At 42.6% G+C, this 121,896-nt stretch overlaps 3 protein-coding genes across 17 annotated transcripts; 1 reads left to right on the forward strand and 2 right to left on the reverse strand.

The window, feature by feature from the left end:
• The first annotated feature begins 25,885 nt into the window (after positions 1–25,885).
• Positions 25,886–81,372, forward strand: BMAL1 (basic helix-loop-helix ARNT like 1). Of its 9 annotated transcripts, none has more exons than XM_053979521.1 (19): positions 25,886–25,904; positions 57,526–57,649; positions 58,333–58,480; positions 61,255–61,275; positions 62,171–62,209; positions 62,542–62,583; positions 63,532–63,689; positions 65,097–65,176; positions 66,160–66,252; positions 67,237–67,354; positions 69,989–70,138; positions 71,866–72,112; positions 75,160–75,266; positions 75,610–75,760; positions 76,301–76,389; positions 77,257–77,365; positions 79,093–79,186; positions 80,164–80,266; positions 80,674–81,372. In XM_053979521.1, the coding sequence occupies exons 3-19, from the start codon at positions 58,341–58,343 to the stop codon at positions 80,832–80,834; spliced, it is 1,902 nt and encodes a 633-aa protein (XP_053835496.1). In that variant the 5' UTR covers positions 25,886–25,904; positions 57,526–57,649; positions 58,333–58,340; the 3' UTR covers positions 80,835–81,372. The 9 variants fall into 9 exon arrangements, with proteins under 9 accessions (XP_053835496.1, XP_053835495.1, XP_053835494.1 ...); XM_053979520.1 differs by lacking the exon at positions 25,886–25,904 and adding an exon at positions 25,934–26,020; XM_053979519.1 differs by lacking the exon at positions 25,886–25,904 and adding an exon at positions 55,889–55,952.
• A 285-nt stretch (positions 81,373–81,657) lies between these two features.
• BTBD10 (BTB domain containing 10) lies at positions 81,658–111,855 on the reverse strand. Of its 7 annotated transcripts, none has more exons than XM_053979532.1 (10): positions 111,600–111,775; positions 104,699–104,800; positions 103,871–104,000; positions 90,285–90,478; positions 89,335–89,620; positions 87,609–87,711; positions 86,784–86,904; positions 85,588–85,785; positions 84,886–84,996; positions 81,658–82,713 (listed from the first exon to the last, which is right to left on the reverse strand). In XM_053979532.1, the coding sequence occupies exons 3-10, from the start codon at positions 103,969–103,971 to the stop codon at positions 82,403–82,405; spliced, it is 1,425 nt and encodes a 474-aa protein (XP_053835507.1). In that variant the 5' UTR covers positions 103,972–104,000; positions 104,699–104,800; positions 111,600–111,775; the 3' UTR covers positions 81,658–82,402. The 7 variants fall into 7 exon arrangements, with proteins under 7 accessions (XP_053835507.1, XP_053835505.1, XP_053835508.1 ...); XM_053979530.1 differs by having other exon boundaries at positions 103,871–104,029; XM_053979533.1 differs by lacking the exon at positions 104,699–104,800 and having other exon boundaries at positions 103,871–103,995.
• A 4,978-nt stretch (positions 111,856–116,833) lies between these two features.
• PTH (parathyroid hormone) lies at positions 116,834–118,176 on the reverse strand. Its single transcript, XM_053980656.1, has 2 exons — positions 118,038–118,176; positions 116,834–117,288 (listed from the first exon to the last, which is right to left on the reverse strand). Exons 1-2 carry the CDS (start codon positions 118,121–118,123, stop codon positions 117,027–117,029), a joined length of 348 nt encoding a protein of 115 aa, XP_053836631.1. The 5' UTR covers positions 118,124–118,176; the 3' UTR covers positions 116,834–117,026.
• Positions 118,177–121,896: the final 3,720 nt, after the last annotated feature.

The raw sequence follows: 121,896 nt of genomic DNA on the forward strand, positions 1-121,896 counted from the left end.
ATGCCATGCACACTAATATAATCTCTGGGACAAAATGGTTTATGGTCACTTCTGGCTGTTACAAATCAGGTAAATTGCCTCAGGGTAACAAAGATATTTCCCACAGCATCCCTTCAAGCACTGTCAGAAACAAGGAGCAATGCAATGTCAGTGTCTAGAAAGAAAGAATTTGTTTCTAACTTTGTGTCTCACTGACCCACGAGCACTGTTTCTGCTGCTTTTATCCAGCTTGCTCATGTTCCTGGCAAAAAGGCAATCTAAAATGATTTCTAACTTCTCTTCTCCACCCCCTGGAGCAGTACTCACTTTATCTGAAAAATTAGCTTATCATTAGATCTGTGGCAAATTCCCTCACAGATGGTCTTTCTTTAGCTTTTCAATGCCTTAATTGGATCTTTGTTTTGTGGTGATCAAGCTTAATAAAGGTCCATTTCACAAGACATCCTTCTTACTGTTATCACATTGTCTACAAATTTTGTTTTCAATCCCAAATGTTCTTCCTGGAATGTTTCTTTCAATATTTTAAATTTATATCCAAACACTTTCTAATGCAGTTGTGCATACTCTCAGAATACAATTAAATCTTTGCAGACTATTAACAGACTGCATTTGTTAGTGATTAAACACCTGGGAACGTTTATAGTCAGCCTTTATCCCACCATTTTTATTGCAGTGGTTTCCTTAATTTCTACTTTTTATACTAACTCTTCATCCACTACTTACCCGCACATTTAAATTTCAAATTAATTTTTCTCTGGGTTTTGTCACAATTATAAGTTATCATTATTAGTAGTTATACACTTGCAAATTAAATACATCAAAATTTGCTTTGCCATATTAGTGATTAAACAAAATCAGTTCTATGATCATTTTGCCCAGATTAACAGAAATCTCAACTACATTGCTTAAGAGAATTTCAATGCAATTCCCTCTTCGAAATTAAATCAGAAGGGAAAGGTTAGGTTTACTGCATTTGGGAATAAATTTCTTGGATTATGCTGTCATTGGATGGAAAAAATAAGTATGTACTTAGGAATCACAGAATCACAGGATGAGGAAGATTGGAAGGAACCACTGTGGGGCATCTGGTCCAATCTCCCTGCTCAAGCAAACCTAAACCAAACAGAATGTAGGAAGTTGCCTTTAGCTTATTTGGGAAATTTACTTCAATACATTGCTATTTTGTGGTAGTATATGTGCTTCAAACAAAAATACTGCTATTTCCTGTAATAATGTGATCTCCTTGTGATCCCTAGGACAACATGGTTTCCTTCTCCCAGCTTGAAATGAAGATAATAAGAAGTCTTTCACAGCAATCTAGGGCTATAAACGATTCCTTCCAGAAGCCTCCCACATTATCACATCCAAAGCTGTGTAACATACTAAATTCTAATAGGATTAACTGGGTATCAACTGTAACCTGAACTAATGAACACCTAATGAAGTAGCCCAAAGCCCCTGTGATACATAAGTAGATAATTAGATCAGTTTCCCTTCCACTTGCTCATCACCCAAATATTTTGCCTCTTACAAAATTGTGGGATTTCACAGGCAAGCAGAAAACGAGGAGAGGGACCTAGAAATCTGCATATTATATAAAAACTGCATAGGCTGCTTATATTTCTTTGGAAATACTATTAGCTGCCTATCTTAATCATTGGATACTTCTAGATCCTCGAAAATATAACCCTAATTCTCTTTCTCAGATGAGATGCATGCCAGAATCTTCAAAAGGGCTTCATTCAGTATTGTTGCATCCAATGCTGATTTTAAGTGTCCTGCAATGCAATGGAAATCAGCACTCTGAGACAGGAAATTGCATTAGATGGACTGCTATGGATGAGACACAGCTGCAGCACTCTCCTGGTGAGTTTTAGTCCACAATACTGTAATGGATAAGTTTCATTTAAGGAACATTACTGTAGTGTATTTAATAAAGCCATGTTTGAGTTCGGTGTTGGTTGAATTTAGTGCTGTTTGGTAGTAGCCAGGAATTCTCCCATGCTTTGTAAAGTATTATGAGGTTAGCACTGTTTATTATTATTATTATTATTATTATTATTATTATTATTATTATTATTATTATTACTATTGTACATAGTCAAACTGCAGCACAATTCAGAGGGGCCAATTAAGGAGCAACGAGAGGAGAATGAAACAGCACTGGGGATTTTCAGTTAATACCACACATTAAATACCACAGGGGGAAATTTAAAGCTGCTTGCTGGAGACACATAAAAGGGCAATAAGGATTGGCACTGCAGATGCCAGATAGTCAGCAGTGCAAGCAAATAAGCAAATAAGGTGCGGTCTAGAAAGTTAAAGAAAATAATCCCACAGCACAAGAGAGGGAACAATGGAACATCAGCATAACAAGAGGAAAAATATTTTCAAAGATACACATGTTGCAAGCCAGTATTTGTTGAGACTAGAAGGAAGATGACTGGAGCTGTCAAGACACGAAATGATAAGGGCCCGAGTGAGAGTTCTGGTCATGTGAATGGAAAACAAAGGCTGAATCAGACTGAGACTGAGCAGAAAGGAGAAAAAGAAAGAAAAATTAACAGGCAATGAAGTCTGGTGTGGAATAACGTGCATGATCATGTATGCACTGCCCTGAGAGCGTGGCATTTCAGGTAAGAACATTTTGGATCCAGTTCTCATTGGACTGGCAGCTTCAGCTTCCTAACCAGACACCTTTGGCAAAGCCAGGCTGAGAATAAAGATGAGGTGCTGGAAGGAGGCTGTGCAGCTGGTGCTGCAGGCACAAGATATCTCCTCAAGCATTTCCTAAGAAAGTCTTTGATGCCACAGTCCTGCTAGAAATATTCTCTTCATATTTCCCTTTTCTTTCTGTAGGTCCTTCCTGTACTGCTGACTAAAGTACATGCACCACTACGGGATGGAGAGTTCCAGTGCTTTATTGCAATCTTCCTCTAGACCATTCCTGGTATGATGTGCATTAAATCTTTTCAATCAGCTTAAAAAAATATATATTTCTGAGGTGGTTTTTTTTTCCTTGGACAAATAATTTCATATTTGATACAACTAAACAAAGCTTAATAATTTTATTTTAAAAAATAAATTATTTATAGAAGACAATTATTCTACATTTAATTTTCAGAAGCCCATTCTTTCTTCTTTTCTGACTAGAAAACTGTGTGCAATTCAAAACAGTACTTTAATTCTTGACCCACTCTCAAATGACTCAGTGTTGTCCCATGGATTCATAAGAACATGTTAAAACTTGGAAGAATGAAAACCTTCATGTTAAAAAAACAGTCACTCCAAAGGCTATATGTCATTAAAGACACCACCATTCTTCTGAAAGGAGAGATCTTTGACATTTTTCATCAAAAAAAAAAAAACAAAAACAAACAACATAAAATCAGTCCAGGGTCATTTGTAAAACCTGACTGAGGCTGAACGCATTGGGATCAATTTTTCCCAGATTCTCCTGCATTAAGAAATGTGAAGGTACATCCCTGTTTCCTTTGCATCTTTACTGCTGATGACCCTAAACTCATGCTTTGAGATGACTTTCACATATAACATCCCTACAGAAACTGTGCAAGGATTATATTGACTTACGTGACAGTGTCCTGGTCTTCGAAAGATTGCTGGGATAGGTTTGGCAATCATAAAGCTTGTTGTTAATGAGGAATTAGAGGCTGTGAAATTTTAAAAGGGAGGTGAGCCCCAAACTGTTATTCATCAGCCAACCAGCTGGACAGGCAGTGGTAAGATAAATTTTTTAAGCAAAAAGCAGGTTGCAGCACATTCTGAGTCAAGAATTTATGGAGCAGTTGAGCAATTTGGTTATACAGTAAACAGTCAACAGAAAAATAAAAACAGAAGAGAGAAATATATAAAACCACTGAAACAGAGTGGATCTTTAATTTTGTTATGTTTAAATGTTTTCTTCCTGAAATTTATAGCGTTATGCTCCCCACTTATAAAAATATAATGCGCAAAAGTGAAAGGAAAAAGGCATAACCTAAACTAGCCAGGATTGTTTTACACAAATGTATCTAATTAAAAAAAAAAAAAAAAAAATATCTGAGTTTTGTTGACTGCTCAAAATTTTGAAAAAAAAAATGAAATCAAAATTTCAACCTGCCAAACACTACAGCAAAGGGAATTTAGAAGTCACAGCACAAAACTGAGCTGCTGGCAGTAGCTGCCACCACCACTAAGACACTTTGGTGCTTTAGTAGCAGACTGAGCTATTTTTTTTTTTCACTATGAAACACAATGGAATTGACATCATGTTGAACACACAAAATCCCCAGCATTTGGAGGGACGGGCTTCCAAGGACTGCGACATTTTGCAGCAGCTGCCTCCTCGTGACAGGAGCGAGCGTGCAAAGCCAGGAGCAGGTCTGATACAATTCAGATACACTGTACAGGACAGGCATTTCATTTAATCTGCTGACAATTACTGCTAAAGCTGCTTTTGTGCAGTGGGCTTTAATTCCTGGGCTGTGAAGTCATGAACTGGTGCTCAGTGGAGCAGAAAGGTGAGCAGCATCCTGCTCAGTGACAAAGAGGGCATTTTATGGATGGCTCCATAAGCTGGGGGCTGTGTCCCCAACAAAGGGCTCTGATTCCCAGCCACATTCCCTCCCAACACACACCAATCCCCAGCTGGAAAGTAACCTCACACAAACAATGGTTAAGCCTCTGACTTGTGGCTTGAAGCGATTTCTTTGTCAGACTTTTGTCTGTGGACATAATTAGTTGTTGGCCAGGGAATTTCTTGGCACGGCCCATAGCCTAACACTTTTAAAACCAGCACGGATTTCCACCCATTGGGAAAAGGGGTCCAAAATACTTTATTGTGAGAAGCCATTAAATTGGGGTTATAATTAACTGGAGACAAAGTGTTGCTCGAAGGTATCGGTGCCATTTCTGGGGCACTCACAAGGGAGCTCTATAAAAACAGAAAGAGGAAGTAGAGATGTTAACTATTTATTTGTACCTAACACCCCATTTATCAAGGTTGCTCTAAGCCCTAGATTTGCACAATGATGTGTGGCACTGAGCCATGCCTGGTACCTGGAAAACCTTGGTGACTTTCCTAGGCTTGCAGAAAGAGGAAAAGGAAGAGGGACACCTTCCACTGTCCCAGGCTGCTCCAAGCCCCGAAGTCCAGCCTGGCCTTGGACACTTCCAGGGATCCAGGAGCAGCCACAGCTGCTCTGGGCACCCTGTGCCAGGGCCTGCCCACCCTCACAGGGGAGAATTTCTTCCTAATGTCTCATCTAAACCCATTTCTTTCAGTTTGAAGCCATTTCACCTTGTCCTGTTCCCACAGTTCCCGACATGTACGTGTGATGCCAGCTGCACCCATTGGTAGTAAAACCACATTAGTCACTGATAAATACATCCAGGTGAGAAGGGAATCAAATTGGAAATACTGAAAGTAGTCAACCAAGGAGCATAGGATATGACCAGATTTCAAGCATAAGATCTATAGCTAATTATTATGGCAAAACCGAAATAATTTTATGATGATTCATATTTTTAACTTTATATATAAAAAAAAAAGCTGGAATAATACCCTTTTAGTGAAATGTTTTAAAATAATGCCATAGAACTGTTTTTCAGTAAATATTACTAGTCAGCACTACATGTGCCAATATTCAAGATCTGCATCTGGCAGTAAAATCAGATGTAGAAGCTGACTACGAAACTTCTGATTGCACAAATCCAATGAAGAAGCTGCTGTCCACATCTCTCAAGATAAAATCAGATATTAAAAAAATGCAAACATAGAGCATTCAGCATAACAAAGTTTCATATAAAATGCTTACATTCACAAAGTATTAAAAGCAATTCAATACTTCCCTCCAATCACTAGACTAGAAAAGATTGAACATTCCCGAAGAGTTAAAAGAATTCACATTATTCTGATAATCACAGACAGAATTTTTAAAAATTACAATGTAAATAATACTTAATCAACTTTTAAAATAAAAATCATCAAAAAGCAAAAGCAAGGTCATTAATGTTTTAATCATATTTGAATAAGTATGAAAAACAGAGACAAGGGAACATCTTCAGCAGTTTGGAATCCAGCATCCATAAAATACACAATCCATACTTACAGCAATGATTACATTTGGCTTTATTTAAAGTAGATAACACTTGGTATAAAAATGCTACAGAATCCAGCTGAATATTTAATTATAAAAAAGTAATGGAATTATTTATCTTTAAAAAAAATCAAACTCAGAAAAGCTGTTTACTCTTTATAGGATAAATGGTTTATATATTAAATAGTGTACATACTAGATAACTGAGTTTCAGTTCTTATTTTATTCATAGCCTTTAAAAATATGCTTCAATATTACAGTAAATATGAACTGCATAATTCATAGGGAATTATCTGAATTGCTAAAAAATATTGCATAACTATTTCTAAGGTTTGGCCATCCCCAATCAGATGACAACACAACTTGGCTCTATTATTTTACCCTTAGTTTGAATGCCTGTACTTTCAAAAATGAAGAACTGACTCAAGGAAGTTACCCCAAAATTCAGACAAGAACAACTTGAAGGCAGTTTTATGAAACTATTAATTCTTCAAATACTGGTTCATGGGATTTTCAGAACAAAAAAAAAAAAACCCTCTTATCTTCCCAAAGAAGAAAATAATTGACATTTTCACGTGACAACGGACAACACCTGCTACTGTCTATTGTCCACTTATTTGAATCAGCTCCTGAGAGTACTGATTCAGAAAGAAAAATCCACTGCAAATATAATCTGCATCAGGTTTGAAGCAGCATTCAATGTGATCGCTGTATTTGAGAATAAACCCTGCAATTTCCCCTCAGTCAAGAAGCATTTCCAGGCTCTTTTGGAAGGAGAGACTGGAAATTGGCCAGGGAATTGATAGTGGCTAGTAATGAAGTTTTTACCCTAGTGGAGAGACCAATGAGTTTTATAATTCGTTGTAGTACAAATCTTGATAATTGTGAAAGAAACAGGGTCTCAGCAAGTTAATTTCTCTCAGCTTTATTAGTTTACATGGCAATTTACCTGACAAAGGAGAACATGAGAAGAAATGCCGAAGGCAGTTCACAAGATGGTAAAATTCTAAACAGGTAATGGTCCAGATTTACAGGTGGAAGTAAATGGAATAAATCTACCATAATTCTTCATGGCTTCAAAAATTATTCATTCACTAACCATTAATATTAGAATAGCATTTTAAATGAGAAGTCATGAATGAAAATATTTACATAGGGATATCTTTAGTTGTATGTTACTAAAATTATAGTCAGACTGAAGGAGACTAAAAACCAAGAGAAGCTTGAATTTTATGCTTTTTCACTAAGAAAAGTGAAGCAGTATGTAGAAGATAAGACTAAAAAATTAATCAGATTCAATTCTCAAAACAATATTTTTAGGCAATTACAGCCTTGGCTTCATCTGTTGATCCAAATCATCCTGCAAGTTTATACTGACAAGTAAAGCTTGTATTTATTTGCATTTCAAACAACTAAAAATTAGCTCAAGATGCTCTATTTATCTGGATCCTTACATACAGATTTTAGTACAGGGCTATTTTGGCCTTCAGAACACAACTCCCTGCTGAAAATGTTACACAGGAAGTTGGAAGCTCTGTCAGATGAATTTGCCAAGGAGCAGAGTTAATATTAGAAGCACTTTTAAACTTTAGCTCGATGCTTTTGTTCAAGTGAGTTAAGTGAAAATGAATGTGGGCACAGGAATAGTGAGGTTTGGGCTGCCAAGTTCTCCTGCTGAGAACCAGGGGAGGATGTCCTTTCAAAACGTTTGGCTTGCAGATGCACAAACACAAATTGCATCAGTTCACACTTGGTTCAGGTTTTGAAGATTTGTCTCCCACACAATAACACTGTTGGAATGAGGAGCTGGATCCTGAGGCACAGTCCTACAGGAAAATGGGCATTCTGTGCCTGCAATATATGAAATATCTGAATTGTTTCCCACCACACAAGTGCTGGGTTTGTGCTTCATAGCCACACATGTTCTGTAATGGGGTTGGTATAAAAATACTGCACAACTTATATGAGTTTATCACGTGGATTTCAACAACAGAGGTCACATAACTCATAAAAAGTCAATTTATATTAGGAGGATGTAAGTCACAATGCCAGCAATCATTTTATATGTGGGAATTATGGCACTCCTCTAACTCCAAATGATCAGATGGTATCTAATAAAACAGCAAGGCAGTCAGAATTGCTCATACAGATGACACAATACTGGTCCAACAGCCCAGATGACAGGGTCTGAACTGAGAACACTTTGGGGACAGAGATTCTGGGAGATCAAACTGCCTTCCAGCTTGATGAAGAGACAGCCCTGTGTGATCTGCAAAGTGTGCTTCGTGCAAAGATTGCATTCCAGATCCACAGCTGTACACAAACACCAACCCTCTCCTAGTTCAGACAGAGGTCAGTATTGATTACAGCTCCTAAAACAGCACTTCTGCAATAATATTGGTATTTTTTGCCTGCAAAAATTGTTTTGCTTTTACTGTGAGTGATTTAAACATCCCCCCAAATCCTTCTGCCTACTTACCTCCAGACTATGACACCATTTTAACCATTTCATTTTGATGATCTGTTGAGCCAATTACACTTTATAAATCTCAAGAACCTGCTTAAGCACACTCCTGCCATTTTTTAAATAAACAAAAGAAGGCTCAAACCCAACATTTATAGATTAGTTATAAAACAAGGTTTATTGCAGCTACTTATAATTAGCATGAATAATTTTTTATTGCAGCATAAATATTAGGATGCTTTGATTTTTTCTATCTAATTCCTAGTGGGGAAAAAAAAAAAGACAGAAAAGCTAGCAAAAGACCCTACAATAATAAAGCAAAAACTGTGTCACCTCAGTCATCCTTTACCCCCTCATTCTCCTCTTCCCCAAGTCCTGCTCTGGTTCTCTCACCCCTTTCTCTTTATTCACCTGCAAACCACTGAGGAAAAAGGTTGGCTTTTGTTCTGAAAAAAAACCCACTTTATCAGCAGCCCAGTTTGCCCAAAGTACATTGATTGATGCAAATCACTCTGAGTGAGTGGCCTTTAAATCACGTTCTCCAAGAGAAACACAGATTTTTATTTTTATTTTTATTGATTTTATTGATATTTTTTATTTTTATTGATTTTTTTTTTTAATTTTTAGGTGTTCTACACCTAACACAGCTAATATTTTACAGTAGATATTAAAAATAGGCACTTTGGTTTAGAACACTTTATTATAAACCTGAAGAAAGGAAAAAATATAATCAAATGATAAACCAGACTATAGTTAGGGGGGGAAAAAAGGAGGAAAAAGCAAAATAAACTGTATTTACAGTAACAATGGTGAAAATGATAACAGATGGACTCTGAATAACAGTGCTGTTAATCCCAGAATTTTTTTTCGTTCAGAAACGTTCCTTGGCAGCAGAGCAGCAATGAAACACTTAGGTAGAAAATACATAATTTGAGAATATCCGAGCAATTGATTTTAGGTGAGCATTAAACAATAACTGTTGTTTAATGCAAAGCTGTTCACAGAGCGGCTCCCAGTTCTCCTTTGAGCAGCCGGCACAGAGCCCGCGTCAGCGGCTACACCTGTGGAGCTCTGCCCTCTCCTGGTGCAGCCAGCAAACACTGAAAAAATAACACTGCAAACACACCGAAATAAAATAACACTGCAAACACACCGGAAAAATAACACTGCAAACACACCGAAATAAAATAACACTGCAAACACACCGAAATAAAATAACACTGCAAACACTGAAAAAATAACACTGCAAACACACCGAAATAAAATAACACTGCAAACACACCGGAATAAAATAACACTGCAAACACACTGAAAAAAATAACAATGCAAATACACCGAAAAAAATAACACTGCAAACACACTGAAATAAAATAACACTGCAAACACACTGAAAAAAATAACACTGCAAACACACCGGAAAAATAACACTGCAAACACACCGAAATAAAATAACACTGCAAACACACTGGAAAAATAACACTGCAAACACACCGGAAAAATAACAATGCAAATACACTGAAATAAAATAACACTGCAAACACACCGGAAAAATAACACTGCAAACACACTGAAATAAAATAACACTGCAAACACACTGAAATAAAATAACACGGCAAACACTGAAAAAATAACACGGCAAACACACCGGAAAAATAACACTGCAAACACACCGGAAAAATAACAATGCAAACACACTGAAATAAAATAACACTGCAAACACACTGAAATAAAATAACACTGCAAACACACTGGAAAAATAACACTGCAAACACACTGAAAAAAATAACACTGCAAACACACTGGAATAAAATAACACTGCAAACACACCGGAATAAAATAACACTGCAAACACACCGGAAAAATAACACTGCAAACACACCGAAATAAAATAACACTGCAAACACACTGGAAAAATAACACTGCAAACACACTGAAAAAAATAACACTGCAAACACACTGGAATAAAATAACACTGCAAACACACTGAAATAAAATAACACTGCAAATACACCGAAATAAAATAACACTGCAAACACACTGGAAAAATAACACTGCAAACACACCGGAATAAAATAACACTGCAAACACTGAAAAAATAACACTGCAAACACACCAAAATAAAATAACACTGCAAACACACCGAAATAAAATAACACTGCAAACACACTGAAAAAATAACACTGCAAACACACTGAAATAAAATAACACTGCAAACACACTGAAATAAAATAACACTGCAAATACACCGAAAAAAATAACACTGCAAACACACCGAAATAAAATAACACTGCAAACACACCGGAAAAATAACACTGCAAACACACTGAAAAAAATAACAATGCAAACACACCGAAATAAAATAACACTGCAAACACACCGAAATAAAATAACACTGCAAACACACTGAAATAAAATAACACTGCAAACACACCGGAAAAATAACACTGCAAACACACTGAAATAAAATAACACTGCAAACACACCGGAATAAAATAACACTGCAAACACACTGAAATAAAATAACACTGCAAACACACTGAAAAAAATCAATTATTGTGCAGCAACACCAAAGCAGCCGGACTGACCACAGGGGGAGAACATGTGCACTGAGCTGTCTTACACTCACTCCTCTGGGTTCTCACCTATCACTTGCTCAGTGCTGGTGGATAGAAAAGGATCTTTCCAAATGCAAGAGAAATGAAATCATTTATTTACCCAATAAAATAAAATGCAAATTTGGTTTTGCTCTCACTTCATTTGTAGAAAGGTCTTAATCAATGCTTACCTTTATAATTGCTAATCCAAGCTAAGTTTCTCTGTATAAATATTTAGATAATGAGATAGTTTGGAGAGACATGCTCAGATCTGAGTGGTATCTCCTGATTAGGTGAGTTTAAAATCTGACATTTCATTTAATTTGGTATTTTCTTTTATCCCAGCACTATGATACTGCCTTGTCACGTTCTTTCTTTTAACATACTTCTTGTACCCATTTGACAAACTCTAGGCTTGCTACCCAAAAGTAACAAACATACAAATATAAAAATGTTCCTCATGAGTCAAAAATCTTAAGAAAATTCGCCAAAAACATCCCTTGTGGCTTCTGTGATATCTTTTCCACCTTCAGCACCAGAACCAGCGTGTGTGGAGAAGGAAGAACTGCAGATTGTTTTGCACAGTTGGGTCCTGGGAAGCTCAGAATCTGCTTTAACAAACTGCATGAAACTCTTGGATAAGCACTTCAGGCGTTTTAAGGACATTTCTGCAGAGTGAACAATGATAGGGGAAACTTGACAAAACATCACAGAATGACAAGAAAGCTCTTACTTTAATTTTTTTTTTTTCTATAAGAAAAGAATTCCTTATTTTCTGCTCCTGATTCCCTGAAAGTAACCCTACAAAGGGATCATTTTTGTGATACAGTGATCCAAAGGTTGCAGCTGAATTCACAACCTCAACACGATTTTACAATAAAATAAACATCTGGCCCCCACTAAAAAGTTTGCTTTCCAAGCAATAATACCTGGAAAAGTGAAGAGAGATTAGAACAAACAGATGTTCTTGTGGGCACCAAAGAATAAATTTCTTCCAATTTGTAATGCAAGTACTCTAGTAAAAGGCTTATAAACAACAAAAGAGCTCTTCACAGAGAGACTTAGCCCAAAGTGCTGGTAGAATCAAAAACTCCAAGTCTGTAGAACCCAGGAAAGGATCAGCATAGTCTAGAAAGGAAAATTTTTCTTAAAAAAAAAATAAATATTGTCAAGTAGAGGGTCAAGAATCTTTTCCAGGCAAATAGCAAAACTATTGCTCTGAGAGGAAAATGTATATTTATACATATATATTCACAAGCTACACAAAAGTTCTACTGCAGTCAATAATAGTTTTAGAAGCACTGATGTAACAATGTGTTATAAAATACTAGAATATTGTAACCAAATATTAGGATATTCTAGTTTCCTGATAGCAAGTTTATAATTACTTCAGTTCCCATTGAAATTCCAAAAGGGTGATTTTCTTATTCTGGAGACAGAAGAATTGGTTTGACATCTAATTTGCATTTATCATGCCAATTTACAGGATTCCAGAACGATTCCACACTAATTATTCATCTACCTAATATCTTCCTTTTCTAACTTTGTTACCTTGGCCATCACTGCCTGGAACACCCCGAGTATCCTGCACTGCTGTTCTTACAGATACACTCCCAAAGAGTTTGGACCAAACCACTCTGTTTCAATAAAAATACAGGCACAGAAAAAGTGAGAGGACATTCTCATCTCTTTGTGACTGCACTGCTAGGAGGAAACTCTGCGATGAAGGGAGCAGCAGCCACCAACTTTAAAACATGTAACCCTTACTTGAAAAAGGCCCAAACATATCTTGGGAGCAAGCAAGCTCCTAAACCTGGCAGAAAGAAAATCCTGAGATCCAAGAGCTGCCATCTCCTGGCACCTGCTTCACCTGGTAAAGTCACAGGTGGATCTGAAATGTGCTGTCAAAATTCTCAGCAGCAAACCCTGCTCTTTGTGCTGTCATGCTCCTTTCTAGATGCTTGGTGGCACTTGTGGCATCCTGCCACAACGCTGTCAGGCAGGTTCAGACCCACCAACCCTGCTCCCTGGGCTCCCAGCTGGCCTGACTGGCAGGCTGGAAGCAGGATCTTGGCGTTTGCTCTGCCTAATTGCTGTTTCACACGTGTGTGAAATGGTCACTGGCACCCAAAACATCCCAGACACACACGTGGCCTGACCATCTACCCTAAAAACTACAACAGTGTAGCTCAAACACCACTCCACAGGGTTTTTTATTCCATTTCCATGGCTCATACATGGGCCATGTTTCTGCTTGGAAGTGTTTAGGTCTGTTGCATAATAAAACATTCAGCATCTCTGACACATTATGTCTGAATATAACCTGTGTTCCAGTGCACTCCGCTGCCATTCTGAACACTCACTAACATTCATCATTCACTTTGAGGATAAAGACTGTTCTGTTTTACTATTGTCTGTCTTCCAAGTGAATAGATAGAATGTAATAGGTATTTTTTGGTCCATTTCCCCCATTAATATACTTCTTTCTCCTATAGCTGTACTATTAAAACATCATTTTACTGTGCTACCTGCTACTTTACCATAAAATCAGCCTATGCCTCTACTGGCTTGGAGACTTGGCAGATGCAGTACCTCCAGCTAAAAAGAAACCTGCCAAAAAGAAAGGAAGAAGGAGGCATTTTCTCCTCTTCAATCAGGAAGATTCTTTTGCTGTATGCATTGAAGCAATAACTCTACAGGTGATAACAGCCTCAGTCTCTCTCCTTGGCAGAGCTTTCCTTCACCCTTTCTCCAGTTCCAGACAATGCTTCTATCACTGTACAAAACCTCTTCAGTAGACAAGATATTCTCTTCCTATTAGAGACTTTTCTCCAGCTTTTTTTTTATCACTCCCTCTCACTTCTCTGCCCTCAGCAGCTCACTACCTGTTCTGTCCAGGGAAGATCCAGAAACCTCCCTTTGATTTAGAGCTCTTCAGCACAGGATATCATAATGAATCACAGCTACCTGAGTCTATTCCACAGGGAAAAAAAAAAAAAAAAAAAACAACCTGCTACTGCTTCAGTCTGGGAAAACCTCAGAAAAAAACACTGCTCCTTCCAGCTGCCTTCTCCTATTAAGGGTCTCTAACAGCCCTTTTCTACTCACAGAAGGTGCAGCTCTCTGCACTTGATTTCCTGGGAAGAATCTAGGCTTTACCAAGAGATCTGAAAGTCAGAAGGGACTTTCTGTCAGTCTTTTGTCAGAAAGAAATGCAGCAATTTGAGATCTGAAATTCTGATGTGGATGTGGCTACATCTGTGCTCTTCAGCAAGTTGAAGTGCTTCTCACCTCCACTTGTTCTGTTTTTAACAATAAGCAATAGCACACATAGTGATGGTTAGTGGTCACTGCTGATTATTTAGTCACAGCATAGCTCTGGACCTGCATTGTTTGCTTTAACCCACTGCCTTCAAAATGGGTTGTAAATCCAATCAGAATTAAAAGGGAAAGAAAAAAGATCCTTCAGGTTTTCAGGTAAAAACTCATCTTTACAAAAAGTGTGACATAGCCATAATTGTGGCAAAAGGCTCCAACACTTCCTGAGTGAAAATTAAAAGTTTTTATTGAAGTGTTTTAAACAATCTTTTCATAGCTATAGTCTAATTTGTTCATTTTATGCTTCTTATGACAAAAAAAAGAGACATAATCACTCTGCCTTTGGGGGTTAACAGAACCCTTGTGACTACTTGTAACCATGGAAATATGAAAAGCTACTCAGAGCCCAACATCAAACTCACAGAGGTGCTGAGAGACAGAAAATAGATATATGACGAATTTGCTACACATGAAAGCCCATTGAATCTGTCCCACCTGCATTAACAACATAAAAAACCCAGAATCACAAAGCCTTTTAATTGCTTAAAAGCATATGGCATTTACCACGGCTTCTCACAGGAAATGAAGGGAAATGCCTTTAAAGGTTTGTTTTTAAAGCACTGAGTGCTCTGAACTAGTTTAAAAGCAGAGACAAGTAAGAGGTAGAAAGGGTTACTATGTGAACAGCAAGAGTAACAACATGCATGAAAAGACTGAAAAAGGCCCCTTTGAAGAAGCAGGGTTTTCATGGATTGCAGGTATGGAGATTATGCAACCCGTGGCCAGTGACATCTGAGTTAGTCTGCACCAAGCACCGTCACTGGTGTTTTCTCATCCTGTGCTGGCAGCCCGAATTTAACACACACTGAAACACCTCAGACAAGCAAACACTCACCTGATGATTTATTGACCTATCTGCCCTATAATAATAAGCCATGTGCATATTTGAGTGCCTTCCCTGTGACAGCCCAAGCCACAAAACACTGTTTGACCAACCACAACTCCAGACCTCAAACACAGCCATCCTCAGAACCAGACACCTTGGGATAAAAAGGAAAACACAGGCATTCCTTGCAGTAATAAGCAAGACATGACCAACAATAGAAAAACAAACAAACAAACAAAAACCAAAACCAACCCCCCCCCAAAAAAAAACCCAAAAAAAAAAAAAAAAAAACCCACAAAAAAACCACAAAACCTCTTCAATAATTTGTCTCAGCAAATTGCACCTACTTGGAAGAATATAATAATGAATAGAACAGGAAAAAACCCTACAACCTATGTGCACACCGTGTACATTACCTGGGTGCAGGGTGACCCAAAGAGCCAAAATTTGCCAGCACAATCAAGCAGGTACTCTCTCACTCCTGTAGCTTTGGCACCATTGGACAAGCTGCTCAGACCTCACTGTGTGACCACTTCCTTCTCTTTAGCCCACTGATAACTACAGCATCAGAACTGTCTTCCAGGAGTAATTGTAGGTCAAAAGTGAGACATTCTGGGTCCCTGCCAGCTGAACAAAATACACACTTACTGTCTCTCACAGCTATGATTTGTTCATCATGCCACCATCTATTTTCCCCATTTGCCACAGCTGTTTTTCAGGTCTCCACAAAATTTTTAATTTAATTTTTAAAACTAATTTTAAATTTCAGGATCAGGTTAATGCCATGAAAAATTAAGATACCACCTGGAGAACATTTTCTTGCAATTTCTTTGTCATTTTATTTGTAGTTTCAGAGCTACCTTGCATACCCTTGCAGATATGCTGAGTTAGGGTACATTAATTACACAAACCCACAGATTATTAAAATCCAAATGGATTCCACAGGGTTACATGAGATATGGAGAAAGCATTTCTAGTGTGCCAAGAGAATCTTGGCTACCCTTTATATTTCCAATAAGTGTGTGATTTCTTTTTTTAGTCATATTTGGGAACTCAATACTCATGAGAAATACCAAATGCAACAGGTAGAAATGTCTGAATACAGGCCAAGTAATAGAAGACTTTGGTTTTTTTTATTAATGCGAAATCTTCACATTGGCCAATAAATGTAATTACTGATTAACTTACATTATTATTTGTGGTGTTTTAGCCTTTTACCCTCTGAGCCTCAAGCTAGTACCTAAAATCACAAACAAAAAGATAATGTGAAAAAAGAATTAGGTGTACCACAACAGAACCAGCAAAAAGAGCAACAATTTTCATTTTTATCTTGTATTTCAGTGGAGAATCTTGAGAGACTTTAAAAATATTAAACTTTGTTTTATGCCACCAACATAATTAAGTATGACACAGCATAAGGATTATGGAAGCAAACCTAAGGAAACTTAAAATAATTGTCTGTCCCAAGCTGCTACCTCCACCTTGGCGTTTGAATTAATTAAAAGATCAAGTGTAAAACAACAGTAGAAAACCACATACCTAAAAGGATTACCCTCCTGAGAAGGCAGGAAAGAATTTTAACATAGATTTTCTTCCCATGGAAGGAAGAGAGCTGCAGGTATCACACCAAGGCTGGGCTCTCTGGCCGAGCAGCCTGCAGGAGGAGAATGTGAGAAAGCACAGAACAGGGTTTTATTTTGTTGGGTGTTGCACGTTTGTCTGTCATTAAGTTGTTAAGACTCCCCTGTAATCTCATGCATCGTTTCTCCATCTCTGTTTCAACCATTGGGTCATAGGACATAAAGCTTCTAAATACACAACTTCCTGGAAGCACATCCAAGGAAGCAACGAAATGGACAGGGAAATAAACACGGTAAGTGCATACACAGAGTATCTTAAATTTCATTGGCATTATGTGAAAATCACTGAAGTAATACTGGACGAGAAGTGCAACTGCCCACCAGCATTTCTTATTTTAAAAACTGCATTGTTTTTTGGTCATTAAAATGTTCTGATTAGCATATCCTAGAGAAATCTGTAGCGCTCAGAGCAAGGCATAATCATCTGCTTAGACTGTGCCACCTGCCCTGCCCTGGGCTCCCGGGGCAGCCTCACAGCCCCTCATTTATCTGGCAAAAATGAATGTTTTAGTCATGCTCCCTCCACTCCCTCTGACTCCATGGTCAAGCTGCTGCATCACACTTTCAAGAAACATCAGCAGGACTGACTTAAGAACAGTCTATGGTCCAGACTAGTCCTTCCACGCCCTTCTTGTCTCCAAACACATGTTCATGGTGAGGGGATAGGTCTGTGTCATGTTTAAGATAAACAGTGTAAGAGGTCGCTTTGATGATCATCTTTTTGCTCACCACACTGAGAACCACTGGTTTTTTTTTTTTCAGAAGTGAAAAAAAAAAAAAAACAACAGCTCACAAAGCATAGAATAATACATTATATGAGTCAAAATCGTTCTATAAAGGACCTAATTTTCATTTTTGTGGTCACATATGGAAATATAAACATCACATTGATATCAAAGAAGTGCAAGAATAGGTCACACTTGTGCCACGCCCAGTGACGTGCACGTAATTAATGAGCAGATTCCTGAAGCCATGGGGTGGGTGTGGAGAGGGTGGGGCCGGTGTCAGATGTGGGAGGGAGATTTGCAGCTTTACTTCGAGCTCAGACTGTTCGGGCAACTGCAGGAGAAACGAGTGGTGGATGCAAGTGCAGCCTGAAAGCAGAGCTGAAGGAGTCCCATGGTGCAGAACCTCCCGGCCACCACTCGTGGGGAACGAGGGGGAGGTCAACTCCCCTTATTTTCCTTTGTTAAATCCCTCCCTTCAAACCCAAGGGATTGCAGCAGCAGTCTGGGTGAGACTACATTTAGTGTGACATTGGTCCTTTAGCTTCTTTCATGACTGTTTTGTCTTTTGATTAGAGCTGACTGGGATTTAAAATCCACAAACACGGAAAAGACTTTTCTTTTTGCATGAATAGATAAACGAAGTCCTAGGACTTTATGGCAAGAGGCAAACTAGTCGATAATTGTTGGATTTTGGAATTAGGTTGGAACTTGGCATTCATTTCATCCTTCCACGTTGTAAATATTTCCAAGTGAATTTAAATCATGCATGTAGCTCATCTTTGAATAGAATTATTAATACATACCATCTTTTCTGTTATTTGTGCTAGTTGCTGGAATTTATCCAAAACATATGTTACTATGGATTCCTTTTCATTGCCTTTTGCAGTCATCAAAATGGCACATCCACTTTATGACTGTGGATATATATGCTGTATATATATTTTTTGATCACATCACCACAAAACATCCCTTTAATGCTGTTGATACACTGACTATTTTTTAACATGAAATGGACAGAAAATGTCCACAGGGAAAACCAAGACACTAAGATGAAATATGAGTGACTGAGCACAAATATGAGAATAGGTTTTACAGGATTATGTTAAGTATTCTTTAGATTTTAAAGATGTCAGCTAACGTAAAACTCTAATGTACCAGCTGCCGTCCAAATAGATCACAAAATGAAAGTCCTCATGCTGAGCAGGGCTTAAAATAGAGCAGCTGATGAGTAAGACACTCTCTCTTATATAAACTTCACATTTCATGCACTAAGGCATTTCATTGTCAGATATTCGTGGGGTTGCTATTTTCCATGAAAAAAATCTGCAGCGGAACAAAAGCATCAAACTGTTTCATTTCTCAGGCTCCAAGATTGTTATTTTCATGCCACACAGAAACTCCCTTCTAGTCTGCTTTGTGATTCATGTGTTTGGCTGAATAACTTTCCTGGAACTCAGAACAAGAGGGAAACCTTCCCTAAGTACTTCCTGTCTTTCTACATGTACTAATAACAACACAGAGTCCTCCCACCTTTCCCATTTACAACACTCCAGGCACACCTACTGGTTGATATAAGTCTCAAAATTAGTTTGCTTTTGCTCTGGTTTTTAAATAGCAGCTTTTTCTCTAGCAACAAAACTGGTTTTTGTCTAACATTAGTATGTACCAAAGCAGTATTAATAGATTGCTTAATTAATAGACAACGGAGAAGTCGTAGCTTAGCATCAAACATGAAAGATTCGTTGCTCTTTCCCTCTTTCCTGTCTACAGCCACTCGTGGCTTTGAAAGCATCGTAATCTTAGAACCCTGGACAGAAAGATGTAATGCTGAGAGGAAGAACAACCTATGTCATGTGTTTAACCCTGAGAGCTTGCAGGCCTCACTGCAGGCATGAAACCAATGCTGAATTTTGACTGTGTAAGAATGAAGTAAAAACTCCAGAATAAGGTCTAGTATATTTACAAGATGAAACACCAAAAAAACAAAATCAAGTCACTTTCCCACTGTGCTATTATAGCCTGTCAACCTGGAAATCCATCCTCCCACCATGGATTGTTAAGCTCCTATTACAGTTATGAAAAGAGAATCAAGCCTGTAACTTTTACAGTTTGCAAAGCTTCTTTTCAAAATATGCCCTAAGCCTCACAAATTCCTTGTGAAAGTAAAATTTTTTGTGAAACTGATATGGAAAGCCAAGTGGAGGTGCTGAGTGACTCCCCAAACTCTTTAGAAGGCTGCCATGAGTTGCTCCAGTTCTAACTGTGGTTTAATATGTGGGTGTAATCCAACTCATTAATCTCCAGGCCTGTTTTTCTAATCTGCAAAAGGGAGGATACTATACTTATTTAATTAATACAGTGTGTGACTGTTTAGTTTAAAAAATACTATTTGAATGACATTTACAATCCCAGCTATACTTTCCTGTTCAACTGTTTCTGCTTCTTATTTACCCTTTAGAACAAGCAAATTGAAGCTGGTTGAAATCCATTCTCTGTTCATTTCAGCACCAACAGCAAAAGTTTTGGTGTTTAATAGAACTTAGAAAATGTTAAGACCTCTACCAAGAAAAGGCAGCAAAACCCTACCCTGAATCTAAGTGTCCTCAGTAAATCCTGAAGAAACGTTGTCAGCAATTTTTAAGTCTGTCTTTGGCCCAATTCTCTTCCAACAAAATGGCTTCTGGAATTCTTTATTATTTTTTGTGAAGGGAGGGAAGAGTCTCACACCAGCTAACTCTGGGTTTGTATGTGATGTGTTTAAAAAATGCAAGCAATAAATATGGTGTTGACTCAGAATTACTCCAAGAATGAATACTGATTTCTTATCAACAAAAATGATAAAACTCTAGGAAACATTTTAACAGAATCCCAGGGAAAAAAACAAAACAAAACAAAAAATCTGTTATTTGAAAAGGGTGTGGCCTTTTAGAATTTTCAACTTAAAATATTATATTCACTAAAATTTTCTTAACATATTTACAGCTTACCATGTCTTCTTCGAGTTCAGACTTCCAGACTCTGAAATACAAACTCAATTCCGTATATTTTTAATGAAGTAAAAACTCTGCAGTGCTTTAACCTTCATTGAGGTCAAATCCAGATAAAGATAGAAATTCTTTGTCCTGAACCTTCTGTAGAGATTGAAAATATATTGCAAAGAAGCACTTAGAATTTCTTAATTCCCTGGCTTTAGCCTGATTTTCCTCCTCAGATTCTTCTTCCTGTTCCTGCTATGCTCCAGGCAGTGCATTGCCAACTCCTGGGAATTCCCATTGAGTCTCTGAATATTAATTTGTGTTCTCAGAGACCACAGGGCTGAAATCAATGGGCAGGATAAGAATCTTCTCCTTTTGCCTGAAACAAGCCTTTAGCCCTTTAAATTATTATAAAGGCCAGGAGGAAGAAGAATGGGTTTTAAAAAAGCTCAGAAGGAAGCAGGCACATGAAAAGGTCAACATTTATTGCTTTTTATTTATGAAATTAATGGTCAAATGTGGAAACATTGTGGTAAAGCAGCAAGTGTTCATACAAACAAAAGCAGGAAAACCTAATTTTCCCCTGGCTTAGGTTTTGTAATAACTCACGAATTTGATGAACTGGGAAAAGAATGAGCCTGCAATAGCTTATTTTGATAAAACCTTTATTTTGAAGAGGTCTGAGCCAGCCACACAGGAGCTGTGACAGACTACAGTCAACAGGTCACCGCTGTGTGATTTCTTGCATCAGTCTGCAAACAATCCAAGCCATTGCTTGCAGTTTCTCCTGCCCTCACAACTGGGTTGAAGCAAGGCACCAACTCTGTGTAACAGGGTCAGAAACAGGGCTCAGTAATCTCTGGGGTTTTTAATGTACAGACAGAACAAGAAATCCAGAGATTCAAATTAAGTCTTGATAATGTTCTGTGAGCTTTGACTTCTCCTGCTGTAGGTAAGAGCATAGCTTGTGTGTCTAGAGAGAAATGGAGAAAGAGGTTGGATAAAAGGGTAAGACAGGTTAATTAATCATTATTAATCAGTATTTCCATGGCTGGAAACCTATAAACAAACAGCAGCTGGTTAAAATGCTCTAAAGCAGTTGGATCCACAGCTAGGTGCTAAAATAGATATCCCGTCTTGCACATATTTTGGAAGACATTAAAAACAATAAACACATATCATTCTATCTCCAAACCATTTCACAAAATTTCACCCTCCAAAGACTCAGAGATCTGTGTCCTCTGTGTCATGAACTGGGGTCATGAAGCATGGTTGAGAGAAAACAAAACTAAAACATCAAAGAACTTATTTGGCTGGTTACTTCTGAACATCTGTGGGTGTTCCAGAGATATAACAAGACTGCTTGAAGGCAAACCCTGCCCAAAAAAAAATCCAAACAAAACAAAACAAAAAAAAAAAAAAAAAACAAAAAAACAAAACAAACAAAAAAAAACCAAAAAACTATCAGTTTTTGGGTTATCAGCTGAGAAACTAGATTCTTTTTTCTGCAGGGAAACAGTTATCTAGATTTAAAAACTTGCAGATTCTGAAAAGAAACCACTGATATGGCCTTATCATACCTTAGGTAGGCTGCATTTAATGGAGATCATATCTGCCACTCTTCTTGACACAAAGTCAAAATCCTAAGACCTGGAAAGTTTTTGCAGCATTCAAATGTGATTACAGTAATCAGTTGGAACATGAGCTACTTTTTCCACTATTCTATTAATAAACCACAATTTTCAGTACAATTGCCACATAGCACACCCTCTTCCTGCTTTTAAATTGTCATTGTAAGCCAAACACGAGTGTAAATGTTGGTGTTTAAACATGACGTAACTATTAACGTATTAACATAGCTAAGGAGGCAGTTAACGTTCTGCCTAAGATCTAATTTACTACATTCTTAGAAAGAAAAAGCATAAAATCTGAAAATTAATCATGTGAGAGTTGTCTAGATGGGGAAATGCTTCTGATCTTGTACCAGACACAGCTGTGCATAGTGCCCTGAGCTGAGCACACAACTGAGCTGGTCTGCCCAGCAGCTCCCACGATTTGTGGGGTGCTCTACTTCATGTGCTCCCTCAAGTACCTTGCAAGGAGAAAATGCTCTACCTTTGGTCAAGCCTCACCTCTCCTCTTTGCCTTTTGTCTCCTGAAAGGTGCGGTAGAAGGGTGGTGCAAATTTTTCTTTGGTGTCAGGAGCTGAACTCAGGTCTTGTCAAATTTAAAATTGTCGTTTCTTAGCTCCTCACCTTTAGAATTTCAAGGTATAAGATGCCTGATTCACCTACAGATAGAAATTGCCTGCACTGACCTGACAATCAAGTCACAGAACAGGACTGAGGTACATCATCATATGGTGAAATTCGGAATTTGGTTAACCAGATGCTATTATTTTCTTTAATATCTCATGAATAGAAACTACGGTGTAAAAACAGCTCCAAACAATCGCTCACTGGGAAATCTGACATATGGCCTGCTAAGCTGCTCTCCTACAGAAATAGCAAAAGATCATTACTCTTGGCATCACTCCCTACAACAGGCACTGGGCTCATTAAAACAGACACTATGCGATTGACTCCATAAGGAAGATTATTTCTACAGATGGGTAGAAACAATGAGCAAAACTACAAAGGCCGAGTTGAAAGAAGTAGTCAAGGAGACTTCTCCACCTCCATAACTTCTGTGCACTGAAACAAATCAAAGCAGCACCATTTTGCTGGAAATAAAGAGGATGCATCTTCTCCTCTCTCTTCCACGGTATACATTTCCACACTGCTAATGTACAGTTGTGGTAAGCACATTTCTCTCTCTCTCAGGATTTTTTATTGAAGTGCACAGAGAGAAATGAAAGAGAAAACAATTTCTATTTCTGCTCCTTGTTTTTCTCTTGTAGAATGTGTTTAGAGAATTGTTTACCCAGAGTGAATGTGTAGTTAAATCATAGTGAATTGTTTGGGCCTGATGGCAAATCAGATCCACCTGTGTCTAGACTCTAGAAAACAAAGTCACGAGTTGTGAGGAGTGAGATATGATAGTTAGAGAAAGTAGCATGCAGTATTTAGTATCCTCTTTTATATAACATATTAATGTATTATAACATAATTATAATAAAGAAATCATTCAGCCTTCTGAAATGGAATTAGACATCATCATTCTTCCCACTGGGTTCGCCGACATCTACAACATACGGCGTTTCATTGAACTCGTTCTTCTGGAGGGTTTCTCCCGAGTAGGAGTACCCTGATGTGAACAGAGAGTTTGTATCCAGCAGGGGCCACTTGTTGCCTGTGTTTAGTCCCCACTCAATGAGGTGGAAACGAGCTGCCGATGCTGTCCCGGGCTGAGCCCACGTCCTGCGATGGTGGATTGGGATAACCACAACCACGCCGTGCCGCAACCCTGCTGCAACCCACACTTTCCCCGTGATGTTACCCTAGGAGACGTAAACCAAACCTCTGGGACGTGGCATCACAGGACAGGAAATGTTAAGACAATTAGGATGTGGCAATGAGAATCCGATGCAATCACGTTTAGCAAGTGTTTGCATTTGAAAGCAGCTCCGCCGCGATTATGTCCTTGCAACACATCCCCTCTACGCTGCTGCGTGGATTGTCTAAATTTAGACTATGGTGCGGTGGACGGCTTTGCCACATTGCACCGCTGGCCTTGCGCGCACAGCTGAGGCCGTGAGCAGCTCGGGCGCTGTGTGCCCGCGCTGGGCGGCGGTGGAGCATCGGGGACAGGGACAGCATCAACGACACGGCCCGCCGAGCCAAGCTGGAGGCCGAGGGCTCGGAGGTGTGACACAGCACCGCCGCCCTGGCCGGGAGCTGCGGCCCACGCACAGCCCAGAGCAGCGCCGGGGGGCGGCGGGCTGAAGGGACACGGCGGCAGGGCGGGCGGAGGGCGCAGGGCCCGCTGCGCTGAGGCGCAGAGAGGCTGAGCCGAAAGGTGGACGGGAGGTCCTGAAGCGATACGCGGAGTAAATAAACAGACTCCACAACCCGGGGTAGTTATGAAGTGGGTGCGTATGTCAGCGCCCGGCACAAGTGAGAGAGCTCTCCAAAAACTTGTGCCACGAGCCTCAGGCTGACCCACACTTTTATTCTCAAAGATGTTCCATATGCAATACACTGCACAACTTTTCCATGTATATTCAACCCCTGGCCCCGCCTGTCCTCATGCTAAGTAAGTCCACGCCCTTCTGGGCACGCCTGGTTTGCTGTGGTGGTCGCACGGGGGTCTCTCGGTGGTCCTGAGGCTGAAGATTTTGGTCTTCTTCATGATTGAACTTTTGAACTTTTCCTCTCTGTGCTTTTGGTCCTTTGGTGCTTATCTGAGTACGTCTGTCAGTCTTGATAGGCTTGGAGACAGAGGACCTTCTTTATCTGGGTTCTTTGCCTCTTCTGGTATTGTTCTTTATGCAAGAAGCTTCAGAAATTTGCATTTTCCTATGCCCTTTGTACCAGGCAGAGCTTTCTTAAGTAAAAGGTTAAAATGCAACACATAACTCTACAAGCTAAATTATAAATGCTTAATTCATTTTGTTAACCTAACTCTAAAAATCTCTGTTTCGGTCCCACCACGGCACGGGCGCCCCGAGGCACCGGGGCGGCGTCCAGGGCCGCGCCCGGGCCCCGCCGCCGAGGGAAGGAGGGAAGGAGACGAGGCGCGGGCACGGCGGCCACGCTGGGGCAGCGCCGCCATGACCTTCACACCTCGGCAAGTGACGTCACGGCCGCGGCTGACGTCACGCGGCGGTGACGCGGCGGTGACGCAACGGCTCGGGCGAGCCCCGGCAGAGGGGCGGGGAGCGGGCGGTACCGGGGCAAGCGGCGCTGGGCGAGGCCGAGCCCTCCCCGCCGCCCCGGGCACACCCGCCCCGAACACCTCGCCGAGCCGGCCGCCACCGCCACATCCGGGTCCCGGCGGCGCCCCCACCGCCGCCAGCCGAGGGGCGGGACCAGGGCCCGCAGCCGCGGTTCCGATTGGCCGGTGCCGCGGGGCCGCGCGGGGATTTGCCGGCGCTCGGGGGGGGCGGGCGTTGCCCGCTCGGCGGCCGCCCATTGGGCGAGGCGGGCGCGGAGCCGCTCTGCCGTTGGCGGGCGGGCGCGTCCGGTGCGGGGCCGGGGGAGGGTGCCATTGGCTGGAAAGTAGGTTAGTGGTGCGCCGTCGGGTGGCAAGCCAGGCGGAAAGTAGGTCAGGGACGGGGGCTGCCTGCGCCGGGCGTGCGGCGCTGCCGGGGGGCCGCGACCCCCGCCCGCCCTCCCTTCGGCCGGGCGCGGCGCGGCGAGGGGCGCGCGGAGCCGCGGTGAGCGCCAGCGGGCGGCGGGCGGGGGGCGCGGGGGGAGCGCGGCCCCGGCGGAGCCGCCGCCCCCGGGGGCCGCGGGAGTCCCGGGAGGGGCCGGGGGGCGGTGCGGGGGGGCTCGGAGCGGGAGATGGCGGCGGCGGGACCCCCCCCCCCCCCCCCCCGCCGGCGGTGCCGCGCCGTGTCTCCGGGAGCCGGGACCGCGGCGGGGGCCCCGTTACGGAGCGGCCGCGGGGCGGGCTGGCCCGGCGGTGTGGCAGCACCGCGGGGGACGGGGCGGGCAGGCGGGCCCGGACCCGCGGGCAGAGCCGGGCCGGGGTCCCGCGGAGGGCAGGGGCGGTCGGGGGGGGGGGTGGGGGCGTGCCGGGCTGTGCCCCCTCCCCGCTGCGAGTCGGCCCCAGGGACGGGGAGGCTGGGGCGGCGCTCACAGAGGGGACGGTGCCCCTTCCCCGGCCGCGGGAGCGGCCCTGCCCGAGCGGGGCCCCGGGGTCTCCGCCGGCCGCTCCGGGATCGGGGAGGCCCCGTGTGGAAGGCAGAAGGATGGCGGTGCTTGGGAATCCCCCCCGGTTGTGTGGCAGGTGCCGGCCCCGCGGCCGGGGGCTCCTGGAGACCGCACGGAGCATCCCGGGCACCCGCCGGGGCTGTTGGCGTGGGGATCCCCCCTCAGCCCGAGCAGCCCTCCCGCTGCCCTGGCGGACACCTGTGTGCGCCTTGCCTGTGGCGAGGGGAAGGAACGGAACACACCGGGAGCACCGAGGCGGCTTCCCGAGATCGGGATTTTGCGCCCGGGGAGGCAAGGGAATCACTTTGCATTTTTAATTGCTGAGGTTTCTGTTACTCCAGTGCCTCGATTATAACAGTTTTGGGAAGATTTTCGTGCTTGAAAAACAACGGTGAAGGAACAAGTGGGTGTGTTTTCTTGCCTTGGAAGCAAGTATGCCTACTGGAATTTTAAAGTATTTCCTTAATGTGTGAGGTAGAAAGGGTCAGCTGCAGAGTGTGATCTAATCTCTTTTCAAAATTCAGTCTTTAAGTATATATTTTTTTTTAATTCTGGAACTTCAACATTCAAAATATTACGTTTCTTTTTTTAACATGCTCGTATTAAAAGTACCTGTCCTGCCTGTTTATCTTTTCCTTTATCAAAAGGGCTTTTCAAATGTGAGTGACTGATAATACACGGGCTGCAGCTAAGTCTGTAAGGGAGAAAAGAAGGAGTGTTTGTTCCAATTAAGTATTAATTCCGGCTAACTGTCTCTGTAAATGGTCTTGCAGGAGGCTGAGGTTAAACTCTGCCCTCTTCATAATGTATGTTTTGTATCCTCCAGGAATATGCAAATGTAAATAGCAATAGCTCTTTGAAGCATCAGGAACTACAGACCTCCCTCTGGTTACTTTAAACCACAGCTGCTTATTAAGGAGAAAGGCTTTACTCCTCCTGACCTCTGTGGGTTTGTGCTTCTCATGACCATTCGTGGGTTTTTACCCCTGCTTGTAGAAATTGAGCGTGCAAAATAACCTACAGCCACATCATTTCATTGGGGTTTGATGCTGTTTTATCCCAAACTCTCCTCCACACTGTGCATTTCCATTGTCTCTTTGGATACCAGCTGTGGTGTGTGGGGCTGTGAAGGATCAAACTCTGTAAAAGAAGTTCTTTGGGAGAGCAGACAGGAGAGAAGCACCACGGAGAACGTGAAGAAAGCTGCTTGGTTTGGGCGTGGGGAAGCTCAGGTGGCTGGAGCTGGGATTCCACAAAGCCAGAGCTGGAATTGGGGGCTGCTGCCACGTTCCTGTCACCACGTGCTCCCGAGAGAACCTCTGTGTTTGGGGACCATTGCTAGGGATGTATTAGGAATGATGTATTAGTAATGTTTGGGGGGGGGGCTTTAAAGGAGATGTGTTTTTTCTCCAAATACCTGCTCTCAAGGATTCTTTTGGGCAACCAGGAGTAAGAAGAGAGAGCATTCATTGGGTTTATTTGGTGGAGCTTGGAGCTGCACACAGTCCTTTGAAGCTGTGCGGGACTGATGGCAAAGCTGAGACCTGTGAGAGCTGCAGCCCTTGAGCTGCAGGTGAGGAAGGCAGATTTTCCAAGGGAATTGATGTCAAGGATGCTGGAAATACCAGGAGACATGCAGGTTATTTAGTTTACATGAGTACAGAAGTGCTGCTTCCATGCTCAAATGTAACATTTTAAGCTGTTTTCAGCATGGGGCCCATTGCCTGTCTTGTTATGCTTTGACAGGAGCTACAGGAAAACCTGAAGGAATACATTATTGTCAAGTGAAACAAAGTAAATTTGGTGCATTCTGTAGTGACATTCAGTTCTGTAACCTGCATGCTTTTCATTCTTAACCTTTACCGTCAGTTTTGTCCATAGTTCTGTTTCTAAAAAAGGGCAGAAAAGTAATAAAAGGCAGCTGCTTGTATCCCCAAGTGTTAGGAAGTTCTCTGAAGTTAGTTGTCTTCAATAAAAACTGTATAAAGGCATGTCATAAGCAAATGACTGCAAAGAGAAGCCCAAAATAAATACATCTTTTTAATCTTGTGTAGCTTTTTGGTTCTCACTAAGTTTACAGAATGCAATATTTAAGCTTTCTCTATTTGCTTTGATACAGTAAACATGTTTTGAAACTTTAATTTTTGGCTGTCATCATATTTTGAGAGCTTCAGCCTGAAATAATTGATTTTGATAAATGCAGTCGCTGACTGGATGATGCTGACTGGAACTCAGTTACCAACTTTTGAGATTTGGTTATTGAACATTCTGCTTGATCAACGCACAGCAATGACGGTCTGTGTTTTGGAGGTGCTTGAAGATGCAGATGAGGTGGTTGATGGCATTTTCAAACCTGGTGAAAGAGCTTTCAGTGTATCTGCAGTGTTGCTGTAGGTAGATTTTGGGCACTAGATTGATGATGGATGAAGCAAAGCAAAGGAGTGCCCTGCCTGTGGGGTGTGTGTATAGATCTGTATGGGTGTGGTGGTCTTGCACTGCAGTAGGAAATATGTTCCAGCTTTCGTCAGATCAAATCCAGACTGATGCTCAGATGTTACACAGTTGAAACTCAAGACATTGAAGCAGAAAAATCATGCACTTGAAAAATCAGAAGGGTTTTCTCCCTAAGAGTTGGTGTATTGGGTTATTTAGAAAGCCTATTTAAGTCTTGAGGATTTTTTGTGAGGAAGAAATCTCAGTTGTGACTATCCAATTGGTTTTATTTGTATTTAGTGACTCTGAACATTGTCAGATAACCTGTGATGTCTGTTAAATTGAGCTGCACATTGAACGGGGTGGGTGTCGAGGTAACTCACTGCCATTAACTGCATATGGCACCTGCCTTTTTTACCTCAATTTGTTGGAAATATGCAGTAAGGCTACTTATCCGAGGCCCAGACTTCATCTCCTTGGAAACCTGATCTTTCACCAGATGTTGAGAAATGTAATTTCTTTTTTAATCCATTCTGCAGAAGAATGCAGATCAAAACAGCATCTTCAGGCTTTGTTAGTTTGGAATATTAATTACCTAAAAAAATAATCTGACATTTCAGTCTCTGCCCCAAAGAAGATTGATAGTTTCTGTTGTGTTTGGTATTATTTCAAATTTATTTTAGCTGATGCTCAAGTTCTTGGTTTATAGTTTGATTTGATTCAAGAACTGCCTGATAATGGATTCTTCATGAGTAAAGTACAGGATTGTTTGAGAACCCAGGTCACGCTTTCTCCTTTGCAGCTGCAAAAAGATATTTCTTAGGCAGCACATTGAGAATTTGTAACCTTTTCATTCTGCTGCCATTTGAGAAGCTGTTATTCAATGTCTGCTGTGTCAGATACACTTCTGGGTCAGCTGCTGATGTCAGAGCAGCTTGTGGCCCTGTGCTGGAGCTATGCTGGAGTTTACTAGGTTGGCCTTGTGCAGGAATGGTGCCAGTAGGCTACTCAGGAGAGCAGGAGATCTCCTTGGCAGCAGTTTGGAGGGGAGAACTAACCAGCCAGTCTCTTGGGACCCAAGGTGTTGATGTTTTCTGCTGACTTTCAAGGGGCCCATTCATGAGTCCAAGCAGCTGAGGCAGATGATTGTGGTTTTTGGGGTGGTTTTGGCTGGGTTTTCCTTGCAGGTGTTGGTGGGTTCTGATTTCCACAGGTACAAGGCAGTTTAGTGGCACCTGGGGAGAGTAGCAGACACGTTGCTAAATCCTAAACAATTGTTCCCTGTGTGGCTGGGATGGAAAGCCATCTTCCCATGGGCAGTTGCTTCCCATGGGAAGGATGTTTGGTGATTCCTAGGCAGCATCTTTTGGCACCATGTCTCTGAAATCACTTTCCTAGGGAGGTACTTTATAGCAATTCTTAGGTGCTCATTCAATTGCAGCCTTAATTCTGCGTCAGCTAAAAAATAAGTGAATGGAATCCATGTATTTTAAAGATTGGATGTATTCTTCATATAGGACTACTCAGGAAACTCTAAAATTTTTATTATCCATTTGGGATTGATGTAGGATTTCAAGGGTGAAAGAAAAAGGCCACCAGAGAACTCAGAAATTACTATTATTCTTGATCTCAAGTTCTTTTTATCTTGGTAACTTCCTTAAAGTACCTTTACCTTTTATAATTTGCCTGACCAAAATGGACAAAATCAAAAAGACTGGTAGAAATTGTTAAATAATGCTGTACTGCAGAATATTTGTCAGGTGAAGTGAGAAGGAAAAGTTACTTCCTAGAAAAAACAGGAGAAAATAAAGCTAATAAACTTTTATTTTAACTTTCTTCCTCTTTCTTTTTTCTTTTGTAAGAATGTTATTTTTACTGTCTTCAAAGCTGTTATTTTATAGTTTCCCTGAACTGGTTTGGTTGGGTTTTCTTTTCCTTAACTTGTTATGAATGGATTTCTTTGTTGTCTGTGGATTTTCTTGGAGCATTACAAAAATTTAGGACTTCAGTTCCAATTTGAAGCAAAATAATCTATTAAAATATCAAAACTTTCATCCTTTGTGTTGTGCATATGCACTGTAGTCGTTGAGAGCGGCAGCAAGTTGGTTTTGGTTTGAGTGCTACTGATATTTTTATCTTTCACTCAAGGAACTCTGATAATTGTATTTTAAATCTCCTTGAGTTTTGGGCTTTCTGCTGCACTTTGGCTACTGGCTTATTAGTTTTCATATAACCTTGGAAAATAATATTTATTTTCCCATACACTTGAATGGCCTGGTCATTTTTCAGGGATAGAATCTGTGGTCTAGAATAGATTGCAAAAAAAAAAATCAGGTGTTTGTTTTGGAGGTTTATATTTTTTTAACCTGGTCTTGACCACGTGGTTTCCAGTTTGAAGTTCTAGAATTGTTGACTAAGAAACAGGAGGCCTGTTTATTCCTCTGTTCCCTTTCCCAATGTGCTTTGTTGCCAAGGCATTTCATGTAATCTTGGCATTTGCAAATTGGCTTTTTTATTGATGAGATTAATTCAATGAGTTAGTGGAAAAAAGTCAATATCAACACTGTGCCCTCAACATACTTAAGAATATTCTTGTGCTATAGCCAGGACATGGCCCAAGTTTTATAAATCCAGAAACTTAACATATGTTTGTGATCTTAGAAGGCTCTGATACCTGGAAGAGCTTTTTTTCTTATCAATCTGATAAAGCCCCAGTATATTAGGCAAATTTGCTGCCCTAGAGTAACATTTTACTGTGGTTTTAATCTATACCAAATATAATATGGCTTGGAAGTTTATATTACAAATAGTGTTGTTTTCTTCCTGTTTTTATAGAGTTGTTTTTTTTTTTTCTTATTTGAAAATTTATTTTCACTGCAATGACCAAACCAGCCTCTGAATATTGTAGTTTATTTTAGAAACCTGTCAAGTCAGGTTCAGCCACTTCTTAGAGGGGCTTGTCACATAAAACATTAGAATTGCTGGAAATGTGCTGTAATTAAAGAACAGTCTGTTCAAAATGTTGTCAAATGCTTTCTATGCAGTTTGGGTCCAAATTCTAGAAGTACTTGAAGTTATTTGTACTTTAGAAACACAAGGCCCACAACTGGATATTTCTATTTTAAATAGAAAGTCAGATAAAGAGTTTATGCTAGTTTGGGTTCATGTTGGGATTTTCTGTTCTACTTCAGTTAGAAATTTTAGGACGTTTATGTAAATACATTTTTCTCCATCTGAGACATGTGCAACTTGGTCAGCTTGTCTGGCCAGGAGGCAGTCTGAAGAAAGATGGGTATTTCCCTATTACAGCATTTTAAAATCTAGTTCAGTCTGTTTAAGATATCCCAGCTGGCAATAATGCGATCTCAATGACTGTACTTGGCATTATTTCTTGAATGAGGTAATTCCTGTCCTCATTTATCTGACTTGACCATGAGACTCTTCCATAGAAAATGCCTTCTTTATTTTCCTAGCTGGAGTGGCTCTTCATTTGTCTTACTCTAATGTTTTTGTCATTATCAAGAGTAAGATGATGAGGGGGAAAAAGCCCAACAGAGGAGAAGATTACTGCAGTCAACTATTGGAGAAATTGTTTCTACATTCCCATTCCTGGTGGGGATTATCAACTCACTGTTTTAGAGCAAATTTTAACAATTGGATACAGCTGATGCCATTGTGCAGCTTTTCTGACTGTCCTTTCTCTGTGTGTTCCTCCCAAGAATTCTGGTCTGACGGATGGATTTTTGCAGATTTTCAAGGAACACGTGGGAAACATGCCAGTGTTCATGGCAGGATCATCAGGGCTCTGCTCTGGTACCTTGACAGGACAAAATCTTGTGTTGAGTGCCCAGCAGTTTGGTTTATAATGACACATGAGTCCTTTGCATCATCTGTGGACAGCTGGATGAGTTTGGACAGCAGTTTTGATGATCATTGGAACTGGGTTGCCATGGACAGTGAAGCCTCCATCAGTGCTCCAAGCCCTTCCTGGCTGAGAATTTCCAGCTGTATATCCTGTCCCTCTGCTCCATGGTGGCATTTATGTTTGGGCAAAGATCCAGGCCTGGGGAATCTGCTGGCTCTCAAAGCTGAGTATTTGCCCCAGAAGAGTGATTTGAGATTGCTGATGCCATACAACTTGTGGCTTCATAAACATTTCTGCTTTTGTGGGTTAGGAAACAGCTCACAAAGTGAGTATTCCTGAAGGAGAGGTGGGAGAGGCAGGAAGTGTGAAGAGTGCTGTTTTAAATGTGTTACACTGCAACCTTCATGTGGAAGAAGAGATTTTGTGACAGAGTATTTTTGGATTAAGCTGTGTTGGGTCATTTCTTTCATAAATCTGCATAAAAATTTGATGAAAAAATCTGGCTTTGGCACTGAAACCCAGAAGCCAGAAAATAAGCAACTTTTTACTTTCATCTCTGGAGCTATACAGTAGAGCTTTCCAGTATTTATTGTGCCATTTGTTTAAAAAATCTCTTTTATAACAAGGAAGAGTAACTCAGGCAGACCTCTGACTCTTTTCCCTTTCCTCTCACTGGCCCATGTGCCTCTGGGTTTCCAGATGGACAAATATAGAAGTGTTTCAGATACGCAAATCTCTCAGGAGCTCATTCACCACTGTCACCTGACTTTGCTAGAGCTGAACACTTATGTGTCCAAGTTGTTGTCAAACTGATAATTTATGTAAAATTGGCAGAGACCCAGCAATGGCTCCAGTTAAACTTGCCAGGAAGTCTGGAGGAAATGGAATATAGGAAAGAGACTGAGGGGAAGAAGATTTTTTTTTTCCGAGACAATACATGGTTTGAACTCCATTGATCGTGCACACCTCTGCTACCTTTGAGATGGGGACATGTCTGTTTAAAAAAAAACCCCAAAAAACCCTGAATTGCTGTTCAAGAATGATTCTCAAACTTGGCATAGATCTCATCTTGCTGCCAGTTGGTTTAAATATTCTGTTTTCAAGAAGCAAAGCTTTCTAAAACCTACCCAGGCTTCCATTCAGAGAAATATTGGCACCATAGTTTGTTCTTGATGTTCTTATCAAATAGCTGTTCAGGAGAATTCTTCTTATGTTCAGTGGCATGAAAAACTTTCTTAAGACTGTAATGTGCCCTTATTAAAGAGATTTACTAAAAATTTTGAACTTTATTTGGAATATAAATGGAACGTAAGACAAAGTTTAACTCAGCAGACAGCAGAATTCATGTCTTCTACTTAAAGTGAATTGACTTATTTTTTCCCTAGAACATATGAACACTAATAGAGACCAAATAGTTGCACCTTGGAAAGAAGCAAAACCAAAAAAAATCTCCCATGTAATAAAAAAAGTGAGCAAAAAGTGCCCTATTGGTATCTCATTAGAGACCCAGGTAGTGTTGTAGCATACTGATGATCATTGTTCAACATTTTAAGATTCTTAAAGTTCCTTTAAGTGCTTATATTAGTATTGCAGAGTTCTTGCTGCTTTTTAGACAACATGAACATGCCTTTTAGAACAGGATTTGCTCAGGCAAGTGCTTAAGCCTCCATGGATTAATTCATGGTGTGCTGTAACACTTGTGTAATCTACTTTCTTTGGCACACATTTCGGGTTCATACTTCTTATTTTTTAAAACAAATATTTGGTTGCTCATCTGACTCGTCCTCTACTTTTAGGATATTTCTGTGGCTTGCTATTTTCCCGAAGCCCTGAACATACTGGAATGATGGTGTCCCTTGACAAACCTGGAAAAGTACTGCTTTCTGTTATTTGTCAATGAAACCTATTTTTCCATTTTTCTGTTGAATCTTGTTTGGTGACTTTGGAAAGCCTGGCAATTGGTGTCTTAGCTGGACTCTGACTTTATTTGCAGACACAAACACTCAAGAATTCACCCTTGGAGTTGCCTGTGTGTGGCTTTCTGTCCTTTTGTCTCAGTTCTGTGAGCGCTTTGTTTGCTCTTGCGTGTGTGCGTGCGTGTTTCGTGGCGGTGACGATGTTTTGGAGTGATGCTGTGTTGGCAACCAGGTCACAGAATAATACTGGGGCAGGTTCTCAGGTTTGCCTGGAGGAGTGGCTGGCAAGTGTGTTTCAAAGACTTTCAGGAAGCAGAAAAAGAAACTTCCCTGACCTTTCAACACCTTGAAGACCCTTGATGCAGAAACATTAGGGATAGGTACAGCTAACTTTGATTGCCCTTTCTAGCAAACCTCATTGCATGTTGCAGTGAAGGGTTAGATTTTCACCTCCAAATACAGCTCAGCATATCCCCTTTAACTCCTCCCTATGACGGAATTTGGCCGAGTCTTTGTTTGGCAGCAGCGGGTGAGTTTCTCTTCAATCATTCCTCACGGTGTAGTTCTGTATTTTCCACACACCCTTCCAGAAAGTGTACTCATCCCAATCATTTCCACATGTGAGCTTTTCCTTGTTTTCCACCCTTCAAAGGGCTGGTCACTTTGTTCCTGGTGGCTCCTTGTGTTGTGCCCTGCTTTTATCTTCATAGTTTTCACATTCTCACTGCTCAGGCTGTAGGCATCAGTCATCTCAGTGCAGTTAGATTTGACTGTTCCATGTGCCATCCCAACACAGAGCAGTGTTTCTTAACCCTAACTGGGGTAACATTCATCCAGGTTCTGTCTTGACTGTGCTGCTCTTGGTGGGAGATGGATTTCACTTGGGTTTTGATTAAACAGCCTTCTAGAAAAGGAGCAAATTTATCCAAAGCAGCTCACAAACAAAATAAATACATTTCAGAGTATTTCTTGAATGCTTCTATTACCCTGCAGGCTTTGTGGGTACTTGTGCTGTAATCTGCCTTTGAGAGTTGACCTGTGTGCTCCCACATTGAGGTGTGTGTTTGCAAGGGAAGTTAAATGGACACTCACTGGTGAGCCCATCATCTCTCCCCTCCACTCTACAGTGCTGGTATCTGTTTGACTTCTGAATCACCTTATTGTCATTACTCAGACTTTTAGCTTTTTAAAAAAATTCTTTACATGGTTAGGCTTCATCTACTTTGTATCTCTGAACCGTTCACTGTGGGATTAGGTAAGCACCAGTGCTGTACAGGAGTACCCAGCTGAATGCTGAAGCCAGGAGGTTAAAAGCTCTTGCAGTTAGAAAGGGTGAAAAGGTTAGATTTTCAACTTCTCAACTAATGAAATAGTGTGAATTCTGTCTTCTGATCTCCCAAAGAGGAGTGTACACTGCACTGTAAAAATTCACCTAGCCCTGTATTAAATAAACTATGGAACTGATTCATAGTTACTGTGTGTGAGCTGAGTAAGGATTAGTCAGTAGCAGTGATTCTGGCAATTTCCACTTGGCTTGCTTGAGAAATCCGTGTGCTCTTTCTAACTAGCAGCTGAGTGCTGTTCTGTATGTCACACTTCCAAGAGGAAGTGACTGAGGGTAGAAGGACTTTATTGACTGTCAGTTCCCAGGGCAACATTAGAGAGGTGCACAAAAGAATCTGTGCCTTGGTAAACAAGGATATCAAGCTGGACTCAAAGGTAGGTTGATCTATGTAGGATGTTAATTATGTCATGACTTTAATGGTTTCTCAGACTTGATAAAGTGTGGATAGAAAACTGAAAGGAGTTCAAGGAATTAACTGTTTTGCACACGTAAATTTAAAGTGTCAGATGAAAGGAACACAACTAAACTCACTTAAAGGAGGACGAAGCAATTCACTGGATTAATCCTTCAGTCAGTGAGCTGAAAACGTTATCTGGTAGGAGAAAATGAAATGAGGTTTAATAGCAGATAGGTGACTTAGTGAAATTCAGGCTAGAAAAGTCGGAAGTTAGGAGCAAGAATGAAATGAACAGGGCTAATGCCTTTATTAATGTTCAGCTCTTTATTAAAAAGATCAGCTGGGCAGGGGGCTCGACGCAGAGCTCGCCCCCGCGGTCGTAGCTTTCCCAGGCAGCCGAAAGGAAGGCAGCGTGCAGAGTTGGTCACTGGAGTCCCGAGCAGCAGCTGTCCTTTCTCCTTTCCTTGTGGCACACCGGTGGCCCGAGGATGAGGAGGCGTGGTGTGCAGAGTCTGTTGCTGAAGTCCAGAACAACAGCTGTTCCCGCTCCTTCCATGGTGGCAGCACCAGGGCTCTCTGTCTCTATCTCCCTGCTTCTCAGAGCCTAATATAGTCTGTTCTCTCTTAGGTGATGGCGATGGTTAAAAGCCAGTCAGGGGATGTGTTTCCCTCTTCCTCAGCTAGGGCATTTATCTAGACTCCTCTATTGTGTTCAGTTTTTGATTTATATTCATTTTTATCTCCTAAAAATACTCCCATGATCCTAAGGGGTTTCTATTTGCATGTTAGTCTCAGAGTGGCAGCGTGGAGGGGTGGGGGGCCGGTTGTTCCCAGGTAGTTTAAAGAAAACAAACAGAGCAATTAGCTAATTAGCATTTCAATATCGGTCTTTTAGTGTTGCCATGGGAACTAGGAAAGCCCTGACCACGTTTCTGGGGAATACCTGGAAACTATTCATAACAAATCCCTCCTCTATTTCTTTGATCGGGCTTAAGCCCGCATCAACTTACAGTCCTTGGCTTTTGAGGCTTACCTTCTTTTGGCATTTGTATACTTTCACTCAGGACTGAGGGTAATTCTATTGTTCTTTAGGAACCAAGTTGTAACTCCTTTGGCTAAAGGACACTTAGTCTTATTAAACAATTACCAAGTACTTAAACCTTTTCTATGGTACTTTAACTCAGAAACAGTTCTTAACACCTCACTGTATATCAGTCTCTAGCAAGTCTTCCTTAAAGTTAATTTTAGGTCCTCTGGTTTCTTAATTATTGTCCATGCACAAGAGGAGGCGGGTGACACTGTTGGGTCTGGTCTGGCGTCTGGGGGTGGCACTGGTCCTTTAACTCTGGTGACGTGGGTCCAGCCTTTTTCTTGGGTCCGTACCGCAGTGTGTGTGGTGAGTAGTACCTGGAAAGGTCCTTCGAATTTGGGGGTTAATGGAGTGGTAGTGTACCAGGACTTTATCAACACCCAATTCCCAGGACTGATGTGGGCATTGGCGTCCAGAGGGGAAGTTTGGGAGAGATACCCCTTCTTTCGGAGGCCTTCTAGGGATTTTCCTATGACCTCTAAATATTTCTGAGTTGCTGCCTCCCCTTCCAGATAATCTGCTGTACTGAAAGGGGTGATTAAAAAAAGGGAGTCCAAACATTATTTCATAGGGAGAGACCCCTATGTCAGACTGAGGTCTGGTTCTGATGCGCAAGAGAGCGAGAGGTAAACACCTGAGCCAATTCATCTTTGTTTCTTCAATTAATTTAGTTAACACATTTTTAAGAGTTCTATTCATCCTTTCCACTCTTCTAGAGCTTTAAGGATGCCATGGGGTGTGCAATCTCCACCTTACCCCCAGGACTTTTGTTACTTGATGTAAAGTTTGAGTGACAAAATGTGTACCTTGGGCTAAGTCAATGTTATTGACTAGCCCATATCATGGTATGATGTTTTCTAAGATTATTCATGCAACTTCCTGCGCAGTTTCCTTTTTGGTTGGGAAAGCCTCCACCCAGTGAGTGAGGTGATCCACGATCACTAGTAAATGTTTGTACTTTAATTTTCCCATGCAGGATCAACTTTTGGGCTTCTTTTATCAGGATAGCTGCTGCTGCTGCGATTACTTGCAGGCAATTTGGCCATCCTCTGGCTACTGGGTCTAGTAGTTTTGAGAGGTAGGCTATTGGCTTTTTTTTTTATCTTTCCCACTTAAATACATTCTTAGGGCTTCTTTGAGCAACTCATTCATGTTCTTTTCTTGCCAGTCCTCTATCTTTTCTAGTTTTTGTCTAATATCGGGTCAGGATTTGGTGACAAACTAGACCTTTAAGAGGACTTGGCCCTCTGGGCTATCTGGGTCTATATTTGAATATAACTGGAATTTTCGTTTTAGTTGGTTAAGCCAAATTGCCGGGGTCTCATCCTTCTCCTCAGTACCATCAAAGGCCAATTTCGTGTTGCTTCCTCTAGGGATACTCTTTGATCCCTCTTATCATGAGGGACCTATAGTCTCTTATGTTTTGCCTACCTTCTTGTTGGCTGGGACTCCAGTTGGGGTCCACCAAGGGCATCCCCTGGTTCCCTGGGGGCCCCAATCCACCCTCTCTTTCCCATATCTTCACCCCTGCCGCTCAGATCATCTGGACCTTTCTCAGAAAGAACAGAATGCTTAGAATAGCTCAGGTCTCCCCAGGTACAAATACTCAGCCCTAGAAATTGGTCCAACTGGCTAGATATTCCAACGGGGTCTTCCACTAAATTTCTTAGCTCTTTCCCAAATCCCCGGACTTTGGAAACTGCCAAAGGTGCATCCACAAACCTAACTCCCCCAGCTGCTCTACCCACAGGACCCCCTCTAAGGGGAAAGAGCCCCTCCACCCTTGGTGCTTTGGATCGGGTGCTACAATACGGCCCTTTTTCTAAGGCACCAAGCAGGGAAATAGTAGTGGAGAGAGACACTGGAGGCCAGGGGGCATGCCAGGTGGTGAACCAACCCTGGGCAAAGGTGGCCTCAGCTCCCAAGTGGGAGGAGGCAAGGAAACTCCATCTGGAGAAGAGGAAGAGGGAGTTGGGGAGATGGCTGAGGAAACTAAGGGAAGGGACGATGAAACAGAGGTGGGAAAACGGGGGAAAGGAATCAGGGACTCAGTAGGAGGGGCTGAAGGACCAACTGGGGAAACTGTTGGGGAAGTAACAGGAGCAGACGGGGACAGGCAATCGAGGGGGTCTCATTCCTTTATTTTTCTAGTCTCCCCCTCTCTATTCCCTTTTGTCTTCCTCTCTATTTCTTTGTAACTTGCATATTCTCACAGTCTCATTATTTATAGAATTCTCCAGCCAGCAAGCTGCATGAGATAGTTGTTCTATATCAAGGCCCTCTCAGTTGTGGTTTTTTTTTTTTTTTTTTTTTTTTTGTTTTTTTTTTTTTTTTTTTTTTTTTTGTGTTGGTTTAACTGATTACACATCCACTGATCTTGGGTTCCATATCACGGCCACTGTCCCTGTAATTCTAACTTCGGCCATACTTCCTATACTGTAATGTATCATCTTACTCTTGTCTAAACCCTTCATAGTCTCCTGAGAATCCCATTAGTCTAACAGTTGCCCCAAGGGGCTGTTAGGTGGAATTCTCTATGCTTTGGAAGGATTTGCTCCTTTACTATAACCTCTTCCCATTTTCAGGCCTCAAAAACAAAACAAAAAAAAAAAAAATATATATACCTTAAATGGTGCTTCTATCTAAAATGGAATATACTGACAGGCAGCTAAAGCGCATCTGACCCCTCCCAACTTCGTATTTTGAATCACTTGACTAAACTTAATCACTTTTAACTAAATTCCCCTCGTGGCACTTTACATTGTCTCTTGGCCAGGACAATCACTAGTCATACTCTTATCTATTGTCTTCTGTTCTTTTTCTCTTTGGCCTAAGTTTTGAACTCCTTGATGGACTTTCTAGCCTTGTACCCCTGCTAAGTCCTGCCCAAACTCTTACTTGGCCTTTTGCCTAACCTTCTTACTAGGCTTGGGAAGCTTGGTCTCCCTGCCGAGGTAAGGTCGAACGTCCTGCCGAGCCTTACACTCGAACTCCGGCCAAGCCCCCTTGCCTGACTCTCCTACTAGGTTTGGGAAGCTTGGTCTCCCTGCCGAGGTAAGGTCGAACGTCCTGCCGAGCCTTACACTTGAACTCCGGCCAAGCCCCCTTGCTTGACCCTACTAGGCTTGGGAAGCTTGGTCTCCCTGCCGAGGTAAGGTCGAACGTCCTGCCGAGCCTTACACTCGAACTCCGGCCAAGCCCCCTTGCCTGACCCTACTAGGCTTGGGAAGCTTGGTCTCCCTGCCGAGGTAAGGTCGAACGTCCTGCCGAGCCTTACACTCGAACTCCGGCCAAGCCCCCTTGCCTGACCCTACTAGGCTTGGGAAGCTTGGTCTCCCTGCCGAGGTAAGGTCGAACGTCCTGCCGAGCCTTACACTCGAACTCCGGCCAAGCCCCCTTGCCTGACCCTACTAGGCTTGGGAAGCTTGGTCTCCCTGCCGAGGTAAGGTCGAACGTCCTGCCGAGCCTTACACTCGAACTCCGGCCAAGCTCCCTTGCCTGACTCTCCTACTAGGCTTGGGAAGCTTGGTCTCCCTGCCGAGGTAAGGTCGAACGTCCTGCCGAGCCTTACACTCGAACTCCGGCCAAGCCCCCTTGCCTGACCCTACTAGGCTTGGGAAGCTTGGTCTCCCTGCCGAGGTAAGGTCGAACGTCCTGCCGAGCCTTACACTCGAACTCCGGCCAAGCCCCCTTGCCTGACCCTACTAGGCTTGGGAAGCTTGGTCTCCCTGCCGAGGTAAGGTCGAACGTCCTGCCGAGCCTTACACTCGAACTCCGGCCAAGCCCCCTTGCCTGACTCTCCTACTAGGCTTGGGAAGCTTGGTCTCCCTGCCGAGGTAAGGTCGAACGTCCTGCCGAGCCTTACACTCGAACTCCGGCCAAGCCCCCTTGCCTGACTCTCCTACTAGGCTTGGGAAGCTTGGTCTCCCTGCCGAGGTAAGGTCGAACGTCCTGCCGAGCCTTACACTCGAACTCCGGCCAAGCCCCCTTGCCTGACCCTACTAGGCTTGGGAAGCTTGGTCTCCCTGCCGAGGTAAGGTCGAACGTCCTGCCGAGCCTTACACTCGAACTCCGGCCAAGCCCCCTTGCCTGACTCTCCTACTAGGCTTGGGAAGCTTGGTCTCCCTGCCGAGGTAAGGTCGAACGTCCTGCCGAGCCTTACACTCGAACTCCGGCCAAGCCCCCTTGCCTGACCCTACTAGGCTTGGGAAGCTTGGTCTCCCTGCCGAGGTAAGGTCGAACGTCCTGCCGAGCCTTACACTCGAACTCCGGCCAAGCCCCCTTGCCTGACCCTACTAGGCTTGGGAAGCTTGGTCTCCCTGCCGAGGTAAGGTCGAACGTCCTGCCGAGCCTTACACTCGAACTCCGGCCAAGCTCCCTTGCCTGACCCTACTAGGCTTGGGAAGCTTGGTCTCCCTGCCGAGGTAAGGTCGAACGTCCTGCCGAGCCTTACACTCGAACTCCGGCCAAGCCCCCTTGCCTTACTCTCCTACTAGACTTAGCTTCCTTGCCTTCCTGCCTTTCTCCTTACTTGGGTTATTGCCTGCTCTGACGGGGACATCCTGCCCTGCCTTCCAGGGCCATTCCCCTATCTGCTCTGACGGGTACCTCCATCCTTGCCTGCCATGGACATCCTACCTGCCCTGTTATCCTGTCCTGCCTGCTGGGGACATGCCCTCTTGCTGCTCCTGCTTGCTAGGACATCCCGCCCTACATGCCCTGTTATCCTCTCCTGCCTGGCGGGGACATGCCCTCTGCCCGGTGGGGACATGCTTTCTGTCTGCCAGGTACATGCCCTCTACCTGCCAGGTACATGTCACTCCTGCCTGCTAGGACACCCTGCCCTACCTGCCAGGGACATCCCACCTGCCGTCCTATCCCATCCTGCCGGCGCCGGGGACATGTCCTCTAGGACCTCCACATCCCACCTGCCCTGCTGGGGATATTCCCCTTGCCCTGATTGCCAGGGACTTACTTTGCCCATAGGGCACCTCCACACGCTCGGAGGAGGGCCTGCTTTACTTCTAAGGAGACGCCTCAGTCGCTCCTCTATTCCACTCGCTTCCCCCCGTTCCCGGCCGGCCCCTTCGCAGGAGTCCGGAAACGCGGTACTAGCGGGTCCCTCTCACTTCGGGGGTCCGAGCTGCCGGCCCCCGTCTCACTCACTCACTCATTCGCTCGTCTCCCGGTTTTTCTTACCCATCCGATGCTCCTCTGCATTGCTCGTCTCACGCGGATCCTAGGGTCCGAAGGTAGCCAGCAACTCCCGAGGGTCCCTCGAAGCAGATGGTTGAGCTGTCCAGCTGTCCGGGGGTCCTCTTCGGGCGTGGCTCTCCCGGACGAGCCCCCAAATTGAAATGAACAGGGCTAATGCCTTTATTAATGTTCAGCTCTTTATTAAAAAGATCAGCTGGGCAGGGGGCTCGACGCAGAGCTCGCCCCCGCGGTCGTAGCTTTCCCAGGCAGCCGAAAGGAAGGCAGCGTGCAGAGTTGGTCACTGGAGTCCCGAGCAGCAGCTGTCCTTTCTCCTTTCCTTGTGGCACACCGGTGGCCCGAGGATGAGGAGGCGTGGTGTGCAGAGTCTGTTGCTGAAGTCCAGAACAACAGCTGTTCCCGCTCCTTCCATGGTGGCAGCACCAGGGCTCTCTGTCTCTATCTCCCTGCTTCTCAGAGCCTAATATAGTCTGTTCTCTCTTAGGTGATGGCGATGGTTAAAAGCCAGTCAGGGGATGTGTTTCCCTCTTCCTCAGCTAGGGCATTTATCTAGACTCCTCTATTGTGTTCAGTTTTTGATTTATATTCATTTTTATCTCCTAAAAATACTCCCATGATCCTAAGGGGTTTCTATTTGCATGTTAGTCTCAGAGTGGCAGCGTGGAGGGGTGGGGGGCCGGTTGTTCCCAGGTAGTTTAAAGAAAACAAACAGAGCAATTAGCTAATTAGCATTTCAATATCGGTCTTTTAGTGTTGCCATGGGAACTAGGAAAGCCCTGACCACGTTTCTGGGGAATACCTGGAAACTATTCATAACAAAGAAGAACTAAGCTTCAGAGCAGAAAAGGTGGGAGGCGGGTAGAGGATTCTTACAACACATCAATTCTTCCAGGATATCTTTATAAAGTAAACTTTGACCTGAATTACAGCATATCAGTGTGTCCTATAAAATAGTAGATGAGGTTGCCTCCTGTTGCAGCAGAGGAGAGCAGAACTCAGGATTGTACAGGGGAACAGATATGAATGAATCTGGTATCAGTGTTGAGATAAAACTTGCCTGCTTATCTGTACTCTGTGTTTGAGTAGAAGGAAGTGCAAGGACATACAGCTTTTACCAGGCTGAGCAGGACAGGGAGGGCCAGAGAGACCTGGAGCAGAGAGAGGGGGACTACAGAGACTCTTGCAGCAAAACAAGTCAAAAGGTTAAAAATATCGCAGGGGGATCTCACATTGTTATTCTCTAAAGCATACATAAAATGTAATACTCATGAGTTTTGTTCAGTAAAACTAAAATGCAAAGCAAACACCACTTTTGGTCTGTAATCTTAATAATGAAACACATTAAAATATAACACTTTTTTATTTTGGAATAAGAATATCAATACCAGTGACAGAATATTAATACCAGTGATTTGCTGTAAGGTGAAATTTTGAGCAATGATACTGGAGGGAGACAAAAGTGGGACAGAAACCTGAGGAGCTGATACTCATATTTAGGGAAACAAAGACGGAGTGATTTAACACGAAGGTAATGAAGGTGCCTTTACATTTGTCAGTTTAGTTGCTCAGGGTAAATATTTTGTGTTTAGTCAGTTACTTCAGAATTTAGAGAATATAAATTTAAGCTTGTACCTTTAGGGACAACAAATAAATTTAATACATGTGGAAGAGAAGATAGAACCTTTGAAGAGAGCTGAAGGGACTTTAACAGATAAAAAAGCATTTCAGTTGAGCACCAGATGAGCGACTGAAGAAAACATACATACAAAAAGTATATGTATTTCTCCATTAAAGTCAGGGCAGATTAGTACATGAGATTGAAGTGAACATTTCAGAAAAGTAGGACTCATAAAAAAAGCCAGAACTCTTTGTATCTATTGTTTAGTCCTTGATCCTTTGAAATATGTGATTCTTTTCTGTTCTAAGCATGTTTGTCTGCTTGGGTTTTTCCCCGTGTGTAATCAAAGGTCAAAGGTTGGGCTTGATGATCTTGGAGGTCTTTTCCAACCTTAATGATTCTATGATCAGTAGCAGTTTGCCTGCTTTAGTGGCTCTTTGGCCTCTTTTAAAAAGATAATTGAGAGGTTTTTTTTAATGATAGGAAAGATCTGGCACTGTAGGAGAGGTTTGAGGTGAGTGGGTGAGAGGTTTGAGGTATGGACTGAAGTGCTTGGCAGGTGAGGCTCAGGTCTGCCATTCTGGTGTTTGTTTTGGGTGGTTTGTGCCTGCTGACTTTTATGGGGTTCCTTGCTCAGTGCTGTTGTTTTTGGGTGCTGCAGAGGAGTTCAGCTGGATTTGAAATTCCACTTAGGAAAGCAGACACCGAGCATATAAACCTGGCTTCCTGAATTAGACTGGGTTTTTTTCTGATAAGCTAAGCTTTTACAAACTGCTTTGCTAAACTTGTAATATCTACTGATTCACTTCAGATGTTCCACCTGGTGCTGAGTGGTGGTAAGGTGATAATTGCAGGTGAGTTTTTTGGAAGGGAAGGGTTTTTTGAGGATGTTGTATATTTCACACTTTCCCTGTGAGTATGCCATGTATATCGTACTTGTAAATAGAAGTTTCTCTGAATACTTAGAAATGGAGATCATGTTCTTTTACTGATAACAAATGAAGGCAAGAGAGACCATTGTGTGCCATAAAGAAGACCCAGTTGCTGTAGAGTCGTGTCTCCAGCAGGGCTGTGAGTTGCTCCTGATGAAGAGTAGGATTAGGGCTCACAGTTATTTTGAGCTCAGGGACTTCACAGGCCACATGTGGTGGTAACCCACAGCAGAATCCCTTTCCATGAGCTGGTCCTACCTCTCTGTGCAAACCACATGAGCTTCTAGGCCTCCTGTTACCTTGCAGAGAGTTTCCACAGCCTTTCCACCTCATGTGGAGGGCTGTGTTGTTTTGAGCCTTTCAGCCAAGCTTTGTTTGATGTCCCCATGATGTTTGATGAGTTTGTAGATCTTGGTCCTGCCAGTTTTCTAAGCTGAAGAGGACCAGTTTATTTCATTGTTCCTTAAGCAGAACTCATTGTTTCTATTGTTCTACTGAGTGAAAGTAGAAAGTTTTCCATTTTCTAATAAATTTAATTGCTGGGGATTTGTTGGATGATATCCAAGCCATCCTCTGTTCAGGAGCTGTAAATAATTACGAGCATTTGTAAGTGGTAACTAAGGGACTGCATTATTAATATTTGGCACAAGTCTGCTACTTGCAGAAATAAAATCATCTAAACCTACTTAAGCTTTTTTGAGGAGAAATGTGAACTGTCTAGTGATCCTTCCTAGGTCCACTGGGATCAGACTGCGTAGGTCGTGGAATGTTCTCTTTTGGAATTAAAACAATGGGTTGGAGAAACTTCTGGTTGCAACTGTTAGTCAGATGTCCCTTTGCTCTGTGTTGCATCCCTTCTTGATTAGGTGGGGAAGGAGGTTGTTGTGTGGATGGATCTTTGAGTTAAGGATGAGAAATAGTTAAAAAATCAAGCATGCAGCCTTCCATTTTCCAAAGTGTCCTTTTTTGGGGTTGGGTGGCTGTGGTTTGTTGTGTTGGGTTTTTTCTGAACAGGTTTTCTTTCTCAGTTGCCCATGTTTGGTCTTGGCAGGATTTTTTATCCTTTATCTTTTTTTTTTTTTTTTTTTTATGTGTGTGTCTATTACACACTGTTCTTCCCAACTTGCATTTCTGTTATTTTTAATTTTTGCAAAGGTTGAGATGGCTGCTTAGCAATAAGGATCCCATTAAGTGAATTGGTGGTGTTCCCTGATCATTCTTCTGCCTTTATAAAGGCTGTCATGATTTGGGAACTTGAGTCTTTGTTCCAAATACAGCAGCAATTTTAAAACTTCTTCAGTTTCAGTTGTAATGTAAAGGTACACATTCAAACTTGACTGTTGATTTAAATTAGAAATCATGGGTTTAAAAGCCTGTCTGGAAAAGGCAGGTCTGAGGCTTGTATCCAGCTGTATCTCTGGCTGCTGAATGTCACAGGTTTGGAAATGTGTGGTTCTCAGCATCAGCGTGGATGTACAGAGGCACAAAACAGGAATATGTTGTATCAGCCATTTCTCTGAAGGGCTGTCCTATTGCTGTAGGCCTTCCTCAAGAAAATAAAGCTCACACTCCCACTGCAGTAGTGACTGCAGAGTGGATGGAAATACTCCTCTGCTGTGTCTGTGTATTCATAACTTGCCATTCACAAAAGAGCAGAGAAAATGTCACAGTGCAGATGTGGATCAGTGGAAAGGTTTCAGCACACCTTGTCTTGCTCAAATCAAGGAGGGATTTGTGTGTTGAAAACAAATCCTGTGGGAGTGCTGAAAATACTTGAAAGTGCAGAAAGGCTGTAACAGGGATATTTTAACTGCTTACTGTAGTTGGATGGGACATTTCTTCCCTTCCCCTTCTCTGGCACGTCTCCTCCCCTTGCTTTGAGCTGCTTCTAGGTATCATCTGCCCTTTCAGCAAGGCACTTGAGATTTCTGAGCCCCCAGAAGACTGTGCTTTCTCTGAAGTTATTGTTCAGCCTGATGAATTCAATACACTGTACAGGCAGACTCTGAGGACTTCATAAAAGTCTCTGCTGGAGTACTGGAAGGGAAATCTGGGGGAAGTGTGACAAGAGACTAAAAAAGGAAGTAAAGCCATCCCTTTGGCACTAAGGTGTTCTACCAGCTGTTCTGTGAAACTTTGCTGTGAGGTTTACAGTATCTCGTGCTTATCCTGAGCTAGACAAATACAACTTTTTCCAAGCCACATTCTGATGGTTTTTCCCTAAACTTTCACTTGATTTACTCCATCAAGTCTTACTTTGAATGCTGTAATTGCAAAGCCTCAAAACCAAAACCTCTCAAAATGCTGGCTTTAGTGAGGTCCATGTTGTAGGGTGTTAGGGGCTCACCTTGAACATGTGTCACATTGCACAGACATTCCATTTTATCCAAGAAAGAGAAGAAAGCATAAAAAGTAGCTAGTGCTGCAGTAGAAGCCAAGAGCATTCACTTAAGTGTTCATATGGTGCAGTGAGACCTCTAACTTTAATGTCCTGCTGAAGGACCTCTTTGGGTTGGCATTGTGGTTTCCCTGTCCTGCCATCCCTTGCCTCGATCCGTAGCACTCCCAAGCACTGCTCTGGCTGGACAGGGAGTTGTCAGCCACAGCAATTCTGCTCCTAATGTGCTGTGTCAATATTAGTGCTGGCCCGGGGGGCCTTGGGAGCTTGCCCTACTTCTCAGTGTTCTCTGTGGCTGCGCTTCCAACTGCTTTGTGTGGCTCTCTGAGAAGGGCAGAGTGTGGGATAATGCCCCAGTGTGAGCTGTCGTGGCTTGGAAGGGCTGCCTTTCTCAGCCTTAGCAGCAAATCCCTCCTTCAAAAACCTGGATTTCAGCTATGGGTGGTGGTGTTACCTCTGGAGTGTTGGATTATGTTCTTTTCTGACCCAGAGATGGGAAAACTGAGAGGCGTTTTAAAAACTTTTATTCCATTTTTAGTCTCAAGAGAAGGGTGAGACAATACAGATGTTATAATTCATACCATCACAATCAGAAGCCAACTCTTTCCTAATTACAGTACATTATAAGTGTCTTGGCATGTCAGCTTTTTGCCAGCTTACTTACAAATCTATATCCCACACAGGAGCATTAACCGAGACTTGAAAATGACATGTGTATCTTTTTCTGAAGTGTGTTTCTTTACGTGTTCTCCATAAAACGCTTTAGGAAGTGCTAAATTGTTGCAGTGTCAGGGTTTCCCTAGTTTGATTTGGATTTAACTGGCAAATAGTGTGACTTCAGGAAAGGAAGCTGCTGAGCTTATTTATGTCAGTGTTTATTGTTGTTCCACCAACAGAGGGACTCCAGTTGCAGGTGCACGTGTGGTGAGAGGGTTTTCTTAAAACTGGAAATTTGTCAATAATTTAGAGTTGCAGATTTCTGTTTCCACACAAACTTTAATGTATACAGTAGCTATGCCATCATTGTACATTCTCTGGATTTTTTTTTTTAACCAGATTCTGACTTGTACACTTAACAAAAAGCGGTGATGCCCTCTTATCCAAAAAGCACTGGTAGTGCGGGAGAACAAAAATTAAGTTGAGCCTCTAAGATAGTGTGAAGGAAGAAATGTGGACATTCACATGGACGTGATGCATTTGTATTTGACAGCTGATTTTTTGTGACGTCAAAAAGAGCTTGTAAAAAACCAGTGGGGAAAAATGATCCTGTTGAGGATATGTGAGCTAGAGGAAATGATGGAGAGGCAGCTAGAATGAGGAATACTCCAGCTTGGTTCCAGGCAGGGTGAGAGTTTCTTCCTTTTCCCAGGGCTTACTTTAGGATGGAAGGGAAAGTGACAGCCTGTTGGCTTTGCTTTGTCAGCCTGGCAGAGTGCTGAGAGCAGGGGTGGCTTCTTCCAGCCAGAGATGAAATCCAGCAGGACCAGAGGGAATATGCAAAAACTGGAAATGAAAGTATCAGCTATAAATAGAACCACCTGTCTTTGCTCCTTCTGGTGATATTTCTGCCCTCTTGTTCCAATGCTTTGTTCCCTGAAGATATAAAGTATTTAGCTGCAGTTTGGCAATAGATCTCTGAATGAAAGGTCTTGCACATGCCAAATGTGTTTGGGTTTGTTGTAGTATTAATATGACTGAAAAAGAGCTCTGTGCAATGTCTTTAAAACTATTTGGACCAAGTGGTTCAACTCAAAAGAAAACTAGGATTTTCACCTTAATAGATGCACCTCAGAGGCTAAAAGAAGTGACTAGTGGTTCAATCTGTTTAGCTGAAAAACGGCTAATTTCCCATAATGAATAAATTTTAAAAGTCACATGAGAAAATATTACTTGGATAGTATTATTCATGCCATGGCTTGAATGTATCGTCTGGTTTGGATGCCTACCATGCTGCAGTAAGAGGAGGGAGGAAAATGAGGACCTGACAAAAGCCCAGAAGGACTTGGTGGCTGGAAGCTGGAGTAACTAATAGAGTACTAAGATAGTGCTGTACCAGTGAGAAGAGTGACTTGAGTTAAAGCTTCTGCTCACTTGAAATGTTAAAGTCAAGTGATCCTATAACAGGAGGTATTAAAGTACACGCAGTAGTTCTGAGCTTGAGGAAGAAGCCCTGGAAGGGGTTCCATGGTGTGCCAAGCCTGTGGTCACAGGGTAAAACTCTACTTTTGACATAAATGAGGAAGTGTTTTGCTAGGCTGCTGTTTCGTTTTAAAGGCACATTTCTTTGAACTTCCGAGAGGATTTTGCCTTCCTGCCACTGAAAGACAACTTTTGAGATTATGAACTACAGGAAAAATATCTGCTGGGTTGTGAGGATCCATGAGCTTCACTGAGCTGTAATAAGGAAATTAAATTTGCCCAGATCATATCACAGTCATAATAATACTTACAGTGTACAGTTGGGCTTTATTCATCATCTCTAGATTAGATGTGCATTTAAACAATATGAAAGTTACTTGTTCTGTTTGGCTAATTGAAGTCTTTAAGGCAGCTATCTAAAACATCTGTCTGCTGTAAACTGGTGCTCATAATTTAGGAGTTGGATGAAATCTTGAAACAAAAAGCTGCATCTTTTGCACTGCAAGTGCAAAAAGGAGCCATTCCCAGCCATGAGTCACAGAGGCACTGCTTGTAAATTCCCAGTGTTTGTATAACATGGGGAGTGAGTTAAGTAGCTTACCTACTTGTTCTCTTGTATGTTGCTCCTGCTCCAGAAATGTCAGTCCAGGTTGTGTACAGTCCTCTTACAGAGAAATTTCTAATCTTCTAAAAATTTTGGCTTTGAAGTCAACTCTACAGTGCATCTTCTGTTGTTGACAGATCAGAAGTGATGTGTACAACTTGGGAGACTTCACAGAACCGCTGCCTCCTCAGCTGAGAAGGTTTTTGTTGTTTTGTGGGTTTGGATGTGTGTTTCTGATCAAAGCATGCTGAAAGTACATAAGCTATTAAAGATATCATCTTTGATTAGGTTTTTCCTTGAAGCCCATTAATGTTGGATAATTGATTTACCCACATGGTAGGATGGATTTTCCTGTCTTTCACACACCCTGCTCTGCCTCCCACCCTCTGCAAATCCCTTGGCTGGCTTGGAGTTAGTGAGCAAGGACTGCATCCAGTGGTTGTGAAACAGTAGGTCCCTCACACCTTAGAGGCTGGACCTGGCTTGGAGACTTAGGACTTCAGCTAAGTTTAGATTGTAGTAATTGAGGGGGTAGATTTCCTTTGTTGAGCCTGGGTCTGTTTCTTTTAACTCTGTCAATACTAAAAGAACAATTGGTTTTGATGTCAAATGAGCAGATTGAAATAACTGGCCCAAAGGACTTAAAGTTTCTGTTGTCTTTTAATTTTAAATCTTCTCATTCTCCCCCGTCTTGAAAATACAATACCTTGTTTCTTCTCACACATATACAAAATCTTCTGAAGGATTGGAATAAATAAATATTAAATATCATATCCTAACATAGATTTTGTGAACTTACTTTACCAACATTTAACATTAGTGAACCCTATTTTTAATGTTACTTTGTTCCATAACTTATATTACAGAAATTCTGGGATGCTGTGCTGAACAATGTTTCTGAAGCATTGTTTTAAAGTATGTTGGCTTGGATGTCTCGGGTTTAAATAATTAAAACACTTCTGACATTGGGCTCAGTCCTTTTTCTACAAGCAGCTGGATTTCTCAGGACGACTGATTTTCATTCCATTTTATGGAATAATGGCTGTATCCCTTTCCAATGAAGTCAATCTGGATGTTTTAGAACAGCAGGACCTGTTGAAATCCTAAGACATCCAAAGGAGTGTGCTGATTGAGAGAGGATCTTTCATTGGCAGATAGACCTGGGTGTAATTCTGAATTTAACTTTTTGTTCTCTTTGTAGGAGATCAGCTGTTAGCTTACAGGTGCTGTGTGGCAGCTACACTTTCCTGGTAAAACCCTCCTTAATGTATCCCTGTTGACATTTGAGGTGAAATATGAACATGTGTTCCTAGAATATCTGTGGTGATCTCAGTGTGTCTATAAAATGTCATGAGGCACCCAGTAACACACAGAGTGTGCAGAGCTCTTGAGGCAGAATTCAGTGGTTCCTGCTCTCAGTGGAGACACCTGAAGTGCTGGTTCAGTCTCATTCCGTGTGCTGGGGCTGAGTTTAGGAATTCTGCAGCACTGGGAGCTATACCCAGTATCTGCTGATGTGAGGACCAGTACTTCTTGGTTCCAGCAGCCTTCAGAGAGGCTACAGTTTGTTTCATGTGTAGAGGTTTCATAAATCCCTTCAAGCCTGGCCTTCCAAGAAGGGCAGGTCCCTTTCTGTTTTCCCTGTTGGAAGCAGTTTCTTGGAACCTGAGGAGTGCATGTGCTGGCAGACTGATTATTGAAGCAGGCCAAATTCCTTTGGTAACAGCAGCGTGTTAGCACTGACTTCCAAGAGTGTGCATCACCACCTTTTCACAAGGCCTTGATTGGTTCCCTTGTGATGTTTCCTTTTGATGGCTGCCCAGAATGAAATATGCAAACAGGGCAGCATAAGCTCACTTCAAAGAATGAGAGCTCAAAGAGTCTCATCTTGGCCCACGAGGAGCTTACACTAGATCAAGCTTTCAGTAATGGTTGCAAACTGGCAAGCTTTGTTGAAACCCTCTTGCAGCTGGGATTCAGTGGGTAGGTAGAGAAGAGAGGCACACACTTTTGAGATGTGAGGGGAAATGGAATCTCCTGTGGCTGAGGGTCAGCTGGATAATCAGGATGCTGGTCCTGATGATGTCTCCAGTGGCCGTTCTGTACAATTTTAAGCTCGACCTTGAGCAGGTATATCCCAGTCCCCTGTTAAGGAGGGAAATACTTCATGCATAGCACAGCTGGTCTAAACAGGTTTGATTCCTGGAGGTGACATGGGTTGGCTTTGGTTTTGATCCATTTTTCCTTTTCTGTTATGAAGGTGATCCATACTTCTATCCACAAGGCCTTCCCATGTGACTACACCACCTTGAAACACATATTTGTCTGCTTCACTGAGGAAAGAGCATGTGCTAGGATTTTTGGAGGCTGTTTAATTCTGTTGGGTTCTCCTTCCAGAACCAGTTGGTTTTCCTTTCCTTCCATGCTGTCTGAAACTTTATACTTAGAGCTGCAGACAAATGCAAACCGGGGAGGAGTGTCTGAGACACCACGTGAGTGTGCTACCAAGCAGGGGGATCTCTCAAGACCAGAGAAAAGGGTCACCAAAAATCTTAGACAGAACCTGAGGAAGTTAGCAAAGAGAAATAGAAAAACCAAGTCCTGCACCTGGAGAGGAAAAAAACCCATGTCTCAGTTACAGATAAGGGACTGAACAGCTGGAAAAGAGCTTGGCAGAAAAGATGTTGATGGTTCATGAGCTGCCAAGGGCGCCCTTGCAGCAAAGAAGGCCAAGAGCCTCCTGGATTGCACCAGGAGTTGTGCTGCCAGCAGGCTGGGGGAAGTGATCCTTCCCATTTACTGAGTGCTGCTCAGACACTTCTGTGTTCTGGGTCTTGTTTTGGGCTCCCCGTGCAAGAGGAAGTTATTTCAGTTAGCACTTATTCTTGGTTTTGAGGCAACGAGACATCCTTTGTTAAAGTAGCTGGAAGTAAAGGTTGCAGGTATTTTCCCTCATAAACAAGGAGAGATGGGAGCCAAGGCCCCTCTTGATCTGGAATTCTCAGTGTTCTGTGAGCAAGCTAAAATGCATTGTTGTGTGTCTCCATCACCACTGTGAGAGTCAGGAAAGCTGTGAGGTGAGGCCATGATGTGACCTGTTCTGCCTTTTCTCAGAGACTCTGCTGATGATCAGATGCTTTTGGTGTGGGAGTGTAACTGAACAGATTGATCTACTGAGAAACTGCATGTGGGGTTTTTTCTTCTTTTTATTGGAGACATTTTCCCCTCCATGTCAAAATTGCTTATCTTGAAGCTTGGTGGCTGGTTAAAATTCATGGGCTGCCTCCCTCCAGCCTGCTGCTTTTTGCTTAGGAAAGATGGGGAGCAGCTTTTGGAAGAGGGGGGTCTCTTGGGCAGCTGAGGGCTGTGCCTCTGCCCTCCACAGAGCAGGACATCACCCTGCCCTGTTGTGAGAGGCTGCAGGAGGATGGAGCAGCTCTGGGTGGGTGGTCAGGGTCCAAGCACGAGCTGCTGATGTCAGGAGGAGTTCCAAAACTCAGATGTGAATCGCAGGCTGCCAGGGCTGGTGAGCGTGCTGAGGACTTGGTGGTAAAAGGGTGACCACAACAAACAAACCAGGGTAAAATCCCTTCTTTGCACCAGAGAGTGTGGTGAGATACATCTTCATGTGAGAGGAAACCACAGGGCTTTTTGTCTTCTGGAAGTGCAGAGTACTTGCAAATGGTGTTAGGGAGCCAAACAGTATCAATATATTGGGAAGATAGGAAGTATTCTGACTTAGGTATTCCTTAAGTGCTGAGGGCAAAGGAAACCACCCTGCTTTACTTCAGAAATCTTCCTGTGATTCCTATGGAGTATTCCATAATAAAGGCTCTGATGTAGGAGCTGCTTGTGACTTGCAGCATTGAGCCCATGGATGCTGGTCTGCATCTTGAAATCGTCCCAGGGACACTTGGAGTCCTTGTGCTGCCGAGCTGAAATCTCCCCACCATCAAGTGCAAGTGTGTTGGGAGCCTCCAGCAGCAGCAAAGTGCTGCTAGGGAAGATGAAGAACCTCTTCTTCTGTTTTGTACCAGCTTGTGCTGTGACACTCAACTCCAGCAGTGGAATACTGCTGTGGAGGGAAGTAGATGGTTTCCTTTCTGGGGCTGTTTTTGGTTCAGTCATTACCCATAGGGACAATCAGTATCTTTTCAATGACTTCTTCAGGAAACCACACCACGGTTTTCCTCTGTCGTTGCGAAACTGCGCTTTTGAGATACAAGACACTCATGATTCATAAAGTTATGAATTGCATTTCTTTTAGAATAAATCCATGCGTGCCTCGGACATGGCTGCCTCTTGCCTGGGGGAACCAGAGCTGATGGGGCTTGTGTAAAAGAGGTCCTGACTCTGGGTGGGTGCTTGGCTCGTGGAGTTGACCTACTTGAGCTGTGACCTTGATTTGCTCAGAGGTGTTTGTGTACTCGTGATCAGCTTTGCTGCATGATTAAGCTGGTCACGTGTCGTCTCACTTTTTTTTTTTTTTTTTTTTTTTTTTAAGGGACGAACAGTAAGATTTATTTTTGCTGTCTCATTAGCCTTGTTTCAGGGGATCAGAGGAAGAGGAAATGCAAGGAAAGGGAATCCCAAGGAAGTAGTCCCAAACAGGCTGTAGAGACAAACTGTCATGGATACAGTGACAAAATATAATTTGATTCTCCTCTGCAGGGGAATTCAATCAGGAAGTAGACTCCATGACATTTTTTTCAAGTAGGTCCTTAGAGTACTTTGGCAACAAGTTTGGCATCATAAATGGAAGATTTGAACTTTGCTTATAAATATGGGTAACTTTTGTGTTCTTCCTCAGAGAGAATTCTTTTTAGGCATTGAACATCCAGCAGATGGAGGCTGAAAAGACAGAAAATACTCAATTTCCTAGAATTTTAAGAAAGCCTTGAGAAAAAACATTTCTCCAAACTGTTCACTGTTTAGTGGGGCATGCTGATTTTTGCTCTGATCATTGAGTTGACATCTTCTTAACTTTAAAACTCATTTCAAGAGACATGCATAGTTCTTAATTCCTGTAATGCTAAAATGTAGGACTGGGTGAGCATTTGGGGCATGGTAGAGAAAGGGCTGACTGAAAATTAAATTGAGAATTCTGCTCTTTATGTATTTTTTTTCTGCTCAAGTGGTCAAGACACTTAAAATAACTGCTTTGAAACTATCAAATATAGACAGGTATAAAATAGCAGAGCTGAATGGATACTTGATTTAATTTTTTTTTTTTCTATAAAACTGATATGAAATTTTTGTTTGAGATGAACAATTTGGTTTTTGCATTAGTGCACGGTGATTTGTGTGGTGTTCTGGTTCTGAAATGCTTACTGTTGCAGGCATTCTTAAAGAGAGAGGACTGTGGTAAAAATAACAAACCCTTTTTCCTCCACCCCCTTTTTTCTTTGTTCATTCCAGCTCATCCCAGCCTTCTGTCTGAGGTCATCATAGGTGGTCCATGAATTACCTAATGCAGTAAAATGTGAGTTCAGCCAGCACCCTCACATAGAGAGGTGTTCAGAAACTAAGTTTAGCTATAGCTAATTTCTGCACATCAACTGAGACTGAAGATAATGGGTTTGGGTCTGAACCAAGCACAGAGAAATGGCCAGTGACTGGTTTTACTGGTAAATTGAGATGCAGCAACCTCATCCACCACAGTAACACCATTGAGTCTGTAGCTGTTGGGCTGCTGGGGCTAAGAGAGACAAAGCAGACAGCTGGGAAAACAGGGAGACAGTAGGGCCTGACCTACAAAGAGCTATGGGTGTGAATGAAAGCAAAACAAATGTGGTTATGGATTCAATAGCATTTCATAATTTAACTGAAATTTGTACTGATTTAGCTTTGGTCAGTTCTGGTGCCAGCTGGCCTCTTCATGTGCCTCTACCAGTATGTTCACACATTCTCAAGAATGGAAAAGGGGTTGGGTTATTGGGAAAGGACCACAGAGAAGTTGTTGGGTGAGATGGACAATGAGCTCTCAGCAGCAATTTGGATGCTCTGCTGCTGGAACAACAGTGATCCTTTCTTCAGTAGTTTGTGGTACCAAGACAGTGACTTGCCTGACCTTCCAGGACCAGAAATTTAGATAATTTAAGCTTGTGAAATTCTGAATTTGCTGTTCTGGCAGAGCTGAAGGAAATGATAACAAGCAACTTTACATTATTTTTTGGCTAATAACTCATGTCTACATACATGCTTCAGCAGAATTGGTTACGGTGTGATCATGTTGACAGGATGTTTGACTTGTAAGCTTCTGAGAGTGTCATGGGAGCTGCTTGTTCTGTGTTCTTGGGAAGTTCTACTGCTGTCACAGGTTGGGAAGGCAGTCAGGATGCTCAAAGGTGGATCAGCCAGAAAACTGTGTATCTAATGGACTTTGGAAGTTTCCTTGCAGGAGGAAAATGTCAAACAGTTTCTAAATCTTCCACAGTAGGTTTTGCTGAAAAATTTGTTTTGTGACAGCAGTGTGGAAGGGAAGGGCATCCACATGTTTGTAGCATACTTGGGAGACACATTTGAGGGCTTGAGTTGTAGTATGGGGTGTGCATTTTGTATAAAACTTGAAGCCTGCAGAATAGAACCATGTTTAACCCCTGTCCTTCAAAGATGCCAGCTGCTGCTACAGGGGAAAACAAAACAGTGAGCCAAGCCCAAACTTAGGACCACCCTTAGAGTAAGGCAGTCAGGACTGAAGGGTAAGTCTGTGTGACAGCAATTTAACTCATTCTGGCAGCATCTGGCAGCAAATGTGCTCATGATTGTTATTTTGTGATCATTGTGAGCAGAGGGGGTTTGTGCAAAGACCAGAGGATGGTAAAAAGGGCCCAAAAGGAGGTGGTGCCAGAGATTCCTTCTGCCCAAAGCTTGGTCCATTGGAGATGCACATCCCAACAACTAACCCTTTGGATGGATGGATAAAGTTTCTACACTTTGTAAGGAAATGAGTATTTGATCCCTGAGTTGGAAACATCTATTGATTTTGTAAACTGTGTCTAAACCAATTGTTTTTAAGGTGTTTTTTAAGCTTGCTGGCTTTCCCTCCCATTCAGGTTTCTGAAAGTATTTGACCAACTGAACATGAGGCATGGAAGAGTTCTAAGGTTATCAGCTGCTTTGGGCTGAGCATCATCATCTTTGCCCAGGAGGATTTAGGCTTCCAAGACAGGCCTTCAGGTAAAGCCTCTTCTCTTTCACAGTTGATGCTATTTAGCAGGGAACTTTTCACAGGCTTTCTTCCAACAGTGTAATTATTTGCAGTCTAGAGGATTAAATAGTGAAGATTTGAATTACTTGCAGCCTAGAGGATTAAAAAGCCAATTAGATTAATTTGTACCTTTAACTAGACTTCTTTGACCACCATTGGGTTATATTATTTTTGTTTGTGGAGTCTTCTGTGCAGAGGTGTTTATTTCTATGGAAATGTTCTGTATTCAGTGGAAATAGAACTTTGTGAGCTCTTGTGTGATCTTCAAATGCAGAGACACACTAAAACAAGTGTTCCCTGTCAGAATTATTCCTGTTAGGAAAAAGCAATTGGCTGGCCAGGTAACATAAGAGTAAACCTGGTTTAGTTCAAGATCATTCTGACAAATCTTTAAAAACAATTGTGTTACATAATTTGTTTTCAGAATGGTCATGGTTTGTCTGTAATACTCCATACAGCAGTAACTGGAAAGGGAGAAATTACCTGTTATTTTTATAGCAGTAGGAAAAAACCAGAAACTGATTGTTGCTGTTTTTTAAAGAATGCTAAGTTTGAGATAACTTTTTGGTTAAAAATATTTAAGTGTCTGCTTACATTAATGCAGTGGTTTTCTGGTTGGGGGGGTTGTTTTTTATTTCTTCCCTGATGTTAGACAGTCCAATGGCAGACCAAAGGATGGACATATCTTCTACAATTAGTGACTTTATGTCACCAGACCCTGCTGACTTGATCTCCAGTTCCCTTAGCACTTCAGGAATGGACTGTAATAGGAAAAGAAAGGGAAGCTCAACTGATTATCAGTAAGTTGGATTTCTCTTGATTTAGCACTGCTAAAAGGAGGTGGTAGCACAACAATACAGTGGGAAGACTATAGAAATATTTATAGCAGTTTTTAAATAACCTCTTTTTTACAACCTGCTTTTAAGGTTTTAATAAAGAAGAGAGCTACTATGTACTGAGAGCCAAGTTCATTATTGAATAGTAATAATAATAAAGCTGTCATCTCAGTGCAGCTAGAATTGATGAATTGATGGCTGTCAAAAGGGGTAAGTCTGAGGAGTAAAACTTCTGGCTGGTGGGAGAATGGAATTAGTACTGATGAAATGTACTGTGTGAAGGTTGGTTATATTGACCATTTACATAGGAAATACAATGTCTGACTAACAGAAGGGGAAGAGAATAAATTTATTGAAAAGTGGAAGCAAAACTAGGAGTAGTTCCTTTTCTCCACCTATTTTTTCCTATTTAGTCACTTCCTATCAATGTGCTGCCAACCTTTACCTGATGAAGCTATTTTGGTCTCTCATTTGAATATGAATCTAAATAGTCTCTGGTTTGAGGTATTAGAGCTGTATTTCTTGTAATCAGCTGGTTTAATCTTGTTTAATCTCAACTGTAGAAGGAAACCCACCACCTCTGCTTTAGAACAGTGAAGGGCACAGCAGAGTTTGCCAAACTCCCAGACCTGTAATGTCTCCTGCACTGGGAACAGCAAGAGCAAGCTTCTTACTGCAAGTGCCTGTGCAAGCCTCCTCTGCATTGTAACTTTACAAAGTGTGGCTGCAGGGGAATTTGTGAGTGGCCACATCCATTATTCATCCAGCCACAGAGCCCATTTTTATGTAACTTAGCATAGATTTTATTGCTGAGGGCCTTTGGTTTGTTGGCAGCTCTTTTTACAAGGAGGAGGAGAATTTTTAATCCATGCTGAGCATCACAATTAAGAATTAGATTCTTTTTAGGAGAACTTGGGCGTGAAACTTGAAATACCTCTCTGAATTCCTTTTGTCTCCCTGAAAAGCACGTGTCCCCCTAGTTGAATTGGCTGCTACAAAACTGAGTGAACAGCCTCAATCCTTCCTCAAACTTCCTCTTCTCTAGAAAGGATTTCTCCATTTTTATTCCTCTGGATAGGATAGGAAGCATTACTCAAGTCCTCTTTTCCAAAAGACAGCTTGTTCTTGTAAGGTATAATTCTGCCCTTTAGATTTTGTGTGCATTTTTTAAAATGTGTGAAAACTCTGTTTCCTTGAATCCTTAGTAAAATAAGTTTATTTATTTTTGTAGTCATACACTACATACCACTACATATGGTGTAGTCATACCATAGTTCATTTTGTGTTGCTAAGTAAATGGTGGCCACTAAATGTTCCTCTTGGAAAGCAGAACTTAAGGGAGACTACCTTGATCCCTCCTTATATGTGTATATTTGGGAAAATGTTTTGAAATGCTGCCATTCAACTTCTGCTACCTGTTAATGATTTTATTACATAAATCATCCAAGTGCCCAGTTTGATGCTTCCTGTACCAGTGAAGCCAGGGAATAAGGGAGGCAGAACCAGTGTTTTAGGGTGGTTCTTTGATCACCTCTTGAGTACAAGCAAGAGGAGTCATCAGCTGCAATTTCAGCTCTCTACAACACCTTTTTAGTTCTTTGTGCCGCAACTCCTCCAGGAAAATCCCTGCCCAGCTTGTTTGCTGTCACTTCAGCAAGGGCTGGTCAAATGCTGTTGTCCAAGGCTTCATGCACAGGACTCTGAACAGTAAATTTCTTTGCTTGGGAGTCATGCTTTCAGTTGAAATGATGAGAAAACAAACTACCTATTGCATTCGTAACTTACCTTGTACCTCTTCTAGATTTGGCTTTCTGGGGGGTTTTTACACACAAATATCCCAGAGCTAAAGGTGGTGTCACAAGGGCTGTTAAATTGTGAGCATCAGGAGTCAGTGGCTAAGACAATAACTCAGGTGTGCAGACTGGGAGATGAAGAAAACATTCAGCATTATTATGATATTATTTTAAAACTAATCACAAAGATAATTGATCTAAGAGTGCAGTGAACCATACATGAAAGGCTACCATGTTTATTTTTAAGAAGGCTCGTGTCCAGTGTTGAACAGGAATAACTAGTATGTTACTGGCTGAGATGAGAAGGCTTTTTCATAAGGCTTTTATAAAACATAGCCTCTTATCATGGTAAAGCTCAGTGGTATTTCAGGTCACTTTACAGTCTTGAAGTGATGCCAGCAGTTAGTTTGCATGTAGACATTCTGTTTAATTTCCTTGTGATATGATAAAGTCTGTATAAAGTTCAGCTTGGGATTTAGTCTAAAGCAAAATGTGCATCTATCCTGCTGGGCAAGAATCAAAAACTGAGAAACTTGGGATACTTTATTTTTGTTTTTATGTTTTATTTCTGGCCTTAGAGTCCTCTGAAATCCCATTTATCTAACCACAAGGACAACACGCTTAAAGCACAGATCTTTCCTTTCTGAAGATGAAACAATATCTCAATGATTTGCATAACATAATTTAGGTTAGTTATTTTATTAGTTTTTCACATTAAGTGTAATGAACTATGCTCTCTTTTCTTAAAAAGCAGAATTATTCTTTCAGAAAGTAGATTAATTTGAACCAGCTTGTTTCTTTAGAAAATGCTCACTGCTATTGTCCTGTTTTCATTGTGCTTTTCATTTCAAATAGAATATGAACTAGCTTGAGAATTTCAGCAGAAAATGTAAGACATTGTTCTTATTTCCTATATATGGTGTACTTTATTTTCTTTCTTTTCAGACTCGATGGCTTTCCTTTTGAGTAAGTATAAATATTTTAGTAATTGGTTTCACTTGAAAAAGATGCCCAGTGTTTCTTCCCTGTCTTTTGCTACCATAGACTTAAAATTCACAGGTAGAAATTAAACCAGAATGAGCAGGCCTAGGAATGTCCATGTTAGCACAGTTGTACAGATTTTTGTAAACCAAAACATTCTCTTCCTAATTATTTTGTCTAAAAATAGATGTGTAGTCATGAGCATTTAGTTTTTTTTTTTTACCAAGTACAGCTATGAAAACTTACACTCTCCTCTCCTGCTTAGTTGTGCACATGTGGCTACAATATTAAATGTAATGAGGGGGTTTATTTCTATTCTTCATGCCTCTCTCCTTACTTCTTTTCTTCCCGTTGAAACAAAAGCAAACATTGTATCTACACTGAAAGTTGCACTAATTTCCAGTGTGCCTGGTTAGTTTCACACTGACTTTTATTCTCTCCTTGCATTTGGCCATCTCCAGTGGTGTGTTGATTTAGGTTATTACCATTTTCTACCCCAAAATCAACTACTATAAGGCAAACTGAGCTATAGAACATACAGGCATCTGCACAAGGCTGGTTTTTTTTCCCCCTTCTGTAGTTAACTGAAAAACATTTTTGTAACAGATGATATCTTTGAACTGCAGCATGTTTTACTGTCAAACACATCAAACTGTGCCATTTAGTGAGTTCTGAAGGAGACACAACTAATTTAAGAAAATGTTTTAATGTTACAAAAACCACACAGCTTCCTTAGTCCTTCCAGGTTGGGAAGGACTCCCATTTTGTATTTGTGATTTAGAGATGGCAGGAATGCTTGATTCTGACTTTATGGTAGTTGGATAACAGTTCTGCCAGTCCTGCTGGGTTTGTGATGTGCTGCTTTGTTCTGTTTCTGCAGGGAAGGTATGGATACAGATAAAGATGACCAGCATGGAAGGTACTGTTGATACAGTCACTGAAATCTCAGTTCCACAGTTCTGACACAGGATCCTGCCTGTGGATGCCTGTGGTCCCAAATTATTGCTTTGCTGGGATGAAGCAATAATCTAAACAATCTTAGTTTAAACAACATGGAAACAGACAAGCTAAAACACCCCCAAGTCTGAGGCACAATGTTATAAATACTGACCTTTGCTGTAGAAAGGTTAAATAAAATTCAAATTCTAAAAAAAAAAAAGATCTTAATGAGGATCAGTAGGATGTGAGATGCAGCTAGAGTTGGGTTGAGTGCTTTCAACACTGTAACTTTGTGATGTCATTTCTCAACAGATTGGAGTATGCAGACCAACAAGGCAGGATAAAAAATGCAAGGTAATGCTCTAAACAAACATTTAAAAGATTTGTCTCCTGCTTTTTGCCATGTATGAATTATTTGTGCATGTTTCTTCTGAAAATATATTTGTCTAGCTTTGGCCTTCCCTGATTTTTCCATATCTTTGCACTGTTCACATTTTTCATTAAGTTTGCATAAAGTGAAACAACTAATTTGATAAGTAACTTGGTTCTAGTCACCTCATTGCTATTAAATTGAAGCCAGATATGTTTCTGGTAATGTGACATTTTTCATCTTTCTTCTTTCAGACTCAATAGTGGGTTGTAAAAGTGTTAGCAGTGACTCTTAATATGGGAAAATATAAACCTGACCAACACTTGGGTGTGTTTCCTGACAAACCAGAAGCTCATGCTGTGACTTTTCCTGTTGCTTATAACCATTCTTTACCCAAATAATTCACATCAAATGTCTGAAGAGTGTCTGCTGTCCTTTCCATAAGGATAACAGTATTGTAAAATGCAGGCGAACCCAGTGGGAAGAAATGATGATGTTTGGCTCCAGTTCAGAAGGCTGAATGATTTCTTTATTATAACTATGTTGTAATACATTAATATACTATTTAAAGAAGATACTAAAACTACAAACCTACTTTCTCTACCTACCATATCTAACTCACAACTTGTGACCCTCTCTGAGAGCCCAGCCACAGGTGGATTGGATTGGCCACCAGGCTCAAACAATCCTCACCAGAATCCAACCAAGCAATCACCCCAGGTAAACAATTCTCCAAACACATTCCACATGGGAAAAACAAGGAGCAGAAATAGAAATTGTTTTCTCTTTCTTCTCTCTGTGCACCTCTATGAAGAATCCAGAGAGAGAGGGAAATGTGCTGCCACATAACAGGGTAGCTCACTCACCCCGAGGAGGTTGCTCTGGGCATGGTTCCACGTGCCTGACGTGCCCTGCTGTGTGTGTGTGTGCAGGGAGGCTCACAGTCAGATCGAGAAGAGGCGCAGGGATAAGATGAACAGCTTCATAGACGAGCTGGCCTCGCTGGTGCCCACGTGCAACGCCATGTCCCGCAAGCTGGACAAGCTCACCGTGCTCAGGATGGCTGTCCAGCACATGAAAACACTTCGTGGTGAGTTGCCTGGGGCTGCAGGGCCATTCCAAGTGGCATTTCCCCAAAGCCACGCCTTTCCTCTCCCTTTTTTTTTGCTAAAAAGGAGTAAGTTCATTCATTCTGGGAGGACTCTTCCTTCTCTCAGCATCTGATGCTCAGTGTTCATTCACACCTTGCTAGTTCATGGTCCAGTAAATACCCTGCCATGACTGGGGGAGCTTGGGGATGAGAAAATAATAACTTTCCATCATCTTGACCTATTGATCACTACTGCCAGACTCCACAGCACCAAGGCAGCTGGGGCAGGTGAGGAGAGGGATCAAAAGGCTTAAGAGCAGTGCAGAGTTAATTCTGGTGCAACACTGAGCACTGCTCTAAGCAGGCAATGTACCAAGTTGTTAGCTGGAGAGGCTAGATTTTAGGTATGATATTCCCCCAGGACTTCTAAGGTTTTGTGTTTGTACCTTTAGCTCTGTGTGGAAAAAATAGAGAGTACTTTGAAAACTTAATTTTGGTCTTTTTGATGAGTTTCTGTTGCAAGCACTTAAAGGAAACACACAGCTTTGGAAGAGTTGAGGTTGTGAGAAATTGCTGTGTGTTCCTAAAGCTTCATATGAGTGAAGCAGTGCTTGGGTACAATTGGTGCTGATGTTAAAAGCTTTAAGCCTTCAAGAAATTCACTACTGAGAAAAAAAAAAAGGGATGCAGCTAATGGTAAAAAAGATCCTGATGATTGTCCTCATTTCTGGGAGGACTGGTGCCTTCAGTCATATTTAGCCTTGCAGTTTTGGCCGCTGTCATTTGATGAGGTTAATACTTCATAACACTTCAGTGGTTACTAATTTGACTGTCCTCTGCCTTTATGAACGGAATAGAATGAAAATAATTACTCCTTAATAAATAGCTGCCTCATTTGTTGCCACTTTTGGGGTTTTGGCATTGTAAGATGATGTCATTGTAATGCTGGGTTTTATCCTTGGCTTGGAATGAGAGAATTGATTTGTAAATTCCTAAGTGATGATTTGTTTACATGAGCTTGTCATGTTTTACTGAGTTATAAGGAGAAGAAATAGTTTGAATGTTTTTATTCTTTCATATCTTATTTTTATAATTTCTAATTCTGAGACTAGGCCATAAATCAAGGGCAGCCTTTGGGTTCAATAATATGTCAAGGAATACTTTTATATCTTGGAGGCATTTAATTTGCATTTCTGCCTCATGCAGTACTTGTGTCTTAGCAAAAAAAGCTTCATCCTTTTTTAAGTTAATACCAACAGAGCTCATGTTGATAGTAAAACAAAATCAAAAAAGTTCATTTTAAAGAACTCCTACAATGAACAACAGTCTAAGAAGGAGCGAAAGGAAAATTGCTCATTTAAGTGTGTACTGTTAATGATATGGGAATTGTTTGTTTATTTTCTTTAGGTGCTACAAATCCATATACAGAAGCAAACTACAAGCCTGCTTTTCTATCAGATGATGAATTAAAACATCTTATTCTCAGGGTATGTTCCAACTTTTAATTAAGAGATATTCATATCTGTGACTATAGCCCTCGCAAAGCGCAGCACCAGTAGTTTTCTACCTTGTGTATCAGCTTAAAAATGTTTTGATTATGGAGGATCATTAAGAAATCTGGAGCCTGCTTCACAGAGTCAGTGAGTTTAATGATGGACTAGCATTTCTTAATTTAAGCAGAAAGATTGAAGAGGGGGGATTTAGATGGGAACCATCAGAATCTTCAGTTATTACATGTACAAACCAAAGTCACATGAATTGTTTTCTTGCAGACTTGCTGCCCTGGGTTACCTTGCCAGGATTTTCAGTGTCCAATGATACAATGAGCACCTTTTGATTGAGGTCACTGATGTAACATGACTCAGTGTGTTTGGCTGCCTGCTTTAATAGTGTGGAGAGCTTCTCTCATCACTCAGTTCAGCTCTTCTAGTGGCTGTGTAATTGTTGAAGCACTGCAGTGTCCAGATGCAGCATATGCAGAATTTAATTTCTGCAGCATTGTGACTCTGAAGATACATAACTGGGGCCTATTCCTGCATGCTTGTGTGTGACTAAAAGACAGGACTTTGCAAATAGGAATTAGTTGCCTCCAGGCACAGAAATAAATATCCAGGTTATGGTTGGTTTCTAAAAGAGAAGCTTTTTTAAGTACAGTTAAAATAACATTTTAATTTGAAGGAATTATTAAACATAATCATAATATTATTGGACAAGACATGGGTTCTTTCTTCTCATAAAATTTATTTTACATTCTGGGCACAATGCCCAGAATCGTGCCAAAAATGTTTGCAGATGCAAAAAAAACCCTTCATTGTAATTTCACATTTTTTCCTGTTGACTCAGTTACCTCTAAATGTTAAGACAGCTCTCCTAGTGTAGAAATTCTACTGTACACAAAGTGCTTTTAAAGGTTATAATGATGCAATGTGGATGTATAACTTGGGATTTGACTTTTCCCCCTCCCGATTAGGCAGCAGATGGATTCCTTTTTGTTGTGGGCTGTGACAGAGGAAAGATACTGTTTGTTTCAGAATCTGTCTTCAAGATCCTCAACTACAGTCAGGTATTCTTTTTCATTTTAAGTACATCAGGTCTTAAAAGATTTGAGAGCTTTTTGATGGTTATGCCTTTAACTAGGGGGTAGGCATGAGAAGAGTCTGTCCTGAAAGCTGAGAGGTGTTGCAAAGAGAGAGAGAGCTTTTCTCTGCCATGTCATTAGAGAATATTGTTTCTGGTTTCCATTCAAAGCAAGGAGGTGAAAAGGAACTAAATTTAATGCATTCTGCTCAAGGATTTACCCTCAAGGCTTGCAAAAGCATTACCTAATTGGGAGTGCAAGCAAATATTGAAACATCAGTCTGGGGTTCTTCCAGTAGCATCACATGGATTTTTCAACTTAGTTTTGAACAGTCAACCTGTTCTGGTTTTGCTTGCATGCTTACTGATGGAAGCTGGAAAGCAGTTATACCAAAGTCAGGTTTTTAACATATGCTCAACATAAGGCTTAACTTGGACCATGTATTGTGTAAATAATCTTCATTCTTTCTGTCATCTGCACTCCTCATCAAATTTAAACCTGTATGAGCTTCAAAAGTTTTCCTCAGCCAGCCTTTAGTTAGGTATATACTAAATTCATGTGTAAATAATGAAAGAGAACATTTGCAATTAGGATTTTATTTTCATTCAAATGTGTGGTAGAAGAAGCAAGACTGAGTAAAAACCAGAATATTTGGTGGGGGGAAATTGAGCATGCCAATTCTGCAAAACTCTTACTAAAAATGATGACAGAAATTACTGTGTAATGTAGTCATAACTTCAATACACAGAGAAAACTTTCCATCAAATCATAGAATTATAAAATAGCTTGTTTGGAAGGGACCCTTTAAAGGTCATCCAGTCCAAACCCCCTGCAATGAGGCTGGATCTGGATATTTGGTATTCCTTGGTTGCACCTATGTGTAAAAGGATTGTTCATACTGCATGCTAAAGCAAAGAAAACATACTGAGCCATTATTTTACTTTTTGACTGAATGTTCAATCTCTACAGAATGATTTGATTGGTCAAAGTTTATTTGATTATCTCCATCCTAAAGACATTGCCAAAGTGAAGGAGCAGCTCTCTTCTTCTGACACCGCGCCACGAGAAAGACTTATAGATGCAAAAAGTGAGTGTTACACCTTTGGGAAAAATGTCATCTAGAGTCACTGCTGCTGGGGCTTTGCCTCGTGTCACAAGTGGGGATGCTGTCTGGATTGTCTCATGCCAAGGAAGTTGTAGCTTAAAGACAGTAAGAAAGAGAAAAAGAAAAAAATAGTGTGAAACAGGTTCCTGGAAGCTGTTGGGTTTGGCATGCACTGTGGCACAGAGGCATTACTGGAACTGGCTTCACCTGTGAGGTGTCCTCTCTCTTCCAGGCATCAAAGCTTTAAGTTTTTCCATTAGAACATCTGAAGCATTTATTCTAATCCATCATTCTGTATCAATCCATAATCCATCCATTCTGTGGTCAGAATACACTCATTATCTTGGTAGTCCTTAGCTGTCAGCCAAGATAGAAGATTCATTTTATTTATCTGCTTATTTTTTGCTTACTGCCATCAATGACCCAGCCTTTCTCTCAGAGGGTTTTTAACTTTGCACTCATTTCTTGCCATGTCTCTTAGCTCTGTTCTACTCTGGTATTTTAAAGTAGTTCTGAATGTCTGCTGCTTTTGGGGTGAGTGGGTGTTTAATTCCCTCTTATAAGAGGAGTCTGCACTGCTTAAGTGGAAGGTGGTATCTCACAACTGCAGATTTCCAGGTCATTAAGTCTCATGCTTGTCAGGAGCAGAAATCTCCTGGATCTCAGCTCACAGAAGCCACCAGCTCAACTTCAGAAACTGAAGTTGAGAGAGATCATTTGAGGGCAGGGAGCCTGGAGGCTTCAGCAGATTCAGCTGAAGTTTTTTTCTGGCTCCTGGTTTCATCGGTTGTCAAGCATGAATATCCAGTGCAGTGCTGCCTCCTGGTTTTTTGTTGGTTGGTTTTTTTTTTTTTTTTTTTTTTTTTTTTTTTTTTTTTTTGTATGGCTCTGACAAAGTTAGGGCAAAAATAAATACTATGAATTACAGTCTTCCCATCTGCTATGATAGACGGATTGGTAGAATTTCAAGAACTCGTACTGGTGAAGAGTATGAGGATGCATGCACGTATTTATTTTTGTCTTGGCATGAGTAACTCAGCACAGCTTGTACTCACACCACGGTGCAGCAGTTTGGAGGGCATGTGGTGCAGGGCAGCCTGACCTCCTGGACATCACCTCACTCCAGTGGAATTGTAAGGGAGGCACACTTTCCACTAAAATACTAGAATTGCTGGAATTCCTCCTTATGTTAAAAGTCCACAAGGCCTGAGAAGTTTTTGTTCATGTTGACAGCTGCTTGATTTTACATATCCCCATGCAGACATGGTTGGAGCAGATGGTAGGCTGTGGAAAAGTTGCTGTGTGATTTAAATCCTGCACCAGCCTTTGGAGCACTGGCCTTGCTGATACCTGTGCTCCTGATGAATGCCATGGAAGCATTCCATGTCTTCCCAGAGCCCTGGTGGAACCAGCACTCTGCTGGTGGCTCAGAGTGATGTCTTTTGGTTGGTTTTCCCACAGAAAAGAATCCTCTGTGAGAATATGATAAAGGTCAGAATTTATTCTTAGGGCATGTCCATGTACACTTATTTCTGCAAGGCAGGAGAGACTTCTGAGACATAACTGGAAGTCTTGGGGATTTGCAGTTCCTGAGTGGGTCCCTGCTACCTTTTTTCCTCCATCTCTCCCTGGAGTGTCATTGGGGCTCTTCTGCTCTCTATGCACACGTGTTTCCTGGGAGGGTGTTGTGATAGAGAAGTGCCAGTCTGAAGGGTCAGGAGCCTCCTGAGTGACTGTTTATGGAATTCTGCTCTGGTTGTGGAAAAGTAATGTCTCTATTTTTAATGAATCAGAGACATTGCAGTGTTTATCACAGGACTTGTGTGGATTTGTCCAGTCTCTTGCTGATCTTTGCACTCAGAACCCCACGCTCTCGAGCTCGCCTCAGTGTTCTAGCAGCAGAAAGCAGAGTCAGAAGTTGCAGTGTTGGTACTGATGCCTTAAGCAGCTGGAACAGAGGCTAGACAGAGTTAAGGGGAATAAAAAGGATATTTATTGAAGAGCCTTCAAAGGCCACACCCTGGCAGTACCAGAGCCACAGTTGTGGCTCTTCCCAGATGGCTTCAAGATGGAAGCAAAAGAGGGCTTGGTCACAAGATCTCACTTTTTTATAAGTTTTGGTCCATTAGCATATTGGAGCTAATTGTCCAATTACAGCCTCAGCCCATGAAGTCTCATCCTTCATGTTTTTTGTCTCTTCAGTCCCCGTTGTTTATGCTCTTGGGCCTGAGATCCAGGTTGGCTGTCCTTGGGTCCCCGGCTAGAGAAGAAATTGTTTTGTCTCCCTACTCTGTGAAGAGAGCTCACCATCCCCTAGTATGAAACCCAGACTCACACCTTCCTATCCCCTTATATGAAAACCCACATCTTACTATCCCCTTAGGTGAGACCCAGACCCACACACCAAAGCAGCACAAAATCAAAAAAAAAAAAAAAAGAAAAAATAAAAAGCTAAACCCCAAGGTATCAGTCTGGTCAGCTGGGTCCTGCACCGTCACACACATCAAAACCTCAGAAGCAGGAGATGCAGGGCCCAGTGAGGTTGAAGCAGTGTGGGGTGGGCTCTCTGGGGTGGTTCCCTCTGCAGCTGACCCTCCCTCCCCCGCTGTTTGCCAGCCGGACTCCCGGTCAAGACGGACATCGCGCCCGGGCCCTCGCGGCTCTGCTCCGGAGCACGGCGCTCCTTCTTCTGCAGGATGAAGTGCAACAGGCCCTCCGTCAAGGTAGAAGACAAGGATTTCCCTTCAACCTGCTCCAAGAAGAAAGGTAACCATCATGCCTTTATTGCCAAGGCTGTCGGGGTTTTTTTTTTTAATGCCGCTCGTTCGCAGTGGTTGAATTTTTTACATTTATTGATGTTTCTTATTAATATTCTGAGCAATGTGTAGGTCTGTTACTTCTTCAAATTCCCTCTTGCCCCCCTCCAGTATCTCTTACACACCTGTATTAGCATTTAAAGCCAAATACTCCACTCTGCTTGCTTGAAACTTTTTCAGGCAGCTTGTGCCAACAGCTCTGAGGGGTTATTGCATCATCTTCAGATATTGGTCCGTCTTGACCACCTGGCCAATGTCTCCAGTAAAGGGGAGCTGTTCCTTGGTCTCTGCCCAGTGATGTGTGGATGGATATCCACCTCAAAAAAATGAGTGTAATTCTAAGTTCATCTGTGGGTTTGGTACATTCTGAGTACTGGAAACATGGCATTCCTACACCTGGAATATTTGCTTGTAGCATTAGCAGTGTTGGTAATATTTTCTCTTCTGCAGGCTATTATTCTAGGCATGTTGGAATATATATTTATCCCAAATGGGAAGATTTCTTCTTTAACTACTGTGAATGATACATTTGGTGTTAGTTGAAGTGAAAAGACAAACAGCAAGAGAGCAGAATAATTTTGGTGCATTCTTTGGCTACAGCAGCTGCCCCAACTCCCTGTGAGGTTCAGGCTCAGCTTCAGCCTTGGATCCTGCTTTTGTGCTCACTGCTGAGGAAGCCAGTCTGTGTAGTTGGCATAAGCCTTTTACTCCACCTGCCTATGAAAGCCATCTTCCTTGTAGTTTTCAGGCCTGCTCAGAGCTGAGGAATTCTTTTGGGTACTGACTTTTACTGGCCATTGCAAATCTTCATCACCCCTATGTACAGCTGTCCCCTGTACACCCCAGACACAGTATGTTCTGCCAAACATGGGTTTTGTAGGAGCCTCAGGTTAAGATGAAAGAGGCATCTTATTTATTAATCCACAAATTTCTTCATACATTCCTTTGGGTTATTTGCCTCTGTTGCTGAAATAATAAAATGTGATGCAATTTCTGCTCAAAATTACCGAAAGCAACCTTGGTCTGAGCTATGTGATGTTTCAGCATAAACAGTAGTTTTGCCAAGATAAATTGTTCATTGGATTATCTCAGATTAGCTGCATTACAGCAGGAGCGCTGAAAAATCCCTTAGAATCAGAGAGTCATTAAGGCTGGAAAAGGTTTCCAAGATCATTGACTCCCAGCCTTTGACCAAACATCCCCCCGTCAGCCAGACTGTGGCACTGGGTGTTGTCACTTCTTGAACACCTCCGGAGATGGGGACTCCACCCTCCCTGGGCAGCCCTTTCCGATGCTTAACAATTCTTTCTGTGAAGAAATTCCTCCTGGTGTCCAACCTGAACATCCCCTGATGCAGCTTGAGGCCGTGTCCTCTCATCCTGTCACTGCTTGCCTGGCAGGAGAGGCCGATCCCCACCTGGCTCCACCCTCCTGTCTGGCAGCTTAGAGAGTGGTGAGGTCTCCCCTGAGCCTCCTTTTCTCCAGGCTGAACACCCCCAGCCCCTCCTTAGTGAAGAATATCCTAAACTTCCTTAATAAGAGAGGAGGTGTGTTATTAGCAGAACTGAGTTGAAGTTCTCCAAAAGTGTACCCACGACCTAACTGCTTTCTTGGGTTTTTGTTGGTTTGTTTTTGTTTCGTTTCGTTTTTTTTTTTTTTTTTGTTTTCTTTTCACAGCAGACCGCAAAAGCTTTTGCACTATTCATAGCACAGGCTACTTAAAAAGCTGGCCTCCAACAAAGATGGGCCTGGATGAAGATAACGAGCCAGATAACGAGGGCTGTAATTTGAGTTGCCTCGTTGCCATCGGCAGGCTCCATCCCCACGTGGTCCCGCAGCCGGCGAACGGCGAGATCCGGGTGAAGCCCACGGAATACGTGTCCCGGCACGCCATCGACGGCAAGTTCGTCTTTGTAGATCAGAGGTGAGAATTCCCCTAGCAGCTTCCACTGCCCAGCACTGCCTCACCAACAGCTTGCCTTGCAGCAGTGTAAATCCCACTGGGAAAAGAAGTTGCTGCCCTTTTTAGCTTTTTTTTTACTTGGCTTTTGAGGTGGAGCTCAAAGCTGTTAATTCAGTGTGGCTGATTAAATTTTTTTAAAAAATCCCCCAAACTTCCAAAAACGTGGCCGAATAAACGCCAGGATCTTCTCTGCCAATTCATTAGGGGGGTTATGTATGTGTGTCATCTTCAGAAGAAAATGTTTTGAAATTGGACCCCAACTGCTCCCTCTGTTACTTGAAACCTCTTGCAAACACCAGGCAGTTAAGAGACTGCAGAGGCTGGGTTAGGCTTTGCTAGCATGTACACTTACATAACTGTTTACTAGGACACGTTCTGCTGGATTAATGCTTCTCTCTGTGACCCTTTGTGTTTGCAAGAAGGAAAGCTTTTCATAAGGGTTATCTCTTGGAAACGGTTTGAGAACTTATGCCCATGTGGTATCTGCTTTCAAATGTCAAATTTATTATCTAAAAGGCTAATTCATTCCTTTTCCAAAAGAAAGGGCTTGGATTTTCTTCAGTAGCAGGCACATGTGACCTGAATCTTCTTTGAAAATTACTGGGTCGTCAAGGGAAAAGTAGGAGGTTGAAGGATGTTAATGGAGAGGTCGTGCTGGGTTGGTTGGAGAGGGGTTGTTTGGTTCCATTCCTTGTCAAGAGGGATTGAGACTGCCCAGATGAGGCTGTTCCAGTTTCCCTGTAGCTTTGGCTCAGCTGCTTGAGACTCAGAAAAGCCCAAGCTCCAAACTGTGACAGAATCTGCCTGCTGGAATTGCTTTCAGGGGAGACTCAGCTGATCCTTAGTGCTCTTTGAGAGGAAGTAGAGGATAGTCATGGGGGGAAGTGAAGTGCAGAAAATATGGGGGGTTTTTATGTTGTTTATCTGTTTTGGAGTGGTTGGGTTTGTGGGTTTTGGTTAGGTTGGGTGTTTTTGGTTTTAATTTGATAGAAAGCTTTTGAAAATACCAACTCCTGAGTGCTCAGAGCTGGTGCTCACTCTGGGAGCTGTGGGAGCATTTGTAGATTTCTGTTGCTCAGAAAATGCCATTCTATCTTCTTTACAGACAAGTTTTATTTTCAAAAGACCAGTCTTACTCCCCTGATGTGTAGTTTGAAGGCATTTCTAAAATAATGAGACTCAGAAGATGTTGACCCATTGGATTTAAACACATATGCTTTTATTGAATTGCTTTCCAGCTGTTGTTTACAGTCCCTGGGATGTCTATGCTACTTCAAAGGACTTTTTGAAAGGGAATTTATTTAGAAGAAAGCCTCATCTGTAGGCCTGAAGCTGACATCCAATGATCCTTGCTTTGCCTAGAGAATATTTAGGCACCTGTAAAAGTTGAAAACAATTTATTTCCAAGCCAGGTTGTTTTGTTCATGTAGACTTGCACTGTTCATTTATCACTTGCCCAAGGAACTCAGGAAAGAAACACTTCCTAAACTCCCTGTGACCCTTTCTGTCTTCATGGATTTCATGGTCCCTGGAGAAGCACAGCTATGGATTAGGTACCAATTAGCTGGGCTGCCACAGCCAGGGAGCTGCTTAACAATGTTCTCTGTTGGAATGGCAGCTACACTGAGCAGAGTTTTAAAAGAGAATCATCTCTCCTCTTACTTATTCAGGACTTTTAATTGGTTTGCATGCTGAATTTGAGAGTAAAATTAAGTTTATCTATGCAGATGTCATCAGATACAGCTTCAGGATTCAGAGCTGCCTTGTTAAGTGGGAGAAGCGAGCTGAGGAAAAAAGTAAATACAGGATGAAATTCCAGAAGGACACAAACAATTTCCTTCCTTGCATAATAGAACATGGTCAGATATTGAATGCACCCAGTCTGTTGATGTCTGTAATCTGGTGCAGATTCTCCTTTCCACAGCACCTGTTCATCCTGCTGTGAAAAGGGTTGACAAATTACCTGTAGCTGCTCATGCTGGTTGTTCCCCATCTATGTGAGGTATCCCACCACAGCAGTGCTGCTAAAAGCCTTGGAAAAATACTGGAATAAGCTTGACTGGGTTCCCAGCTCTTCCATTTTAAAGATAGGCTTGGTTTTGCTGCTTTGTGGTGCTTTTAGAGATTGCTTTGATGAGTTTTCTTGCAGTTTTAAGTGTCCTGGCATAAGGCTCACCCTACAAAAATCAGTTTGAATTCTCTTGTGTTTGGGAACGTACAAAAATACCCCACATTGAAATACTAAGGATTTTGTGCATCAGCTTTTTTCCTTCTGTTCTTATTCATAATTATTAATATGTACTAATGTCTGCATTTTATAATGTTTAATTTGGGCTTTTTTGAGATTAAAGAAGAGGTGTTGACCTGCCTGGGTTTGTTCCTTATTGCCCTCCATGTTTAATTTGAATTGGAATGGTTTGAAATCTTGACACTTATTTCAGATTCTTCAAGGAACCATCATTTCTCCCACAGTAATTTTCTTCTAAGAAACACAGAATTTTCTTCTAAGAAAATTTTCTTAGAAGAAAATTCTTCTAAGAATTCTAAGAATTTTCTTCTAAGTACAAAATCCAAGTTGATTTTGGTGTGGTGTTGTTCTGTCCCACTCCTGAGTTCTCCGATCCTTTCATGTCAGTTGTGCAGTGGCACTTTGTGCAGAAAGCTTCGTGTTACCTTGTGGCTGCTACAGGGCAGCTTTTTTCAGGCTTAAATTCCCAAAATTACAGCAAATCTTCAAAGCTATTTAGAAAGTCTTGCATCCCCTCTGGTGATGGTAGGTCAAATGTAATACCTGAGGGCTCTGGGTGTTAGGTACTTTTTTAATTACCTGAGAATTAAAAATAGTATTCTTAAGGAATTTTTTTTACCTTCTAAGCTGAAAATTCCTTTCTGCATTTACTTGAGCCTTACCCAGCCTTAGTGTGAGCTTTAGGAATCTCTGACTAATACTTCAACTTGAAAAGATTTATTTTTTTCCTTTATTTTCTTCCTCTCCCTGCCTTCCCCAGGGCAACAGCTATCCTGGCATACTTACCCCAGGAACTTCTAGGTACTTCGTGTTATGAATATTTTCATCAAGATGATATAGCACATCTTGCAGAATGTCACAGACAAGGTACAGTTCTTAATCATTCAGGAAAGAAATTTTGTTCAAAATATTGGGAACAGTTGTTGTGCATTAAGGAAACCAAACAGACTTGAAAAGATTTGGGTATTGCTGTTTGCAAATGCTGTAGGCAAGAGCATTGTGCTGTATGTGCCAAACACTGAGATTATCTTAGACTTGCATGGATTTGTAGGGAATATTTGAGGTTCAGGATGGGTCAGGGGGATGAGGGAGAAATAGCATTTTTCCTGAGGGATGTGGGGAGGAATTAACTGGGTTTTCCCTGATAAGAGCTCTATTTATGTTGTGGTGCCTGCTTGACACAAATGACTTGCTTTCTGCCTGTCTTCAGTTTTGCAGACAAGAGAAAAAATTACAACTAATTGCTACAAGTTTAAAATAAAAGATGGCTCTTTTATTACGTTGCGGAGTCGCTGGTTCAGTTTCATGAACCCTTGGACCAAAGAAGTAGAATACATTGTCTCCACAAACACAGTCGTTTCGTAAGTGCTTTTCCCTCAGCAGGTGCCTGGGAATGCCCATTGCTTTGCCCTTTTCTCATGTGAGATTTGACCTAAATATGTGCACACCTTCTGTGTGACAACAGGTGTCTTCTCCAGACAACACCCCAAGGAGAAGGGGTTTAGTTTAAAAATTGCAGTGATTTAATTTCTGGTTGTTAAAGCTTGCAGAAAATGAAATATTTTCTTTCTTTGGGAAAAGCTGGGATTTGGTCTTTGTAGGAACTTAAGGGACATGCATTTCTTTGCCTTGGCAGGTATTTCCCCCACCCTTTTCCTTTCTCTTGGGGTGACTTCTCAGCAGAATAGTTGCTGTTGAGGAGTTCTGTGCTGAGAAATTGTTGGGGTCCTGCACTGCACACTTTGAGGTGGTTGATTTCTGTTGTTTATCCAGCCCTGCTGTCAGTCACAGGGGTGACACTGCTGAAACTCTGGCAGCATAACTTGGGTCCTAATCACTGGTAGGGTTTTCTACCTGTAGGGTTTTCTGTCCCTGATTTTTCTCATCCTTGCACTCCACAGCACCACGGTCCTGGACAGCGGGGACGCGGCCTTTCCCCAGCTGGCAGCGTCCCCGCACAGCATGGACAGCGTGCTCCAGGCTGGAGAAGGTAACTCCTGTGCTCAGGCATCACTGGCTCTCCTGCCTTGGGAGCAGCTCATCCTGCCTGCACACATCTGCTGCCCTTCTGCACTGACATTTGTTAATATCCTAAGGAAGATGAGGTTTAGCTTTGGGTCTGAGCCACACCTCCTGAGGGTTGCTGTTGTTAAATATGCATTTCCAGAAGCATTATCCGTTCTGGATAAGCAATGCTGAGGCCTTTCCTGCCCTCTCAGTGTGGGATTTACTCTGCTTGGAGTATATCAGGCTCTTTCCAAGTGCTCCTCCCAAGTGCAGTGCTTTGGGAGTGCAAGTGGAGGTGTTCTTTCCAGCCTCCCAGGTGCTGTGCAAGTGTGAAATCACATTACAGTAACAGCTCCTAACTGGTCAGACCTCACTTTTCCCTTCACCTTTAGATTCCTGCAGTTACCTGCAGGGGCTTTATTTGCAGTCATCAGGTACCTTGGGTTTATCTCATATTGAATAGAATATGCACTGGCAAGTTCTTCACACAAAGCAGAGAACAAACATGTTTGGAGAAGAAAGAGCCTGTTTGGGCACAGAGTAGGGCAGGTCTGAAAAGGCCATGCTGGACCAGCTCTGGACAAGAGGTAGCACCAGATGCTCAATTCTGAAAGAGAACAGCCAGATTCTAAAGAGCTGGGGTCTGTCCTGTCCCTGCTGGGACATCTGAGACCCAGCACAGCTCAGTGCAAGCCAGAGTTTTCATCCATTTGAAGTCACTCACCAGTTGGTGGAACTGTCAATAAATCCTGTTCAGAAGATCCTGCAGCCACTCAAAGCCTAAACACAGTTGCCCTGTGGAGGAAGTTTGCAAGCTTTTCTCTGACCTTAAAATTTTTGCTCATTTCAGGTGGCCCCAAAAGGACTCATCCCACTGTGCCTGGAATTCCAGGTGGAACAAGAGCTGGGGCAGGTAAAATAGGGAGGATGATTGCTGAAGAAATCATGGAGATTCACAGGTGAGAGAAAATGGTGTGAAGTTACGCTGTTTTATTACTGTTCTTTAAGAGGAGTTAGACTTCCTTAATTTCCTCTGAAAGAACAATTAATTCAAGCTGAATAAGGAATGATCCCACTGTACTTCTGAGACAGCTACAGATTCTTGTTCAGCATCCCTGAGGCAGTCAGCCCCCACAGGGAAAGCATGAAGTTCCAACCTTCCAACTCCCTGCTGCAAAAGACTGTAAAGAAATGTATTGGCATTTCTTTGCAGTGGTGATGATGATGGCCTGTTTACCAGAAGCAGGAGTTTAAAAGGGCAGCTACCTAGAAACAAATCCATCCCAGACTGTTCTTTTCCCAGTGACTTGAGGCTGTGAGTGGCACAACCTCCAAATGCCAAAGCTATTGACTGTGTGCCAAAACAGCAATGTTTGTTTTTGTGCACTCCATTCGCTCAGATGCTTTTGGAGTTGTTAGATGTGCATGATGAGCTTTGCAGTTCCCCTGCAGCTCCTGGAGCAAGGACACAATGCTGGGGCCTTCCCATGGCAGTCAGGATGTGGGGCTGGGGGTCAAGCACAGGGTCACTAAAGGGACTGTGGGGATCCACAGCTGCTTCTTGTGTTCTCACCTGTGTGAGCAGCTGCTTTCCACGGGTACCACTTCATTTCTGTTGGCTAAAAATCCCCTGTTCCTCACTGATTTCCTCTTGGGAGCTGTGTTCCCTTTCCTATAAAAGGGGTCTCACCCAGCAGATGTTTGGTGGTAGCAATTTAAGCAGACTGAGCTGCAGTCCAGGAACACATTCAGTCTGTTTCCCATTGTTTTGTTCCTGCTGCAGGCAGGAGACTCCCTCTGTCCTCACTTCAGGCAACAGCAGACCTGTCCCTAAGGCTTCATTCCACTCTGTAGAACTAGGAAAAAAGGGAAAGAGGAAAAGAAAAACATGGTTGAATCATTACTTCGAAGCTTAACCATCTCTTTTAGTAGCTGTAAAACATTTAATTAGCCCAAGTGAGTGTAGTAGTGCAGTTACCACCCATGTTTGCATTTCAGTTCGGACCCTGGGTTAGTTCCAGTCCTTTTTCAGCATCTGTTACTATTTTCCAAAGCTGCCTTCTGTTCAGCTTTCCCAGGGGAACTCTGCCAAGGAGAAGAATCCCATTTCCATTGCTTTTCTCTGTAACTACCCCTCCTCCCTTTAGTCTGGAGATTCATTGGTCCTGTAGTCAATACCTGATTCATTATTAACGATGTTTGATCAAGCTATGGAAAATGGAAGTGAACAATGTGGCTTTGAGCAGTTACAAACAATCCAGTGTCCAGTGGACTTCTGTAGCAGGAGCTCACTGGAGGAGTCTGGGTTACTGTGACTGAGGCAGCTGGAACTCTTTGCTGGTGGAAATTGAAGTAAAATACTCAAAAATGAGGCTTTCCTTGGCAGCCCTTAAGGACCCCTTAGGACCTTTTCCTTCTGACTCTGTGAAGGCTGTCCGGGAAAAAAAAACAGGGAGCAGGTAAAGCTTGCAGATCAAGCAGGCTGGATTTACACAGGACCATTGGTCTGGCTGCAAATAACAGCATTGCTGCTCCTGCTGGTGTGAGGAACACTGAAAAGGGGAGATTACAAAAATGAAGCCTCATGCTTTTAGCACCTTATGGGACTTGATACTGAAGTCAGCATTTAAAACTCCAGGTCTCTGAGTTGCTTGTAAATGCATGCCCTGCTTTATGCATGTTTTAGGATAAGAGGATCATCACCTTCCAGCTGTGGCTCAAGTCCCCTGAACATCACCAGCACCCCCCCACCCGACACATCCTCGCCAGGAGGGAAGAAGGTAAGAACAAGCATCCCCACAGGCAGGGCAGGGGACGTGGGACTGTGCTCAGGGAACAGCTCCTGGCTGCTGGGCTGGCAAAGGGGCTGAGCCAAAGCACTGAGGTGGTCACACCCCTTGTACAGCACTGCCTGAAGGGCAGCCAGCAGTAAATCCCAAACTCCAGCAGTGTTTGACACTCACCTGCCCTTTAGGTTGGATGTTTTCAGCAGAGCTGCAAGGAACAGCTCTCCTCACGTCCCTCCAAAAACTCTCTGACACCCCGTGCTGGTGAACGCTGGCAGTGCTGGCACTGAGCTCTGGCTGTGCTCCAGTGAATCCCACCAGTGTTCCTGGGCTCAAACCAGCACAACTGGGTGCTTGCCTGGGCACTCAGAGGTTATTTTCAAGTCAAGGCTGTGCACCTGCCCTGCTCTGAGATTGCTTGAGTGGCACTCAGGTGCCATTACCAGCACTGAGCTACCTGAACTCTTGTCCTGGCTCCTTCCAGCCATTCTAAATGCTTATGGAAGTTTTATCCTAAGCAAGAACACTTACCCAGATCCTTATGCACTGCTTCAGACTTACTTAACCTTTTTTTCTCAGAAATGATGACTTGCTTGTAAGAATTGCTTGTACTGGAACAGACAGTAAATGTTTCTGTCTATTCCCAGCTCTCTTTGTTCTTGAAATAAAACTCCAGGTTGGAACAGAGTTACAATTCTGATAATAGTTATTCTTTCTTCTTCTGCCCTACAGTATTCAACATATCCACAGAACAGGGGCTGCTGGCATGGTATAAAGGCAAATGCAGGTGGAGAATTGGGGGTTTTCAGTACCCCCTTGATATTTCTCCTTATTTTGAAGATTGATTGTTATAAACCACAGGGTTATTTTGAGAAGTCCATCTACCCTATATTGAAAATTCCAGTACAGGACAGTTTAAGACTTAATGCACCGTTTCACGCTGCTTTAGAGCTTCTGTTTTGTCTTTCAAGATCTTGAATGGTGGCACTCCAGACATTTCTTCAGCTGGGCTGCTGTCTGGGCAAATCCAGGATAATTCTGGGTACCCGTATTCCGACAACTCCTCTATCCTGGGTAAGTGAAGTCACACGTGAACACCCTCAGTACCAGCTGAACACACATGCACACTGCAACACGATGGTTGGTTTTAGCAGTAATTTGCTTTCACCATCTGCAGGCTTCAGCTGAGGCACAAAGCACTCCAAAGAGGCACCTGGCAGCCTGTTTTATAAACTTAATACTGGAATTTCCTTAGGTAGTGCTTGGAGGCCTCTTTTCCCGGGTTGGTGTGAAGTAGCTCAGCTGCTCCCCAGATGCTGCTACAGCGTTGTGCGTGCACTCTGGCACTCAGGTCGTCCCTGTGGGGTGTGTCCCTTGCTGAGGAGTGACCCAGCTGCCCCTGGCCCCAGATGAGCCATTGCAGCACGCTGGCAGCGAGGGGAGCAGCCCCCTGAGGTGCCGGCCGTGCTGTGTTCCTGCAGGGGAGAACTCCCACATGGGCATGGACATGATCGACACGGAGCAGGGCTCCAGCAGCCCCAGCAACGACGAGGCAGCCATGGCGGTCATCATGAGCCTGCTGGAGGCCGACGCGGGGCTCGGCGGCCCCGTGGACTTCAGCGACCTGCCCTGGCCCCTGTGAGTGACCCAGCACCAGCGTCCAAGTGCATTTACTGGTGGAGCTCTGCAGTCTGTGAAACTCGTGGGACTGAGAGGCTTTTATGTGGGAACTTCATAAAAGCGGTGTCAGAATGCAACTCATCCTACCATGTGTTAACTTCAGACAAAGTGGAATAACCTGCTACAGTGTTCTGTGTTGATTTGGTTAGCTGTGTATAGCTTGCAATACTTGTATATTTTGGATTCTGTTGTTTGAAATTTTTTTTAAATCACTGTGCGACTCACTGGCATCAGTGGTAGCTTTTATATGCAAATGACCATTTCAGATGTATGGTGTGTTTTTACACTGCAAAACGGTCCCCATGTGGATATTTCTTATACTAATTGTACCATAAAGCTGTTTATTCTTTCTTGTAAGAATCCTTTACTATAAATATTGTTAAAGTGTAATGTATTAGACAGTTAAATATTTTTAAAATAAATGTTTCCCTTGTTCTAAGATGGAGCATTTACTTTGATAAATAAATTTGATAAAACCCTGCTGAAGGTGCATGCTAGAAGCACTTGGTATTTATCATTTCTTTAGCCTTGGGGGAAAAGGGAGGAAAGCCAGTGCCTTACCTACACTTACACGACTTTGTCACGACAATATTCCCAGAGAAGTTACTGTTACTTACGCCTAGATCCAGGTTTAGCCTGAGAAAAGCACAACAGGTAGGTGCGTTGAAATAGGCTGATTTATCTTAAAGAAATACTTGTTTTTCACTTAATACTGACCATCCTTCTCCTGAGGAAAGAAAAGCAACTAATTGCAAAATTCATAATCTGCAGATAATTCAAGCCCATTAAAATAATGGAAACTTTATTTGCATGAAAAACTTGTTTACAATCATTAATAAATGAAGAATGAATCATTTGCATTTTCCTATTTCATGACACTTATGAAAAATGTATTAAATAAATATTTGTGAACAGCTTAAGGTAAGGCAAAATTTAAGATAAAGCCCCTGTCCGTTGTTCACAATTTTTGAACATGGCTCACGCTGCAAACAAGTGAAAAAATTCACTAAAGAACTTGAACAAGATGTTACATGGGTCATTGAATCACGTCCTCAATCCAAAAACCCAAGAGTAAGTAGTTTTGTGCTCAACCATATACAATAACTTTAAAAGGGTCAATCTATTCAGAGCAAAACTATGTACAGTTAATACCTTTGATAGAAGCACTTTGTTAGTATTGTGCAATACATTTATAAAAAATGGCTTCAAATTCCATTTCTCAACCATTTGTAAAGTGCTACTATCAATTCCCACTCTGCTTCCTAACCCCGTGCCACGACAGCGCTGCGGGGCCGCGGAGCGGGGCCAGGCCAGCTCACGAGTCACCAACGTCACAAACCTACTGGTAAACACAGACACGAACGTCACCGAGCCCAGCAGCCGGAGCTGCGCTCCTCCCAGAGCAACCAGGCACCCCCCGGGGCCGTGCCAGGTCCTAAACACCGGAACACAATGGAGAAACTGGCATTGCAGTGTGGTATGAGCTGGGCACAGTCACTGTAGGAGCATGCTTGTGGTGGGGCAGCGCGATCAGAGCGGGGGGTTCTGGCCCTCGGCCTCCAGCTCGCTGCTGCCGGGGGCGGGGTGCATGGGCAGGATGTCCAGCTCGTCCACCTGCGGCGTGGGGTGCATCACCACCAGCTGGTCCTGCGGGATGTCTGCTGCTGCCGCCGCCAGGTTGGTGATGGATTTGCTCTTCACGCACTGGAAGTCAACGTGCCGGCTCTTCCCCTCCTCCTTCTCCCACGACATGCGGATGAACGGCCTCTGCACGTAGTTGTAGATCACCTCCGGCCTCCCGCCCGGCCGCTTCTTCACCTTCTCCTTGTACGTGGGGTAACCTGGCAAAGGCAGGAGCACAGCAACATCGGCACTGACTGTACAGAGCACAGCAACATCAGCACTGACTGCACAGAGCACAGCAACATCAGCCCTGCCCTACAGAGCACAGCAACATCAGCCCTGACTGCACAGAGCACAGCAACATCGGCACTGACTGTACAGAGCACAGCAACATCAGCCCTGACTGTACAGAGCACAGCAACATCAGCCCTGACTGTACAGAGCACAGCAACATCAGCCCTGCCCTACAGAGCACAGCAACATCAGCACTGACTGTACAGAGCACAGCAACATCGGCACTGACTGTACAGAGCACAGCAACATCAGCCCTGCCCTACAGAGCACAGCAACATCAGCACTGACTGTACAGAGCACAGCAACATCGGCACTGACTGTACAGAGCACAGCAACATCAGCCCTGACTGTACAGAGCACAGCAACATCGGCACTGACTGTACAGAGCACAGCAACATCAGCACTGACTGTACAGAGCACAACATCAGCCCTGCCCTACAGAGCACAGCAACATCAGCACTGACTGCACAGAGCACAGCAACATCAGCCCTGACTGTTCAGTGCACAACAACATCGGCCCTGACTGTACAGAGCACAGCACCCACTGGCACTGCCAGTGCAGATGGTTGTGCTGTGTTCGAGTCACTTCTCCCTGTGCCCCAACAGTAATGTCCATTTTACACATTACTGCAGGGCAGCAGCATCACAGTTTGGTGCCACAGCTGTTCCTTGTCAAACCAAGAAATGCCAGCAGAAATAATCTGCTATTTAGCCAGCATTACAGGCAGGGCCAGTTCTTGTTTAGCTAGAAGGCTGCCACCTTGTTCAGCTGAAATCAGTTATTTTAGAGCTCACCAGTTAAAAGCATTTGCTTTTTCTTGGCAAATTACAAACGTAACTATGACAACTTGGTGAGTGAATGATAGAAATCCTGCTAATTATAAAGGCTGGATTCTAAAATATCTGGGTCAGCAATCACAAGAAAAATATAATGCAAAGAAACCCAGTTCTTACATTCATGATAAAAATCAGATTACTCAGTGAGATATTACAGAGCAGCCTCCTAACTTACATTAAAGTATTTCTTTGCACTTCACTGATCCACTGGACAGTTTTGTACTTCCTGAAAGAAAATGTCTGCCTGCCACTTAACATGACATTTTTCATTTCACACCCTGGAAAGGATACCAGCCCAAGAACACAATATCCAAAGCTGTACAAATGCCTTGTTACTTCAAGCAAAGCACAGAGAAGATTTTGTGTGGAAACTCAAGGGCACGGGGCATGAGATGCAAGTCATGAAGGCAGTAGAACACACCCAAGTTGTCTGCACAAAGCCCAGCAGCCAGACACAGCTTGGACACCATAGTCAGGTTGAAGCCCATAGTCAGGTTTTCTGGCTGGGTACCATTCCCCTCTGGCCATTCTGTCACCCAGCCTCAGCAGGAAAGACAACACTGACCCCTTGCTTTTCCATCTACAGAGAAAGCCATACAGCAGAGAAGTGTTGTGGCATCCCTCTGGCTGCCCTGGAAGGTCTGGGACCCTGGCAGAGGGTCAGGAGAGCCCTGAGAGACACTGTCTCTGATCTCTGTCCATGGAAAAGTTTTTAGTCTTACAGGATGAATTACAAGCTCTGAGTGTTTGATGTAAGTAGCAATTAGTGTGGCACAAGTGCAAAAGTAGAATTTTAGGATTCTAGATAAGGGTTTCAAAGGGGGCAAGATGGAGGAAAATTGGGCGTGCCTTATCCTTTTTCTTCTTCTTCATGCCCTCCATGTTTCACTGTGGTGTTGGCATTTTTCTATTGGTTTGGGCTGGGCACACACTGTTCAACATGGGTGATGGATATTGGCACGTTATTGTAAATGTAACACATTTCTAGTCTAGAATGTTTGTAACATCCCACTGAGGGGCAGAGCCCCACACACTGTCCTGCAGGACAGACCTGCTGCAGGTCAGAGAGAAAATATTGTAGATAAGAAAGAATAAACAACCTTGAAAACCAGCACAGATGAATTACAACTCCTCCTTTGGCAGCAGGGCTGAAAGACAGAGACTTCTACAATCTCGGGAGCATTTAAATATCTCAGATCCCGACAAAGTGCAGCAGACTCTGAAGGCCAAAGAGGGAGCACAAGCAAAGCTTCCCTTACCTTCGATGCCCAGTCGGATCTTCTTGAGCCCCCTTTCCTTCAGAACTGATTTGGCCACGTCTCTGTTTTCAATGTATTTGAAGAATCTATACAACTTTGTGCTGTAAATAACTAAAAATACATTTTAATGAGAAAAAATTCCCTGTATGCAAATATTAACCTTCTAGCCTTAAAACACAAAAGTTTATCTTTTCCACTGTTTTGCTTTACTCCAGTATTTTTATTTCAGAAGAGGGGGAGAAACTCAAGAACTCTAGAGAAAAACACTGAAGATACTGGGGAATGGGTTGGGTGCACATCTTGCAGGACAAGATGTACATGGACAGTACAGTCCGTTTACAGGTGCTTAAACTCATCATCCACACAACTAAAATACTCCAAAAATAGTAGCACTTGTTTTTTTCTCAAAAAAACCTCTAGTTGTTCTCCCACAGTAATGACTCCTACCCATTTCCTTCCTCAAGCTCTTTCTACAGAAGTATTTTCTTCCCCCTCACTGGCTGACAATACCTTAATAATAAAAATTAGCTTCTCTTTTTAATTACATTTGAACATAACAAGTAACATATGCTTCTGTGAAACAAAATATTATTAAGCAGAGCTTCTCAAACTAAGAGGTTTATTTCTGTACAACAACTTTAAATCAGCACATTCACTGCTACCTCTACCATGGCTTGGTGGGAACAATGAGGATAAACTTACTTTGTGAATACTCCTCTCCCATTTGGGGGGGATACTCTTCATCCCAGTCAACAACATCATCATCTGTCAGCACAACAATGTGGCACTCCCTCTCCCCACTTTGGGCACTGGCTACCATCAATGGGAGAATCATTTCTTCCAGGTAAAACTCAAATTGCTTGCGAGCACCATCATTTGACAATTCATGCATGAGAGCACCTAGAAGAAGATTTTAAGCATAGGCACATTTGAGAGCTTGGTAAAGAGATGAAGGCAGCAATAAGAAAGAGCAGATCTGTTTATCTGGTAGTATTACTGCAGACAGGTGTAAAAACACTTAGTCTATGAGCTTATGTAACTTCAGACCTTGTTTGAGTATTTACAGCCTGTCCTGCATATACCAACATAGTGTTGGGCAGACTTTGAGACTTCCTTTGCATTTTACTACTTCTAAATATTTGGTAATTGTGCAAGGCTGCTCCTGGTTTTCCTAAAAGAAACATCATTTAAGCCAGTTGCTGGGAGAACAGAGCACACAGCTCATGTTTCATAAGCAGCAGCTTAAAACCAAAGCTTCTCAAAGCCCTGAGGGCAGGAGCTGCTAAATCCCTGTAAGGACAGAGAGCTCAGGCATGGGACAGGCTGGGTGGCCCTGCCAGGGAAGGCACTGGGGTCCTGCACAGCATTCCCAGCAGGAATGCCGTGGGCTGGCCCTGCACTGCACACACAGGGAGAGCACAGCAACCAGAGGCACAGGCCCAGGCTTGGGCTGTGCTCAGGAGCGAGGGAGCTGGAGAGAACAGCACGTGCTGGGAACCCTGGAGCAGCCCACTCCACCAGCAAAGCTGTGCCACTGCCACCAGGGAGACAGCCCCATTCTCCTAAGCGAGATGAAAAATTATCCTCTCTGTCCTCTGCAAAAAAAGGTACCACTGAATGTTACTGTATCTGTCCTGCAAATGCAGCCATAGAGCTAAGTATTCCACAGGGCGACCACAGCACAGAATTAGATGCTGAAATATCAGACATTATTTTTCAAAGAACATAAATCCATTGGTTTTAGGGCTTTATTACATAAGAGATAAAAAGGGATGGATTTTATTCATGTAGTGCCAGCCATCTTCTTTATCTCAATAAAGGACATGATTTAGAATTAACACACATGCACTTAAGTCAATTTGTATAATTCAAATTATTAAAATAAACTCTGTACTTACTAAGATCTCTGCATTTTATAGTACTATACTCAAAGGAGATACAGAGATAGTCACATGCTTCCCTCAGTTCAGGAATAGATATCCCATCAGGACAGCGGATCACCCCAGTCTTGTAGTAATCCTGCAGGATGCACCAAGAAAAAACACAATGCACAACCTCCACCAACAGAAACATTTCATCATTTCATTCATGATACCCTCCCCACAAAGAAAGCCCCCAAAATGTAAGAAAGCAACAAATGTTAAACTTTGTGAATATTCCTGTCCTCAAATTTATCCGTTTTCAGAGCAGCGAGTTCTGGTTAAAATTGTTATTTAAGTAACAACTTTTAATACTGATAATTTTGCTGTCTTTTATCTGTACTTCACTGAGCTCTTCCCATTCCAAGGCTGCTGACAAAGCAGTCCAGCACCTCTGCTTCTTTGTGTGGATATTAAATAAGGAGCCATTTCCATCTCAGACTGAAGTTTGCTTTACTCCTGTTAGCTGCGTGAAGTTCACTTCCAGTATTCTGTTTCACCTAATTTCAGCTCTAGAAGGGCAGAATGTACTTGAATTTGGTGAACTAAATGCATAGGAAAAGGTGAACAGATTGCTGGCAGCAGTAATTTTTGGTTTCTTTCATGTGTACTTTCTCTCTCCCTGTCACATATTCATGTCTAGGAAAAGGGGGTTCATATCAAGCATCTTACTCCCTCTACTAAACAGTATGAAGAGCAGTATCTATGCCATCCACAAAATCTAGATATGCAAGTTGGGTTAAACCAAGAGGTTTTACTTCTTGATAGTGCTTGTCCTAACAGTATTTGCCTCTAAAAACTCACCAGAATAGCACGAAACACAGTGGAACCAATTCCTTCAGCAACTTCATACTCTCCTTTTTCATTGGGCCGTGTAAAGTTGTGTTCTCTGCCTGATCCAAACATCCTGCTCAAGAAAGACAGAAATTTGGGTTAGAATTCCTCACTATGGTTTTCTTGTTTGAAAATAAGAAAAATAAAATGCAACAAATTGTACAGAAACTGCAGGGGGAAAGCAGTGCCTTCTGTTCAGTTGGGATTATGTTTTTCACTTCATGATCTGACGTGTCTTTTCTGACCACTCTACAAGAAATAAAATTTAGAAAAACGCAGTCTAACAGGATACAGGCTTAAGGCAAATAACACATTCTTATTATAGTTACTTTTACCTCCCAAGCTGTTCCTACTTAGTGTCCTGAGGACTGACATTGAGGGGAAGTGGGTTTATAAATAACCTGCATGTTAGAGCAGTATTTCCATATCTTTATTAACCTACTTTTCAATTAGCAGAGGATAAAATAACCTGGTTCCTTGAACCAATACCAAAGGAAGAATAACTCAGCATCACACATGCACAAAAAATCCAGTGCACTAGGCAGCATCACTTACTCTAAGGCTTGGCATGGAAAAGGAAACTTTCATTGCTTTTTTTCAGCTGATACACACTTCCAGTGTGTCTGGATATTTATATGTATGCATGTATTGTATAATATGCAAGTGCTTTAAATCAATTATTTAATTCTATTGATTCTTACTTCCATTTATTTCTTTTGACAGTTTAGACAGAGAAGTATTTCTTGCCTTCTCTGTGACTCACCCAACATTTCACAAAACAGGGATCCAAGGTACTATTTATCCCACACTGCAGTGATTTAAACAGAGCAGAAATAGTTTAATCACATTTATTACCTGTACTGTGGCAAAGAGATTTATATACATGTATTTTAAATATGATTATAACCTTGTGTGCTGAGAAATAGCTATATTTTAATGAAAAAGCCAAATCCAAAGTGACACAGACAAACCTTTCTTTTCTTTCTTGATGCAAGATTTTAAGTGGTGCCCTCTGCATTTGGACAAGGGAAAACCAACCAGAATTTGAGCAAGTCAAGTATTGAATCTCTTCCCACCAAGCAAACATGTTAAATATGTTGCTCATTATAGTTTTCTACAGAAAACATTACACACATATTGCAGACTTGCATTCAAGTGTTGATCATTTTGAGCATTCAGCCTCTCTGCTGAGTGGCTCAGGGCTGTTATACTGATTATTTGACATTTCAGAAGATAAATGGGCTGACCTTGAACATTGTCAGGGTAGGCCCACTAAGCAAAATAAATTCCTTCAAGATTTTCCTCCTTGCTGTTTTGAAAGAGACTATCTACACTCACTATGCCACTTCGTTTTATGAAGCACCTAGCTTTAAAAATGAGGAAGAGTGAGGCAGACTGAACATAGGAGCAATGCCCAGGAAGACAGAAAGAAATGGGAACATCATGAAATGGTAATTTATTTATCAGCTGTCATCTCTAGGTAAGAGACATCTCTTGGCTTCCCTGCAAAACCAGAGAACTTGCATTTGATTTTTACTTAAAGGCATTTAGAAATTGGTAACATCAGCAAGATCAGCTGCAGCAATACGAGTCCAACAGCTATTCAAACATTTTAAATACCCACAAAGGATTAATGGCTCTCTGTAACAGTTAGGGACTAAGGAAAAAAAAAACAAAACCAAAAAAAGATACAAACCTGCCCAACATTGTGTTAGGTTGTGCAGTGAAGATGGAAGGATCTACAACAAATCTGGTGTTGTCCACGATGAGCGTTACTCGCTCGGAGGTTCTGACGTTGCGAGCTCCCTCTTTGCCATTTTCATACACGAACACCATTTCCCCACCAGCCTTGCAGCTGCCATCTGAGCTGGACTGGCTGCTGTTCCTGCTGCTGGTGCCCATGCTGACAACAGAACCATTGGGGGACGTCTTCTGGGGCCGGGGGCTGCTGGGCCGAGATGAACTGTGATCCTTCTCGCGATCTTCGGTGGTGACGAGGTGGAAGGAGAATAAACAAGAAATTAAATCGGAGATTTACAGGAGTCCTATGTAGTCTGTGTCCTTCCGGGCACAAAACACATCCATTTGAGAAGTTAAGTACAAATTATTTTGGTTAAATCTATTCTGGTCAAAAAAACCTTCAAAAATAACTGCCCATTTATGAGATTCCAAAGTCTGTATCACCTAGACATCAAATCCACCTCACCTTCCCCAGAAGTCTTTACAAAGAAAATTTACTACTCTAGTACTGAAAAAGGAACTCAACACAGAAGCTATTGCATCACAGTTGGTGCTACAGCTCAAAGAAACAAACCATATTTTGTCACTTTAAAAAAATCCCTATTTCCTCTATTTCCAAATACCTAGACCCTACAGAATAAAGGGAATGTATTCAGTCAATTATCTTATAAAAATTAGATTGCTCTTGTGATTTGAACTAAATCAGAGCATCATATAGGAATACACACTGCAGCCTGGAAAATAAAAAGTTACAACCTATCAAAGAAGGGTATTCCCAGCCAGGGCATATGTAAGAAATCTGTATGTTGTGCCATCAACACTAACACTTTTTATTCTATTCCTTTAACAAAATAGTACTCAAATTTGGAGAATTTTAATCCTGAAATGGCAGAGATCTGCACACACCAGAATGATACTGTCTTGTTGGTGAAGTGACATTCCTGATGCATGGAGTGAGCTGAGATTCTGCTCTTTCGTGGGACGAGTCACGAGACCTGTCACTGGATCTGCGCCTGTCCCTTGATCTCTCATGTCCACCGCTCGCACCATGGAGGCTCATTTTGGTGTAGTCTATTCCTTTAGCAACACGGGATGAGGTGCTGAAAGCAGAAATAAGTCACATGTTCAGCATTTCAAAGTTTCAGAGACATTACACATCTAAATTGTCAAGGCATTCACACTCCATGGAGATGTTCCCAAGATTAGGATTATCCAGCTCCATTTTCTTTGTTGCACTCATGTTTGTATTTACAATTACTTGGAACATTAAGTAGGCAGCAGGAATTATCTGTTTGCTGCCGTGTGATTTACAGAGACAGCACCTGATCAGCAGAGCCTGCCTGTGAAGATGCATTCACACAAATCTTTTTCAGAATGGGTAGGTCAAATACAAACAAGCACTTTTTTTTTTTTTTTATTCTTACTGTTAAATTAAATGATCTCATCAAAGAATGAAATTAGAAGTTAGGGATCTTTTATTTTTTTTCCAATGCAACCTATTTTGGTAAAACCTTTTGAGGCCACAGGCTGACTTTACACTTTTCCTGCAACTTGCCCTTTGCAAAGGTAGTCAGTGTTAAATGAGGGACACACCAGCCAAGAGTTTGTTTCTGCACATTCTGTTTTAAATTTTCACTTATTCTTAAAAAGAACAGTAGAAAGGCACTACAACCCAGACATGAACTATACTATCAAAGCCACGACCTACCAGACTGTCAGTAACAAGGAGGATATTTGTTCCAAACCAGCAAATTTAATATAATAGTTTAAGATGTTTTAGACTGTGATTAAGTTACATTACTGAACTTAAGATATCAATTACGTTTTGCAATTATTAAACCAACTAACAAAACTAGTCAGTTTTGAGATCCCACAACTCCCTGAAACTATCTAAAAATTAAAAATCAACGTGCAACAGCTATCATTGAATTTGCCAAAAATCCTTATATCTTCTATTTACACTCTTTAAAAGAGACAAATTTATGTCTGGACAGCACAGACATGTCTGTGTCCTTGCACCCCACCAGAATTCCTAAAGCAGCTTTTTGCTGTTTACCTTTCAAGTGTGAGCATGACAACACTCCTTATTTATGGGTTTAACTGAAGAAATTCCCAAAGCCTCAGGTAGTGGATAACCCAGCTCCTGCACAGCTACAAGGTCTGCCAGACAAAGCAGAGTCATGATTTCCCAGAGGAACCTCAATGCCCCACTTGCTTGCAACCTGCACATCCCATAACTCCTACCAAGAGACCTGAAATCATGACTGCAGGAATGCTGTAGGAGAACACAGAGAGGCAAGAATGATGGCCTGGCTAAGACAAGCATAACAAATAGAAAAGCATTCACTGGACAAGCAGATTGAGCAGTGTCCTCTTTTTAGGTTGCTTAGAAGTGATGATAAAAAAAAAAAAAAAAAAAAAAATCAAGGCTTTCCACTAGCATAAGATGTTGCAATTTCAGGCTTCAGAGACTGATAAGAAGAGGAGTTCAACTGAGAGCAAAGAGGCTGTGACAGATGAGTGTTTAGCACAAGGCAAGGAGTCAGAAATGTACCTCTCACTTCAGCACACGAGCTTCTCCCTGCCCTGCCAGAATGAGGGCAGGATCTCCTGTTGACAAAGCACAAGTTTGGTGCAGAGGGAATCTACTGCAATCCTGTTTCCTGCCAAGCTTAAAATATGCTGCAGTAAGAAATGCATCTTTGGGATGTGGAGTCAGCCAAAGGTCTATTGAATAAGGGAAAAGAACTGCAAGCCTTGCTTCTGGCTGAAAACACTCAGATTTACAGTCCAAGAATAATGAATGAAGCACTTCTATTAAAAGGAAATTTCCTGAGGACTTCCAATGCAGTTCTGAAGGAATTAAAATTTACAACATTTCAGCACAGCTAACAAGTCTCCTTACTGGTTTTACCTCTCTATTAGAGAAAGGCAAATTCTTTATTTTTAAAGTGAAACATGCAAAAGTTTGCAAGCATGAGATCTGCAAACCTCCAAAAAAACAACATCAACAGTTTAGGAAAACCTTTGTACCTTTCCTTTGAGACAGATATACACATACATAATGTAACCACTTTAATAGATACAAAATATGCCCATAAATTATTAGACACATGGATTACAGTCTCAAATTCAAGACCAAAGTCTAGCCCAAGTTTAAACATGACAATATTCATTACTACTACAACTAAACTTCCAAAAAACAGTGAATTTTTTTTTTAAAAGAAGCTCTGTATCTCATCTGTGCATTTATATTTGCAAGCTATGGTATAATCAAGGGTGCCACAAAAGGGGGTGTGTATGTGTGGAGTACTCAAACACCTACATAGCAGTCTGGTGACAAAACATCTCTGCAAATCCCAATAAAGCCTCATGTGACCAGGCCTCTGTTGAAGCACAGCTTTGATCCTAGACCTGATAACATTTCCAACCATGCTGTGAGAAAACAGAGTTTTGCAGGTGTCACATTTTATAGTATCAAAATGCATGACTCACTGTTTCTCAGGAGCTAAAGAGCTCTATTTGCTTTAAATAGGGGAAACACGCTAGAAAATGAAACTGAACCACTGTAATGGGATGTAGGCTTATCACACATTTTGGCAGAGCAAACACTTCTCTTTAACAGAGAAGGCAATTAAAATGTGATTCTTAATCCAGAAAACCATCTAAAAGCCCCATTACCCTCCAAGCAGTGATTCAGAGTTCCCAGTGAAGCAGGGCAAACCCTAGTTAATGATCTCTTCCAGGAGCTGATAAGAACAGGTGCTACAGGAAGCGACACTGACTCAGCTGGCACCACGCTTCCTCCTGAGCCGTGCCCCAAGGAAGGGCCATGGCAGGCACAGCTGTACCTCCCTGAATGGCAACTGGGGCCACTTCTGCTTTGCTGCCAGCAGCCAGCAAGCCTGGAGGAGGGGGGCAGCGCTCAGAGATTATCTATCCTGCTCCTGCTGCCATCCCTGCCGAGCCGGGGCCATCAATTCAGCCCAGCACACTGGAGAGAGGCAGAGGCTGCCAGCTGGAAGAAGACACGATCCTTGAATAGTAAATCAACTGTTTCGGAAACAGACAGATTAGTAAATAATTTCAAAGGGCTGTTCAAATTGCAGCTGGCCACAGCACTCATTTACTTACTCCTATGTTGTACTTTCCTCCTTTAATGTACAGATTGATGATAACTGTGAGACCGATGCATCATCTATTAGCCACAAGACACAAGCCAAAATTGCAAGATTTTTGAGAATTCAAGCAGTATGGCTCGAGAAAGCAACTGGCTGAATCACAAATCTTCATTCATCTTAGTAACAGCCAGCTAAAACGTCAGCCTTAAATCTCATCACTGTTGAGTCACAATTCACAAAAAATAGTTCTTTGATCTGTTGGATGTGTAGTTGACAAACTTGAAGTTCCATGTGTTCAATAGTATGAGCACTCAGATCAATGCTACCCCTTAAATACAACTTTGCTCTACAATGAACAAGAAAACTAACGTGAGCTTAAATCTGAACAAAGAGAAAATACAGAGGTGGAGCTCAGCATGTCAGAAGAGACAGGCATCGGCCTTACCCTGTGGTACCCGACTAGGAAAGTTGTGTCCTGAGCTGCTTTATTGTTACTCTGAAAAAGGAGCTCATTTGTGGCCTGTACATATGAAAGGAGACATGTGACTTTTCTTTTCCTGTACAGAGGCTTTAGAAGAAGTTGCAAGTGTTCAAAGAAAAAGGAAGACATCAGAACTACCAAGTCATTTTGATTCATTTGATAGAAGGACTTAGTCACCTCCTCTTCTCCCTCTCTAACATAAAGCCAGTGGGGCCAGGAGGTTGTTTCTGCAGGGAGTGCACAAAGCCTTCACTGCTCACCAGCAATGTGAGGGACTAAGTACAAACCTGGCCCAGTGAGGAAGGCAAGACAAACTGGCATTCACTGGGAGTTCCACAGCCATGCTGTTGCAGCTTCCTACCAATCTACTGACCACAGCAGAGCTGCCCCATTTGAAGAACAGGCAAACAGGAATTCCTGTGGTCCACAGAAGCACCAAGCAGACCAGACACACCACCAGGACTCCTCTAACAGCAGTGGAACACTGCAAGTTCCAAGTGCCAGGAAGCCATGGCTGCCATGCTGTATTCACCCAAAATCTCAGCCACAGCACCCAGTGGAGCCTCCACAGAGCCTTACTTCAAGCCTCCAAGAAAGCGATCTGAAGCTACAAGGACCACCTCACCCTGAAAAGAAGTGTTTGCCAAGTCAGCTTTCAGTGGATTCCTCAGCTGATGACCACCAGCTGCACTCTGGGCTGTGGAAGACATAAGGCACAGCACCAAACTGTAAGCAGAATTTTCTCCTGTGTGCTGAAGGACACATCGCATTTAATTTAAAAGCGTAAGAGAGGAAAAAGAACAACGGAAACACTGTTTAAACCCTCATCCCTTTGTTCACTAAAGCTGGAAAAAGCCCCGTATATGTAAGGCCACCTAGTACCCAAAAGTTTATGAAAGGGAAGAACAACTTGCGTTATCAATTACTTTCCTACACAGAGAAAAAAAGAAACATCTTCCTGCCCTCCCCCCCCCAAACAAACCCAAACCAAAACAACCAAACAAGCTCATGAATATTCATGTATTTTGGCAATATTCACAAATTCAATACTCATTTTTCCCTGGTTTCAAAGGAACCATGTGCACTACACCCATTCAAGAACTTTAAGTCAGTCATAGAAATTATTTTCCCGCTCAGACAGGGATCAAGGAAGCTCTGTCCTTGTAAGAGAATGAGGCATTTTCTTTAAAAGCAGTTGCCTCATGAAGAAAACCAAATAAGCTCAAGGTTTTATTTAAGCAAATCTATTTAATATGATGTGAAGGAGGGAAAAAAAGTACCATCAAAATGGCAACTTGTCATACTGGTAAATGCTTCCTATTTTTGTAGTTAAGGGAAGAGCTGTTTTTAAAAAATGTAAATGCTCTTCAATTTAATGATGCTTTGGAGTCATCTGTGCAAGGAGAGCTTCAATTTGTCTTTATACATAACAACAGATTGCTTTGAATATATTACTAATTATTAGAAGAAGTCATTAGACTGAATTAATCCTACTGCCAAAACAATTAGCATGTATTCCAACATAAAAACTCCATGGGCATCCTACTGAATACTGCCAATAAATATACTTGTTTTATACAACCAGCTCATGTCTACACAGAATTATGCTGCTTAACCAATATACTTATTACTCCCAAACCCACCCTGAAACCTTAAATAAATGAAAAGAACGCAGCAGTGGAAAATTAACCAAGACTTTCACCCTTTTCCCCCCATCTATCTTCTAAAACTTATATTAACTGGCCTTAAAATATAAACTTAGATCCACCCTTTGCTAGGGTGATTCCCATAATCGACACTTGTAGAACTGGGCTATAGAGCTTTATCTATGCACTAAGTTACAGCTGCCATGCTCCGAGGCTTTAGAAGAAATCCTTCTGCTCATCCTGCCAGGACTTACACAACGACAGCGCTTATGACCCTCTTCCTCCCCGTCAAGCCTGTTCTTTGTCAGCAGCAGACATTTCAATTGACCTGTGCACACAAAGGACAGTACTTCGCCTTTTCCTCATTCTTCTCCTGAATAATGCCCACACGTTATTCCTGTTAACAAATACGCACCTTCCTCTCGTGTCTATCAGGGAGGAAACACAGAAGCATGGGAACAATTTCGGAATCAGAGCACAAAGGAATTCTGCTCCTTCCAAAAAGGCAGCTTTGAAAGCCAGATCAGCATCCTTTGGCATAACTTGTTAACTTCAGCATGTTTGATATTTCCATCATTTCTTCAGTAGTTCACGGCACCGTCAGCGAGCCTCACTTTTCCCTCCATCATCTTTCCCCTGCAGGATAAGCGCCCGCGGCTCTCCAGCGCACGGAGCGCAGCCCGCTGGCTGCGGAGCGGGCTTCTGGCGGAGCCTGACTCAGCCGTGCGTGCTGCGCGGCTGACGTGTGACCCCGCAGCTCCCGCGGGCCCGCAGCCATTGGGCCCGCGCTGACGGGCGGGGAGGCAGCGCCGGCTGCCGCAGCTATTTCGGTCCCGCCGCCGCCCGGGCTCCGGCACAGGCGCACCGCCGGGACAAGGGTACGGCCACTGCCCCGGCACGGCCCTCGCTGCGCCGTGATCAGCCCCGACAGCAAAGCCGCGCGAGTTCCAGGGCACGGTCCGACTGCTCCCGTAACGTCTGCCCGGATTAATTTTAAAATGAATGCACCTGACACCGACTTCATAAGCAAGTACAGCAAGAGCCTGTTGGGAACAAGACAGCAAAACACAATCACAGAATAATGAGGTTGGAAGGGACCTCTAAGATCATCAAGTCCAACCTATGCCCTAACACCTCAACTAGACTATAGCACCAAGTGCCATGTCCAGTCTTTTTTTAAACACATCCAGAGATGGTGATTCTACCACCTCCCTGGGAAGACAATTCCAGTGCTTTATTATTCTTTCGGTGAAAAATTTCTTCCTAATATCCAACCTGTACCTTCCCTGACGTAGCTTGAGACTGTGTCCCCTTGTTCTGTCAGTGCTGCCCGGTGGAAGAGACCGACCTCACCTGTCCACAGCCTCCCTTCAGGAAGTTGTAGAGAGCAATGAGGTCACCTCTGAGCCTCCTCTTCTCCAGGCTAAACAACCCCAGCTCCTTCAAACATTCCTCTCAGGGCTTGTGTTCCAAGCCCCTCACCAGCCTCGTTGCCTCCTCTGGACGCACTCAAGCATCTCAACATCCTTCCTAAACTGAGGGGCCCAGAACTGGACACAGCACTCAAGATGTGCCCTCACCAGCGCTGAGTAAAGGGGAAAACCTCCGTTCTTTAACTATAAGCACCCCTTTTCCAGCAAGTTTAAGCTAGGGAAAAATTACTCTTCTTTGTAATGACTTAAACATTGCTAGTGTATAATTACATCAATCAGTACATTTACTGATCAGAAATCATTGTGCATTTTCACATCAATAGATCATCAAGGCAAGCCCACTAAGCACAAAAAGCAACAAAGCAAATTAATACACAAGTCGGTAAAATTTTCTAAAGATTTTTTGGCGGGAGGATAACTAGGCACTATGAGACAGCTTTCTTTAAATTATTCTTTTTAGAGTGTCTGCAGGCTGTTTTAAGGAGTCACAATACACTGGAGGAATAGCTTAAAAGTAAGTCCTACAATAAATAACAATCAAGATGTCGTAGGGTGGAAATTAAAACATGATGCAAGCTGAAGAAATGAGGAGGATTGTTCAGCAAATGACTGCTGTAATAAAGAGGGAAGTCAGTAGGAAAAACAAGAGACTTGTGATTAGAAAGGCAGGAGAACATCGGCACTCCAGGCTGAAGAGTCAGCTCTTTACACATGGAAGGAAAATTTCTGCTCATACAATTTCAATTACCCAAACCAGTGAATTTTCTCCTGGTTTTAGGGTCTTGTGATGGTTCACACAAGCACCCTCCCCATGCCCCAGGGGAAGAATAACCATCAACCTTGTAAGCCCTTTCTTCCCTTCAATATAAACCAAAGAAGACATAGCTATAATAAGCTGCATGAAAAGCATGCTGGAAAAACCTCTCTCAGGCACTTTTTGCCCCTAACAGAATAGTCCCTCAGCAGCAAGAGAAAGTACCCTGTTTCCCTAAATGGAGTCTCTTCTCCACAGCAGAATTAGGATGTGTTTTCTTCTTTACTCCCACATCAGGTAGAAAAAACATGCCATGGATGGCTTGGCTCCCAAATCCCACAAAATCACCTCTCAGGACAGGACACGCACCCATCAAAATCTTACAGAGACACAGTCCAGAAGCCACACTTGACTTGGGGCTCCCTGTGAGGAACCCCTCAGAAAGAATTCTCTCTGCTTAATTTGGGGGCTGCCACGGGATCTTCCTTCAGCTCAAAGCAGAAACTCTGTCAACACTTTCCACCCTCAAAATTCTTTAATATTCACATAATTCTGGTCTTCAGTGGGTTCTCTCAGCCGTGAGTAATGTACTTCTTAGTAATGCAGTTCCATTTCAGGAAAGGATCTCATGAGCAGAGTGTTCAGTTGCCAAAGGGATTTCTTAAAGCAGCAAGGACTTAACCTTTAGGAGGGAACATATTCACACCTTATGACTTCTACCAAGCTCCCAAACACAAGACTTTCATAAAAGAACATTGGTTGCCTTTATTTATATACCAATTTCTGCTGCATTTTCAACATGGATGTTGAATAAAAATCAAACTAAAACTCAGAGTAATATTATCCTCCTTAGAAGTGGAAAGGGTCCCCATTTATTAAAAAAACAGCTTTAGAAGTTCAAATTCAAAAGAACTGGGACCAAACACAAACTATGTAGCCATTACAGTTTCCATTCTCAGAGGTACAAACAATGAGGAGTTGTCCATAAAAAAATTCTAGTTCTGAGTATACTCACTTCTACAGTGCTTTGTGTCCCAAAGTCCACCAGAAATAGTATCTGATAACATTTGGGAAAGGCAATTTGGGTGCTGAAGAGGTTCAGGAGGATTTAGTGTGTGCTTTTGCCCTGGAAGTTGCTAGGTTTCCCTTCTCAGCAGTGTCAATAAGCTGTCATTGCAGACATAAAGGATGTCAAAAAGGAAATCAAAACCTCAGTCCTCACAACTCTGATCACTCACTATACACTGGGTACCTTCCAGAAGATTAACAGACTGGTGTTTTTGAAAGTTATCACTGAGTGCAGCCCATTTTTCTGAATTCCAGCACCAGCTCTTCCCAGCCCATCTCAGTTTCTCCTGAGGGCTTTCCATCCTGGTGCCTACAAAGCCTGAATGAGGAGATTTTGATCTGCCAGTACCAGGCTGCAATTAGGCATGTTTGCAGTGACTGAAAGCACGGGATGCACAGTATGACCTGAGCCCCTGGCAAAACAGGGACTCATTATTTTCATGCCATGCCTTGGGCAGGCCTGCCCCATGCTGCAAAATGTTCAACTGCAGAAATCACAGGAAGAGAAATAAAGCCTGTCCCACAGTGGAAAACAGATTATACATTCTTATATCCTTCCACAGATGAGAAAGGAACTCTTCTGTTCGTGTATGCTTCATGTACTTTACAAAATGCTGAGACTCGTGGTCCTTCCATTCACAACCCATGAATGCACCCTCCCAGCAGGCAGAAACAATATTGGGGGGAAAAAAACTCCCAGCATTTAGCATCTGCACAACAACTTCTCATCTATGGACAAGATTTAGAAAGCAACTGAAGATTTTCAAAGATCCAAGAGTCATGGCAACAGAATCAAAGCAGAGTCACATTTTGTTCATAAATGCAGTAGAGCAGGCAAGACTTTGGATCTAATAATATCTAAACAGAATGAACAAACAAGAAACTGTCAAAAGGGACTAAAACAGAAGCAGACAGAAAAATCCAGGACAAATCTTGAAGAGGCAAATTTAAGCCAAAGGTTTTTCACTACAACTCTAGAAAAAGCTCTCAGTGCAAGAGAATTCAAGTTTTCCAACAACAACCAAAACTCCAACACTATAGAGAAATTATATGTAATTTAAAACTAATAACTAATGAAACTAGTTAAAAAAACTAATAACTGATGAAAAATTGAATAAAAAGTATGGAACTGCAACACCTAATAATGAAAATATGAATTCAGAGACCATTTATTTAAACCTTCACCACTGTTAATTCAACATATGGTTCCTGAACATTTTCTTCCATCTTATTCAGGTACTTAAATAAAAAGCATCTGCAAGAATTTTCTGTAATAGCTTAGACTAACAAGACTGTTTGCATGATTATTTAGTCATCTTTAACACCATATAAATTAATCCTGACAGGCTCAGCAGATTTATACCAGGAATCATATGCATTATATTTTTAGTCCTTATTTTCCACATCTCTCCCTTCTGAATTTTCCCTTCTATTGCCCATCTCAAACAAGTAAGAAACAGGAGGAGAGAAAACAACAGCACAACTTGGCAGGTTTATAAAACTGGACACTCACTAAACTAGAAAGAACAGGATATAATGCTGATCTATACAAGGATTCAATCCATTCCCCTTTGGACAGTTCTGCCCCATGTCCTCGGCCCCAAACAGACCCGTGGCTTTCCTTGCTGCTACACAAGCCCTACACACAGGGCTGCTCACAGCCCTAGATTATGTTTTCTATGAGTCAAGAAAATTATCTAAGCTATTTTAAGAATGTTAAAGCCGGAGGATTAAACACTCCGAAGCACCAAGAAGTGACAAGCTAAGAATCTATCTCCTATATTACTTCTTTGTTGAGATTATTTATTACAAAGCTCTTATTTCACCATTATGTTTTCCAAACCAGAAATACTCTCTTTCTCAATCATAACAAGGAGTATTTTGAGTAAGACAAACAAGACTGGAGTACTCAAACATTTTAACATAACAGTTCTAGTTGTATTATTACAACTTATGCTTCCAAATGCATTTTTTCCCCTCATACTGTATTTTTCACATAGACTTTCACTTGTCTGGAGGAAAAAGTGTCAAGTCAGAAACAACAGTAATATGTCCATATTCAGCCACACAAAATCCAATTACTTTGTTCAGGCTTTTGAATAAAGTACCCCATTTTCCAATAATTAGATTCTCTGAAGTAATCCAGTATCTCAAAGGAATAAGGTAACAAAATATTTATCCTTATTTATCCCTTATTCCATTACAACGTCAAACTATTATTTAGATTCCCATTCTCAAAGATTTCCTAAAACACTTTATTTGGGGAAAAAAAATTAAATTATCAGATGTTAACTCGAGTACTATATCCCTAGCATACAGTTTCCATTAAAATCCTGTTCAGCATTGGAAACAAATTACGTTTTGCCAGAATATGGCCAATAGCTGCAATTATCTTTGAGGCATAGATTTCCTACCTTTTGATGTGTGACCCTTGAATTCAGATTGCATGAAATAACCAACAGCAGCTTTTTTGAAAAGCACAGGCCATGGACGTCCTTGAGTTAACTCCTGTCTGCATCGAATAATCTTTGCAGAAAGCTGCACAGCTTTTTATTGAAACAGTTCCCCAACACAGATAATCCACCCCAGACAACACACGGTCAGACATGTGTCCTGCTCCTCTGGGTTGGACTTACCCAGCTGCAGCTCCCAGCTACCACACTTTATTTCAAACTTGCCTGCTGACTACAGCTCATCACCATAACTTCTGTGACTAATCCAGAAGTCATTCTTCAACCTTTGGGTTCTCCCTGTCTCAGAAGATACTCAGTAGCTTCTGGACCTTCAGGGCAGATGCTGATTAGAGGCAATTCTGAACTGCTGACACCAGACTTGCAGTAACTCCTCTGCCCACCCAAGAGCCCTCTCGACCACATGATGTTGCTGGAGGCTTGTGCTCCCCAGTCTCCCTGCAGTGGCAGTGCCATGTCCTTGACAGGTGACAAACATGGCTGTGTCCTTGGCAGGAGACAAACCAGGCCTGTGTCCTTGGCTCCCTGCTGAATTCGGTCACACAGAGCACCTGGGTGTTTGCAGGTGTCAGACCCTCAGAGAGCAGCTGCTAACGAGCCCCTTTCACTTCCTAACAGCCCCCATCACCCGTTTCAGTTTTAGGTTCCATTCCAGATCCCTGGTCATGGGAGGTTCAGAGCTGAACCGCCTGGACTGGGCTCAGCAGGGAACTGCCCAGCCCTCACTCCCACACAAAGCCCTGTCCTACCCACACTGCTCACTGCCGAGGCTGTGCCACACTGGAATCCTAAAAACAGAGCAGCATCAGCTGCCCCCCAGACACCAGCACCTGAACAAAAACATCAGCTGCATAAAGCTACACCCCACAAACCTACCCTGAATAATATAAAGCTACACCCCCAAACCTACCCTGAATAAAAACATCAGCTGTATAAAGCTACACCCCCAAACCTACCCTGAATAAAAACATCAGCTGCATAAAGCTACACCCCACAAACCTACCCTGAATAATATAAAGCTACACCCCCAAACCTACCCTGAATAAAAACATCAGCTGTATAAAGCTACACCCCCAAACCTACCCTGAATAAAAACATCAGCTGCATAAAGCTACACCCCCAAACCTACCCTGAATAAAAACATCAGCTGCATAAAGCTACACCCCACAAACCTACCCTGAATAAGAACATCAGCTGCATAAAGCTACACCCCACAAACCTACCCTGAATAAAAACATCAGCTGTATAAAGCTACACCCCACAAACCTACCCTGAATAATATAAAGCTACACCCCCAAACCTACCCTGAATAAAAACATCAGCTGCATAAAGCTACACCCCACAAACCTACCCTGAATAAAAACATCAGCTGTATAAAGCTACACCCCACAAACCTACCCTGAATAATATAAAACTACACTCCCAAACCTACCCTGAATAAAAACATCAGCTGTATAAAGCTACACCCCACAAACCTACCCGGACCTGCAGCACCAGCCACCCTCCTCGGGTCTGCCTTAACCACTCCATTATTTACAGCACAGGCCTCTAATTACATGGGTCTCCCTATGAGCCTTTTAATTACTGCTGCATTCTTCTGTCCTGCCCTCTTGAATTTCTCACAATCATTCAGGAATTAATGGCAGGAAAATAACCCACAGTATTAATTGCCTAGAGAATACTTTGGACAACACTTGAGTCCAGTTCTGCACCTATACAAGCAAAATGTGAAGTGAGTAGCTGGTATTGAATATGGTCCTTAGCTCTTTCCCTATCATCTTGCCAGTAGGAAAGCTTGAATAACTAACAATTTTAGTTCGTTTACAGAGACGTTTCAGTTATATTTAGCACTTCTAAAAGGGCAGAGTACTTGAAAGATACACACTTATTTGGATGCTTAAATATCTTTCTAGCAATATGTTTCTTCTCATACATTTGCAAGGTGACTAACTGCTTTGCTTAGTTCATTTTTGAACACTGTACACTGGAAAAACACTAATTTCATCATTTTGTCAAATCAAGAAGCATTAAAAAAAAACATTCTTACTGTGAGGGATGCAGGCAAAAGCAAGATATGACACACAGCTTAACAAAGAAAGTGCTACACAGAGTGATACTGGCATGCAAGCAACTATTAGTTCTCACCATGGACTAGTTGCACATATTTTAGGGATGTAACACCCAGCAAGCACTCCCAAAAAAATCATATATTTAATCACTCAACCAGTGTTTGATATGCACACAAGGCATTTAGGTTTGTTTTTTTGTTGTTGTTCTTGTTTTTTTTTCCTTTTTTAAAAAAGGACTAAAATGCAACCCATGGCAAAACAAATCTAAGCACAGACTGGGGAAGCTGACAAATCAGGTCAGAAAACATCTTTTAAAATAATTAAGAAGCATTCCTTTGAAGAAGAATTGTAACGTTTATGACAGGACTTGCCACAACCAGATACAGTAGCCTTTAGGATGGACTTTGAGTGTAGTTTTTGAGATGCAATGGATGGGACACAGCACCTACCTTGAATGTTTACAAAGTTTACGAGGTCTATTATGCAATTTCCGATCCCAATTCTCTGGATCACTGGAGTTACTGTCATAAGGATGAGGCCGTCCTGCCATTCCACTGCCAGCTTCCTCACACTACTGCTCTGAAAAGCACACATGCAGCACTCACAACCTACATTAAGAAAGCAGTGTTTACCTTTAAGTAATGCCACAGAGGAAAAAAAAAAGTCAGACATGCAGAATTTAGTGTTGTTAGGTTTTGATTTTTTAAATGCAGATTACAGAAAAACAGGATACGCTGAAGCAGAAATTGCATGACAATAGTATTTTACACATTTTGCTGATACCTGCACTAAAAAGAGTATTTTGTTATAAAAAATATAGGTCTATAAATGGTGGCAGGCAAATTAAATTTTGCAACAGTTAAATTCACTGTGCCCAAACAGAAAAGTCACTGGTTATAAAACACAAGACAAACATATCATGATTTTCTTTCAAATGTATAAAGTTAATTCAAAGGAGGATCCCAAGTGGAGAACAGAGACCAACAGTTTTACAATTGGAATGGCTGACCAAGAGGAAAACAGAATTAACATTTATATCCAAGTCCTCACTACAAAATGCAATCAACAGCAATCCTTAGAAACACTCCATGTGGTCCAGTTTCACTGACTTTTGCAGAGAAGTCACAAAACTTTAATAAAATAGATATAATAACTACCCTTCCTTAAATAGGGTCTGATGTCATGTTGAACTCCCTTTAGAATTCTCTCACAGCTCAAACCACTCTGTGACTGTCAGCAGAGACAGCCAATCTCCAAAGACTGGTGTTCAATCATACCTCTAAGTGACACTTGTAGCAACAGAGTTGGACAATTCAGCACGATCTGGTTACAAAAATGATAAAGCAGCCACAAGTGAGCAGCTGATGACTGCACAACATCTGGAAAAAAATTGAATTACAGACAGATAAACCTTCCACGTAAGGGCAAATCTATTATGTTTCTTTACAATTTTAAGCTACATATTGTAGAAACATTGTCTCTCTACCTCACCCCACCCTTAATAGACTTGTATTATATTCAGTGAAACTTATCCTATGTGGAAGTGAGTCCCAAAGCAACTGAGACCTCTTTAAAACAAAGTTACTTCTCAAATAAACTGTCCTTTAAGTCGTGGAAAATTGAATAGCTCTCCTGGCAAATTTAGATTCTCCTAGCTAAATTTAGACCCCGAAGTTTTTATTACAGGGGAAGAAGAGAACAAGCTTCTTAAAAATGTTGGTTGCATCCAAGTTTTGCCTTCGTGTTCAGTTTTACCCAAGCAAACAGGTTTAATACAAAGTATACAGTCCCCACCACAGGGTTGGGTCTTTTTCCTGTTACAGTTTCTATAATGAAATGCACTTTGATTGGAACACTTATGGTCAGGCATCCATATAGAGTCAGGAAAAGGAAAAAACATTTCATTTAAAATTACAGGAAATACTCAACTTTCTGATTAAAAAAAAAAAGGTCCTGATAAGCATTTCATTGTGTATTACCTGGAAAGTCAGGTTAGCAAACCACAGTCAGTGTGTGAGGACATTACACAGAGAAGGTTGTAGGATTTACACACTTTTATCAGGAGAAACAAGGAGAAACCTACAACCTGTGTGAGAACAGAAGAAGTATTATTAAGGAGACTAGGAGTTTCTAAATCCAGGAACAGTCCTTCCCAACAGAGGTGCAATACCAGGCACACAAGCCACACAAGAATAAAACCACTTTGTATCCTGAGTTGAAACAAACTGTGTTCTTTAGATTGAGCCTCTCCTCTCCAGCCAGGTACACAGCGAGCCTTGCTGCCCTCGGCAACAGCAGCGTGTGAACACAGAGCCAGGAGCAGCAATGGCCCAGGGACACCACAGAGCCAGGAGCAGCAATGGCCCAGGGACACCACAGAGCCAGGAGCAGCAATGGCCCAGGGACACCAGAGAGCCAGGAGCAGCAATGGCCCAGGGACATCACAGAGCCAGGAGCAGCAATGGCCCAGGGACACCACAGAGCCAGGAGCAGCAATGGCCCAGGGACACCAGAGAGCCAGGAGCAGCAATGGCCCAGGGACACCACAGAGCCAGGAGCAGCAATGGCCCAGGGACACCAGAGAGCCAGGAGCAGCAATGGCCCAGGGACACCAGAGAGCCAGGAGCAGCAATGGCCCAGGGACACCAGAGAGCCAGGAGCAGCAATGGCCCAGGGACACCAGAGAGCCAGGAGCAGCAATGGCCCAGGGACACCAGAGAGCCAGGAGCAGCAATGGCCCAGGGACACCAGAGAGCCAGGAGCAGCAATGGCCCAGGGACACCACAGAGCCAGGAGCAGCAATGGCCCAGGGACACCAGAGAGCCAGGAGCAGCAATGGCCCAGGGACATCAGAGAGCCAGGAGCAGCAATGGCCCAGGGACACCACGGAGCCAGGAGCAGCAATGGCCCAGGGACACCAGAGAGCCAGGAGCAGCAATGGCCCAGGGACATCAGAGAGCCAGGAGCAGCAATGGCCCAGGGACACCACGGAGCCAGGAGCAGCAATGGCCCAGGGACACCACAGCTCCCACCGTGCCATCACTCAGCTCCCTCCTCTCCTGGGCCCTGCTTCCACTCCAGGCTTTGCCAAAGCACCACAGCAGCTCAGGGCTCATGGAGCACCACAGCTTTGTTTACAAGCTTTCATTTCTTTCCACAAACCCTCTCTTCCCTTTAAAACCACCTGAGAGCTTTATAGACACCTCACCTCTCAGGTACACACCAAAGCAGGTCCCTTAGGACAAAGAGGCACTCAGCACCCAGTTCTGATTCTTTGCATAGAGGCCAACATTTGAATTCAGCTTTTGTACTCAAAAGATGTGCAAAAGCAGTTGTTTTTATGAGAACTGCAGCTGAAAGGCCAATTTAAAGCCACTTCCTGAAATTGTCTCACACTCTCTGCCTCCTCCCCACCTTTCTTACAATGAAAATTCAACAGGAAGATGCAGGTCCACACACACTTCAAGAAAAAAGCCTGTTCAGAGCAGGATCAGCTCCTCCGTGTGCTTTGCTCTGCAGCTCCATGCTGAAGCCCTCACAAACACGAGATGCCACAGAAGGACAGAAACAAACAAATGGAATTGTTTCCCATGAACAACAGCATTCCCTTCTCCCAGCTCATAGGGAACCCCAGCAGTGTCACTGATGAAGTGCCAGGCTGGCACCCAACTGAGAATCAGGGCACAGCTATGAAAAGAAGGGAAACAATTCCAAGTGTCCAAAGCTACATCTTGTGAAACTTCTTGTTTAGTTCCAAGCATGTCACACTATGAACAGTCTTCCCTCCATCCTCCACTCCATTGGACCTCAACAATTAACACTACTCTAAAAAACAATTTGCTGTAACACAGCCAAATTTTTCTCCTTGACCACAGCTGATAGTGCTTTTGTGCAGATTATAAATAAATGTACTTCTCAATTTTAAGTTTTAACAAACCTTTAGACTAAAACTATAAACAAAGAACTCTTTTGTTTTGCTCTGTCAGAAAGAGTTTCTTTTTTCAATTAGAAAATGCTGCATAAACTCTATGAAGTAACTAACCAGTCATCCTGATTAATTTTTAAACACCCACTTTTTCCTGCAGCAGAAAATAATGTTTCAGTTGTGGTTTGTTTTTTGGGGTTTTTTTTGTGGTTTTTTTTTTTTTTTTTTTCATGGATTCACACAGCAGGCAATAAACAAAGCATGTTTTGAGGAACATTCTGACCTTGTGTATAAGAAAAAAAGAAAAACAAACAAACAAACAAAAAAAAAAAAATCCCTGCAAGAGTACCTGGCCCCAAATACTACTCTAAGCCTTCCATGAAAACAAGGAACTAGATCTGAAATGTTGTTGAAGGTGAAAAGGCACTGGGAGCACATGAAATAAAGAATCAAATCCAAATACCCTCAGCAGATCACACAACACTGGCATATTGGCCAAAGTGGTTGACATTCTGATTAGCTAATTAGTAATTCTCCAGGTGTAAAGAATGATTTCATACCCTTCTGCAGAAAGCAAATACTCCAGAGAATCATCACAGGGAATAATAGGAAATCAGGAAGCAGACTTTAATTTTCAAAGCTTTCATCAGAGACAGCTAGAACACTTCAGATTTGCTAACATCAACTTGAAGCCAGAATCATCACTAATTTATGAAAGTTGTAGGCTACTGAAATACAAGGGAATTGTAAAGAGTGTACTTTGAGTGGGTTTGAGAAGTTAAAAGGGTTTGAGAAGTTAAAAGTCAACGTGGTAGAGCCACCCCAGACATTGCAAAATACAGTAATTAATGTGTTTACAGCACTACTTAAGGAGCTCATGAAAGGATGTATCATACACCAATTTGTGATAGATATTGGACAGATTATTTTAAATAATACTTAAAGCATATTCATCAGGTCTGTGCCATGACCAGATGGAATGCATAAAGGTTGCTGAACACATCAAGCAAGATTCAGACAACATCAGGTGCTGCACAGAGGTGGACGTGCAGTTCCCTGAGGTGCAGGACTTGCATTTTTCAAGGCACTGCAGGCCAGCAGGGGGTATAAAATGCTCTCTGGATATCTTTCAGCAAAGAAGTAAAGCTAATCAAAACCAACATCAATGCATTTCAAGCCAGCTAGTCACACTTTAATTGCTGAGAATACCTGTAGGCTGCAAAAATCTGGAGTCTTACTAAAAATTATGATTACTATACCCTGCAATTTTGAGGCAGAGGGCCAAGATGTCTTCTGGCCACCAACTCATCAGGTAGAACAAAGATCTGATGTCTCCTGCTGTCAGTACTGAGGACAACATTCAAATAACTAATATGTAACATTCCAGGCTTCTACTCAGCTCTGAGCTTTGGTCAGAAGCATTTCCAAAAGTAGGACAGGTTTCAGAAGTTCCTCTGCTCTAACCTGCTCCCTCAGCAGAGTGCACTGGAAAGGCGACCCAGGATAATCGGGAAGCTCCAACACACAAGTCGCCAGCAAGGACAAAACCTGGCATTAGTTGTGACAAACTCCAAGAGTCAGATTAAATATTTAGACTTTCTGTAAGGGGTGACAGTCTGCTGTTCACTGCCTCTAGTCATCAAAGCACAAAAGCAGCAGCAACAAAAAGGAACTTCCAAGTCAGATTTACCGGGAATGCAAGCACGGTGACATTACACCCTAATTAAGAAATACAGTTCAAAGGACACATGCTCATAATGCAAACACCACATACCATGGAAATCCATACCTGTCAAGTGAGTTTCTTGCAAACTAGTGCAGACATCAGTCACAATTCAGCCACATAAAATAGCTTTATAAACCATCATCACTGAAATGTGATCAAACTGACACTGATTAAAGCACAGCTCAGAGACATCCTTTGTAATACAGGCTCAACATTAACACAGCAGGTCAGGATTGAATCTCATCTTAATAAGCAAGTGGGAGAAAAAAAAGGGAAAAAAAACCTGAGCAGTCACAGGAAGCTGATGGTATTCCTATCCACAGCAGCATAAACAACAGATATCTAGTGACTAGACCGCAAGTTTTAACTTTTTAATTCCCAAAGGGAACACAATCATAGAACAGATATTTGACATTGGAAGCCTAAAAAACAAGAGGCAGATGACTGCCAGCCCCAGCTCAATCAGGGCTCATTGTGTAAAACCTGCCCAGCTCCACCTGTAAAAAGCCCAGTGAATGGAGCAACTTCTGCCTCCAAAAGCAGAGTCGTGGCTCTCAGTGCAGGAAAAGGGAGCAGAGCCCAGCTCCTTGCCACTGCCACTGGTGGCCTTCCAACACACAGAGAGAGGCAGGCACAGGGCTCCATCCCACCCGGCACCAGGGATGAGATGCAGGGCACCAGAGCAGCAAGCACATTTCCTGAAGGAACAAGCAAGGTCTGTACCCATGGCTGTACCCAGCAGTGACAACGCATCTCAGTGAGCAAGGAAATTCATACACACAGTTTTTCACCTCTGAAATGGAGTCTAAATTAGCTTTTATACATATTTTAAAGAGATACATACTTTCATTGATAAGCAACAGCACCAGGCCAAGATTTAAGCAACATTGCTAAAGAAAAGCTGTGCTGAAAGGAACTGAGACAGAATGAGGTTCTGATTTTTGTGTATGAATACAGGACAAAGCAGCCCCAGCCTGAAGCACACAAGCTGCAAAAACACACAGTTTATAACATAGTGACAGAAAACCCAGCAGTGATGACATCTGTTACTAATTTAACACACAATGTCATCCACACATCAGCTGTTCACCATTTTCAAATGCAATTGTGCCTAAAAGGAAAAGTGGGCTTCAAGAAGGAATTTAATGTGGGATGTGAAAGCTGCTTTAGCTTGTTTTCTTTCTTAACCCCCCGGGTTCCCTGGCATTAACACACAAACACAAACATGCTGAAAACACTTCCCAGAGCAGCCTCAAACAGCACCATCTGCACAGAGGGCAACGACAAGCACAGGCAGGATGCATGATGAGGTTTGGAGACAGAAATGGTACAAATCCAGGGGTAATACTCAAAGGCTTTTGGCAATCTGGGTCTTAATAGGAAAAGAAAATAAAATCTCTGATGTTTTGCAAGAGACTCAGTCCAAGACACACTTACAGATCTGCCAAACACAGTGCAACAGTTTTCCTTAACTACAGGGCAATGGAAAAAAAAAAAAAAAAAAAAAGGGAAAAAATCATCCAGTTCCTTTTGACTGTACTTGTGTTCACTATAGAAATCCCAGGTATCTAACTCCAGCTGATGCAGAGACGTGTTTCAGCTCAGAAAAAAGATAACAAGTGTGCACCACCAGGTTATGAACTTTGAATAGTGAGGCTGATAATCTGAATTGTTTCTCTGGGACACTGGCTTTCTCTGGCAAACCTAGGAAGGAAAGAAAGCATCTTCCAGGGAAAGGATCAACAAAGCTGAAGCAACAACAGAGCTAAGTACTCTTTAAATCAATCACTGAAGGTGATCCATGAAGAATATAGGCAAACAGAAGTAAGGAGAACAACATCAACAGTCAAAAGGCTACTGAGAAGACAGACTTTAGGCATTTATTCGAATTTGTAAGAGGCAGCCAGCAATAAAGAACAAAAAGACACAAGGCTCAAGCATTCCTTTGGACAGAGAAGCCAAACAAGTGACAGCAACAAACCTGGGAGAGGTCTATGATGGAGCTCGATCCAAATTCTGAAAGAAAAGGGTTCTAAAGTGACACGCTGAATGGGACCAGAGATAAAAAGGGAAAAGATGCAGACACGGTAGCTACAGACAAAAGTGAACGTAAAGAAAAAAACTAATGACAGGTAACTGCAACAAGTAATTGTACTGTGACAGATTTATCATGTAAACAGCTGATATTTTCTACAAATAAAACATGGCAACATGGGAAAAAAAAAATTATAGAAATACCGAACTCATTATGAAATCATCTGAGTGGGCAAACGACTGCTCAGGCATTACACGACGGCTGTCAGGCAACACCAGTGTCTCTGTACAGGCCTCACAGCGACTGCAGGTGCTACCAATAAACAACACGAGACGAAAGCCAGGCATCGCAGCCGTGCCCAGCCTGCTCGCACTCACAGGCACGGCGGCAGGCGCACGCAGATCTGTCCGCGGGGCTCTGGGAGTGAGAATACCGCCGGCAGCAGACGGGGAGCTCCCGGAGCCCCCTCCTCAGGAGACATTCCCAACCCACCTGGACGCGCCTCCGGTGCCACCTGCTCCGCCTGGCCCCGCCGCCGCGCGGGGCTGCGACTACGGGGATCTGCGGCGATCCCTCCCGATCGTAAAGGCTCCGCAGCAGGGGAAGCGGCACCCGGGGTGCCGGGCTGAAGGGTGCCAGAGGCCCGCGAGCCGCACCCGGCCGCCCGCACTCACCGGCTCCGGCGCGGCCGCCTCCCGCCGCCGCTCCGCCAGGCCCGGCACCGCCGCCACCTCTCGCGAGAGCCGCCCCCGCGCCGCGGAGGAGGCGGTGGCAGCGCCCGCATCTCGCGAGACTGGCGGGGCGGGGCGGGGCGCGCGCGGGACGCCGTTGCCAGGGAGCGGCCGGGGGGGGCTCCCTGAGGGGAAGGGGGGGGGGTGGGGGAGAAACCTGCGGCCTGCGAATGAAAACCCGACGGGAAAATACCACGGCGAGTGGAATGAATTAACAAAACCGAAATCGCAGCAAGTCACGGAGAAACAAGATACGCGCCCCGCGCAACCCTCCGCCGAGAGCGGGGGCGGCCGGTCTGAGGGGCCGGGGCGGTGCTGGAGAGCGAGCGCCGCCCGACGGCCATGGGGAACGGCGGGGCGGGGGAGCCGGGATCCCGCCTGAGGAGCCGGGATCTCCTCCGGGGAGCCGGGATCTCCTCTGCGGAACCGGGATCCCGCCTGAGAAGACAGGATCTCCTCTGCGGAACCGGGATCTCCCCTGAGGAGCCGGGATTTCCTCTGAGGAGCCGGGATCTCCTCTGCGGAACCGGGATCCCGCCTGAGGAGACAGGATCTCCTCTGAGGAGCCGGGATCTCCTCTGCGGAACCGGGATCCCGCCTGAGGAGACAGGATCTCCTCTGAGGAGCTGGGATCTCCTCTGAGGAGCTGGGATCTCCTCTGAGGAGCCGGGATCTCCTCTGCGGAACCGGGATCTCCCCTGAGGAGCCGGGATCTCCTCTGCGGAGTCGGGATCTCCTCTGAGGAACCGGGATCCCGTCTGAGGAGACAGGATCTCCTCTGCGGAGCCGGGATCTCCTCGGCGGAACCGGGATCCCGTCTGAGGAGACAGGATCTCCTCTGAGGAGCCGGGATCTCCTCTGCGGAACCGGGATCTCCTCGGCGGAACCGGGATCCCGTCTGAGGAGACAGGATCTCCTCTGAGGAGCCGGGATCTCCTCTGTGGAACCGGGATCTCCTCTGAGGAGCCGGGATCTCCTCTGCGGAACCAGGATCTCCTCTGAGGAGCCGGGATCTCCTCTGCGGAACCGGGATCCCGTCTGAGGAGACAGGATCTCCTCTGAGGAGCCGGGATCTCCTCGGCGGAACCGGGATCCCGTCTGAGGAGACAGGATCTCCTCTGAGGAGCCGGGATCACCCCTGAGGAGCGGGGATCTCCCCTGAGGAGCGGGGATCTCCCCTGAGGAGCGGGGATCTCCTCTGAGGAGCTGGGATCTCCCCTGAGGAGCGGGGATCTCCCCTGAGGAGCCGGGATCTCCCCTGAGGAGCCGGGATCTCCTCTGAGGAGCGGGGATCTCCCCTGAGGAGCCGGGATCTCCTCTGAGGAGCGGGGATCTCCCCTGAGGAGCCGGGATCTCCTCTGAGGAGCGGGGATCTCCCCTGAGGAGCCGGGATCTCCCCTGAGGAGCCGGGCTCCCCCTGTGGAGCCGGGATTTCCCCTCAGGAGCTGGGATCTCCCTTGTAGACCCGGGCTTCCCCTGAAAAGCGGGGATCTCTGTGGAGCCGGCATCTCCCTTGAAGAGCCGGGCTCTCCCTGTGGAGCCGGCATTTCCCCTGAAGGGCTGCGCTGAGGGGATGATAGCGGGCCAGCTGCCATATAATAAAGTTTAGGTGATTTGACGTCTCTGTTATCTCAGCTTTCATCCTCAAACTGACTCCCGATTTAAATTACAACTCTATGTATAGCCCTAGAGGAAATAGAGAGTCTGTGCAATCTGCAGTCTGTTTAGGAATACAATTAGTAGACGTGGCTGTCATTCCATAATACCGCAGCAGAACCATCCTGCCCCGCAATTCAGGCACCCTCAGTGTACTGAAGTGTCACAGGAGCCACTAAACCCTTCCCACTCCCCATGGGGCAGAGGAGGGAGAATAACCCAATAGTGAGCCCCAGATAGATTCACATCTAAAGAAAACATTTGTCTTTTTTCCAAAATATTCTCTGATGCATCATTATTAAATGCAAGCAGGGTTTGACTTCCATACCAGGTGAAAGGACTTTAGAAATCCTTATGCACATTGGAGACAGGAGGAGAAGAGGGGGCAAGAGAGCGAGGACTTGTGCCTTTGCTATATCCAAATACCCCATAAAGGATGGCAGCCTTGCTACAACAGGCAGCAAACCATGAATCTGTTAAATGAATTCTCTTTTCTATCCTTTAACAATGGCCAGAGAGACAAACCACACAGTTCTAGAAAGCCAGCAGCAGAACAATGAGGGGCAAGCAGCTGGCACAAAAGCTGTCAGAATGTGCAAACAAGGCACGGAGTCAGATGCCACACGCCCAGTGGTGAACCAAGCAACACCAAACACCAGCAATTGCAGCAGGTGAGGTCAGGAGCATCTTAGAAAGCCAAATCAGTCAAATAGCCAGCAGGAGGTTTTACCTACAGATCTCACAATCTGTCTTGTTTCTGTTTGACTTCTTGTGATTTTGGCTTTGCTAAATTTTCACTAGCTTGTTGAGTTTGTTTTTTTTTTTTTTCATGGGCTACTGCTTAGCTTCCACTGAGGATCAATATTGATATTGGTGTTTTTTTGTTTTTTTTTTTTTTCAATAAGTCACCAGTGAATGACACGATTGATTTTCACTGAGAATTCTATAAAAAACAGGTGTGTACAGTCAATATGCACCTGCACAGGATAGGCCAAAAAAGCCCTTTGTCAGATTCTAAAGGTGTTCCTTCCCCTCTCCTCAACCCTAGTGAGGCCACATCTGGACTGGTTATTTGATATACCTTTATTGTGCCTCTTTTATTTCTTTTCTGACTGCTGTTGTTACAATTTATTATGATGAGATTTATTATCATATATAAGTGTTTCAGTGGCCCTATAATTTCTCACCATCCTCTTTCTGGTCCCCTCAATCTATGAAAGAGAGATGGCCAAAACTGCACATTTGTCCAGGTGAAGATGAATATTTCCATTTTTTGGCATTAAAATGTTTTTGATAACATCCTCTGCCCCACACCAAACCTTTTGCTGTTTTAACTGTTGCTACACTGATCAGAGGTTTAAGATTAAAAGCCATAACGAATCTACTTTTTAGATAATTAGTAGGTAATTATATTAATATTACATCTTATTTTTAATGGCTATTACCTAGCACTAATTAATCTGCCACTGTGTTGTCTTTAGTCCTGAAAAGTCATACTGTAAGTGTACAGAAATTTTAAATATTTGTGTAATCATCATTCATCTATTGGATAGCTGAAGATTAGGAGGAATTGTTGTTTGGAAAATAGAATTTTTTGTTTAGATCAAAATGAAACAGTTTATGATTTTGGCACTTGAAGATTATACAGTTTTTGCATGTGTCATTATTGTAAGGAGACATAAATAGGTTTGTGCTAAGTAAATACCTTTTGTTTAACCACCATTGTGATTTTGTATGCAGGAAGAATGGAAAGGAAAATAAAAATTACTCTCATCATTACTTTTGGGCTTATTTTGCTGTCATAAAATTAAATAGCTTAATAGTCTTACCCCAAATGCTAAATTATATCCAAACAGTCACAGGCCAGTCAGTTCTTATGCTTTAACATAATGTCCAAGAGCTTTTGGTCCACTTTATTTGGTAATATATAAGTGAGACGTAGGTACAAAAATGCAATTTTCTTTATTGAAGTTAGCACAGATGCCTGATTAAAGAATAAATAGAAAGTGCACCTTAAGGCCTCGATCCTACAACCAGACAGTTGGCACAGAACCCTTGTGCCATCTGCTCCCAGCATCAGGGCCTTTGCTTTGCTACAAGGATGGCCGAGAGGGTGGCCTGCAGGTCTCTGGTTACAAACACATCTCTAGCCCTCAGCAGGTTGCATCTATATTTGTGGGGAGTTAGGAGGGGTTTGTGAGGTTCCCCAAGGCGTGCCAGACATCAAACAAACAAATGAGAGCCAGCATGGGAACATCCATGCAGCCACTTGGGCTCAGAGCAGCAATTCGTCTGGGTCTGAGCTCTGCCAGTGGCAAATGTGGAGGCACCCACCAGTATTCCTGCTGGGAACACCTTCCTATCATCACAAGTGACTGAGGCTCCTGAGCACATATGTGCATTACAAAAGTAATTTTGTATTTGCTGCTTTTTAAAATCATTGCCATAACTGATTTTTCCCTATACAATTCTTTCCGAGTCCTGCTTGGAGGTTGAATGTATTCCAGCTAATGGGTCCTCTCCCAGGTTGATTTCTGCACACTAATGGTTCTCCTTCTGGAGGTCTGGAAAACTGAGATGCCAATCCTACAATAAATTGCGTATGGAAATGAGTAATTTTATTCATGAGAGCCACTGGTCTCACAAATAAATTACACATGAGGCCTAGCACAACATACAGAAGTTCAAAGACAAATAATTTATAGGGAAAAATGAGGGACAAAAAGTATATATCACAAGATTTTTGTTTCAGTTTTAATTGTCTGGTGTAGAATCATTTCCCAGCTCTATAGTTAGGGCCATGCTTACATATGTTCTACCATCTCTGCTCCCACTGTTTCTGCAGTTAATTACAGGGTTTCATCTTTTGGAGGAGGGAAAGCTAATCAAACCTTCCCTTCATTTCTGTATTTTGCAAAATTCTTCAGAATTTGTTTTAATTTTATCCCTTTGTACTTTAATCTTAAGCTTTGCTTTCCTATTTCTTTTCTGTTTGCAGTCTTTAATCCTAAATTATTATCATGCAGCTTTTGCTATGTAATTAATGTTCATCTGATTTTAGGCCTTCTTCTGAAAATAGGTGTGGGTTTAATTTATGTGTTTCCATTAGTACAAAGTTAAACAAAGTTTAACCCTAGGCCCTTTTCTGGAGACAGTCTCCCCTGCATTTATTCCTTCCTGGTTAACAGTACAAGCAGGCCTGGTGATTACACACAAATACTGCCCATGAAAGAGTTGTAGAACTGGCCTTCAATGGTTTTCCAGCTTTCTTACTGATTTGAGTTTCTTTTTCCTTTTATGCTGGCAATTTGTAAGATACATCAGCCGAAGTGTACCCAGCAGTGGTCCTGGGTAGACTGTAAATACATTCTATAATTTGGTTGTGAAATGTCTCACTCAGAGGGGCTACAGCCTTGAACAGAGCCTTTAATCCTTACTGCAGCTGGAATAAATACGAATGAAATGCCCTACTTGATCAATGCTACACAGACATGTGCTCACGTGGACAGACACAACGCTCTGGCTGCCCTCACTACGGCTTTGTTTTAAAGAGAACATCCATGTAAGCCTTGTCCAGATCCACGGATTTCTTCTGCACTGCTGCCCGCAGGTGCTCCGGGAGCAGCCTCCGGCCCAGCACAAGGTCGTCCTTGCTCCGAGGCCTCTGGGTGCGAGCGTCCTCCAGGGCACTGTGCACGTCCTGCAGCTTCATCTGCAGCCAGTCCTGCCTCTCCACCGTGTGCCGATGCTCGCCCAGGTTATGCATCAACTGCATCTCACTCACAGACCTTCTCCTGCAGCAAAGAAAAGCAAAGACAGAGGCCCGTGGGAGCCCTTCTTGTGTTCCAGAACTTGGCTCAAAGGCCCAGGTTTGGGGACTTTTGTAAGGAATCACAATACATAGCTGTAGGAGCTGCCTGGCTGATCTGTAGGGCATAGAATGACATCTGGAGAAGAGAGGGAGGGTGGGTGGTCATTTGTTATTGGTAATGGATATATCAGTGAGAAGGCATCACAAGTGGGACGTAGTTCAGTTTTGTGGCAATATTGTTCCTATAATTTAGTTCAGCTATTGTAGAGGAGCTTAGGGCTTTTATAATATTAGGTAAGTGATCAATGAATCTATGGCATTTATTCAGTGGTAGTTTTCTGTGATCACTAGAGATAAGGAAGCATGATTCCCTGTGGATTTGTGTCTCAGCTGGTGGATGTTAGTGCCTAAGTGTGAGTTACAGCTAGATTCTCTCAGTACAACAGATGTTCACCTGTGTAGACCCCCAAGACATGGAGCTTATCCAATTTGAATAATAAGAGAAGACTTACATGATTTTTATCCCTCTACTCAGCTGCCTATTTTCAAAAAAAAAATATATATATATACTCAGAGTGTCTGAGATCTCTACAGCTATTTCTAGAGAACAGAGTTTGGCCAGCTTGGCCAAAGGGTTCAAAAGCAGGGACAGAACTCACACACACATGCAAAGACAAACCACCACGTTCTCAAGAGCAGCAAAAGCCATCTAGTGTGAGACAATGTACTTACACCATTGGTCTTCCATCAGAGGTTGTAAAAAAGCACATGGCACATAAAATGATTGCAGCCTGGGCCAGGTTTCTTATAGAAGTCATTTTGTCTACAAAGGTAGAAATGAATACATGTAAAGTCTGTAATTCAAGTTATTTCTGTTTGTTCCAAACACATTTAAATTAGAAAAAAAGTTGAAAAAATCAGACAAGAGTTTTTGAAAATTCTTTTTTGTGAAACGAGTTAAAGCAAGGAATGCAAATGAAGGATATACTTCTAATAGTAATTTTGTGAGCAACTTATTGTTACTTCCTGGGCAACTCCATTAATTTTGGTCAGCTTTAGCTGCCTTGCATTATCATTGTCACCATCATCATCATCATCATCTAGGTACCTATCTCTTGCATAATTGGGTGAAAAGCACCACAGTCTTCCAATATTATTATTAGTGTCATCACCATCATCATTATGACATTGTAGCCTTCAAGTCCAGTGAAATACTTGTGTATAGCTATTCAAATGAAAAAAAAATATAGAATAAAACTTTCTCTATTTCTCTATTTCTTTTGCGTATTCTTTAGAATGAAGAGGCTGACACTTTCCCTGACAATTTTGCATAAAGGCATAACTCTACTGAGTTATCCCAGTCCCTGTTGAGTTACAGAAGAAAAATCAGAATTAAGCCCCTCATTTTATCAGGGATAATCCTGCATTTCCCCTCTGATTTTTACAACATCATCAGAACTGCCATTTGGAATATATTTAGAAAATATTTACCACTGATGATGCTACAACAGGCAAAAACAACGCAGTTCCAACACCAGTTTCTAGTCTGGATTTTCAGTATTGGCAGGCAGAAAAGGCATCTTTTTGTTACCACTTAAGAAATTTCATACAGAGTAACTGAAACCTAAGAGATACAAAACTCCACAATGCCATTTTTTGCCATAGTTTCTGCGGCTTTGCTCTAGGTCAGAAAAGCATTTATAACACGGTCTCTTACATGACCATATCAATGAGGTCCTGGCAGTCCATCCAACCCAGGATTATAAATTCAGGACTTGAATTCACTTCAAGATATTTCTCATTTGCTGTCTCTGACTTTTTCATTTCACAAATTTAGTTCAGATAACAGAACAGTTTGATCTTACTAATATTCACTTTTTAAGATAGTCTGAAAAGAAACTAACACAAAAATGGGTAAAGAATCAATGATAAAATATTCTAGTAAGTCTTCCAGAGAACTTGCAAAAAAGAAGAGTATACTTACCAGATAGAATGTTTAAGAGATTTCTGGCTTGGGTATGTCAGCAGATGACTGTCTCTTGATGTCAAGTATATTTAAAGACCACTGAATTGGTTTAGTGGACCCCTTAAATGTAACTTTAAAATAGAGCTTCTAAGTAACTTGGAAGCCCTTTTATTGTCTCAGTTGATGTCACTGTCACACACACCCTCCTGACCCTCATGTGCCCACCCTCAGATGCTTTCGTTGATTTGACATTTCATTTACAGGGTAAAGAGGCCTCAACAGAAAGTCAGTCCTGGGCAGCTGTGGGGAAGTTTGACTTTTAAATTCAGAATTGTGCCCAAGATAACGTGAGCTCAGAAGCTGTTGGAAGAATTTGCAAAGAAAACTTTGAGTTGTTAAATGCAGGCAGGTAAAACTTAAATGAGACAGTAAGGTTAGTGATCTACAAGTGAAAGATTACAACTAAACATTTTTACAAAATACTGAAAAGATAATACTTATAATACTTGTGGGAAATAAGAATAGCCTCTCCAGGTCAAATATAAAGTTTATTTACTAGTAAGGAGCAGAGGCCCCAAGAATGATAAAGGATCAAGTTTTTAATGAGAAGTTGGTGCCACTGAAAAGTTGCTGAAATGGTGTTAGACCCTCACTGCTCTCTTTTACCTATATCTGTGAATAGCCCTGAGTGCCCCAAATGTGCTAAGTAGAATGAAGGCATTTGAAGCAGCTGAGATAAAAACTAGTACTTTATAAATTGTGGGAAAGAAATATAGAATTCTGCTTGTTTTCTAAAACGTGAAATGTGTAAATCAGCAGTATTTTCCCATATGCATGAAGAAAGATTATTTTTGCTGCAAGATATTTTTTCCTGTGTTAGATATTTCTTTTGACTTCCAGTGTATTTCTCCCCCCAAAACCCAAGCAAGCATCCACAAACAAAAAACAGTTTGCAACTGTACATTGTAACCCAGAATTTGTAAGACATTATTGCTTTTACCATGAATGCTTCTTGCTTATGTTGTAGTTCTGTTGTATCTCATAAAGAGTTGTAAAATTATGTGGGGAAAGGGAGGGAAGAACCAGAAACTCCAAAAAGCTCTAGAGAACTCATGGTTCCCTCAGTTCATAGACTTGTGAGTAAACTGAGAATTAATGAAGCAGTTGACTTGAACAAGTTCAGGAAAAAAAAGTAAAGCCAGCTTCCAGCATTATATTGTCAGCTGGCAATATCCTTCCCTTAAATGCAGCATGCAGGGGTTCATGGGAATATATTTTATTAGGAGATTTGGAGCTCCTGGAAACACCAGGATATTAACCTGAAGGCTAAAACATGACTAAACTGTTAAAAAAGGATATTCCTAGGCATAATGTGACTAAAAATGTACAGTGGAATGGCATAGCAGGCAAGGATTTTAATCTCCACACAGTTGATAATGGAAAACTCCCTTTTTTTAGATTTTACTGTAACGTATGCAAAACCTTTAATGAAACTCTCAAGGTAATTTTTTTACAGGGACCTGGGATTCATATGGAACCTTTAGCGTGTGATAGCAAAGGTTGAAGTAAAGGACAAGTGTTAGAAAATTTATGTAATTTTTATTCAAAGATAGTGATGGGTCATACCTGAAATTTCAAACAAAGATGGTTTAACTTGATGCCTTGAAAAAGATGCAGCTCATTTCAAGAGAGAGAAGACACAAAAATAAAAATATTCAGTATGTGCCCATTATTTGTAAACAAATAGAGCCTGTGATGGTAATTAAAGAAATTTTGCATGGCAGCTCAAAATGGGCATTGCTTTACATGCAGAAAAAATAACTTACTTGATTTGGATTATTCTCCCTCATATCCAGAAAGTATGTTATTTGAAAATACAGCTGTTAATAAGTTACCCAATGTCATCCCTGTTTGCTAAACTTGGCATATCAAAAGTGAGAATGACAGACAATGGACCAAATGAATGTAGTTTTTTTTACCACATACTGTAATTGTTTGCACTTTTGTTTGGACACAGTATATCCAGTGTTTAATGAGGAGCTGAAAATGGTTTTGAGGACTTTCAATGTTTCAGTCAGAGGATGATTCATGTTCAGATTCAAATTTTTCCCTGTCTTAAGCATCCTTTTAAAAATTCAGGGCACTACTGAACTGATCCCAGGAAACCAGGGCTAACAACTGCTGAGCTGCTGTTCAGTAAGAGGCTTAAGACTACCCAAATTTATAGACATTACCACAGAAAAAGAAACAACAGATAGAAAAATCAAATAATATCTCTTCAGTTGAAAGGTATTTCATGATATTTTGTAGCTATAGGACTGTGCACATAAATACAAAGGCAAAGTATGGACGAAAAAAATCTGCAGGTTCTTAGGAATTTTTCGTGCCTATAAATGAGACCTGACCTATGGAAGACAATTTTTGCTCCCCTTGGAGTAAGAACAGGGAAAACACAGTGGATTCTGAGTTTCCAAAGGGAGCATGGGCGCCTTTTTTGGCTGAAATACAAAAATATTTAGAAGATTTTAGTTCACGTGTGTGACTATTTCTCATGCACAACAGCAAACTTTCTCAGGCTAGGTCTAAGCTTGAGTAGGGTGTTCTCTGCTACCTTCACATCAACTC

Source organism: Vidua macroura, chromosome 6 (genome assembly GCF_024509145.1).
Source record: "Vidua macroura isolate BioBank_ID:100142 chromosome 6, ASM2450914v1, whole genome shotgun sequence".
NCBI classification, from domain to species: domain Eukaryota; kingdom Metazoa; phylum Chordata; class Aves; order Passeriformes; family Viduidae; genus Vidua; species Vidua macroura.

Excerpts from the sequence above, each read along its gene's own strand:
- BMAL1 (XM_053979521.1), top strand. The coding sequence starts at position 58,341 with ATGGCAGACCAAAGGATGGACATATCTTCTACAATTAGTGACTTTATG. Across the intron at positions 75,761-76,300 it reads TCCACAAACACAGTCGTTTC|CACCACGGTCCTGGACAGCG; the intron begins GTAAGTGCTTTT and ends TGCACTCCACAG. Across the intron at positions 77,366-79,092 it reads GAAATCATGGAGATTCACAG|GATAAGAGGATCATCACCTT; the intron begins GTGAGAGAAAAT and ends TGCATGTTTTAG.
- BTBD10 (XM_053979529.1), bottom strand. The coding sequence starts at position 96,166 with ATGCCAAAGGATGCTGATCTGGCTTTCAAAGCTGCCTTTTTGGAAGGA. Across the intron at positions 90,479-96,041 it reads CTGATAGACACGAGAGGAAG|CACCTCATCCCGTGTTGCTA; the intron begins GTGCGTATTTGT and ends TTCTGCTTTCAG. Across the intron at positions 87,712-89,334 it reads CCTAACACAATGTTGGGCAG|GATGTTTGGATCAGGCAGAG; the intron begins GTTTGTATCTTT and ends TTTCTTGAGCAG.
- PTH (XM_053980656.1), bottom strand. The coding sequence starts at position 118,123 with ATGACTTCTATAAGAAACCTGGCCCAGGCTGCAATCATTTTATGTGCC. Across the intron at positions 117,289-118,037 it reads TCTGATGGAAGACCAATGGT|GAGAAGGTCTGTGAGTGAGA; the intron begins GTAAGTACATTG and ends TCTTTGCTGCAG.